This window comes from Melanerpes formicivorus, unplaced genomic scaffold (genome assembly GCF_026170545.1).
Source record: "Melanerpes formicivorus ecotype bairdi unplaced genomic scaffold, bMelFor1.0.p_v2 SCAF_39, whole genome shotgun sequence".
Lineage (NCBI taxonomy): Eukaryota > Metazoa > Chordata > Aves > Piciformes > Picidae > Melanerpes > Melanerpes formicivorus.
In genome coordinates, this window is record NW_027142391.1 from 5,654,713 (window position 1) to 5,790,656 (window position 135,944).

General features: G+C 47.3%; 10 protein-coding genes across 17 annotated transcripts; 5 read left to right on the forward strand and 5 right to left on the reverse strand.

Moving 5' to 3' along the window:
* Positions 1 to 7,563: 7,563 nt before the first annotated feature.
* On the reverse strand, positions 7,564 to 13,039 carry LOC137451163 (F-box only protein 2-like). The gene is made up of 6 exons (XM_068158442.1): positions 12,463 to 13,039; positions 10,883 to 11,149; positions 10,217 to 10,343; positions 10,025 to 10,120; positions 9,522 to 9,657; positions 7,564 to 9,087 (listed from the first exon to the last, which is right to left on the reverse strand). The coding sequence occupies exons 2-6, from the start codon at positions 11,130 to 11,132 to the stop codon at positions 8,953 to 8,955; spliced, it is 744 nt and encodes a 247-aa protein (XP_068014543.1). The 5' UTR covers positions 11,133 to 11,149; positions 12,463 to 13,039; the 3' UTR covers positions 7,564 to 8,952.
* Positions 11,003 to 16,053, forward strand: LOC137451162 (F-box only protein 6-like). Of its 2 annotated transcripts, none has more exons than XM_068158440.1 (6): positions 11,003 to 11,083; positions 12,781 to 13,112; positions 13,707 to 13,833; positions 14,484 to 14,579; positions 14,890 to 15,025; positions 15,814 to 16,053. In XM_068158440.1, the coding sequence occupies exons 2-6, from the start codon at positions 12,854 to 12,856 to the stop codon at positions 15,958 to 15,960; spliced, it is 765 nt and encodes a 254-aa protein (XP_068014541.1). In that variant the 5' UTR covers positions 11,003 to 11,083; positions 12,781 to 12,853; the 3' UTR covers positions 15,961 to 16,053. The 2 variants fall into 2 exon arrangements, with proteins under 2 accessions (XP_068014541.1, XP_068014542.1); XM_068158441.1 differs by lacking the exon at positions 11,003 to 11,083 and adding an exon at positions 12,619 to 12,669.
* A 1,133-nt stretch (positions 16,054 to 17,186) lies between these two features.
* On the reverse strand, positions 17,187 to 24,080 carry MAD2L2 (mitotic arrest deficient 2 like 2). 4 transcript variants are annotated; one of them, XM_068158439.1, is made up of 9 exons: positions 24,061 to 24,080; positions 20,996 to 21,047; positions 20,691 to 20,809; positions 20,073 to 20,144; positions 19,386 to 19,486; positions 19,171 to 19,265; positions 19,010 to 19,083; positions 17,995 to 18,087; positions 17,187 to 17,678 (listed from the first exon to the last, which is right to left on the reverse strand). In XM_068158439.1, exons 2-9 carry the CDS (start codon positions 21,033 to 21,035, stop codon positions 17,637 to 17,639), a joined length of 636 nt encoding a protein of 211 aa, XP_068014540.1. In that variant the 5' UTR covers positions 21,036 to 21,047; positions 24,061 to 24,080; the 3' UTR covers positions 17,187 to 17,636. The 4 variants fall into 4 exon arrangements, with proteins under 4 accessions (XP_068014540.1, XP_068014537.1, XP_068014538.1 ...); XM_068158436.1 differs by lacking the exon at positions 24,061 to 24,080 and adding an exon at positions 23,140 to 23,242; XM_068158437.1 differs by lacking the exon at positions 24,061 to 24,080 and adding an exon at positions 23,200 to 23,219.
* DRAXIN (dorsal inhibitory axon guidance protein) lies at positions 23,867 to 36,019 on the forward strand. Of its 3 annotated transcripts, none has more exons than XM_068158432.1 (7): positions 23,867 to 24,031; positions 30,516 to 30,994; positions 31,500 to 31,687; positions 32,207 to 32,318; positions 32,690 to 32,779; positions 33,019 to 33,108; positions 35,031 to 36,019. In XM_068158432.1, exons 2-7 carry the CDS (start codon positions 30,538 to 30,540, stop codon positions 35,141 to 35,143), a joined length of 1,050 nt encoding a protein of 349 aa, XP_068014533.1. In that variant the 5' UTR covers positions 23,867 to 24,031; positions 30,516 to 30,537; the 3' UTR covers positions 35,144 to 36,019. The 3 variants fall into 3 exon arrangements, with proteins under 3 accessions (XP_068014533.1, XP_068014534.1, XP_068014536.1); XM_068158433.1 differs by lacking the exon at positions 23,867 to 24,031 and adding an exon at positions 28,782 to 29,046; XM_068158435.1 differs by lacking the exon at positions 23,867 to 24,031 and adding an exon at positions 29,121 to 29,786.
* Positions 36,020 to 41,818: 5,799 nt separating this feature from the next.
* On the forward strand, positions 41,819 to 51,004 carry AGTRAP (angiotensin II receptor associated protein). Its single transcript, XM_068158443.1, has 5 exons — positions 41,819 to 42,061; positions 47,430 to 47,464; positions 47,688 to 47,799; positions 48,391 to 48,589; positions 50,152 to 51,004. The coding sequence occupies exons 1-5, from the start codon at positions 42,035 to 42,037 to the stop codon at positions 50,256 to 50,258; spliced, it is 480 nt and encodes a 159-aa protein (XP_068014544.1). The 5' UTR covers positions 41,819 to 42,034; the 3' UTR covers positions 50,259 to 51,004.
* A 2,242-nt stretch (positions 51,005 to 53,246) lies between these two features.
* On the forward strand, positions 53,247 to 72,597 carry CUNH1orf167 (chromosome unknown C1orf167 homolog). Its single transcript, XM_068158444.1, has 22 exons — positions 53,247 to 53,264; positions 55,698 to 57,568; positions 58,063 to 58,106; positions 58,665 to 58,884; positions 59,063 to 59,238; positions 59,709 to 59,806; positions 60,180 to 60,366; positions 60,611 to 60,789; positions 61,091 to 61,277; positions 61,436 to 61,652; positions 62,190 to 62,368; positions 62,532 to 62,628; positions 63,012 to 63,154; positions 63,605 to 63,813; positions 64,507 to 64,651; positions 66,938 to 67,205; positions 67,765 to 67,873; positions 68,120 to 68,351; positions 68,460 to 68,595; positions 68,775 to 68,885; positions 69,600 to 70,128; positions 72,535 to 72,597. The coding sequence occupies exons 2-21, from the start codon at positions 56,276 to 56,278 to the stop codon at positions 69,657 to 69,659; spliced, it is 4,290 nt and encodes a 1,429-aa protein (XP_068014545.1). The 5' UTR covers positions 53,247 to 53,264; positions 55,698 to 56,275; the 3' UTR covers positions 69,660 to 70,128; positions 72,535 to 72,597.
* Positions 70,912 to 80,568, reverse strand: MTHFR (methylenetetrahydrofolate reductase). Of its 2 annotated transcripts, none has more exons than XM_068158447.1 (12): positions 80,484 to 80,568; positions 78,279 to 78,530; positions 77,035 to 77,273; positions 76,653 to 76,763; positions 76,298 to 76,491; positions 75,572 to 75,822; positions 75,005 to 75,139; positions 74,563 to 74,743; positions 74,024 to 74,206; positions 72,571 to 72,672; positions 72,224 to 72,343; positions 70,912 to 71,757 (listed from the first exon to the last, which is right to left on the reverse strand). In XM_068158447.1, exons 2-12 carry the CDS (start codon positions 78,518 to 78,520, stop codon positions 71,560 to 71,562), a joined length of 1,956 nt encoding a protein of 651 aa, XP_068014548.1. In that variant the 5' UTR covers positions 78,521 to 78,530; positions 80,484 to 80,568; the 3' UTR covers positions 70,912 to 71,559. The 2 variants fall into 2 exon arrangements, with proteins under 2 accessions (XP_068014548.1, XP_068014549.1); XM_068158448.1 differs by lacking the exon at positions 80,484 to 80,568 and adding an exon at positions 78,116 to 78,172 and having other exon boundaries at positions 78,279 to 78,358.
* Positions 80,569 to 80,674: 106 nt separating this feature from the next.
* CLCN6 (chloride voltage-gated channel 6) lies at positions 80,675 to 105,188 on the forward strand. Its single transcript, XM_068158445.1, has 23 exons — positions 80,675 to 80,756; positions 81,631 to 81,690; positions 82,733 to 82,798; positions 83,354 to 83,419; positions 84,110 to 84,176; positions 84,579 to 84,685; positions 84,922 to 85,048; positions 85,622 to 85,689; positions 85,798 to 85,856; positions 86,499 to 86,631; positions 87,531 to 87,644; positions 87,900 to 88,066; positions 88,940 to 89,066; positions 89,434 to 89,560; positions 89,891 to 90,044; positions 90,122 to 90,281; positions 90,427 to 90,533; positions 91,131 to 91,317; positions 91,917 to 92,074; positions 92,601 to 92,757; positions 93,450 to 93,557; positions 94,184 to 94,309; positions 95,627 to 105,188. Exons 1-23 carry the CDS (start codon positions 80,682 to 80,684, stop codon positions 95,705 to 95,707), a joined length of 2,601 nt encoding a protein of 866 aa, XP_068014546.1. The 5' UTR covers positions 80,675 to 80,681; the 3' UTR covers positions 95,708 to 105,188.
* LOC137451169 (natriuretic peptides A) lies at positions 105,073 to 107,720 on the reverse strand. The gene is made up of 3 exons (XM_068158449.1): positions 107,534 to 107,720; positions 105,732 to 106,017; positions 105,073 to 105,345 (listed from the first exon to the last, which is right to left on the reverse strand). The coding sequence occupies exons 1-3, from the start codon at positions 107,651 to 107,653 to the stop codon at positions 105,326 to 105,328; spliced, it is 426 nt and encodes a 141-aa protein (XP_068014550.1). The 5' UTR covers positions 107,654 to 107,720; the 3' UTR covers positions 105,073 to 105,325.
* Positions 107,721 to 111,694: 3,974 nt separating this feature from the next.
* LOC137451014 (natriuretic peptides B-like) lies at positions 111,695 to 112,749 on the reverse strand. Its single transcript, XM_068158077.1, has 3 exons — positions 112,380 to 112,749; positions 111,964 to 112,261; positions 111,695 to 111,830 (listed from the first exon to the last, which is right to left on the reverse strand). The coding sequence occupies exons 1-3, from the start codon at positions 112,485 to 112,487 to the stop codon at positions 111,805 to 111,807; spliced, it is 432 nt and encodes a 143-aa protein (XP_068014178.1). The 5' UTR covers positions 112,488 to 112,749; the 3' UTR covers positions 111,695 to 111,804.
* Between the last annotated feature and the right edge of the window lie 23,195 nt (positions 112,750 to 135,944).

A 135,944-nucleotide genomic window follows, 5' to 3' on the forward strand; every position in this document is an offset into this window, starting at 1 on the left:
AGGGCCACATGCTGTGCTGGAGGCTATGAAAAGCAGGGAGTGAGGCTGGGCTGGGGAGGAAAAATGGCTCAGGAAACAAAGGCTGTGGGCTTGGAATTCCTGGCTGTGCTTGCAGGCTTCTTATGCTAAAAAGGAGATAATGGCTGTTGGAAGGCAATAAACTCTGATAGTTCAGAAGCACGCAGGTGTATCATGGTCCCTATTGCTGAGCAAGCACTGTCTAGCCGCAGAGCAGGAAGTCTTTTGCTTTTTAGCGAAGGAGATCCTGCTTTTTAGGTTTGCCTGCCTGTGTTTTTCCATCCATACCACATCCCAAACTCTCTGCAAAGAGCAGAAGCACTGATCTTTGTAACTGTCAGTGAGCAGCATCTCCTTTTCTGTAAGCAGTGTGTCAAACTAAATACAGCAGCTTCTGGTTTCTTTGAGCTACCACACTCAGTGGCAACAAACTGGTGTCCTTTCCTTTGGTTTCTCTGCTTTCCCACTTTCTGGAAAGGAAAGAAGTCCTCTGCTTCTTCACTTGTACTATGGTCCATTTTCAGCACCCCCTGCCCCAGGTGTAGCCCCTGCCAGGAGAAAAGAGTGGCAAAGGGACACCAGCAAGTGTTGGTGTCCTGTGCTCGCTGTGAAAGGTTGATTTGAGGGATCTCAGCTCAGATGTCCCAGTGGTGTCATCTATGAGCTGGGGTTCCCCAGAACAGAGTGAGCCAGCCAATCACCCCAGAGCCTTGCAAGAAGGAAGGGTCAGCTTATGTGTGCTGGTCCAAACCTCTTCCAAACAGGGTGGCACTCTGAGCCTGGCACAGCTGTGAGCCTGCCCCAAGCTTTCACGTCTGTGTCGGTGGGTTTGGATCAGTGAGTTGTGCCCCTGCCAACATCCCCCTAGCCCACTCACACGCGGGTGCTGTCTGGCTTGGCTTTGTGCCTGTGGTTTTGTTTGCTTACCAACAAGAGCTGCCTCGTCAGGGGCATTTTGCCTTCTCTCACTGCTGGGTGCTCCCAAACCTGACGGGGTCCCTGGGGACACAGATCTGTGCTGTCTGCTCTCTGTTTTCCACTGTTGGTGAGTGACTGTGCAGGAAGAGGGGGACACAAGTGTCTGAAAAGGGAGACTGGGGCTGCTGCCTGAGATTTTTAAATGTTGCTTAGAAACCAAACTCAATATTGCCTAACTCCACCAGATCTGCAGTGCAGAACTCCTTGCACAAGGGGAAAGGAGGAGGTTTATTTTTGTTATTATTTTCTATTTTTTCCCCCCTTTTACAAGAAATAACTCACTTTTCAGCTGTTGGAGAAGGTAGTAATTGATCTAGAGCTTTGCAGCTTGCCTTCCGGAATGGTTTTATTCTTAATGTAGGAATAAAACTCTGTTAGGTCAAATACACAGCAATAAATACAAGAAGCACATTAGCTTTAATATATTGGATTATTCCACTTGGTGGAGACGGGGGAAAAAACAAGATTTAATTCCCCTGGCAATGCAGGCAAAGAAAATCGCTTTTCCTAGCCATTTTTTTTCTGTTAAGTCATTTTTGTCTGTCAGTGCAAATGCTGCAGGCTTTGACAGGGTTTAATTTTGCTTTTTCATTTTTTTTAACCTGTTGTGAAAGCAAGAAGTATTTTCTCCAAGTAAATTGTCCACCAATTCACTCAATTCCTTTGATTTCTGGCTGTTACAGAGTCCTTCCCCAGTGGGATGCGCAGAGCTGTCAGAGCAGTGGAGGTTGTCAGGACCTGGCAGGGTAGGGCAGGTCTTAGCTTTGCTCTGCTGTTGGAGGGGGGCAGTGAATTCAGCATAGCTGTGCCCCTTTTTCCAGGCATCCTGGTGCTGAGTTCTGTTCTTACCCTGAATCTTCCCAGCCAACTGTTTTTGTCATGTAGCACCACCCTTCAGTGTCAGATCTGCTGCATCTTTCCTTGTGTCCCACAGGCTCCTGGTGGCTTAGGGCTCTCAGATAGTGGTGAACAAACCCAGGTGATGTGTCTTGCGCTGCTGTAGTCTTCCATGGCATCTCATAGTCAGCCTTTGTGCCAAGCCCTCTCTCATTTTCCTGGGGGAGCAGTGACTCTGGATTTGTTTCTGCAATCCCTGCTTACTTCTCTGTCTGTGTGCCCCCCCCCCCCAAGTTTCTGGTTTATATTGGGAATAGGGCAGATGAGAAGAGGATTGTCATCATGGCAAATAGGTGCTCTGCTGTGGGCCAGGCAAGTAGCAGAGAGACTGCAGCAGAGCTTTTGCTTGGGTAACAGAGAGGGAAGATCTCAGTGTGGTGAAGGGCTGTAAGAATGGATTTGCAGGGGGTAAAGCTTTCATAGCCAAAGAGCTATATGAATCTGTATCAGGAGCCAGAGAGATGTCTGCATAGAAAGGAGCAGAGGTCTTGGAGCAGGCTAGCCTGACTTACGTGGCTGGGGTGGGTGTTGTATGTCGGTTTCAAAGCTGCTCTCTGCTGTGTGCAAATTGGCAAGAGGGACTGGGGAAAAACCGAGGTGGAGTCTCCATGTGGTAACTGAGTCCTTGCATTCTCCTGTTCTGTCCAGGCAGAGTTACTGCTCCAGTAAGCAGGGCAGCTCTACCAGCACCTAGACTCCATCTGATTGTATTTGTCTAAGACAAGAGAGACTTCACAATAATCCTGCTGGCAATTAATTGGCTTTTGTTCAGCAAGAGTGAACAAGATCTCATCTTAATCTGTTTCATTATTTCTCCTTGTATAGTGCAGTCAACACAAGATTAGGTTTAATTTACAAAAAAATGCAAAGTCATTACTCATATCTGAATCAGGATTTTATCTGCTTCGTTTTGCAATGCTTCATGTGGCAGTATTAACGAGAGGAGCTGCACGGTGTGAGGTGAGGTGGAAATGGCACTTCTTGACTTCAGGACCTTTTGGAAGGACTGCAAGTAGCTCTGATGTCCTCTTTCCTCTACCCCCACCTTCTGCCCTTCCTCAGAGAAGTAGCTTTCTGCTCAGGAAAACCAGCCTCATCCCTGCAGGGCAGGGGCCATCATGCTCTTAGCTCTCCTCTCCGCCACCCCTAGGCATACGTGTGGAAAATAGCCATGGACGCAGAAAGGAAATGTGGAGGCTGTGGTAGTGCCAGCCAGAGGTGAGTCTCATGTGATGCCAGGTGAAAGGCTGTGCCAGTCCCCTGGTGATCAGTGTCTGAGGACACCCTTGTCCTGGCAGTGCAGATAGGCCAAAGTGGTGTTGCCTGAAGTGCTCTGCATGGCTGTGGACAGGTGCAGGGCTAGATACATCCACGGGCACACACACATGGTTTAATGCACTTGCCTGTGAGTGCCCGTACAGCCTGTCCCACAAACCTGGCTCTCAGAGCCATTCATAGCATATTCCCTTCCCCTGGTTCTCCTGAGCATGGTACCTACACCTGCAGTATGTTCAGAGGGAAGCACCTTGCTGGCCAAGCTTGCTCCCCTTCCAGGTTAGCTCTGCGTTCCTGTTCCTGCTGCAGTCAGATGTGTTCCCCCACCAACCAACAGCCCAATGAGCACTTGGACTTTTATAGCTGTCTGTCATCTTTCTGGGAGCACTGATTCTGCTGTGGTTAATGGGTCTGCACAGATACCAGTTCCAGATGAGCTGCTCCAAGTGCCTGACAGGGAGGTTAGCCAAGGGCATGTGTGACAGAGCTGGGAATCCTGCCTGGCTGGGGGGCTACTGAACTTGGCATGCATAGAAGGTAGTGAACTGGCTACGTGTGCCTGAGCATGGGGTAGATTGGTTTGCAGGCAGCCCTGCTGCTCTGGGTGCACATCTTCTGATTGCTGTGGGCTGGATTAAGGTAAGAAAATGCTCTGCAAGGAAAGGAATGTACTGATCTCAGTGAATGTAAAGGAATGTTACTGATCTGAGAGAATCCCTTCATAAATCAATGCCCTAGGATGGGCTGGGTGAGTTGTGCTGCTTCCAATCAAAACTCAAAGGCAAGGCTTGGTCTGTGTTCCAGAAAGCTTTTGCTGCTCTCAGATGAGTGTGGTACAGCTTAAAGGACTTTGCTTGCATCCAAGACAAGTGTGCTGTGAGCATCTTGCCCAAATTATTCTGAACTGCATTGGGTGTCCCAGCTGGTAGGAATAAGCACTAGGGCCTGTGTAGCAACCATGACAGCTGGTGTTCAAACAGGACAAGAGAAGAAAACACTAACTGGAGCCGAAGCTGCAGCCAGAAGCAGCAGGGTGCAGCGATCAGACAGGCCTATAAACCCCCAGCTTGCAGGGGTGCCCTGGGTGCTGCTTTGGGTATCCTGGTGCAGGAGGGAGCAGCTCGAGGCTGCGGTGGCTCTGGGCTCGCTGCCTGCAGCCCGAGTGCCCTCTGCTGTCACCGTGGCTCTGCGGCAGCTCCGGCAGAGCGAAAGGGAGGGAAAATCGGGGCCGGTGGGCACCGCAGGCTTTTAGCATTGCCCCTGTAGGGATACCCCACTCTGTGGGTGCTGCCAGCGCCCTGGAACCCAGAGCTGCTGGAGGAGAAAGCAAGGGCAGTCGGGCACCTCTGCTGCAACCTCCCTTTGCGTGAGAGAAAAGTCTCAGAGCTGTGCTTGTGTCCTTGATTGGCTACACCTGACTTCCCTGGGACGTCTCTTCTTTGCACACCAGTCTTGGCCATGTCTGTCCTGTTCTGGTTTGTCTGGGTACCTTCGCTTCACCTACAGGCAGAGGTGTAAGGAGCTCAGCTCCAGCTGTCTCAGGCACTTTCCAGCTTCTAGGAGGCTTCCCAGTTGAGCTCACTACAGCTGTTCTAACTCCAAAATGCCTCCCCAGCTGAAAGCATCTTTAGGCCCATTTTTCCCTAGTAGTTAAGGAGGCTGAGAAGGACAGGGCAGTCATTGCCCCAGGGATAAGGAGGATCTAACTGGGTGGGAGGAGAAGCAGTAATCAGGTTACCTCAGTGCCAGTGCTGCTCATCTCTGGACTTTGTTTTTCCCAGAGATGTGTGGGGCAGCAATGAAGGGGCTGTGGGAATAGCTGTGGCTGAGCTGCAAAGGGATGTGTGTGCCTGGGGACGTTTCACTAGCCCAATGCTTTCCAGTTCTTCAGAGACTTTCTGTTTCTGACAAGCTTATGGGCCCAAATGCAAGGACAAGACACTAGCTCTCCATCCCATTTATGACTATGCTCCTCTGGGCTGCAGCTTTAGGATGGGAGCCTCTGCAGCAGCTGTGGCTGATGCCCTGCTGTCCTGGCTCTCAGGAAGTGCCATCTCCAGCCTCTACAAGCTGTTTGATTTAGGGGGACTCATCTCCTAAACCATCCTCCCTTTCACAACTGGCTAGAACAGCTGGGCTGCAAGCAACAGGGCACTGGCAGGTAGATTTTTTTTCTCCCCTAGTCCTCCATCTCCAGTCTTGAATGCCTGGTGGGGAAGCAAACTCCTCCATCTGTCCACAATCCCCCCAGGTGGGTAATAATAGATGCTTCATATTGAAAAATCCAATTAGACTTGACAAGAGATGTATGCTAGTGCTTCCTTGCCAGGGCCTCATCTTGCTCTGTTCTGTCCCTCTGCAAGAGACTTGGAAGCTATTATGAAGAAAAAAGAAAAGGGGGAAAAAAACAAACACTCAACCCTTTTAAAGTATTGTGCTGTTTATAGCCAGGGCTAGCTGTGGTGGGCTTTGGAGAGAGGAAAATAGCAGTGAGAGCCTCATTCAGCTGCAGCCACCAAGATGCAATTGGCTGCCTTGGACATCAGGTGGCAGCTGCTGAGAGCAAGGAGGTTCTGTATCTAGAGCTCCTCTGAGTGTTCGAGGTGTGTTTGTGCAGGTGTCTGAGCCAAGAGCAAGTTCGTGTCTTTAGGTCTCCAGTTCTTATCCAGCTCTTTTGTTCTGTGGGGTGTTTGGAAGGCCAATTCCCTTCTTTCTTTGGTGTAGCTCCCTACTAAACCCAGTGGTTGGCTGCCCCAGAGGTGGCTGTGGTGCACTGTGGGCTCGATGAGCCCTTTCTGCAGCTCTTGGTGCCATCTTCAGGACTGGGAGGAAACCCTGTTGTGTGGTTTGGGGTTTTCCCTCCAGCATGGATGCTCCAGCAACACTCACTTTTTGTTTTACTGGTCAGGTATCTGAATATTCTGAGTCTGGGTGATGAGACTCTCCGTTACAGATTACCTGGAGACAGACCTGTCTGCACAGCACACACGCCTGTGCTGGTCATCAGTGCCCCCCAAAGCTGCTGTGTAGTGTCACACAGCTGCTCACTGGTATTGGTGCAACAGAAAGCAGAAGGAATTTATGTTGAAGCTGTGTGTGACAGAGCCTTTCAGTGGCTGGCAGCTTTAATACACCTAAAGCCTTTTGTCACAGTTGCAGTGACTTTCTGTAATCCTATGCAATTGCATCGGCTCTATTTCCATGAATTCTGTAACACGAGAAGCCATTAACCTCCTGCATGCTGCTCAGCTCTGGTAGATTAGCTGACAGCCCCTTGGAGCTGGCTCTGTGTGGATGGTGCAGATTCCAGAGCTTCAGACTTTGGTATCTGGGCAAAATTCAAAAGGCACTTGGACCAAAATATTTATAACGTGAGCAAGACTGCTTTGTTCGAAGTGCTCAGGCAGGAACCTGCTCTGGGAGTGGAGCACTGATGTGGCTGAATGCAAGGAATAATCACTCCTGAGATCAGTACCGGACTGTTAGGTGTGGTGAAGCTGCAAGGCACTGAGTGCCTTGGAAAGCACCCTCTGGGAGGGAAGTGGGAAGGTCAGGACAGCTTTGCAGGATGCCCCTGCCAGCCAGTGTGAGCATCAGGCCTGCTGCCACAAGGGGAAAAGTCTCCAGGCAGCTGTAGCGCTGCAGAGGAGGCTGTGTGCATTTACTAGCTCAGCCCAGATAAGCCTGAAGTGGGGACTGTGACCCTGCTCTGTATTTACAAGGGACATGGTATCTGAAGGCTTAATCCTAGGGTTTATCCTGACCATGAGATGGTGGCTTAGGAAAGGTTCAATTTACCAATTGCATCAGGACATGGGATATTGATCCTTTCCTGCTCTGATTTCTTAAGGACAGAGGCCACATTTCTTTTGTGGGGCAGAGCTGGCAGGGAACTGAATATTAACTAGTAACTATGTCAGCTGCATTAATGTGGTGAATAAATGGTGTGACAGTGTGTGCAAGGGTAGTGGGAGGAAAGAGGTACATAGGTACATTCTGAACTGGTTCTGGTCTCTCCTGGGTCAGAACCCAAGGCTGAGACCGCAGCAGAGCTATAGCTACCAATGACCTAGAGGGCATCTGTGAGGGATGGCCTGTGTAGGAGCCTTCCTGGACTCCTGATGCCATGCCTCCATTCCCACTGTGTTTTAAATGCCCCTCTGCCTGCTGCTGCTCTGCAAACCTGTTGCAAAGCAAGGGCTTCTGACAAGTCCAGGCTGCTGGGTTGGGAAGTAGAGCACATGGTTCGTTCTGTGGAACTCACAGTGTTATACAAGGTACAGTGGCTCTGGCTTGGGTATGGTTGACATCACTCCACAGAACGTGAAGAAACCAGCTCAGGCACAGGACAGAAACACTCAGCACACAGGGGAAGATCTACACACAACAGTGTCACTTTATTATGTTTGCCTGGGCTCCAGCATGGCACAGCTGTGGTCTGAGGGCCAGCGTGCCCCAGGCAGCCAGGGGCAGGGTGCAGAAAGCCCAACGAAGCGCAGCGTGCCTGAAGCAAGCGGCACAGGAGCTCTTCTCTGGCTGCAGCAGCAGCAGCAACCTTCACTTGTGATGCTGCACTTTGATGCAAAGTGACATTCAAGTATGTGTGTGCTGGCAGCCCAGGAAAGGAAGACAGACAGGTGCACAGTGAAATGTGCCTGTCTCTCTAGGCAACACCATCTCTATTATGGAGATGCTCTTCTGAGAGGGATGACTAGCAGGGACAGGCTGGGCTCAGAGCAGCCAAGGTGTCTTTGTTCAGGATGGTGGCTCACAGCCCTGAGTGATATCAAGAGGCACCAGTGGGAGTAGGTGTGAAGCGCTGCCTGGGCAGGGAGCATATAGAGTGGGGGCAGACAGGCTCCTTCCGCAGACACTGCTAGTGGGTAGGAAGAACTGAGATCAACTGGGGCTAACAACAGCTTTCTGTGTGCAGTGTCTCCTGCCTGAAGGGAAGCACTATGGGTGACCAGGGTTCTTGTTGCATGAAGCATGTAGAGACCAGGAAGGAGTAGATGACTTTGTTTTCATTTGTTTCTGGACCCTCTCCCCAGGTTGCTTCTAACCTGTTTCCCTAAGTCCTTGTCTCTCTGCCAGCAATTACACTCAGTTGTCACCTGTCTGAAGCCCCAGGGCTGGACACCACAGAAGTTTCAGTTCCCAGCACTTTCCCAGATGAACAGATGCTGGGAACAGTGCAAAAGAAAGGGCTCCATTTCTCCATTGCTTTGCATTGTCACTAAAAACCAAACTAACAGGGCTCAGCAGCCAAGCCAGAGCTCCTGTGTGGCAAGCAGTGACCTCTGTTGTTTATCAGTTGGTGACAGAGACATGGCAGGGTTCTGGGTTACCATGCCATGTTCTAAGACACAGGGTCTGTGATTTTATTTCCCCCCCTCCCTTTTTCCATTCTGACTTCCAGAAAATACACCCAAAGTACCCTTTAAATTTAAGGGGTGCCCAAGCCTGGGAAGGCACGTGGGAGGGGTATCTAGCTCAGGCTGGGTGCTAGGGGTTGATGGCCTGGAAGTAATGTCTGCAGGGGTGACCTCATGCCTGACAGAGCACATGAGTGTGAGCGGGGAGGCTGGCTCTCATGTGGTATACTCAGCTCTATTCACATTAGTTGCATAGTCCTCCTTAGGGGGCATGGATGGTGCCCCTGGCATCTTGCACGCACATTCACTCGCAGAAGGGTTGTACGCTCTACAGCCTGGAAGCAGCACCATGCAGGAACCATCCAAAGGCCATGGGATGCCCTGAGGGAAGTCATCTGCAGCATGCGGGCTACGGCTCCACTGTCACACTGCTGTTGGTGACACGGACCCCATACCATCCCTTCCAGAACAGGGTGTCCTGCCCACCGTGCTCGAAGCGCACAAAGCGGACCCCGGGCCCATAGTTGGAAAAGGTGTGGATGATCTTTGGGATGAGAGACAAAAGGGTTGTTGGTAATCATTAAACCACCATGAACCCACCCTTGTGTAGTGCAGAGCCTTCAACCCTACCTGCCCCAGTCATACCTATCAGTTTGGGTGACAATGAGGACGTTTACAGTGGTGTCACTAGGAGGAGCTCTGACCCCATTGCTGTTCAGAGGCCACTGAACCTCTCCCAGCTGGGCATCTCCCACATTTTACACCTGTAGTGGTGGCTCAGCAAGTTTCCAAGTTTTATGTAAGGTGGTAGCCTTCCAGAGTAATCTTTGTTCAATCACAGGGTCACGGTTCCACAGAACACGTGACAGAGCCTTATCCACCTCCAAAAGAACTCTAGAGCCTGCTTCTCTCTGCTTGAAAATATTCCTGGTTCATGCAGGTAGGGTGCCACCACCTGAGCCCACAGCTGTGACTCACCTCAGTCCACTTGGCATCGTTGTCCTGTGGGATGGCAATGGTCTCACTTTTGTACTCAGCCAGAACATCTTCATTCTCTGAGAGCAGCTTGACACACAGCTCGTAGAGGCAGCCAGCATCGCTGCGTCCTGCGTACCTGCAGGGAGGCCCCAGCTGCTAGCAGTTCCTGGCTGAGCTCTGCACAGGGCCAAAGCACAAGACTCAAACAGGCTACACTAGTCCCATTGAGTCACTGGGGCCTTGGTTTCAGATGGAAATCTGTCATGGCTCTTACCCCAGCCCACCACCTCCCCTCATTCCCAGCAGGAACCTGGGCTTTAGAGACCACATGCATCAAGTTGAAGCTTGTGGGAGCTGCCTGAGGTGCTGTAAGCCAAGAGCCAGCCCTGTCCCACATTGAGGGGAGCCTGGCAGCTGAGGTTTCAAGACCCAGTGCAGGTGTATACCCTCCCTCCCTGCCCTTCAACTCCCCACCTGCCTTCTGGGGGACCTTTGCTACTTACCAGTCTTTTACCACAATTTTAGGCTGGGTTGTATCCATCAGCTCTTCCCAGTAGCCCTCAGCCTTAAGGTCAATGACCTGAGCCTTTCGACACCACCTGAAAGATAAGATGCTAACTAGTACCACAGTTTTCCCTGGGACTGGGAGAACTGAAGTGTTCCCTTCCCTCAAGAAGAGAAGAAAGCAGCCTTACTCAAAAGATGTAACAAAGTATTTATGGACTTCTTCACTAGGGAATTCTGTTCCAAAGTCCCCAGGGAGCTCTTCAATTTTCCAGCCATCACCTCCATTCTCTACCTCTCCCCAGTGCTGCAAGTCTTCTGCAAATGGCAGAAAAGAGACTCAGGTGAGCTTGGTTACTGTAGTCCTGAGAACCTGACTATCTCCCACTGGAACCTTGCTCTTAGAGGCACCATCATTTTGTACATGAGCTATGGAGATGTTTAAGTAGAGGTCAGACAAAACTCTTTAGTTTGGCTGAATTTCATATTGACAGACTTTGCCATTCCCCACCAAAATGGCTATGTGCATGGGGGGCAGCTTGAAGTACTCCAGTGACATTATTGAGCTATTCTGATCTCTGTCAGCACTGGAGAGGGGTTCTGCAAAGGACAGTTCTGTCTCTCAAATGTGATTCAGATCCTTGCAGGGCTTTATATAAAGTTGATGTCAAGTATGATCCCCTTGCAAAAGCCAGTTATCCATGATTTGATTTGACTGCATGCATTAAGTGATTGGACTCTTGAGCAAGAAGAAAATGCTGCAACCTGATAGTCACTAAGATCTTTTTTCAAAGACTGGAGGTGCCCAGGCTGGTCATCTCTACAAACCCTCAGTGCTTGTTATGCTTGTCTCTCACCTTCACCACATGGGTTCTTGATGAGATTCTTCCTTTTCTTACTCAGGAAGTAGAAATTTTGCCAGTTCCCTGCATCCTCCTGTGACTCAGCTCCAGCAAGGCCTTCCTGCTGACACTTCAGGATCCAGAGTGCAGCTCCATCAACCAGGTTTTTCCACTGGCAGCAGACCAGGCGGCACGCCAGCACCAAATCCACCGCAGGTATGGCAGCCAGGATTCGGATCAGGACTGCTTCAGGGAGAGACTCCATCCTTAGGCTGGCTGGAGCTTGTGGAGAAAGAAAGGGGAAAGGAGTGGTGACAGAGCTGTCCTGTAGACACAGGTTGCCCCAGCCTCAGTGATGTCAAACTCTGATGCAGGGAAAACAAGCCTGTTATCTGACAGCAGGCTTTGGGGGGCTCACCTCAAGCCTCCTCACCCCTACTAATACATCTTGCATGTGAGCAGAGGGATATTTTATGTTCTGTGTGAAGCCCTCAGTTAAATCTATCCACAAAATGCAAGCAGTTGACATCTGCAACTGTGGACAGTTTGTCAGCTTCCCAGACTAGATTGAGTCCTTCCAGAAACCTCTGCTGCTGTAACTGCAATGACCTCCTTGGCAGAAGGTGCTTGTTCTGCCTTAAAGAACATCACTGATAACAGGCAGTGCAGAGGAGGACTGAAAAAGCATAACTGAAAAGAACTCCACTGCTATTCTCCATGTTCTTTTTTCTATGGCCTTAGAACATGAGCAATTAAATTCAGAACTTCATCTGCTAATTCTGTGCTCTGACAGCTCTCTGCTGCCCTGAGCTCCAGGGCTGAGTGCTGAAGGAGTGGGGAAGGATGAGGGTGCAGTTTCAGAGCTTGTAGTACTATGTGCTGTGACTCTGATGTCCTCCCAGCTGAGTCCTGATACTGGGAAGCTGCCAAGACTGCAGCAAACTGCACAGAAACAGATAAACTCCTCAGGAGGAAAGCACTAAGCCTGGAAAAGCACTGGGAGCAAAGCATGTGGAACGGGACAGTACAAAACTGACAAGGGAAGGAAGAACGAGTCCCTACCCTACCAAGATCCAGAGTCAGAGCTATTGTGTGTCCTCCATCGGCACTGCAGACAGCAGGAGAAAAGCCTTTAACATTGCCTGCCATTATAGGGCTAATATTGGGGATTTCATTTTAGTTTCCCCCCCTTTCCAACCAGTTCTGAAAGTCAGAAAGGGATTTCTAAAAAGACAAAGGCCAGATCATGATGGTTTCATCCCCTGCAGGCGTGTCACAGGTCTGGCCAGCTCACTGCCCGGTGATGGAGCATGACCTGACGAGCAAGGACGCCCTGGGCACTCAGGGAAGGGGTGGCAGTACTTGCCTGACCTCTGTTTCCCAGGGGCAGAGCTCCCGCTGTAGCTTCCATCCCTTGCCGCGACCGGGCTGCACACTCCGGTTCCCCATCAGCACCCCCCCTTTAACTCCCGTCCCCAGTGTGGACAAGCCCGCAGGGCCGCTGCGCGGCGGCAGCTGCTCAGGGTGTCCCTGCTCCCCGCCCTATCCCGTCCCCTGGCCCGGGCCAGGCCCGTGTTAGTACCGAGCGCTCTTACCTGCGGAGCTTCAGGACAGGCGACTAAGGCAGGCGGGCCGGGGCCAGGTCGCGCCGCGCTGCGCTGAAAACCGGCAGCAGCGGCGGCAGGGCGGGGAAACCGCCGGTGCCGCCTCCCTCCCTTTGCCCGCCCCGCGCCCCGCCCGATGCGGAAGGGCTGTGGCCGACTCACATCCGTGTCCGGAGGGCGCAGGCGGGCGGAGCCCAGGTGGGGCCGCGGCCGGGGCCGGGCGGGGGGCGTCGCCGGGGGCAGCCCCGGGCAGGGGTCTGCCGGGTGGCTCCCTTAGTAACCGGTACAACCTCTGCTTGTTTCCCGAAGCTCGGCGCTGTTGCTGCCGGCGGATTTTCCGTGGCGCACTCCCGCAGCCTGTCGCCGGAGCCGCCGGTCCGTGATGACATCTATTTGCGACCTCCCTGAGGATGTCCTGGTAGAGCTGCTGTCGCTGCTGCCAGCCCGGGATCTGGTGTGCACCTGCAGGCTGGTCTGCACGCAGTGGCGGTACGTGGTGGACCTGACCACCCTATGGAAGCGCAAGTGCCAGCGGGAGGGCTTCTATCTTCAGAACTTGGACAGGAACATCTCTGACTGGAAGACCTACTACATGCTCTGCCACTTGAAGAGAAACTTAATCAAAAACCCCTGTGCAGAAGGTTTGTTTAATTATTTATAGTCCAGGGCTGAGTTTCCTAACAGCCAAAATGAGTCAGTGTCCCAAGTTACTCATGTACTGCTGGTGGTGTGGGATTGCCCAGCTGCTGACAGCTCTCTGCTGGGTCAGAGCCACAGCTGAAGGAATGCAGTGACGCTCCCGTGGGTAGATGAAGTGAACATCTGTCTGTAGAAAAATTTCTGTAGTCAGGAAGGCCCCAGCACTGCAGACAGTGATGGCTCATTTGGACAGCAGAAAATCAAACTATTGGATTTTGGGATTAAACATTTGGGCAGCTGAGGAATTTCTGTTCTTCAAGACTTGCCTAATATGGCTACAGTACTTCTACCTCATTACTGATTGTGAGTTTCTGATGTGGTCAGAAAGTTGCTGCCAGTTGTCCAAGCTGCTGATCGCCATGGTAGAAGTAATGGTAACATAAAGACAGGAGTCACACTGGTGTTTATCTGCAGCTGAATCTGAAAACTCAGAGTAGATTCTTGGTATTCTTCTGTAGCTGATTCTTTAACAGAGCAGAGAGACTGCTGGAAACTGAAGGAAGGTCCCAGCACTCAGCTTTGGTATCTGTTTTCAGAGAAATTTCAGCACTGGAAACTTGACCGTAATGAAGGAGATAAATGGAAGATTGAGAATCTGCCTGGAGCTCATGGACAAGGCATGCCAGACCCTAGAATACACAAATACTTTGTCACTTCATATGGGTAAGAACTGGAGTCGTGCTCTGGAGCTGAGATCTGCTTCCTCCTTCTGGGCACTGGACATTAGCCCATGTGTGGGAAAAGGAGCTTAACAAACCTTTTAAACTAATTAGTCTGAGACACATGTGCTGCTCAGGGAATTAACCACAGCAAGTGTTAAATTTCTCTCTCTACCAGGAATTTCCTATAGCCTTTTTTTTTTAATGGTTGTGACCTGCATCTCCTCTATTGAAGGTGGTGGGCAAAGGTTAAAGTATGGTAGGCTCATGAGATGCACGTACCTCACAAGGGCAGAGCTCTGTAAAAGCTTTGAAGAGCAGTAGGTGTATTTGTCATGCCAACATCTTGTAATAAATGCTGTCAGCAGAGGAGGATTAGCTGATTTTATATCCATGAATCACTTTCCTGTTACAAGTGCAGGAATCCCTCTTAGGGAACTATGTAGGGAACTATCCCTTTCATCTGAGGGTAAAGCTCAGCAGTTCACTCCCGATCAAGTTCTGGCCACAGAAGGCAGCATGTCTTAGCCATGTCAGCCTTGTGGGCCTTCAGGGTCTGGATGGGCTTTTGGCAAGAGTAAAGCTGTTGGGGAAAATGTGTATGCTGAGAGGAAAGGGATGTGGTTTGTGAATCTGTGAATATTTCTGTTGCAGACTATGCCTGAAATCTCAACTCATCACTCTGAAGGAGGAGGGATACTGGAATGAGTTAATGGATGAGAAACGGCCTGAAATTGTAGTCAAGGACTGGTAGGTGTTTGTACTGTTCAAACCAGAATGTCTGGCCTTGGCCTAGAGATTAACCAGGCTTCTAAGGCTTTCATACTATATAGTTCTTCCTCCTTTGGGAGCTGTACTTTTTGAGGAAAGCACAAGCTAAATCTGTTTATTCAGTGGGCTGTGGGGAGGTGGCAATCCTGAAGTTGCTTTAGAACTTCTCTATAGCAAAAGGGGATGACATTCCTTCTCTGCAGGTGGAGATGCCCCTTGCAGGCTGCTTCTGAACACTGAACTGAAGGCACTCTACACAACCATCCCTGACTAATCCCTGCCTCTCTAGGTATGCTGCCAGATTTGACTGTGGGTGTCGTTATGAACTCACCGTGCAGCTGCTCTCTGAAGACTACCTTGTCCTGGAGGAGTTCTGCCCTGAGCCAGTGGTTATAGAGCAATGGAGTGATGCAATGTGGAGAGAGGTGAGCAGCAGCCCTCTGGGCAGGAGTTTTACATCATTATTGTGACACTTGAATGTTGCAAGTTAAGGCTGAATCCCAAGCGGACCTTCCCTCTCTGCTCTTCAGCTTTCTTTACTCAATACAGAAGTTAAGTCCTTTCTGTTGAAGCACCAGTAGTGCCAGGAACAAACTAGGTTTCATTTGTAGGTTCCCAGGGTTTTCTAAAGAGTATCTCTTGGCATTCTGTGTTAGTTTTGCTCAGTCTCTTTTTCTGATTTTCAATTAAGTTTTTGTCTAAAGAACTAAAATACTAAGGACAGTTCTTGTTTGGATCAAAAAGCTTTTAAAACAAAGTACTGCATGGATGTCAAATGAAGTATTGCAGACACTATTCTACCTGGAGCTTAACATGTTTAACTGGTTTGATGGCCCCATTATGTTGTTGCTTATGTGTCAAACAATCCTAAGAATCAAGTGTAAGTTACATTGAAGAGGAGATTGGACGTGGCACTTGGTGCCATGGTCTAGTCATGAGGTCTGTGGTGATAGGTTGGACTCGATGATCCTCGAGGTCTCTTCCAACCTTAGTTGTACTGTGATACTGTGAACACAGAGAAACTTCAGGGCAGAAGGCTGAGTGAGAGGCTTTCTCCCCATCCCTAAGAAAGGAGCCTGATGCACTTCCAATGAGATACCTTAGAAGGAGCTTTTCCCAAGACCAAGACTCACATGCTGTAGTTGTTTGAGCCTCTTAGGTCACTGCTGGTTTATTTAGACAAATGAAGAGGAATGTTCTCCTTTCTCTCCAGATCTCCCACACCTTCCGAAACTACCCCCCTGGAGTTCGCTACATCTTGTTCCAGCACGGAGGCCAAGACACGCAGTTCTGGGCGGGATGGTATGGGATCCGAGTGACCAACAGCAGCATCACCATTGGGCCCCTGACATCGTTATGAAGGCACAATCCCCGTGTTTGCTTTTACCTCAGGACTGTGACCAGGTGGTCTCAGGTGCACTTACTGTCTGTACTCTCTGGGTGACTGTTCTGGCTTTGTCTTGCACAGCTGATCTCAAACATAAGTGATCTGCTCTCCTTCACAGCAGAACTTCTGCAGGCCCAGCCCTTTGGAGGGACTTCTGTCTTCACCTTTCATCCTCCTGTACTGTGGCTGCTACTGCAGCTACTAGTGCCCTGCCTTGGGAGGAAGACTAGGACAATTAAATCCATCTCTCTTTTCTAGTCAGTGTCTATGAGCTACAGCTAAACTTAAGTCTTACATACAAACCCTTTCTTGTTTGTTTATGGAATGTATGAAAGATAAGGCTAAAATGTTTCCTGTCAGATTGTCACTGCTGTCCTCAAGACTCTGCTGCAGAGACTGGTTTTGTATGGTATTTTCCTGGTTAACTTTATGTATAAAAACATGTATCTTTCAAACCAGACCTTCCACAGCATAAGGAAGCTGTCAGCCTTTTCCATAAATGCTGTGTCCCTGGTAGTTAATTCCTGGCTGTTTAAGTGTTTCTGATCAAAATGGTTCACACTTCCCCAAGTACAGCCCCCTGTTGTTTACATAAGCAGCTAGAGAAAAGGGGCAAGAACTCCCTTGAGGTGGCCACCTTGAGTGTGCCTTTGGAGTGTGCTGGGCTTTCTCCACACTACCTCTGACCTACCAAAGTACTTGGTTTGTGCTGCAGGCTCATAAAATACTAAGGCAATGCCCTGCCTCCACCCCTAGCATTCTTACACCTCTCATTCAGAGAAGCAAGGAGGTACTGTACTGGCTGCCCAACTGAACTGCCTGACCAACAAGCTCAGCTGAAGCACTATGAGTCATGTCTTCTACCCCTGCAGGCATAGAGCAACAGCAAGGCCTCTCTGTGTTTCTCTTAATAGGTGTAAGATTAACAGGGCTCCCTTGTCTGTTCTCTGGCAAGTCTCCCCTTGCTGGACAGACAAACTTCTCCTTGCTAATGCCCCCTGTGGGTGAAAGCCCTCCTATGGAAAGAGGAGAGACCCAGGCTGTGTAGCCTCTCACAGAACTGACAGATTGCAGGTGCTCCAGAAAAGGTATGGACAAGTGGTGGAAGTGCCACGTGAAACACAAAGCTCCACAGAAAACAAAGATGTTTCCTCCCTTGAGGAGGGGGCTGGTTTGGACAGAACTCAGCCCAGCTGAACTGGGGTAAAACTGAATGTTTATTGAAGACTACTTGGGACAGTCACAGTGGACAGACACTACATAAGGCCTCGCTCACCCCTGGTTCAAGCCCATTGCTCTGGTGGAGCAGGTAGCAGATGGCTGCGTCTCACTGCTGCTGCACAACAGAGCTGCCTTGCCAGGGTGAGAACTGGATCTGCACAAAGCACTGACTGCAGTTGCCTGGATCCTGCCCCAGGGGTTCACCCCAACAAAACCTGTACTCACGCCTGAGCGCACGTGGGGACGGGCTCTGGCTCCACATTCCAAGTCAGTTCTATATACAGTGGTAAGAGCACTTGAAATCAAGAGGCTGCGGCTGCTCTACATTCACCCAGCAGGCCAGCTGAAGAGGCAGGAATCAAGGTATGCTTTGTGAGATCTCTTACTCCACTGGAAGATCAGATGAGGCTTGAAGGCAAGATCTGAAATCAGGTGCCTTTGTGGGCTCGCTCTTCTACATACAGCTGCATCTGCAGGAGAGACAGGAGCATCAGTTCTGGCTGATATGCAGGTAGGTTAATGGAAAAAAAGAAGTCTGCAGCAGGCTAAAAATGAAGAGTTTGTACCACAGCAGGCTAAAGAGAAGAGTTTGCACCATCCCCCATAACCAGGTTTCTCATTTCATTATGAGGGGTCTTGTACAGTTTGATTCTTAGCACAGGCACCTGCAAGATGAAGCTGCTACTGCTCTACAGTATTAAAACTGTTACCCTACAGAAAACTGCAGAGCTGGCATCAGAGCAAAGCTTAGGTGTACCTGCAGCTTCAGCCACCCCCTGGGCTCACCTTTAGGATATCAGATGTCATGGTTTTCAGGGGAATAAGCCGGGGGTCATGCATATGCACATCTTGCTCATCAGCGAGGATCCATGGGAAATCCTAGGGGCGGGAACACAAAGTGCTTGATTTGCAGAAGCTGGCAGGCTGTAAGCTGAGCTCCCCTCCTCAGCCTTAAGTGAGCAGACAGCTAGTGGCTGAGGGAAGGAACAGGTAACTCAAACCTTTCCTAACAGCAAAACTTGGCCCTGAGACTTGGCATAATTACCTTCAGTTACACCTCAAACTGTAATGTTAACCCCCTTTACTTAACTCTAAAGGTAGCATCTTGCTTCTGTACAAGATACATCCTCAGATGTCCTGAGTTAGCATCTTCTATTTCTTACACCAGCATACAAAATGTTCAGGGTGTGCATTTCTGTCCTGCCCTGCAGGTTTAAAGGTTGCCCCACCAGTCTCCATTACTAAGCAGAATTGAGCAGACTTCCATTTTGAAATAATTTTATACTTCACTGCCTTTATTTGCTATGCCTTCAGGCACCAAAAATAACTCGATTCAGGCAAAAATAATAATAATCTTACTTAAAAAAGCAATCTGCAGGCACTTTCCTGCAAGATAAAATGTACTTGTGCACCTGTGCACCCAAACCCCACTGGTTACTTGGATCTTGGTCTTGCTGTCTATAAAGAATCAGCCATCCACACACAGGGGATGTGGGATAAGGGTTTTGTTGTTGATTCAAGTACCTGGTCTGTGTGTCTGAGTGCTTCTGTGTGATGGAGCAGGCCTTAGGCATTAAGTATGGTCACAATCTGGGTCAGGTACTGAAGCAGCTGCTGCATGCAGTTGTAGCTGGTGTGTGGTCAGTATGTTCAGTCACCTCACCAATATAAACCATTTAACAGACTCAAAGCAAAGGGCATGGTGATTGTAACATGTTCAGATATCTGGTGACCTTAACCTCAGAGATGCCCCAGCTCTGCAGCTTGCTCACATAGCCAGGCAGCCAAAGGCATCACTCACCTTTATCACCTGGATCTTCTCCATGTTCCGTGTGGCTGCCTCCCGTGTGTGAACCAGAACTGTGAAGGTACAGCCTGCAAGAGGTGGCAAGCTCCAGCTCTGGGGACAGGTAGCCTCCTGTTCCAAGCCAAGCAATCCCAAGGCCACGTGAATATCTTTACCTGGGGGGTTGTTGTCAAGCACAGCATCGCAGACACTGATCTTCAGGATGAAGGCACGCAGTAGCTGCTCCACATGGGACAGCAGGGATTCTGAACTGTTTGGGACAGCCCTTGTTAGTGGCACACAGCAAGGCACCAGGGCCTGGAGCTGCTTCCAGAGCACCCTGCAGAGACAAGTGTCAGAGGCCATGGGCATGCAGTGATGGAAGATTTACCTGATGGAAAGAAGAGGTGGCTGGGTGATCTCAAAGACAAATCTCTCCACGGGGTGGTGCTCTTTGTCCAGGATTACAACCACGACTTTCTCCACATCATTCTGCAAGAACAAAGATAGAAAAATCCCTTCATTAAAACAAGCTGTCATCTGCCCCCAGTGTGCTTCACAGGCTTCTGATAAAGTGGGTGTAGGCTTGTTTGTTGTGGCTCACAGCACTAGCAGTTATCCAAAGCTTCAACATGCTCAGATTATTCTTGCTGATCAGAAGAAAAAAAATGCTTTTGCAAAGCCATTTCTTGCTAGATATTAAACTGAGTTTATGGCTAAGGCCTAGGAAGATGAAGTGCCCTAAACAGCACACTTCTATAGATACTGCTCTGGAACAAAGGAGGAACTGTGCAGCCTCCTCACTGCATCACTCGGCAATGGACAATGGATCACAGGTGGAGATCTTCACATACAGGTATCAGAGGCAACCAAATGCCAACGATCAGCAAGGCAGGGCCTTAACTGCAAGGAAAGGTTATGGATGTTGCTTCTGTTAGTTACCACTTTTTGTTAGTTGCTTTTCCAGCTGGTTGTGCTTTACATGGGGGATGTTTAAACACATCTTGCAGTGAAGGTGGTATTTATGTTCTCTTACTTTCTAGAGAGCCCACTTGCAGTACTGTTGCCCAGGTCTCACCTTCTCAAGCAGAGGCTTTACACAGTGCAGCGTGTCCTGGATGTACTGGTTCAGCTCTGGGTGGCAGGACATCTGCAGCAAACACAGAGAATAGTCAGAGCTGTGCTCTGATGGGAACCAGGCCACTGCTCTGTGGGAAGATTTGAACAGAAGCACCAGGGTGGTACAAGGCACTTGAACCATGCTTCAAATAGCATTTTTTTAATCACTAACTCATCAATTCAAACCAGCAATTCCTTCATGGAAGGGCTCATAAGCTGAGGCAGATCACTATACCCACACAGTTATAGTATACTGGGAATGTATATCCACAATAGGATATTTGGAATAGGACATCCCAACCAGCTCTGCTCCCTGGGAAACATGCTTTCATGTTACCTTACTGCCCATAGCTGGGGCAGCCACCTACTACTGTTGTCCATGATCTGCTTGCTCCATGAGTATTGCTGTATCCTCCAGGGCTGTTTTCCCTTCTGACAGGAACTAAGTCCTCTTCAAAAATGAGCTTGCAGATTAAAACAAACTCTGGCAGTGATTTACTTTGGTCTGGTGAGTGTTGACTGATCCCTGTTATTTCACTTGTCCAGGTGGCTGTCAATGTCCACGAAAGTCTCCTACCTGGACGGGTACATTGTATTTTTTCCTCTTCTGAAAGATCCCAATAGGGTAAACTTCTCTGACATATAAGATAAGGTGAACAGCCACCTCCAGAAATTCTGAAAGAACATCTGCAACAACTGAAAAACAAAGTGAAGGATGTTGAAGTAGGGAAGGAGGAAGCATGCAGAGCAATACCACATACTTATAGGATTTACTTTGTAAGGTATTTTTCTCTGCAGAAACATTATTTGCAGGATGCTGAGGGCTACAGCAACCCTCCAAAAACACCCCCCCAAGCTCCAGTTTGCAGCTTAGCACATTACCTTGCCCAAAGTTAAGGTCCTGCCGTGTGAGAGTGGTCATCTTTCCCAGAACCTGGAAGTGATCACAAAAAGTATGTTTATCCTCTGGCTCCTACACAGCTCAGCCTCCACAAACTGTACTCTACAGTTAGTCACAAGTGTATGAACACTGCCACAACCACTCCACAGGGACACTGTGAGGGGTTTAAGCACCTCCAGAACTAAAAGCACATCATCATCAATCACCAAAGCCGAAAGCATTGCTGTCTTCTGGCTCACACCTCAGTCTAACAGATTACCCATAATTTCATTTCTATTTTTTCAGTTGGGTTTGATTTTATAACTAAAGCAGAAGTCTGTCCAGTGCACAACTCTTTACTCCACCATTAGCCATTTTCTAACCCCTACACCCTATCAGAACACAAGAACTGTTTATTCTCACAACACTTCTTGTTCAGGCTGGGCTCTGCATCTTCCACTGACACTACACATCAGAGGTGCTCATCTGCTGTCTGCTACCAACAGCTTCGGAGTCTTTCTCTAGTCCCAGGGAAATCAAACCCTGCAGAGCAGCATGATTAAGTTGACATGGAATTTGTCACATAGAATCGTGGATGAGACCTGCAAGATCATGGAATCCAACTCCCTGATCCTTGCAGGACTCTCCAAACCTAAACCACACACAACTAAAGGCATCATGCACACTCCTTGACCTCTGACAGGCTCGGTGCTGTGCTCACTGCCCTAGGGAGCCTGACATTTCTGCCAGTTCTACAGGGCAGCACATTCTTGTGCCATGTTGAATACTATGTGCCAACTATCAAGCAGCAGACACTGGGCTTCAACTTTCCAACAGCTTTCCTTGTGCCTTACACATTTTAAGCCACAGTGCACAAAACTTTCTATTACAGATTCTAATTTATTTCATTACTGTGCTCTCTGCATGCAGACTCTTAACCACTAAGAACAGCACCACTGGTCATAAACTCTGCATCTTTAAATGCATCACACAGACCCCTGACAAGCCACAGATAATTCCAAGCAGCTGTTCAGCCACTGATTTTTCAAGCTGCTTCAGCTGCACCAGATCTTAGTGGGTCTGTTTTTCAGACCTTCAACCCTCACAAAATAGGAATCTACTCCCCTCTCCCTTTTTAACTCTGAATCTTACCACTGTATACAAAGCTTTCCTGGAATATTAGTGATCTGCTACAATAAATGAAATTAAGATACTGATGTATATCTTTAGCACCCCAGCTGCAATGATTCCCAAATATAGTCAAAAGATTCATATCAGTGCAGCATAAATAATCTGGTTTGAGAAGTTTAGGGTACACCCTCACCTAAATATCACCCTTCCTTAAAGAGAGGTCCCAGTGAGGTAACAGCATCCCAAGAGATCTACCCTTCAATGCAGTCACCAGGTTGGGCCTAAGAATCACACATGTAATGCTCCTTCAGGTTCAGGTTTGGGAGTCATTAACTGGAGCAATGTTGCAGTTAGTGGCCCTTCACCTACAGATGGGAACTTGCTGTCCTGCATGTTTTGAGACAGGAAAAGGGCATCCCACCTTGCCAGCACAACACACAGCAAGCACTAAGGGATGGTGGAGGGAAGCAAGGAGGTACTCCATCAGGAAAAAGAAAGCCTGGACTTCCTTTGGGATGCTTTTTGGAGACTAGCAATCCTTCCTGCCGAAACTTCAGATGACAAAGGAAGGAAAGGATGCAGTGGTGTCATGTAATTTACAATTCATTACCGCCAAAGTGCCCATATCTACTCCATGGGCTGCTGCGCTAGCCCAGAACAAGCAGCACAGGCCTCCCCCAGTAGCCTGCGCTGTGCCCTGCCCGCTTCATGGCTTCAGAGCAGACAGGAGTCACCGAAAGCTCCTCCACCGCCTCACACAGCGATCTCTGGGCAGACGGAAGGCCAGACCACGGCTCTCGGGACAGGGATGATAACCCTGGGCGCTCTGGTCCCACTACTCCCAGCGCTGCCCTTACTTCGGCATTCCTGCCCGTGCTACCGGGCGTTCGACACTGCTCCGGACCGCGCAGAGCCCCCCGGCACAGCCTTCCATTACCCCGATGCCCTCCCAGAGGAGCCCCGGCGCCCCTTACCGCCGCAACCCAGTCCGCAGAGGACCCCCAGTGCCCCTTACCGCTTCGACCCGGCCCGCGGGGTCCCCACTGTCACCCCCACCGCCCCGCCCGCTCCGTACCGGTCCCAGCCCGGCTGGCGGGCGGCGGCGCGGCTGGGTGACGTCAGCGCGGCTGCAGCCCGAGCGCCCCCTGGCGACGGGAGGAGCGAGCCGGGCGACTGCCGGTGCCGCGCGGATGGCGGTCCTCATCGGTCTCCGCCGCTCGCTTCTGCTCCCCGCTGCCGTCCTCTCAGCGGGCTCCCCGCCAGCATCCCCAGCGCCGTGGCCTCAGCTCCCTCCGTTGGATCGGGGCTGAGTGCTCGGTGCAGGCAGTGAGGGATGCTGGTTCCCCGGCCCAGGTTCCCCCACTTACTGTTACGCGGGGGAGCCCCTGCGGGGAGCGGAGCCGCCGTGCCCGCCCCACCCCGCCGTGCAGGTGAGCGGGGACCTGGCCTCCACCTTACCTGGGCCACCCTGCCTTTGTCTCTGTCCTTTGTCTACGCCGGGCTCGGCCCGGGGCAGGGTCTGCTCCTGCCAGCGCCCCGCGGGACTGCCTATCCCGCGCTCCCCCATCCCTCCTCTGCACAGGCACCCCCACACCACGCAACTCTTGCACCCCTGAAGTCCCCCCCGCAGCACCCCCTGCACCAGCTGAGCCCCACCGCCCCTCCCAGCCCCTCCTCTCCCCGCACCATGCACCCCAGTCCCTCGGGATTCCCGGCGTCCCCAGTCCCTCTCCACATTCCCCCACTGCCTTCCCCCTGTCTCCTCCCTCCTCCTCCTCCTCCGCTCGGGTTTGAACATCCCCTGCCTCCCCCCCACCCCACCCCGGTAGACCTGCCTCCCCTCCCGCTGCATGCACAGCCGCTGCCCTGCCTGCCGGGCTCAGCCCACGCCGAGGAGCCGCGCACAGGTAGGCAGCGTTGCCCTCTCCGCGCTTACCTTGGAGTGGCGCCGGGCTGCGGTTGTTCGGGTGCCGCCGAGCCGATTCCCCTTTGCTTTCTCAGGGAGTGGGGAGGAGTGGGGGGCACTTTCCCACTTTCCGTGCGCCCCGGAGGAGACAAAGGCGAAGGCGGGGCGGGGGGACGGGACGGGGGACCTCCGCCTCTAGGCTGCCGCTGCCGGGACGCCCTCGGTGCGCGATGCCTCGCAATCGCGCATCGAGCTTGGACAGCGCCGGTGCCGCTTTCAACCAGCCCTATTGTCACCCGTGACGGGGCGCAGGTCCCAGGCGGTCCCGCCGCCGTTCTGGCACCCGGCTCGGGAGGCGATGTGCAGCGCCGTGCACCTTGCCGGGGTGTGCAGGGTGGGCTTTGTGGCTTGCGCCTCACCCCGGGCGGCAAGTCCGTGCTACTTCAGGGGCTACTGCGAGCTCCTGCCGAGATGACTATCACAGAATGGAAGGGGTTGGAAGGGACCTCTGAAGAGTCTCTAGTCCCACCCGACAGTCAGAGTCAGCTCGGACAGGGGCAACAGCCTCTCACAGGCAACTGCTGAGCCCACCGCACACCCCACGGGGACGTCCCGGCTCTGAACCAGAGCTGCCGTGGAAGTGGCCAAGGGGTGACAGAAGCTTTGCCCACCAAGTCATTGTGCTCACAGAGCTGTGAGTTGCCACGCACCGAGTACCCATGGGTTATTCTCTGCTCTTTCTCTGTTGACAGAAGTGAGATTTCGTTTCTGAATTAAATCAATTTGGCATCAGTTAATGGCTTATTACAGCTAGTAATTCATCATACAGGATTGAAGTGACAGTTACCCAATTCACACCTGAAGTCTTCCGTCAACCAGAGGGTTTAATGGAAATGGTTTTTGCATTCCCATCTCCTCTCCCTTGCAGAAGAAAGCTTTAATCCTACATGTTTTGGTTCAAAGTGAGAATAATATGCAGAGGAAAATGTTGAAAGCAGAGAGTAACTGCCAGTTGGGGCATATCCACTTCTCCCCCCAGTGAAGACTGGGCCAAATCTGCCCCCATTCCTCCCTATCACACTGGCGGGCACTCTTCAGATGGGTGAGCAATGACCTTTGGTATTGATTGTGTCTCATTTGTCACTAGGCATTGTGCATTAAACTGAAGAGTCTTCTCTGCTGTGCTGACAGCAAGTGACTGTATCTTGGACACTAATCTTGGACTCAATGCTATTTTAATCTCATTATTGGGTAGAGGAGACTCTGTTTGATAGTAGGTCGCCTATGATGGCTGTGTCAGCCACTCCATGAAGTCCCGGTGGGAAGCAGAGCAGAGGCTACTGCATATTTATTCATGTGCCCCTCTTCCACTTCACTACAGTGACTTGCTGGGCTGCTCTGTCCCTGGAGGATGTGGCTACTGCACCCTCCCTGCTGACAGTGAGAGCAGTGCAGCTCTTTGTGCAGGTCAGGGTGCCACAGGAGAAAGGGAGGCACAGCTGCTGCTGAGGATGAGAGGCATGTAGTGACTTGAAGGCTTTGCAAGATGTCCAAGTGTTCATCAGAGCATGGGTGCCAGAGCTAAGCAGGGACTTGGTGACAAGTACAAAGCTACCAGCTTCCTCCCCAGCTTGGGCTGCAGGAAAGGGGTTTTTCTGGGTCATGCTGTGTGAAAAAGCCACTTCTCTCCTCACTGGTTAGGAGGACAGAACACAGTCTGACAGCCAGAGCTGACCAGTGAGGGGAAGGGACTGCCCGAGCCCATGGGTCAGCAAAACCAGTTCCAGCCCTTCAACTTTTGTGGAGTGTGTTGCATTTCAACTGGTGAGTGAACACAAGAGGAAGAGGCTTTGTGGAGGCACAGGGGCACCTACAGCCAGTACTCACCCCCCTGCAGGCCTGAGTCACTGTGTCCTGTCTCTTGTGCCACTAATGTGTAATGAATTTGGGCCTTTCTATGGTAGAATGCTGTTTGGCGATGGCAGAGAGAGGCAACAACACAGCAGAGGAAAGCAGATATTTCAAAGGGTGGTGGTGGGATTCAAGTAGCTTGGCCTAAATATCTTCAGGGGGAAAATCTCTCACACCAAACAGAGTCATGAGTCAAGGGAACTGTGGAGTCAGATAAATAGGACAGGCAAGGTAGAGAGGAAAGGTGACAATGGATACAAAAAAAACTTTAAAAAATGAGAGAAGATCTGAAGAGGGACCCAAAAGGACTGGAGATCTCTGAGCAGGGGACTCTGTTACTCTGTTGTCCCAAGTCTATGTGGGGCAGCAGAAAAAAAAATCTTTACAAAGTGAGTGTGCAAGGAATGTTGGAGAGAAGAAAAGTGTTATTACTTATTGCCTCAGGGATAAAAAGAGAAGGGTGCATCTCTCAGATTACCTGTCTGCTTTTGAGGAACCTAGAAAGCTGGGAGAGAGCCTTCTGAAATGGAAAGGTCTCTTGGCAGATTTTTTATGAAGCTTCTCAACATTTCCCTCCAGAAACAGAAAAACAGATGGAAAGAGACCCAGCAGGGAAGTCAAATCTCATTTATCTGCACAATGCCATCCTCCTGGCTCCAGCCAGCTCTCTGCATGTCAGCTACCATAAAGCCTACCCTGTCCATTCTGCTCCAGGCCTTCCCAAGCCCATCCATCACCCTATGGCTTCTTATTTACAGGGAGCCTGGCACACGAAGCCGGGGTTATTGTCTATCAGCCATGCCACACATCCACGCAACACTCATGCAGACACACATACACTTTGTCTACTGCCACAGCTTGCGATTGTCTGGAGTCCAAGAAATCTTTAGGCACGCCTGCCAAAGTCTGAGCTTATCAGAGCCAAGGAGAAATCTGGCCCAGTGTACGTGCTTGAGTCTAGCTGGGTTCAGCTCCTGAGCACACAAACTGCATTAGTTGTGGTTTGGGGTGAGAAAGGATCTTGATGTTCTCTATTTCCTTGGTTCAAGAGTTTTGTTTGTTTGGGGTGTGGCATGAAGAACCTACAGGAAAAGCTAAAGCTAGGACTGTCAGGTGTCATGTTTTAAGTGAGACACACAAATGAAAAGAGATGCTCTGATGTTCCTGCTTTGTCAAATACAAAATAAATGCAGCAATGGCAGTTTCATAGCCTATTTCAGACCCAAGGTTATATAACTGTAGTTATATGGGGAAAACATGCTTGAGGTTTTGTGTACCTACTCAGTTCCTGATTGCCTTGTAGTATGACAAGGCAAGAAAGCAGAGTAATAGCAATTGCATCAGTGAGACTAGAGAGAGACTGACCTCAGGGAAAGTTACCCAGGATGCAAAAAAAAAAACCCTGATTTCCCTTACTACCAAGCCAAAAGGGATCATAAACAGTGTCTGAGAGACAGTATTGCCACTCACTCATCGGCACTGAGCCTGCACCCTGATTAGCTCTATGATCTTGTCTTTGCTTTACACATTTTCTTGTTAGATGGCAGATTTGCTACCTCTACAGGCAGGTGGCTCATAATCCTGAGGGTTATTTGAAGGAAGTGCAAGGCACTGGGTGGAGCAAGGAGGATGTAGGTTGCATGGTGTGAAGAGCTACAGCGGCAGCTTAACTTGGCAAGTACTTCAGCTATTTCCTTTATTAATATATGAACCCTAGGAAAAGGATAGATTTTGGACTTCTTGTAACATGTGTGTTTGTTTTAGAGCCGTTTAGGCAAGGCAGCTCCTTACCAGAGTACTTTTTGCCTGACATATATATTGGGGTGGAATTTCATCCGTTGCAGAAAAGGTGCATCAGCAGCATGAGAACGTGGTTGTCACCTCCATCAACAAGCCCAGGGCTAGCACAGATATATTTTGCAGACTGTGATCCTGACAGGAGAAGGTGGAGTTTTTCTTGGTGCTCATTGAGGAACCTGAGCACTGAAGAGATCTCAGGACACTGTTGTGTTGTCTAACTGCCTTTTAAAAGAGTTAATTTTACAGCTTCTGTGGGGCAAGAAAAATGAAGGAGGTAGGAAGAGGTTTCTGAAGTTACCGATCACAGCATGGAAACAAGTGGTTAAGAGAAGGCTGGGACTTCTGTGCCTCTAGCACAGCACTGTTATATTAACCCAGGGTACAAAAACATGTCCCTGCACTGTTTTGGTTTGGCAAACAGCTCAGCTCTCTCCTGAACACAGTGCAGTACTGGTATTTATCTGCATTATTAATGCAAGGCTCCCAGTGACACGGTAACACAGCACGTTAGTCTGCCCTCCCAGCCAGAGCAGAGAGGACTGTTCAGGCTGCACTTTCATCCTGTGTCATGCCAAGAAGACAGCTGGGCAGCTTAAATAAATGCCCCCAACACTTTGAAGCAGACCTTCTGTCAATCTGCCCTGCAGCATTTAGCTGCTTTCTAGCTCCTGCTGAAAACCAGAATCTGCAGCTGATGTGCCAGGTTCTCCATCAAAAGGCCCATGTCTGTGTAAGTGAGATTGGAGACACCTGCCTTGCATTCTCTTTGCACTTGTGCCCTCCTCTTGGTATTTTGCCTACAGATGAAAAGGTAAGATGCTGTTTCTAGCTCTTTGAGTTGTTCTGAGTGATGCCTTAATCCAGCTGGTTTGTTCTGGTTCTTAAAGAGAAAACCCTAGGGAAAAAAAAGAAAGGAAAAAAAATACCATGGATGCAGAGCTTGGGTTTTGCTTGGCTGCCATTTGTTCCACTGGTTTTGAAGCAGGAGTTGAATGCTTTGTTAATAGACTTAGCTGTCAGGCTGGTTTTCCTCTGTACCAGGTAGCTGAGAATAAAATGCTATTCCATAGTGTTATGCCTTCAGCAAAAGAGCTACTAGCACCTTTTCCATCAGTCCTGAAGAAGCAGTTTGTTGTCCTTTGTGGCCTGCTTTTCAGACACTGCATTAAAGAGAAGGCCTGTCTGCTGCCTACCTCTTTCTAGGGGAGGTCTGCACTCAAAATTTGCTCCCAGGCTCTGAGCAGTAACAGAGATGCATCTCGGAAAGGCAGACTCAGCTGGTGACTGAATAACCAGGCTTTGCAGGTAAGAAGATGAAGACATCTCCCTCTAAACTCCCCAGATGCTCTATAAGGCTGAGGCTGCTGTGATGACAGAGGTTTCACTGATTCCAAACACTCCACATCTGTCTGGTAAGTTGAAAGGAAAGAGGAAAGCATAAGCTAGGGCTATTCTTAGGGTGCCTCCTGTCGGCTCTACAACAGGCACTGAGATTGGCCTCAAAGGATGTTCTTTCCTGCACCTCAGGTGACAATGGCTGGTCAAGCAGCAAAGCACTCAGAGGAAGAAGACACTGTAATTATGCAGCCAAGCGGTTTACCTGGTGAACAGGCAGATGGAAATCAGGTGCAAGTAGGGGCTGCGATGCAGAAAGAACTGGGAGGAGGTTGAATGAAGAGCTGTGGCTGCAACTTTGTGAGACTATTTCTCAAAGGGTTTTCTGACAGTGTCAGAAGGAATGTGAGCATGAAAGTGTTCATGCTGCCCAGATTGAGAGGGACAGTCTGAGAAAGCTACCCCAAATTGAAAGAAAATGCTGAAAATCCCCTTCTTCTTTTTGTGGGCAAGGACAGGGGACAATAACTTAATTATCTCTGACTTGTGCAGTGTCCCAAAGCTGTGTGGTGTAACACAAACACAGGGATGAAGGAAGACCATGCAGTGAAGCAGAATGAATGAGAAGAATCTGCAGCCACTGTGCTGAGGGACTTGGTCTTGGTGACTTAATTTACCCTCCCAATGACAGCCTGACCTGATGGGGGGAGGTAAAGTGACCTGTGCCAGGTCAAGAAGGGAAAGTGGGACAAGCTAGTGAAAACTCAGTCTGCCTCTCTGTCCCTTGATCTTTAGCCCAGGATGTCCTGCTCTGCTGACAGCAGAATTTATTTCTCTGCTCCACTGTGAGATATCAGCACAAAATTTCCAGTGTTTTTTCTTCCCTCGACCAGTTTCAGCGTGCATGCACATGGCTCTTGTCTTGAGCTGCTCAGGGCTGTTGCTGGTCCTGCGAGGCCACCATCTGCCTCTAGTACTGTTCATCTTGACGTCTTCATTGCAAGGAAACCAGCTGTGAGGAGGGGCCAGTGCCAACCAGGCCCAGGATGCCAACCTGGCAGCAAACGGCCCTGGCCAGACAGCTGGTGCTGTGCAGGAGGCTCGGGAGCTGTGGCCAGCAGGAGCCAGCAGCCCCAGCCCCTCAGATGGTAGGTTGTGAATGGGAGGGTAGGGGGGCTAGTGAAGAATCAAAGGGAAATGTCCTACTGATTGATGGCCCTCATTTGCACATGAAACTAGGACCTCTCAGCCCTGCAGGCCCAGCACGTGTGTCTCAGCTGCTGTAACCAGGGCTGGGAGAGGAGGAGGTGACTAAGGAGGGAAAAACAAGCCTCCAGCTCTGGACACCATAGGTGTTTTCATCTAAGTGTCAATATTGTTTGCCTTTGCAGTTACTAGAAATTGGTTGCTTATTTTTTGTTCTTTTCTCTTAATTGCAGGTGAGGCAGAACACCCAGGATTATGGCAACTCCTTCTGCCCTCTCTCCTCTCCTTCTTCTGTGTGTGCTGGTTCTTTCTGACATGGCTCTCGCAGTCTCGTTGGACCCCAGCACAAAGCTTAAAAATGTCCCAGACAAAAACAATCATCTTCAGAACCAAGAGATGTGGCTGCAGCAGCCCAGAAGTGGACACCACCACAAACACGGCTTGGTCAAGACAGAGAGAGTCCATGCTATGCCTTCTAGAGGGCAGCTAGCTGGGGAAGAGGCCCTCAGAATGGGTAGTGGAGATCCAGCTGTAGAAGAGCTGTCAGCAGAGGGACAGCCAGCAGCCCTGAAACAGAACAAGGATGTGTTCCTGGGTTTTGAGTTCCCACATCCTGAAAGGGAAAACCAGTCCCCTGGGTCTGAGAGAGGAAGGAAGCTGAACCGAGAGCACCGGCGACACAGCCGCAGGGACAGGCTGAAACACCACAGAGGTATTTGAGCTGAGGCTGTTTGGTCACTGGAAGTGAGTGCCACTTGTGTGATGCAGCTGTGGTTGAGTCACATGTGGGTGTGGAGGGTGTGAGTTCTGTGCCTGCTTTGGGGAGAAATCTGCCAAACAAAAGAGGCACAAGACGAAAGAGGAGCTCCAGAACCAGAGGTTTTTGCTGGTGGCTGCAATGTCGTGAAAATGACCTGGTTGTGAGCACTGAAAGTTTCTAGGAGTTGAGGAGTTTTGGGGTAGTCTCCTCAGCAGAAGAAATCCTTTGCTTGTTAAGCAAGAGATAGACATTATCTTCAGCAAGGTGGGATTATGTATTACTTAAGTGTGTAAAAATCAGGATGCTCCGGACCTGACCTATCACTTTAATAGCACATGACTGATCCAATAACAGGCCAGTGGTTGGATGAAATCTGAATTCCTTTGACTCACATGTATGGCACACAGAGAAAAAAGGGATGGAAAGCTAATGCTACTGTACCTGTTGCCCTCTGCAGGGAAGACTGCTGATGCTGGGCCAAGCTCTCTGTACAAGAAACCTGAAATCTTTGAAGAACAATTTCAAAATCTCCAGGCAGAGGAAGCTACAAGTCTGACTCCCACCATGCTTCTCATGACTGCACTGGAACTAGCTGTTTCCACAGAAGAGCCCCCTGCTCTTCCAGCCACATCACCACGGTCACAGGTAAAGAGGCAGCTGGTAACCGCACTGTATGTCTGCAGACAAGGTCTGGTTTCCCTTTTTTTTCAGTTAAAGGTCTGTCCTTGCTTAACACCAAAGCCCACCTTCAAAGCAACTCTCTATGTTGGAGGCATCTAAACACCTCTTCTCCATAAACAGTTCCTTTAGTTGCTTCTCTTCCCTGCCCAACCTCTGCTTCACTAGCCATCTTCATTCAGCTTCAAGGTCCAGAAAGGCAGGAGGACTGCTTGGCTGGAGAGAGGCAGCATGTTCAAATGCTTGTTGCTCATCTTTTGTCCTCTCACAGAAACAGGAGAAACCTCCCTTTTGGCCTCCACTGCAACACGGGAAAGCTCTTTTCTTTTGAAAATGAGTTGTCAAGAATCCACAGTGGACAAGGCAAGGGTGGAGGGGATGGAGGTGGGAATCACAAAGCCTTTTTATGGCATAAAAACACCAGGAAAATTTGTAAAGACTTCAGAGTCACTACAGAATGTAATCCATCGTCTCTTTGGTTTGCAGGCCCGCCTAAGGCAAGATGGGGATGTGATGCCCACCCTAGATATGGCACTCTTTGACTGGACAGATTATGAGGATCTCAAACCAGAAATGTGGCCCTCTGTTAAAAAGAAAGGTGCAAAACCTCCCTGTCCTCTTTCCAAAAAGTCATTCTGTAAGTCTTGTCCCATTGTTAGTGTTCACAGGAGGATGTGAGATCATATCAGTGGGGAAAGAGAAGCAGAATAATGCTGATTGTGTTCTGTGCTCAGCTGAAGAATGTTTCTTATTTTGGAGGCCTAGTTTGAGGGCAGAGAAAAAAAAAGTATAGATGGAGGGTTAAGAAATAGGGAGGAGATTAGACTATGAAAGTTTTGAGTTCAAACTCACTGAAGTTTGAGTCTGTCTGTACCTTGGAACAACACTGTCTCCAAAATAAAATCACTAGCACGAAATTGTTGATCAGCATCTGTTTGGTTGGTTGTTTGGTTACTTTTTTTCCTCTAGAGAAGCGCCGCAGTAAGAACCCCAACAGTGGAAATGAAACCATGACAGCTGAAGGCGAGCCCTGTGATCATCACCTTGACTGCCTCCCAGGTCAGGATCAGCTTGGAAGAGTTGTAAGATTGTTTGGAACCCGGGCTGGGTCTCAACACAAGTGTGTTTCTAACACTGAGAGAAAGTGGTACATAGAGGCAAGGGCAGAGGCTCTTCAGGCACGTTGTGGGAACAGATGATGTCTGTCCCGTGTCTGTGCCATGGAGCTGTCACAGGTGCCTAACTCTACAAGAGAAAGGAATAAATAAGCTGTACTGACATTTGTTCCTGTGTTGCAGGCTCTTGCTGTGACCTGCGTGAGCACCTCTGCAAACCACACAATCGAGGCCTTAACAACAAATGTTATGATGACTGCATGTGCACTGAAGGTGAGTTCAGCTCTTTGCTCTCCTCCTTCTAGCTGGCTGCGTAGTTGACTGTGCTGACTCAAAATAGTGGTTTATATGTGAAACCAGGAGCTAAGCTCTGTTGCTCTTAGCCTTTCCCTGCCACTGACTCACAATATGACCATTGAGTCATCTAAGACATCTTGTTTTCCTTCTGGAAAGCAAAAGTCCAGATATCTACAAACCTAGCAGAGGAAGTCACAATATAGTAACACTTTGATGATGCTTTGAAGCATCACAGGCTATAAAACCAGACTCCTTGTGTTAATTTCAGCTGAATTTCTAGAAGCTTAGTAGGTGTGGGCAGGACACAGACTTTTGTTTATTGAAACTATTTGTGAAGAATCCCCAGCAGCCCTTCATAGACAGTAGTGTCATGAAGGTGTTGAGAGGCCCTGTTCTAGCCTGGACACATTCAGGATCAGCTCTAGGCACTGACTTTTGTCTGCCAGAACAAAACTCTGGTTGCCAAATTCTGCAACCTGTGTTAGGCACCTAGTGATTTTGACCAGGCCATTCACCTCCTTTTAGCCCAGTTAAACAGACTGTTTTCCTGCAGTTGCAGTGTTAAATGATAGTCTTCACCTTGAGTGTGTCATGTATCACTTAAAGGTCCTCATCAGAAAGGATATTCTGATAGATTAGCCTAGAAAAATGTTTCTGCCTAACAAGGCCTGCCTCGAGCCCTGCTTTATATTTAAGCTAGTTATTAGTTGATGCCAAATGTGCATCCTCTGTAGCATTAAAAAGATCCCCAGAGATGTAGGGTCCAGACAAGACAGACACGACACTTAGAGCAGAGTTCTCATCTTGTGTGCTCTCCTCTGGGAGGCAAGTCTGCCCTGGGGAGCCTGATAATGAGGGGTAGAAACCCAACTTCAAGGTAGCTGGTGTCACTGTAGCCCAGGGAAACACACTCCAAAAGGCTGCTCAGTGACCTGTGACATTATCTGGGTCTCCTGTGTACAAGCATTCAAGGACAGTTTAGGGCTGTCTCATAAAAGCTATAAATCCTCAGTTTCCCTCATTCTGGGGGTGCTGTCACTGTTGCTATCTGCCACCTGCTGTGGAGGTAAAAAGAGCTGCAGTTTCTAGGATGACCAAATCAGCTCCTGGCAACCCAAATGATCAGACCCTGGGATACTGAAAATCAGGGCTGATTAAATAAAGGCTGTACCCTGTCCCAAGAAGCTTGGCATTCTGGTGTAACAATAGACACCACAAAATAAATCTATTTATGCCAGAAACCGATGAGTTAGCCTGACCAGAGGTTCACACTGCCATTACTTGCCATGGGAGAATATGTACTGATGTTTTTAACAATTCAAATGCCTTCCCCCCCCTGCCCCTGCTCCTTGGTATTCATCAACAATACAACAGAGAAACTGAAGATGAGCAGTGAGCTTTGGATCAGACTTCCCAGTAATAATGCTCCAGAGTCTCTTCCCTCCTCTCCTGAAGCTTCAGGGAAATAAATAGCAAGGGGAGGTCTCTAGCCATTGCTGCTGCACATTAAGTCTATAGTAATTTCCCAATGGAGAGATCACTTAGACACTAATGGGAAGTAATAGGGGGAAACCAAGTAGGGCTTCCATAAAATTGCTGGAAACAATCAAGATAATTCATTGGTATTTCAAGAAGCCAGTGAAACCTTCTGCCTAAGCCAATGAATCCCAAACCAGAAGAGTGAACCAAACAGAAGAGTAGGGCTCAGAAAGCAACATGCCCTGTCCATGTGAGGCATTTCTCTGCCACCTCAGCTGACAGCCCAGGCTGCCCAGCCCTTGGACTGACCCCATTGCAGCAGGCTCTGACATGAACTGGGGGACAAGACCTAACTGTTTGGTGTTACTACTGAGGTGAACCCTGGTCCCTCCTGCTCACTATGCCTGTCTTGTCCTTAGGGCTACGCTGCTATGCCAAATTCCACCGGAACCGAAGAGTGACCCGGAGGAAAGGGCGCTGTGTGGAGCCTGAGTCGGCCAATGGAGAGCAGGGATCCTTCATTAATGTTTAGAAGGGTGGGGACTCCTGCCTGGATGGTCAGGAGCTGGGGTCAAACTGCTTATACCTAGCAATGGGAATTAGAGGAAAAAGTCAAGCAAATGACTGAAGCTGCAGGCTCTGAACATGGCAGGTTCCAAGAAGACTGAAACTCACATACAGTGGTCTCAGCCTTTTCCATACCAGCACTGCATTTCCTCTCCCCTTCTCTCAGCACATTCCTGTTGTTGAGCTGGGTCCCCCTCTCCCAGATAGCAGATGATGATCTTTGCTACCATGCTGATGGTCCTGGCAGGAAAAGGCTCTGCAGTTTCATGTCCTCTTAACAGAGAAAAGGTAGGAAAGATTGTTCAGGTTAAAGGAGATATAAGCTTAATGTCTCCCCCTTTAACTATTGCTTGAGAAGAAAGGTAGAGCCTTCTTAAACATCCAATGTTCCTAGAGGATAGGAAGCGTGTAGCCTCCAGGTGGAATCAAACATGGGAAATGGATCAGCAGGAAGCTGGCTGCCTAGGTGAGAGGGACCCTCTGACAGAGCTTTTGCTCACTCCCTTCACTGCTACCGATGGATATTCCCTACCTGTTACTACCATTTCCTACCTGTCTTCTGTGGGACTATCCAGTCCCATTCCTTCCTTCCTTCCTTTATTCCACAGAACCACCTGGTTTCTGCAAGGATGTGGCAAGAATTCCCAGCCTGCAGCTCTCACTCATTTAGTTATCCTGCCAAGTCTGTTATTTTTAATGATTATTTTTAGAAGCTTTCTGGGGAAGTGATAGTTTTCCTAGTGAGCCAAAAATAAAGTTTTTGGTAACAGGAGATAGGGACAGGCTGTTCCATTGTAGTAAATCCTGTGACATGTTGCATGTGTGTTTCCATGATATGTAAATAAAGATGTGATAGATATCATTTGTGCAACTCTTCTGATTCTATGTCTGCACCTAAGGATGTGGCAGCCAGAAAGGCCTGTAAGAGAGCTGGCCAGCAGGTAGCACTAATGATTCCAGGTAATCACACAGAGCAATTGTGTCACTTGGCAGAAAAAGAATTTCTACACAAACTAGGGATCAAACCATCCCTGTATTCTCATTCAAATTGCAACTGTCAGTGTCTGCCCGATGTAGCCATCCAGATGTTTAAAGCTTCTTTATATTACTACTTAGTTACTGACTTCAGTGTTATATTGGAGCAATATAGGCTACCTGTGTTAATCAGGAGCAGTGTTAGTTGGTAAAGGTGTTTTTTTTTTTCTACTGCTAACACCCCAGAACCCTGGCTTCTGGTGGGAGATGGCCCTGAAGCCTTTTGTATTTAAGAACCTGGAGAGGACCAGCATTTTGTGTAGGAACACCAGTATTAATCCTGGTGCTGTGGTCAGAAGCCTCTCTATACTGCTTCCCTAAACTCCTCTGTGCAGGCAAGTCTCCATTTTGCATTCCTGCTTCTGTTGTAGTGACACTCTGCTTTGTGTATGCACTCAAATACTGTTAGTGTAACAGTTTATGCCTCTAATATCATGAGTACAGCCAAGTCATGACTACAGAGATCTGCTGTACACCCAGCATTAGTGCTGACCTGCACACACCTGCACTACCAGGAGGAACACTGAAGGAGAAATTTGTAAAGGAGCCTTTAGGCAAAACCTCCCACTTGGCTGGATGTAGCTCTTTAGGTTTCTGCTTACAGCATTACAGTCTCAGCCCAAAAAGCAGGAATAAAGAAAGGTGGTTTGGCTCCAGCTCTATGCCACAGCAGCAAGGAGGTAATTTGTTAACCCAGGGAGAGAGAAATGCAGCCCCTCCCTCAGCCCAGATGCAGGCTAGCGGGTGGTGCTGCCACTGCTATTGTTGGTGAAAGCACAGAGGGAAAAAGGCTTTAATTGATCACAGTCAATTGCAGAGCTTTCAAACCTCATCTGTGTGACACAGACGAGAACTACAGGCACAGCCATCAGCAAAGCCAGGTTTTGCCTCCACACTGCTTTCCAATACAGGAGCTGAGACCTGGTTGCAACAGTGCAGCTGAGAGAAAACAGGGAATTTTGCAGACATCTTTATCCTTGGTCAAACAGATGTATTCTTTGCCCAATATTCTCTATACAGCATCCTCATAGAATCCTGGGCAGTGTTTTAGGCAAACCGTGTGAAATACTTGTAATTTGTGCTGCAAATCATGTGAAATACAAGCAGGTATAAACAGCAAGTCTAAATTTTAAGCCAGAGCTCTCAGACTCTAAAAGGAGACTTGCTTCTTCAGCTCCTGTTTTTTCAGCTTTGGGTCTGCTATATAAAGAGATGCCTATTATTAATTGGCAGCATTATTAAAAGGTTAAGGTTAGTGAAAATACAATTAATAAATCACACTTCAGAATCACTGGATTGACTGCTTACATCACTGGAGTTTCAGAAATAGAGCCTGTGCCTGCAACTCATTTTCTGCATCACTGTGATGTTGCAGAGGTGAAGCAGAAGGGTAAGCAGCAGCACAGGCTGCACAGCCACAGGAGTCTGAAAAGAAACAACCAGCCTGTTTTACCTATGTTACAAAGGAGTACCTGCCATGACCTATCAGCCAGATCGACTACTGGCTTCACAACTGTAGTGCAAGAGTCTAGTCACGAGGTCTGTGGTGACAGGTTGGACTTGATGATCTTTGAGGTCTCTTCCAACCTTGGTGAGACTGTGATACTGTGTAAATAACATGCCAAGTTGTGGAATGCAAGACCAGCCTGTGATATAAAACCCCAGGGCAACATTCATACAAGTCCAACCCACTCCTGAATGAAGCAAAGCTTTTTAGTGCCACTCTGCGCTATCTCAAGGGCATAACAACAGCTACAGAACCATAGTATCACTGGGTTACATTTATCAACTTTCCCCTTCCTTCCCAGTGTCTCCCAGTCACAGTGCAGTCAAGGGCAGTTCTGCCTTTGAGGGAATTAGGTCTGACCAAGACAGCAGAAGAAAGTCTTGATTTATATGGTTTTCTCAACTGACTGAGAAACTGAAATTAGGAATCCAAACAAGATCAGCTTTTCTCACAGAGCACAAACCACAGCTCTTGCAAGATTTTCTATTGTCTTGAAACTACTTGAATCAGGCCCAAACCAGCCATAGCAGGGCTCTGTAGAATGATTGTTAAAGTTAATTGCAGGGTACGCGTGCAAGAAAGGTGAGTGACAGAGTCCCACCCAAACTCCTGCTCTATGGCTACTGCTTTTAGCAGCCTCACAATGAGTCCAAGGGGTATGCATCATTTTAAACCACTTCTCCAAGGGTGAGAATCATTAGACATGGAAAAGAGAGGACAGCGTGCTGATTTGACATAATCATCTCAGCAGCTGCCTGCTCTGCAAATGCTGTTGAATCTTGGGGATGTTGCTGGCAGTTGTAAAAATGATGACTGCAAGAGAGACAAGGACTGGAAGCACAAATTAAAACACTTGGGAATCATTCTGTCTCAGGTCTGTAATAGCCTGCATTCATTTTAGCTTGGGGGTATTTTATTGAAACCCTCTCTCCCCCTTCCCTGCTTCGCCCGGAGTAATTACCCTGTTGTCAATCCACAGTGTGTGAAAGTGCTTCAATTTCAAGCCCAGGCTATACCAAATTGTTCAGGTCTGTGCCAGTCACTCTCTACTACATAAAGCCTGGGAAAAGCATTGATTACATATTTTTAGATAAGAAAAAATGCAGGCTGTTGATTTCTTGGAATGTTTTGAGTGATCATATGTACCCCACAAACCCATTTGTGGTGTGTCAGTTCATTTTCTCGAGTGCCAGTGAACCTCGAAAGAGTAGTCCCTCAATTGTAGCTAGCTCTAGTTAGATTTTAGACAGAGGAGCAGCTCTTTGCTGCTGAGACTGGAAAGAACTTTCAAGGTGCTTTTCAAGATAGCACATTAGTATAACCTTCTGCACTCCCAAAATATCTTGCCATAGGCTGTTTTGCAGTGAAGTTGCAGGAGGCTCCTCAATAGCATTACAAATCCCTTTATATTCCCCTCCAATCCAAATAACATTCCTGCTTGCTGATTTCCCATTGGGATTTAAAAGGGAGTTCATAGAGCCAGGACAACTTCTATATGTCCTTTCTCACAGCTTATTCAGAAAGGCTCTCTTGATAATATATGCATTTGTGCCACATTGATGCCTTCATTGCTCTCAGCTCCACAGCCAGAGGCACAACTCAAAGACACTAATGTCAGCTACAGTCTTTAGTTACCTTCAGACCAGACCCCAAGTGAGGGATGAGAAGGGCAGAACTGTGAGGGGTGAGCTTTTTTCCACCCCCACAGGCTAAATAAGGACAGCAATAGCAATTGTATTAGCTCCTCTCCTTCCCCATAATAATTCCCCATAGAATTACTATTGCCTTAGCCACCAAGGGTACAATGTCCTGAAAATGCAAAGGAATGCATTTGTGCCTTATTAACCTTACTTTTATGCTGTCAGGGAGGGATCCAGCTGTGTATTAGGCTTTTACTCAGACTGCACAAGATATGCCACCAAGATATTTGTTAAAAGCAGGTAATTTCTGGATATTAGTTGCAGGGAGCTGAACTCACCCGGACCGGTTTTCTAGTCAGGAAGATCTCTGTATCCTGTTTCTAGTCTCCTGGGTCGCCTCCTTCTCCCTGCAGGTGTCTTTAACTTGCTGCTTATCTTTTTCCTCATGTTTATGTTGCTTTGAGTTACCAAGCCTGGGGAAGGGAACAGAGACAGCAGGTTACACAGAGAGGCAATTTACAAGGTACAAGCAAAGTGGAGATAAAAAACAACCAATCCCCTGGATCAGAGAGGTGTGAGAGACGTGCAAATGCATAATGGCTATCATAGCTCTCATTGTTTTCATATCCATGAGATCATTAAGACATTTCTAAGTCCCTTGAGACCATGACATGCAAGCCTAGGATATAATAAGCAGGGCTGAATTAATTGCACAATACACTGATGAACAAAATGAAGTAAAGCGCTTTTATTGTACAAGGGGAAACGAATGCTCTGCATTAAACAGCAGCAGTCACATCAATCCAAATCATGGCTCCTGCTGCATAAATGAGAATGAGATTCTGTCTCAGACTGAGTGAGAATGCTGGAAGGAGCGCAGACACCCATACACTGCCGCATCCAAACAGTGCTTAAACTGGACAGAGGAATTTGGCTCTATAACAAACAGTTTTACTTTGGTAGACACCTGTCCTGATGGATGGGTGTTCCCGTTGCACCTTACACACTGAGCCAGCAATATGGCTGTCCAAAGGCTCTCTTTATCCTTCCTCCCACCCCAGGTGTCGCATCCCTTTTTTGTCATTTGGGGTGAAGTCTAGTCCTTGACATTACCAGGACCACTAGCACTGGTCCCATTTGATGCCACCACTTCTGTGAACAGAGGTAGAGATTCCCTGCAAGACACAGTAAGGGAAATTAAGTCACTTCTCATGTGTCATGTGGCAATAGATGAGTTCTATTTCAACTTTTCATCTGGTAAGGTAGCACATTCAGACATTCCTGAGGGGAGTTTTCAGAATCTACTTTTTTATTATTACTGCTGCTCTGAGCTATGCAGTCAGTCAGTTTTGTTCTGCTGCTTCCTCTGGTTAGCATTTTCTAGGTTGCTAATAGGTTGCTAATACTTTGCCTTGGGAGATCTTCAAGTGTGCTGCACATTAGCAGTCAATGGCACTCAGGGTGCAGTGGACTAGCTAGATAAGGCTGCATTTGTGGCTTGTCTGAGAAGGTCTGAGTATAGGTTCAGCACTGCGCAATTCTCATGCATACATAACTTTACTCTGCACTGCTTGAACTGGAAATGAGATTGAAGGATGGCTCATACATTTCCCCATTCAGCTTCCACAATGAACTTCTGACTCCTTGCTTATTTCTGAGAGACCTCATCTTTTTGGTAAGAATAAATATGATCAAAGCCACTGACATCGTAGCCTTACCCTGCAGACAGGTAAACACTGGGCAAGGAAGGGAGGGTTTGAGAGGGGTCATTTTGACCTCTTAGTTTTGTTAGCTCATTGCTGTACTCAGGGAGAAGACTGCTGTTATGAACTGGGAAGGAAATGGTAAGTTATGGCTGTACTGTGTGAAGTTGGGTTGATCACTTATCAACTTCCTCACCTCTAAAATAAGAGCAGCTTTCTTTAGAAACCAGAGATGAAGGATCTGTGTTTTGTACCAGGCATTTAGGCAGTAAGTTCAGACATCCAGAGAAAAACAAAAGAAATCTAGGGCCAAAGGAAGCAATCAAGTACCTGGCAGCCATTTTTCTGCATGGCTTGAGATGCCAGTGCTCAGCCCTAAAGCCTGACCCAAACTTGACTCGGTTGTGTGACACAGCTGAGCACAACTAGCACCTTACTAGCACCTTTTTTATTGGTGTTTATAGAGAGTCTTTTTGTCACTGAGGAGTGACCTTCTTGTCACAGTCCTGGTGTATGCACAAAAGCTTTCTCTTCCTCCAGAACACCTTCCTGAACACTGACTAAAGCCCAAGTACAATATCAAACCTTCCCTTAGCTGCATTAAGTCTGTAAGCAGTGGGAAGAACTCTCTGGTTGGCTCCGGTGGAGCCAACAAGCTCATCCAGACAGACTTTTAACCTCCCCTTTGGAGGCAGATGCTGTGCAACACACATCAGGCACACAGAGTACCCAGGCAGTTCTTTGCCTGGCACACAGTCGTCTGGCTACAGGTCACCACACGCCACGGCGAAGGCACGCCCCACAACCCCTGCGCATCCCTACGCCCGAGCACCGAGGCAGCGGTGCCGGGGCCGACATCCCGGCTGCCCGAGCCCCACCGCCCTCCCCTGGGCGGCCCGGGGGCGGCTCGAGCCCAACCCCACGGGAGGCGGCCGAAGCGCCAGGACTGAACGGGCGGGCCGGCCGCAGCCATGGAGCTGCCTGCTGTCAGCCTCAAGGTAGGGGCAGTGGGGCTGAGCCGCTGCCGGGCTGCCCGGGCCGGGCCGCTCGGGCTCGGTCGGCGAGAGCAGGCTGCCCGCGGCGGGGCTTGGGGCTGCGCGGTGCTGGCCAAGGCCCCACTGTGAGGTGCGGAAGGGCTGCGGGAAGTTTGGCCGGGGCGGCAGCGCCGTTCCTCGGCTTGGGGAGGCAGAGGAGAGGGGAGGCCGGGTGGTGTCCCGGGGAGCGAGCGCTGAGCCCGGCCTGCCCACTCTAACTGCACGCTGAAGGCTCTGCGCCTGTACGAGGACCCGGTTTAGGGCCTGTTCGGGCGGTGTGGAGGGCTCCGTGGATGGAGACGAGAGTTACTAAACTTTTTAGCTTCGCGAACTTATGTTACAACAGCTTGTGGCCGGTAAGCTCGGTAAGCAGTGCCTCCAAGGGTCTCTCTTACTTAGAGCCCTTGCTCAAGTGACCAGAGACTGGGCTTGGACAACGACTGGTGATTAACTTGTGTCCATGGACGTTTCCAGCTCAGCTGACCAGACCTAATCCTGGGTAAACACTACCCAAGATCCTTAGAAGCCAAAGTTTCTTCATCAAGCAAAATAGCTTCTAAAGATGATCTCAGTTACTTCAGGCCTATTATCTGATAGATAAGTGGAATTGCTGCTGGGGGGGCTTTAACTGGGGGGCACTTAGGAAACTTTGGTGAATAATAACCAGAGAAATGGGAAACAAGGAACTGAACCACAGTTATGTTACATTTTTCACTTTGTGAAAAGTGGAAAAGTTGGAATATGCTACAATCACTTTTGCTTTTGATGTTAGATGGATAGATTTAGACTGGGTATGAGGAAGAATTCTTTATAGTGGAGGTGGTGAGACACTGGAATAGGTTGCCCAGGGAAGCTGTGGGTGCTCTGTCCCTGGAAGTGTTCAAGATCAGGTTGGATGGGGCCTTAGGCAATCTGGTCTAGTGGAAGGTGTCCCTGCCCAAGGCAGAGAGGTTAGAACTGGATGATCTTTAAGGTCATTTCTAACCCAGACCATTCTACGATTCTATGCTTCTATGTTGATATGTTTGGTGGTTTTGGCCTACTTTCAGAGCCCTAAAATTTCTAGGACTGTGTGTCTTTTCCCCAGCTTTGCTACTTTTTTTGTACAACAAGTTGTAGGTGCTTGCTTTGGTTCAAACTTTGCCCAGAGAATGAAAGCACTACTGATCACTTCAAGGGTTTTGTGCTCTTAATTCATAAAGTTGTGAGTAGTGGCTTTGGAATAGGCTGCCTCCAGGTTGGGTGGGAGGATAATATCAGTTAGGAATTCAGCTTTGTATGGGAAGGTTTTCATGTGACTGCTAAATAAATAAATAAAAAGATGTTCCCCTCTCTTACTAGTTCACCAAGAAGAGCAACTTTCCTTGTTAGAGGCAAATAAACAAATGGGGTTTTCAGGGCCTGGCATGTGGATTATATTACATTCTGGAAACTGGCTGATACTTTGCTCTGACAAGTTTGGACTATTATGTGACTCCCAGGGCACTAGGAAGATTAAAAGATCTTGCCTTCTGCTTCGTTTTGTAACTTGTTGCTTTGTTGGCTTTTGTTTTGTTTTGTTTTTCCCTTGCTACAACAACAGTGAAAAATAAGGCCATTTAATTAAAAAAAGTTTGCCAACATGAAATCCATGTTCTGCCATGGGAGAAATAGAGACAGGGGAGATGAAAAACACACACTTGAATGAAGGAGTCACTGTGACAACACAATTGAAGTGTTGCCTTTCTTCTCTGGTTTCAGACAACCATTCCCAAATCTCTACTAGATAACAGTGAGCTTGTCCTGGGCAAACAGCTGTCAGCATTAAGAATTTCCTTGTTGTCAAGTCAGTTGATACTGCTGTGGGGCTGAAGAGCTGGGGAATAGGGAGTCAATAATTGTACCTGCATCTTTGCACTGCTTCTGAGTTAGGGCCTGATTCCTTGAAACTTATCACAAAAGCTGGAAGGATTCTTACTCAGAAAGGGACCGGAAAGTACACACACTACTGCTATTCATTGGCATGAGCTGCTTACAGTTTCTGTGAGATTAAAAAGATGAGCCTCGTGATAGAAGCAGTTCCAAGAAAACTGCATGACTGAGCTGTGTTTGTGCCAGGACACAGCAATAAGACTTAGCCTTGAGGTCTCTCTTGAAGTTACTTGCAGAGCTATAAAACTAATGTAAGCAGGCTTTGCCCTAGAGTGGATGAGGAACATGCTCATGAAACAGCATCTACTTGCTCAAGTCTAATAGTCGTGCTCAGCAGAGCATGTGGGAAGCAGCACAGCCATATTTCTGTGGTGAATGCTTGACACCTAGGATTACTGCAGTAGCTGTGCAGAGACTTTAGATATGAAGGCTGAGTTTGATCAGGCCTGGACAATGTTCTACCATCCATGTGCCTGGAAACATGCGTTTTATGGGGCATTTTTAAATTCTGGGTCACAGCATCATAAAATAAATTTGACAAAAAGAGACCTCTGAATGTCATCTAGTCCAACCTCCTGCTCAGAGCAAAGCTGACTTCAAAGTTAGATCAAATAGCTCAAATCAGAATTCAGCTGACTTTTAAAAATCCCCAAGGGAAGAGCCCCACTAGACAGCCTGTTCCTCTGCCTAACCACTCTCATTAGCAGCACTGTCGTTAGAACAACGTGGAGCATTCTCACCGGTGGCCACTCAGATCTGAATCTTGGTTAGTATGTTCAGGTGAATGTGTCATAAAATAGATGAGCTCACCCTCAAAATAATTAAAAAAACCCTACCAAACAAAAGAGTCCAAACAACCAATCAACCAAGATCAAAAAATCCCAAACCACAAAGTAAAGTAAAAAAGTTCACTACTACAAGAAAACAATTGTGATTTGGAAATGTAATTTTAAACTTAGTTAGAATTCAGCCTTGTGCTAGGTTCTGTGCTGGAGCAGGAGTGAATTCCTGTTCCCATCTAATGAGACCCAGGCTCTTCTTGTGCTTGGCAATTAGTTCCATCACATGCTGGGATCTGCAGAGGAGTTAGGATTTCCCCTTACTTTTCCTAATTTCCAGAAGGATGCTTTTAATCACATGGTCATCATTCTCCCTAGAAGGGAGGAAGACAAAGGCCCCACCTTTCTTATTTTCTGCTTTTGGCACTAGTTAAAATCTTAGGAGTTATTTTCTCAGAAGAAAACATGTATGTCTGTCTGAGGTACAGACTTAAATCCTAGAACAGATGGGAAAAATGTAAATTCTTCTGCTGTCTCATCAGGAGACTGCCTGCAAATTGTCTAATCTCACACAGTGACTGTAGCCTTAAAGAATGTTTTGCATTAACACAACATTTTCTATGTTAAAGTATACCAAGACCACCAGATAATTCCATAGTGCCCTGAAGAACTGTCAGGAAGGGGATGCCTAGGGTTTATTTCAGCAGCCCCTCATATCATCAGCTCTAGTTTACCTGACTTTGTGCTGATAACTAAGCATCCTTCATAAATTAATAACTGCAATATTGATCTAGACAGCTCCTTAAAAAAAATAAATCACCCTGCCTAATTTTATTAACTGGTGAGCCTTGAGGGATCTTGTGGGTATGTAATGTGCAATTAAATACTAGCTAATTAAGAATTTCCCTGATGTTGTGATAATCTCCTGAGTAAATGCTATTTGCACATCTCCATTCTTATCCAAGAACATCTTGTATTTTAGTGATTAGCAGTTTCTGGCCAGTCTCTGTGGATCAGGGAGAAGGTAAAGGTGGGGGGACAACGTGGTGCTGAAGCATTTTGTAGGCTTTCATGAACAATTATAGAAAGATCATTAATAAAAAACCGTTTGAAGTTAGAACAAAGTCGAGGCTACTCAGGGTGAATGTTTAGCAGCTGTGCTAAGGTCCTGCAGTGAGGCAAAGCTTTGTCTTCTCAGAAGGTATCTACATTATGGTATGCTGGCAGGGCAGTGTGAGCCACAGCAGATGTGTCAACTCCTGTTGATTTCTTGGCTGTGCTTCACTCTTGTTACAGCTTCATTGGTCACTAGATCTTCTCTAGTCACTAGTTTTTTATTAAGTTGGAGCACAGATGGATGGTTTAAGTCAATGAATGTAGCAGGGTGTCAGTAGATCTCTATTTTATGTGGGTTTTTTTTAGTGTCTTAATGCTTCTGCATGCAGCTTTTCTGTGTCAGCTGAGTCATTTAGCCTTTTGCTACTTAACTCATTTCCCAGTTTTCTTTTTTTGTTTGTTTATGGGAGTGAGGGAGCTGCTTCAGAGTGGGTTTGGAGGTATTTTTTTTGTACTGAAGTTATTATAAATGCCAGTTGGAGCCTTTCTCACAGGAAAAAAAATGGAAGATTGCTTGTTTTCCATGGATCCTCTGATACATCCAGGCTTCAGCCTTTCTTTTCCAAGGCTGCTAACAGAGGCTGTCTCCCATAATCTTGTTTTTCCAACTGTTTACAGAGTGAATATGAATGATCTCCTTCAGATGAAATTGGCCAGCAGGCTCAAAAGGGAGTGGGTACATGGTTATAGGTATAGAAGAAGTTGCAGTGGTGTTTTCTCGTTCCCATCTGCTGTCTTAATAAACATGTAGAGTATGTCTCCTTGGTTACAGAAATGTCAGGTGCTGGTGAAGAGAATCCTCATGTCACTTGTTACAGTAAGGTGCTTTCTTCTTGGATTTGTCCCCTTGAGCACAAGGATCATGATCATTAAGGATGTTTGCAAAACACAGAAACTGTGACAGCATTATCTTACTGCTGCTTAGGGCATTGCCAGCATTTGGGCCCTGGTGGCTTCACGGGAAATGAGAAGAGGTTCTCAGATTCCTTCCTAGAAGATGCCTTCAGGTGTGTAAATACTGCAGTGAAATTGAACCACTGCACTGAACAGACTGGAAGGAGGTGAAAGGAGGATTTACTGAGGACTGGAGTGAAACTGCTGAGAGCTGTGGGCATGGTTGTCCATGGACTTGTTGGTGATGGGATGTCAGATTGGTCATGTATAAACCATGCTAGCAGAGTGGGAATCAGATTGCCTGGGTCTCTGTACAAACTCTTCTGGAGTTCCAAAATCAATAGCCCATTTAGAAAAGTCTAAGTGGACTCTGAATCAACTGTCGACAGAGATGACAACAATAATGAATGACTACAGTGTAGCGCCACAGGAAATACTCAGCAACAGAAGCAGAGAAAAATGAGTTTGTGTCTTCAGTGTCCCAGTTGCTACACAAGCTTTCTGCACTGGCTCATGTGTCCAGGGTACTCTTCTACCCACCCCTCAGAAATAAGATGGTGCAATTCATGTCAATCGTTCCAGAGTTCTGCCAACTTGCTGATCTACCTTCCTCTCTCTTTTTTTTTCCCTAGGTTATCATTATGGTACACTGGCTGCTCACAGTGTGGTGAGTGATTGGTAACTGGCCTGACCTGGGTGAGAGAAGTGGGAATTCCTTCAAACTAGGAATGGGACATTCTCAGGGAATCACCACTCCCTGTTTGTGCCTGTCGGTGTGCAAGAAGATCCTTACTCCAAGAGTGAGGTGTTTGTGTGGGAAAAGGGATGAATGCAAAATGTTGCAGGCATATTGTGAATGTGGGCTGGGTTTTTTTTGTCTTCTTTTCCAGGGGGTGCATGAATTACATGTTTCCAGCCTCCTATGCCTGGGGAAATTTCAGTGTTCTTGCAGTGGGGATCTGGGCCATTGTGCAGCGAGATTCCCTTGATGCCATCACGATGGTGAGTGTGATGCTACATGCCACCACCAGGCTGCTCAGAGAGAGGGTGGAGGGCAGAGACAACTGCTCTGAGTTAGTGATGATTTTCAGCTGTTCCAAATACAGCAGTGAAGGAGTCAACTTCCTGTTTGGGTTGTTCTGGTTTTTAGTAAAAGAGCATATAAATCTATCAGCACTGTAAGCTATGGTGAGAAGCATTCACTAGTACTTACTTTGCTTCTCAGAGGTGAGGCATGTTCAATTACATCTTTACTTACTCTTATGACTTGCAATGCCAAAGGGAAGACTCAAAGCATTTAATATGCTTCACTTGGAGGGGTTATAGCCTTCTCTGAACATTAGAGAGACTGGCAAGCAGCAACAAAGAATCCTGTCACAAGAAACTGTCTGACAGATGTAAAGAAAACACGTAAGAGATCATGCATTTAGGGATCTCTGTTTACGTGGAGCAATGTCAGGGGTTAGCAGTGTGTGAGACTGGGGTGAAGGCACAATTGAGTCAACATAGATCTCACAGCAAACCAGCTGTCACTGATTGTTAGAGTGGTGAATCCTCTATTCAGTTCATGTTCCATTTTCTCTTTGTTTCCAGTTCCTGTTTGGCCTGCTGCTCACAATTGTCACAGATATAATTCACATCTGTCTCTTCTACCCTTCAAACAAGGATCTCACTGATCTGAAGCGTTTCAGTGTAGGCATGGTCATCTTCAGCTTCCTTCTCAAACCTGTGTCCTGCTATTTGGTGTATCAAATGTGTCGGGAGCGTGGAGGGGACTGCACCTTTAACATAGGTAGGATGCTTCCTCTGCTTCCATATCAGTGTGAGTCACCTCCTCTGATGTTGAGGAGACCACCTTGCCCTTCAGACCGAGCCCTTTCCAGCGAGCGCTTGCTCTCTCTTGCTCATGTCTGTTCTCCCATTTTGTGGTTCTGCTGTCTTAGGCCTTAAACTTAGATTCTTCCTCTCATCCCTTGCAGATGTGAAGTCTTTGTCTGACAGCTATTTTGCCTACAATGGCATTGATACCTCTGCTGTCTCTTATTCAACATAACTGAAAGGCTTTTCCTTTCTTCTTCCTGCATTTGTATGTGCTTTTGGCTGTCCTTCTCTCTTTGGCAACCCATTCTTTTCCTTCTTGGGGGAATGTAGAGGCTGCATTCCCCCTAGCTGGATTATGCTTGGGAAGGAAATAAACTGGATTTCTAAGTCCATGATTTCTCTGGGCCTCAAGTGTCCTAACTACCTTGATTGCTTTGGACCTCCATTTCTTCACTTGGAAAATGAGATTGATGTTTACCTTGTATGACTTTGCCTGGAGGCACTAATTTTTCTTCTGGTTGTGCTTGCAAATGATAATGTGACAGCCTTGCCAGAGAGAGTGGGCCGTGGCTGGGTGTTCTGGATCTCAGTCAGCTTCTTCACCAAGCATGCCTGGTGCTGTTTCATGCTGGGGCAGCTGCAAGGGATTGTTTGTTGTGTGGAGGTTCACCCTGGAAAACCCAGCATCCTAGCACAGTTATCTTTCCTCCTTACTTGTGAGGCTGTGCAGGACAGAAGATGGTGTAACTGTATTACAGTGTTTGAAAGCTGTCACCTGTGCTACTCAGAGAGAAGAAAATGCTTCCTGTGATGCAAAATCCTTTTTTGTTGCTTGGCAGCATCCTTGCTGCATAGAACAAACCTCTCATCTGGTTTTGTGCCCACCTTTGATTCAGATTGCCTCCTAGCCATGGTAAATGCTTGGCCTGTAGATAAAGATCTGTCTATGCACATTCACTTTCAGACTTTTCTTATCTATCTCCTGGACAGTAACATGACTTTGTACCAGTCTCCTACCATGGGCAAAGAGTTCATAGTGTAGTTGGGGGAGTACTGCTGGATTCAGATTTAATGCTGTGGTGTGGCATGCTTGAGGCACAGCTGAGCTGTTGGGAGGAGTGGTTTGTGGATGATTTGGGTTCTTAAATCTCTGCTGTCAGCTAGCCCTGGTTCCTGCTGCTCCTGGTTCTGTATGTTCATTTTTTCACTAGATCTCATAAAGTTAATCTTGCTAAAGTACATTACAGGAGCCTGTTATGTTGCTATGTAGTGTTTTGGGTCTTTCTTTCTCATAGTCATGTGGCTACTAAGACAGTTCTTAGGGAACAACAGGGTATGTTCAAATGCATCTCAGTTATTTCGTCTTTGTGGGAAGGATGAATTTTCCTACCTCCTGCCTCAGTACTGAGGATCACAGCACACAGGTGTTGGGGAGCTGGTAGAGCAGCTTCTGAGCTGTTGGTTTCTTCTAGAGGATTCACTTCTTGTGCTTTTTGGGTTTTTACAAGCTTGTTCTCTTCTCTCTCCATTCAGATGTCAGCAGTGCAGGCCGGGATCGCAGCACCTATGAGCCAATTGATCAGCAGGATGCCCCTTCACAGTGGCCTGACTCAAGTAGGACAGCCCAGCAGCCGTACTGAGGCCCTTCCTGCGACAGAGAATTGAGAGCAGAAGTTTCCTTCACCCTTTCTAGCCTTCCACTCTTCCCAGTCTGTTCTGATGGAGCAAGACCCACTACTGAGCAGATAGGAGTGAATCTGGAAGGTTAGGCAGATGAGTTCCTGCAGTAAGTCCAGAAGATCTCAGAGACTATTTGTTAAGCACTGTGACTCTGTAATCGTGATACTCTCCTTTCCTCTCTCCTCATAAATCCCTCCCTGGATGTGAGTGGATGCACTTCTTCCAATCTTGTGATGCACATGCTGTCTACTGTAAGGGAACCGCTCAAAATACTCCTGGACAAGCTGTCTTTAAAAGTCTTATAGACTGCCCTTAAACAATATAGTTTAGCCTGCTTTTATGCAGGTGTGTTTCCAGGAAGCATCTGGGAGTTCCTGAGGGCTGGTTTGGATAGTGAACTGGGATTTTATGACCATAACTCCCTATGCTAGCTGTGGTGGTTTGCACAAAGCTGGGGCTGGTATAAAACTGGGCCAGGGAGCTGCTTGGGCTCCCAGTATCTAGTCTTGGGCTTTATTCACTGATGCTTTTATGCAAGTTGAATGTCCTTCAGGTTACCTAAAATGGCTGTTGAATGTAGATTATAGATACTCTGTGCCTTGAAATGTCCTTTTGCCTTCAGCTGCCTGTGTTAACAGAATTTGACATGTTCCATTTTTCTAAGAAAACTATAAAATGAATACATTTTTTCTGTGTTGGAAACTTACCCTGCTCATCTATGTCTCATTTAAAAATGTAGCTATTCCTCAGGGATTGGGACTATAGCCAGACAGCCTAGGAGAGTTGTTATGGGGGAAGGTCTACAGGGCTTCCATGGCTTTTAGTCTGAGCTTTACTGGGATAAGTAGAGGGTACTGCTTGTAAATATGTGGGTGGGAGGGTGGTCTAGTAAAAAGATGGGTTTATTTATACAACAGTGGTGGGCTCTGTGGGGTGTGACAAGCTATACACTCAAGTCTGTGCACAACAAATCTGCCCTGCTGTGGCTTTCAGGTAAAATTTAAACAAAACAAAACAAAAACCCCACAAAAAGCCCCCACAAGATTGTTTTTCAAGAAAAAAAGAGTATGTCAGCTTTGGCAGAATGAAAACTACTAGTGCTAGGGAAAAAATCCGTGGTTTTCTGAAGCAGGTTCATTTTAATCTGTTACTCTGCAATTGTGGTGCTCTTGACAAGACCTGCTGCTGCAGTGATTCTTTCATGACCAAGAGCCCTGTTAACTTTGGTCTAACCTCTACTAGACAACTATGCTATTTGTATTTTTAAAATGAAGCTATTTTCTCCCTAGTTTGATGACTTTAAACATAAGCAAACGCTTCTTCTGCTGTGCTCAGAAGCACTGCAGTGTCCTGCTGCTCTGCCTGGATCGTCATCATTTATGCTTGAACCAAACACATGGTAAACACCATGCAATCACAGTAATATGTTTCATTCTCCTCACGAGTGTTGTGCATTCGTTTTGCAGCCTGCCATACAACAAAGCATAGTCACTCTACTCTTGTGGCAGATGGGGAAGGGTGGGCAGAAAATTCTGGAGCCTGTGAAGTTGCAGAGCAGGCTTTTACATCAAGTTGGTTTTTTTTCCAGCCCTTCAGAAATGCTCACTGACTATATGGATCCCTGAATAATGCATTGAAGTACTCAACTTTTTTCTTCCCTAGACCTCTGAAGCACAAAACAACTCTTTTAAATGCAGTGCTTTGTGGAGAAAAACAGACTGAGAGAGGATCTTCTCAATGCATATCAGTATCTAAATGGTGGGGAGCAAGAAGATGGGGTCAGACTCTTTGCAGTGGTGCCCAGTGATGGGACAAGGAGCAACAGGCACAAACTGAAACACAGGATGAAAAATGTCTTTGCTGTGAGGGTGCTGAGTCCTACAAGGGGAATCTCTTTCTCTGGAGAGATTCCAAACCCACCTGGACATTGTGATCCTGGGTAACCTGCTCTGGGTGACCCTGCATTAGCAGTGGGATTTGGACTAGATGATCCCCAGAGGTCCCTTCCAGCCCCTACTCTTCTGTGATATTTGCATTAACATCCAGCGAGTCGCATCTGGCAAGGTCTCCCCAGCCATTCTCCATCCCAAAGAGGCCATGAATCTACTGATACCTGTCCTCCTGGTCCTTCTCTCTGGAGAATTCAGCAGGTCTGGAAGTTCAGGGGAGCAGAGCGAGGCCAGAGGTCACGCTCAAGGACAATGGTCTGGGGCAGTAAATCAGAAAGGCAGTGATACAAGGCCCCTCTCCCGGCTTCTGAGGAGGGGATGTTTGTTTTGGAAGTGCTCTTGGATCAATACCTGGCTCAGCAGGGCCTGTGGGGGTTCTGCAGCCCAGCTTCTCTGATCCGGGCAGCCTCACCTCACCACGGGGCTACTCGGAGCTTGTCAGTGGGCTCTCCGCACCCAGCCGTGCAGCAGGTGCTGTGTTCTGCTCAGGTCGTTTTGCTTTGTGTTATCAGGGCCTGGCGTTCTGGGCTTCCTGGGCGATGAGCGCTGCGATTAACCACAGGCCGCCCGGCGCGAGGCTCTCCCTCAGCGCTATCGTCCCGCCCTCACGCGCCTCCCGCTTTCCCGCCCAGCCTCGCGCCCCAGCCCGGCCTCGCCCACGCTCCTCTGGGGCCTCGGTGCCGCCCAGCGCGCTGACAGGACCCCGGCGAGGAGGAGGAGAAGCTGCCCCGAGGGAGGTATGAGCCGGGCCCTGCTTCATCTGTACCGCCCACAGGACTTTAATTAGCCGTGGGGCAGAGCGGCTTTCCTGTGGCCATCTGCAGCCCCAGTGACAGGCGGCGTTGCTAATCGCGGGGGATAAGCTGCTTACGGTGAGCGCAGCTGGAGCGGGCTTGCTGCCGGGTCTTGGGCATTAGCAGGGGACAAAGCTGCAGGTTTGCCCTTGTGCTGGGAGGCACAGAGAGGCGTGTGTCCCGGCCCTGAGCTCCAGCGGCATGTCCAGCGGCGGCTATCAGAGTGAGTAAGTGCCTGTAGGGAGAGATGGAGCCCTTGGGGATGCTGAGGGGGCCTGAGGTGTGCCAGCTGAGAGCAGGCCTGAAAATGGCTCCTCAGGGCTGGAGCTGTGGGTGATGGCCCTCCCACTGCAGCCACAACATCCCAGGACAACAGCCCATCCGTGGATGGCAGCATGGGAAAGGCTGCTGGAGCAGTGTCTGCCCTCTCTGTGGCTCAGGGAAGACCTTTCTATGTGCTTGTGGGTTTCAGAGTGGCAGTGAGAGGCTCGTGCAATGGCAGTGATGCTTCAGTTTGTAAGATAGGGGAAAATCAAGTTTCTAAGGAGTGTGAAGCCTAATCTTGGTCCATTCACTGATCCCAACTTGCAACAAGAAATGAATCAGCCTTGGTGTGCGGGGATGGAAAATTGGCATTGTCTGTGCAATGCTTAGGTGTTTGCTATGGGTCTGCCATTGTTACCATAATGCTGAAATGGCATTCACTTGAAAGAGTTTGATCTACTTTTCAAGAACTGCACTGTTGTAATTTGCTTCTAACAACAGAAAAGCATTGATCAGCTCAAGTTTTGCTTGCTTAATTGGATTCGTTTCAGGTTTTAATGTCTTAATGTGTTGCCGCAAAGTGTGTGCAATATGAACGTGTTAAATGTTTGCGTTGGAAACATAAAAGCTGATAGGAAATCCATTGGTCATGGGCACTGCAAAATGTGCAGCTTGCTTTGAGTCCTTACTTTTGTCCTTAGGAGTTTATAAAAAGCACTTCATAAAATCCTGTTGCCTTTTGGATAAGATTAACTGTCTCTTCCTGATCTCAATGAGACTGAAATTGAGAATGTGTGTTGAGAACCTGGAATCTGTAAGAAAAACTGTAATGGAGAACTAAATATTGCATGAATTATTAAGAAAATAGGTCATAGTTAGGTTCTTGAGCATAAAGTGGTCCAGTGCCAGGTTTCAGGTGTTCCATGGAACAAAACGTCACTGATGAACATGATGGTTTCATGTCCTTTCACAGTTCAAATCCTTTATAACACACTTTGGTGATATGTTGCTAGTTATCTGGATATTCCTGGGATGCAAGGAGAGCTTCTACAGAGCACAAGTCCAGTGCATTTGTGGTTGTACTTCAAACACCCTAAAGGCAGCTGTTACACTTTGTTCAGTCTGTAGTTGCCAGCTTCTGGAAAATGTAGTGGAACCTTTCTGTTCATGTTACACTTGGTGACATATGAAAGGCAGTAACAGTTCCCAAAGATAACTGCAACACTGCATGACTATCTCCTGTGGCTTTAGTAATTAGGTTTATTCCCCAGTTTGTGAGGATTACTCAAAGAGTTTGCATGTGAGAAGGACAAACAGCCTGTTTGCAAATTGGGATTACTAAGGCTGAGATGCTGACTCTTGGAAGAGAATGAGTGTAATTGGAGTACGTTTGCAAAAGCCAGTGGGCACTGATTTCAGATTGGGTAGAGTTTTCTTAAGAAAATAGAAGTCTATGTGTCTTTCACAATACCATTGTCAGTTTTTAGAAGAGGGTGGGGAAAAATGATGGTTAGTATGACAGAGTAAATGACAACTTGCTTTTAAAATTTGAAGGAATGAAAGCATGGGCCCCTCATATTGCATTTACCTGTTAACCTGTTAGAAACCTGTGCTCAGCATGAGTGTGAGACGTGTAACTATCTGACTTAGTGGCTAGACTGTAAATTAGGTCCCCTATCTCTATCTGTGCTGTAGCCTTTCCAGGTCAGGGGACTATGTAGAGTCTCTGGGTGTGTAAATGTGGACAAGCAGAAATTTGCCTGCATAGCCTTGAACTTTTGCAGGGCTGTAGCATAACACATGAACAAATTTTTACCTGTTAAGCAGCTTAACAGTACCTTAAGTTGAGGATCTACTTGGCCTATCAGCCCTGGAGAAAATACAGGTGTGGAGGAGATCTGAGCTGGACTTCCAGTCAGTGAAGAGGGGTAAGCGTTGTACTCCAGCTGGAGCCACATTGCTCTGGCTTCTAGGCTTGTGCTTGTTTTCTTCTAGACTTGTGCTTGTCTGGTGTCACATAGATGTGATTAGAGGTAAAGCAGTATGGAAAAGGAGCTAGAGACGACCTTGTCTTGTAAGCAGGGTAATTCAGCCTTACTATCAATAAGCTGGTTTTGAGGCTGCAGGGGCATACGTAATGCTGGAAGTCTTTGTTTCCCAGGTTTTCTGTGGAGAACTGAGTCTCTCCCTTTCAATCCTTCCTGCTCTGCCAGATGTGATTGTCTGCTGAGAAACAGGGAGAGAGTAGTGTCCATAATACTTTGAGGACTGAGGCTGGTGGATCAGAGACAGGAGTCATAAGGAAAGTACCCAAAGCCACTGGCAAACTGGGGAAGATGTGATGAAAAATATGTATGCTCCTTTGTTTATGCTACTTTTTATTTTTCTTCAGAGCAAAGAAACATCCAGAAGAATGTAAATGCTGATGTGTATGTGGGCTCTAGAAGTCAAGTAAGCATTTCTGATCACTGGCTTGAGACTGCAGCATCCAGTGTGACTTCCAGCCAGACAGCAGAACAAGGTTGGCTGTACACCACACCTCTGTCAGCCAGGAAGAGAGATCCCAGTCTGAGACAGACTAATCTGTCCTGCCCTTCTCAGCCATTCTGGGACACCACCAATCAGTTCTCCAGTTCCTGCTTGCAGCAGGAGAGAATCCCAGCTGAGAATAATCTCTGCTCTAGGCTGCAACAGCACAGCTTGAAGTGTGTGACTCATACGATCCCCCATCTTGCTCTTTCAGTAACTCCTGCTGTGAATCTCCCTCGGAGACACTCATGCCTTGATGCTTATAGTTTAGAGGGGCGTAGGGATGAGAATGTTGACTCTTCTCAACACCACCATCGGAAAGCAAAGGCTGCTGGTTGCTGCTCCATACACACTGCTCACCATCACTTTTTAGAAGGCAGGAACAAGAACAGTGACTCTCTGGTGGAGAAACAAGAGCATCAGCCTCCTGCTGCTTCTTGTATGGATCCTGTGAACCCTGCACTGGTCAACGCACATTTGTCATCTCATAGTGTAGATCCCCCTCTTAGGCATAAATTAGTGGTGTGTCCCTCTTCAAGGAGCTCAAGTGAAAGTGTGAATGCTTGCCGTAGTTCGGCCCTGACCTTGGGGGATCTTGATTCATCTAGTTTAGAGTCCCTTCAGACTCTTTTGCAATCCTCACAGATTTCTGCAAGTTTGTACTGTTCAATCCAGAGGCTTAAGCAAGAAACTGCTTTAATGGGTGTATCAGGCTCCCTCCCTCTGGAGCCCAAGTCTCCTGCAGTTAGTAGCAATTTGTGCTTTGCTCCTGATTATTCACCTCCTAGTATCCTGACCACAAGAGAACAGCTAGCTGGTGTAAAGACCAGTGTTGCTCAGGCAAGATTGAAATGGGGCGTCCCATTTGCTAAGGACTGGAGCCATGGTGCAGTGACAAGGGACTTTAGTCATGCAGAACCTCTCTCTGTCTCTCACAGATATGGATACATTGACTTGAACACATGGCGAACCAAAATTTCAGCTGACATCCAGCCAGAAACCCTCACTTCTGGAGTGGGCTCTGGCAGGCTAGTGCATACACAAGCAGGTTCCTCTTACAATTGCTCCCCTTATTTCAGACGCCAGTCCCAGGCAAAGGCAGCTCTAGAAACTGGAGGTCTTTATGTTCACACAAAAAGTCATTCCCCTAAAAATATTCTTAAAAGAGAAGAGACTTCTAATGGTGCAGCCCCATGTGCTGTATCTTGGAAGAAAGATCTTCTAGCGAGTCTGTCTCCAGAGGGTCTGCAGGTGTCACTGGAGACAGGCTGGGGCAGGGCTCAGATGAATGTTGGTGTAGCCATGTATGGGGCTCCAAGGGAAGTGTGTGTGAGAGTCACTTCTCCAGGAGATAAAGAGTTTAGACCAGTCCAGCACCTTAGTATTAAATCTGTAGAAATCACCAACTCTGAACCTCATGTTAAGTCCAGGAAAGAACCAGAACAGATACATGACTCAGGATCACGAGCAGCCAGGAGAGTGGCTGTGGTGGGCAGTGACCAGTCCAGTCCTTTTAGTGTTCAGATTGAGGAAGGCTTTAGTGAATATTCTGAGATAGATTGTCTGAATGTGAGCAGAGAAGGAAGAAGAAACAAATATTCCCACCAAAGGAGGGGAAATTTGGAAGCTGATGCTGGTCTCAAACAGTCTGAAGAAACTTCTAGGGAGAAGAGTGCCAAAGAGCCATGTTGTCGTGACGAAAGCAGCCAGACACAGGAAACTGTGTCCAGAGAGGTGAGGGTGTTGTTTACAGATACTACTTGTACTTGCACTTCATGCTAGAGGTGCAGAGCTGAGGTACAGCAGTGATTTTCTGGCATTGAATGGCCAGATTTTCATCTGTTACGGTCTCGCTCCATCCTAACATACATGCCTTTGTATCTTATATGTTTCTTCCCAAAGACCAGCTTGTGAACTTGGTTGTTCTTGGGACATCTGTTTATATTTTCTGGATGTACATGCAGAGGCAAAGCACTGAACTGGTTTTCATTCTGTACATAATTAAGATTCAATTTTGTTGTGTTTTTCTATGTCTGAAGTATGTGAGAGTATTCACAGAATCAATGGTGGGGCAGTGTCAAAGGCATCTGACACAATGCACCACCCTGAGGCAGCACTTTTCTGGTCACTATCCAAAATGACTTGCCATACTTGGCACAGCTAAATTCTTAAGCAGAACACAGTAATGTTAATAACCATGTCAGTCACTGTCTTTTGACTATTTGCAGGTCTCACAGAAGAGCTTCTGGTCATTGAAGGTGAACGAGCAAAGGTAAAAAGATTCAGTGTTTGTGTGAGTGTGCTGGTAGTTAACAGGAGAGGAAAACTGCTGGAAAGTGGCTAAGGAGTCACAATTCTGCCAGTGATGTGGTCTAGGGCTAAATCTACATCATTCTGCCACGGTCAGCTCAGGGGTGCAGATTCTCATAGAGCTACCATCTAGAATGGAGAATGCTCTAAAAAAATAATTTCTGCGTCTTTTAAGTTCTAGCTTCCAAATTCAACCTTGGTTGATGCTAGCAGTGAAGAAGCCTTGCTACCACTTGTGCTACTTTTCAGGTCAGCCAGTTATGGTGTGCTCACTGCTTAGTTAGCAAAGACCAAGAACTGGGTTTATCCATGAGATGGGGTTCAACATCGTGACCTATGTATAAGATGTGTATGAAATTGCTATCAATTCAGCAATTGTGATACCTTAGTTTGGTGTGAGGCTGCAGGTTTCTCACTCATTAGAATGTTCTGAAATACCTCTTTTCAGTTTGATGGCTGAACTCTGTGTTTAGCTTCCCTTTCTCTTAACTGGAACTCACTTTCAGTTTTTCTCTTTAAGTTTCCAGTGCTTCCATGACAGACAAATATTAACTCGGTGTTTCCAAGCCTGGAGAGGACACATCCTCTGGAAAAGGGCTGCAGCCAGGCAGCTTTACAGACAGCAACTGCTTCGGAAGGGCCTTGTTACTTTGCGGTGGGCTGTGCACCAGAGGAGGATGCAGCTGGAAGCAGCTCAGCAGAGACATGCCCTGACTCTACTTGCTGTCAGCTTCCGCAGGGTGAGGGTGGGCTAGAGACAGTAGATGTGGTGTCACGAGTTTTCTGTTGTGCAGTCAGAGAAAGCAGAAATTCTGTTGGGAGAGGAAGGAGCTAGGGGCATCCTGTGAGACATTCAGTGATGTGGACCCCGATTCTGATACTCTGTGCTTTGTACTAATTCTGTGGTTTCTCCTTCAGTGGAAGGAAGCTGTGGCAAAACGGAGCAGGAAGCAAGCCATGAAGCCTGAGCTGTGTTCTCATACCCAAAGTTCATCAGTAGGATCTTTTGGAGTAGGAAGATTAGCAACTATGACAACCTCAGCTCAGCACCAGCTTACAGAGGGATACTCAAAGGAAGCTGAGCAGGCTTGTAGGTAAGCTGAGAGAGTTCTTTCTGTTATCTTGGACAAGTGAAGATTTACAAACACAGGATGGGAAACTTATTTCTACATCCTTGGATGTATTGCTGCAGATAAGCACTGCAAGAGTTAGTGACTTAGTTTTAAGAACTAAATGATCCTATTCCAGAACTTCTTTGCAGCTTCTGTGCACTTGTGTCTGATCTGATTGTCTGACAGAAATACTCCTGTACTACTTCTTGAGTTCAGCTACCTGCCTGTGTGACACTGGTGTAAATGAGATGGGAGTGAGGCAATACTACAGCCTCTACTGGAACAGTCAAGGTGTCAAAATAAAAACCTTTTGTTGTGCTGTCTGATTCTAAAGGCAGAAAACAAGTCCAGACAGAAGGAGCAAGCTACCAAGGGAGAAGGAAGGCTCTGAGTTGTGTTCTCAGAGTGCCTCTTTGGACAGACACGTTAAAGCATGCTCATGATTCTTTCAGGGTGGAGGGAGGACTGTGGACACAGCTTCATCGTAGGGAGGGAAGAGATGAGTTCTGTTGGAGAGCTGAAGCAATCAGAGATATGAGACGGCTGGCTGGTGAGCACATGTTCCATAGCCTTGAAACAGCTTGGAGGTAATCACTGCTCCACAATGTTTCTTGGTTTGTGTCTAGTTGTTGTTTTGACTGGACTCTTTCAGAACCTGAACCTGCAAAGAGGTGGGGTATTATCTGTGATGGTGGAGGGTGGCCCTCTACCTGTCATCATCCTGTCACACACCATTTACCTTGTTTCTTGTATTAATTCAGCTTCAGCATATGCTGTGGTTCCAGCAGTTTGAGCTGGCTCCCTTAGGTGCCTTTTCTCAGCTGAAGTTCAGCCAGGGAATGTTTGCTGTGTGACGCTAAGTTGTTTGAAGTTCTTCTAAGTTGTTTTCCTTCCTGTCAATCCCTTCTTGCCCTGCAACACAGCAGCTTTCAGACTGTGGCGCCTGCAGAAGGAGCTGCTGAGCAAAGAGGAAGCCAGGCTTTTGGAAGCCCGTACTCTGCTGGAACAGAAGCAGCTACGAAACATTTTCTGGAGGTGGCGTTCCAGATGCTTGGAAATGAAAGAGATTTTGGCACTGACAACTCAGATCCAGAGAAACTTGGTCTCCCGGTGAGCTGATGAGTTCTCTTTTTTGTGTGAAGTCTGTTCACTGTGAAAGTCCAAACGATGGCAGAGCCCACTGTGCTGCTGTGCTCTAAGCATGACAGTGGCTCTTTAATGAAATAAATTAACAGAAGCTTAAAAGATGATAACTTCTATTTGTCTTTCCTGAACTAAATCGGGTCTCAGGAGGACACACAAGCTGGTACATATAATTTTCCATGTGACTTTATTTTTCCTTTGATATTCTCAGGTATTTCAGTGCATGGAAGGAGACTGCTGAGCAGAAGGCACTTTACAGGTGCAACCTGGCCCATCTCAGAGCGGTGTCACTGAGGAAATACTTCCAGCAGTGGGTTCAGATGCTGCAGATCAGAGGAGGAGATAAGCAGGCAATGGTGAACTTCTTCCACCTACGATGGAGGCAACATGGTGAGCAGCTTGGGGTCTCTGCAGAATCTAAGATATGGGGATGCTCCTTCCTCTTCTCTACAGTGAAAAACCAGCTGAAACCAGTCTGATAACAGAGGCTCAGATGATACTCAGATTACAAACCAGAGTGAGAAAAGGACTAACTGTGGATGTGTCAGTGAAGCTACAGGGAGATTTGTTGCTATGCTTCATAAGCCTGGCAGGAAGTCTTAAACCTTGCTGAAAATAATCAGTTTGAGGGCTAAGCCAAGTTTCTTAGGAATGCCCTCTGACAAATGTCTCCTGTCACTCTCTGGTTAAGAACCACTTATATGCTCAGCAGCTGACGAGACTGGGGCAAAGAGGCATGAAGATCAGCCCTTGTGGACTGTAGAGAGACAGTTGCTGAAGAAAACAGGCTGTTCTCTTGATGACTTATTCCAAAAGGTGAAGCTCCAGAGATCATATCTGCTGTGGAAATCAAGGCTGCGTGAGCATCACAGAGCTGAGTGAGTAAAGTAGAGGCGGTTCCTGGAGCCCTGCCCTCATTAGTAGTATCCACTTGACTTTATGGTCCTTGTACCATGTTATCCACTGTGTCGGTACTAGTGTTCCCCCCTGGTATTCCTTTTCAGTCACTTTGCTATCTCAATATCTTCTGTCTCAGTTCTTTCTCTCAGACTTTGGAGCAGTGTAGACTCAGAAAAGCTCTGAAATTATGGCACCAAAAGTGTCACAAGCTGAAGACAACTGAACAAAATCCTAAGCACAGGACTGTTGATGAAGAACCCCTTGCCATGCTGTTTTCAGAAGACCTCTCAACATCTTCTGGCTTTGACAGCAGTGCTTCAGCTATTCTGACCTCTCAGAACTCATTGTACAAGGTGAGAAGGTCTTAATACATGCAAACTAATCTGTTTTGGTTTTTTTTCAAGGGAAAATTTCTGCTTCAGCACAATGTCGTCATCAGCAAATTGTGCTTTGTATATAGGCCTGAAGAGCACTGAGCTGTAGGGTCCTGGAGTTGAAATGTCATCAGAAATTGTAAAGTTGCTTTTCTCTGTGCCCTTCTTTGTTTATCACTTGGTGATACAGGAAAGTGCTGGGCTAGTGAGGTTCTCCTGTGCACTTGCTCCTGTTGGCAGCTGCAAGGTGGAAGGGATGAGGTACAAAGAGCCTTGTCACTGAGAAAGTGCATATATCCATTTCCCCTTTTCTTAGTATAGAAATAACTTCCCCAGCACTTACGTGTTTGTACTCTAGAGCTGTACTTGCCAGCCTGCAGTTACTTGGGATGCATCCTGGATTTTCCTGGGCACTGGACAAAAAGAGGAATAAATGGGCATGGTCAGAAATGTTAGTTGAGTGATTCCAGTGGGAAGACATTGACTGATGTCATGTTCTTCTCTCCATACCTGCAGGAATACAGTTTTAGTGACAGCAATCACCAGAGCTTCTCCTCCATTCTAACTGCTGAGGATGTCACACCGATACCTTATTACAGCTCTTTCCTGCATCTACACCAATGTGCAGAGCTGCCAGCTGAGCTGGGTGGGCAGCTGTACCTGCAGGCCTTTCCACCATGGAGTACCAGATCTGGGTGAGTTGGAGACTAGTTCTTTGAGATGCTGGTAGCAGTCGCCCTTTGTCTGGCCTGACTGAATTCTTTCCTTTTGAATAGTCCCTCATGTCACCTCAACCATCTTTCTTGCTACTTTATCCTCTTCTTTCCTTTATTTCCCCCTGATTCTTCTGTCTTGCAGAAGAAATTGGTTTGTGGGAGGTCAGTTGCAGTCTCCGGCACTGCAGAGTCCGGACAATAATGGCCAATATCTCTCCAGTTACTCTACATGGGAAGAGGTAAGCAATACCATGCATGTAACTGTACAGGTGTTTGCTGCAGAGCTCCATTTAGCAAAGAGCCTTTGGGTTTCACTGTCAGCATATGGAAGGTCTTACTGCTGCTCTCTCTGTCTTCTCTCTTCCCTGTCAAACAGGTTTGGGAGATTGAGGCATTTCTCTGGGTAACTCTTTTCATGCCATTTAACAGCTGAGTTGGAAAGTGGCCAGGGTTTATAAGGGATGTCTTAGATCCTTGTGCCCGGGTGTTCGTGTGGTGTGTGTGGGTTAGCAACCAGGGAGTTAGGGAATTACAGAAGCCAGAATGGCAAGGGGAGAGGCCTGAGTGACTATTACAGCAGCAGTTCAAGGCCCTTATTTTGTTTTGCTTTTCTGGATTACAGGACTGCAGTTCTGATGAGGAGGTGAGGAGCTGCTGGCACCAAGCAGAGAAGTGCTTCCTGCAGAGGTACTTCATTATCTGGTCAACTCGAACTCAGCAACTTGTGAAGGCCCAGGAGCACCATAGGCTCCTTCAGCTGTTTCGGTAGGCATTGCGCTTTTCAGGAAGTTTCTAAAGCTGTCAGTGTTCAGAGTTCTGCACTTGCTTTTTTGTTGTCTTTTTCTCTCTTCCTTGGGTGTTCTGCATCTCATTTTTGTTTTTTTACTGCTTTGGAACTCTTATATCTGAACACAATCATTTCTGGTTTGGTTGGATGCCTCACGAATTAGAGCAGGCCAGCACTGCTGATAACAAGCCCTGGTAACTTCCTGCCCACTGAACTGGCCTTGCTCTCTGCTCATGCAGAAGCTAAGCAGCGGGCCTGGCACAACCAGGATGGAACAATATACTGTCCATGGTTTCCATCGACATTTTATGGGGAAAGGATGTTTCCTGATCTCCCTCGTGTGTGTATATTGCTAAAAGTTTCCGTTACAAGTGTGTGAATCTGTGCGAATTGTTCCTACTGTTGGTCCAATAACTTATCTTTCTCAGAGCCTTTTTCAGCTGGCACAACTGGGTCATGGAAAATAAGAACCAAAAAGCAGCAGCAGCCCTAAAACATCGAGTTCATTGCTGCCAGAAGGCTTTCAGCCTGTGGAAGAAGAGACTGGTCCAGAAAGTGGAAGCTGAGCAGAGATTCCAACGTCACATTCACCAGACAACTGCTTATGCTCTGTGGTATTGGCGTTCCTGCTGGCAAAGTGAGTTATCCCATCCTCCAGCAGCACTTGTGTCTGTAGAAGGCTGCAGTGGGAATGGTTGGAGTGCAGAAAGTCCTGCTTCTAGTTGTAAGTGTGCACTGCTTCTCTGGAATGGTCTAGTCCAGGAGTCAGTAAGTGACTGTGTCACTGCATTCTTGTGGTTGCGAACAGATTTGTGCCCTGCTGGCCTGTAGTGCTTTATGCTAGGGGAGATGCTCCCTTGGCAGCTGTTTGGAAAAGGGGTGGATCTTGATTCTCTTGCACTCCAAAGAAGTATTCAAGCAATGTATATTAGCAGCTGGGGAGTGAAATGGAGTTGAGGTGCAGCATTCAGAGGTTGAACTTTGCTTCAATGCAAGCAGTGTATCTTTCAAGGCTGCTTAACAGTCCTGATTCTGTCCCTGAAGGATTCCAAGTGCATTAAATGCTAATTATTTACACTATGCCAGGGAAGAAACATACCAAATTTTTGATGAAGAACTGCCTTGCAGGTGAGTGTGGAAGTGACCTGTGATGAGGAAGGGAGGAGAAAAATGTCAGACTGCCTTGCAGAAAAAACCCAAAACACTGCAAGTCTTTTCGGCTGCTAAAGAGAAGACAGGAAACCTTAAAAAGCCTGGTCCCATTGAGTATTTGTAACAGACTTATTCTCTGCTCATGACTGAACTCTGTGGCTCTTGTGTTCTCCTACAGGGAAGCGTGCTGTGAGGGAGCTGCAGCAGCAATGGGTTCAGCGCAGTTGCCGGGAGAAGAAGAGGCTGGTCCTGCAGAAGTGGTGTTGCCAAACAAGGAAGCAGAAATATGCTGCTGTATTCTGGGAACATCTTCTCCTGCACAGGTTGGTTTCCTGCCCTAAAAGCATTTCTGAAGCAAGCTTTGAGTGAAGAACAATCTATGTAGCAGAGAATCCAGTGTGTTTAGACCACAGATTGAGTTTGGAAGTACTGTTAACTGGTGTGTAAGTGGAGCTTCTGTAGGAGTGCTACCCTGGGGGATGCTCCTGCATTAAGGGGTCTGCTACCCATAGCCTCACACTCACCCTCTTGTTCTTCTCATTCAGAACATCTTTTCTTTCCAGAATTTCTGTTCAGCCTTAGCTCTGCAGTGTGGTATTTGTGAACTAAGCAAGGGACATGCAAACAAATTTGTGAAGATTAATAAAAGTGAAAGCCTCATTTCCACTGGAATTATTCAGTATTTGCTGAAAGGAATACTGCACAGAGGTCTAACAGAGATGTGATGTTTACAAACCTGAATCACTTAGATTCTGAACACAGTGTGCTGATTTTAATTTAAACTAATGTGAAAAATTGAGTTCAATATATTCCTGCAGAAAAGCAATGTGCAGTAAAGCCTATCAAGGGAGACCCATGATACTTGATTCATCACAGTGTTAGTGACAGTACAGGGGAAGCTGTAATATGTTTTGGATTCTTATGTTATTGTGCCCATCCTCAAAACACAAAAATTTAGTCTGAAGAGCAAGGTGTCTGCCAGTCATGGACAACTTCCTTCTCTTAGCTGTTGTACAGCATACTGTGCTTTAAAATCTGTGTTTTTGTGGTTTATGTTATGTGAGGCTGCTGTCAGCCTGAAATGCAACCAGGTGTTTGGCTGCAGTGAACCGGTTTTCAGGTGGTTCTCTTTGAGATAATTCAGAAGGGTAAGTATGAATAAGATTATATATACCAGGGATTCCTTTAAGCCTGAGAAGAGCAAGTTTGGATCAAGCAGATTTCCATTTGCATTACAGGTTTGGGCTGAGAGGAGATAAAGATCTGCAGAGGAAAGAGCAACTGAAAACCCAGTAAAACCTTAGTCTGTGCTGCTTAGATTTACCCTACCCAATAGCATTTTCTTCTGCAAATCAATCTGTGTGGTGGTTCCCTAGTGGGAAGTGTGTTTCAGAGAAGTCCTTAATGTTTCTTCATCCTGTAGATTGTCTTTCTATCATTAATCTTCCTTCTGGATTCCCCTTTGATGAGAGAGCGCTTCTAATTTCTCACCTGGACATGGTACAGGCTGAGCCCTGTCTCTTCTGAGGGGGGCATTTTTCATGCTAGGCTAACCTGCAATAGATTCTCTTGATCTTTACAGAAGCCTGCCAGGCAGAGGATATTTACACCTCTGCCCTATGGTGCAGTGGAGTGATTTGCATAATGAAAGTCCAAGTGGAACAAGGAGCCAAAAGGATAAGCCAGGAGTTAAAAGCAGATTGGCATCTGAGGTTGCAGAGGAAGACTGGCCTCCTGTGCGTTAGCCTGCAAGGTGTAGAGAGATTATTGTGGGTGCAGATTTATAAGTGCTGTTAATACTAACTCCTGTAGACGTTGATTTTTTGGAGTAAAATGGTCTCCTTAATGATGGTGCATTATTCTAGTTGTACATCCCATGTATGCAAGCCCTTAGTTTGTGGCAGCCAAGGAAAAAAAAAACCTGACAAGAAGCTGCTATCTTTAATCCAGCCTGGTTCTGCATCAAGGATGCATCAAGGAGTCTGCTGGGTTCTGTGCTGAAGGAGATTTTAGCAGATTTATTCTTATCCCATAAGAAAAAAACAACTCCCTCAAGCATCATCCTAAAGGTCTGCTTCTGGCATAAATAAAGATTGTATGTAGACTGACTAATTTAATTCCCTTCTTTTGGGGGGAGGATCCACTGTGTGTAGTGGCAGGGCAGTTCAGGAGAAGTGTTTTGTAGGCAAAGGGAAAAACAGTGTAACATGGCATTTAGTTTGCAGAGGCCTTTGGAGAGGAGGAAATGCTAAAATGGCTGGAAGGAAGCAGACATACTCCTGAGCTTTCAGGAGTTGAGAGGTAACAGGGCTGGGAAGCTGAAAGTGAAAAGAAAGGAAGTTTTTAGCAGAAGGAAACTGTAGTGGGAGTCTGAACTTACCACCTGCCAAGGATGAGGCACTGGAAGAATAAGCAACACAGAGAAAGATAATTGAATGTTGATTGCAGGAAGAATAATAGGAGCATCCTTTTTTTTGTGCTCTGGCCACTTAAGTGTGACACTGCAGGGTGGGGTGAGAAAGTAGAATTTGGTCTATAGCCTGTTTGGTGATGACATGGAGATGTGACTTAAGCATCTGCTGTTCTTTTGTGCTTGAATTGTTTCTCAGGTGCCTAGTCAGCTGGGCCCAGGTCACTGCTTGCAGACGGAAGCAGCGAGAAGCTCTCTCTTGCTTTAAAGAAGTCAGAGAGCACCGCCTCCTAGTTGTGAGTTTTACGGAGTGGAGGATGAAATTCTTGAAAGCTGAACAGCAGGTACCGGGAGAGAGAAGCTACAAGAGGCAGGAACCCTCCCAGGCTAAAGCCTGTCACCGCTGGCGAACGGCCTCCAGGGGACGGCAAGCCCTGTGCCTAGGATCTGTGGGTGCTGTAAAAAAAGTAAGAAAAATGTCCCTGTGACACAGTTATTCTTAACTGTTTTCTCATGAAGATCTCAGTTGGGTCACCAGGCACTGAGATACAGTGACAAGGCTTATACAAAAACCTGGTTTGACTTGTGGTGACTGCTTAGTCCCTGCCTTGACATTCTTTACAGACTTTGCACACAGCTTCATCACCATAATCTGGCATTGATTGCAGCAACCATCTGGAGCACAGCAATAAGGAATGGGGACATTTTTACCAGAGAGACAAGAGCCCTCCTTCCTCTCTGCTCAGAGATGAGATGGGATAATCACTGTCCCTGCAGAGCAGAGCAAGCTGTCAGAGTTGCAGCTTTTTCAAAAGACTCACAGCTAGCAAACCACAAAGAGGTCGATTGATTTCGAAGGGCGGAGTCAGTCCTGCTGGGATCTCATCTGTGCAGTTTCCAGCTTGGGGTCTAGCACATTAAACTACCTGCAGGGATATGAACATAAATGTATCTCTAAGGCTACTTAGTGTGTGTGCTGTGTATTGTGTTTAGTCTTGGCTGCAGCTGTGTTATTTCTGTTTGCAGGCCTGCAACTACTGGACAAAAGCAGCTGCCTTTTCCCAGTGCGTACGTCAGTGCAGTACCCTGATAGGTGCTAGCAAGAGAAGAAAGATGTCTCTTGCTTGGTCCATGAGTAAGAAGATGTCTTCTCTCTTCCTTTCATGGGGTTTTGTGGGGAGTGTGAGTGAGGAGGAGTGGGAAGTTGTGTTTGCCAGCCAGATAGCTGGGATTGCTCTGTTGAGTAGGTGCTTGTGGCAGTCAAACTCTGTGGGTTGCTTCTGTGTTCAGGAATCAAAGGATTAAGGGCTTATGGCAGCTTTGGTCTCTCTCTCTCTAGCTCTGAGGTTAGCTCCTATGTGATTGCTCTTTTCTTCCCTAGAAAGCAGAAAAGGCAGAGAAAATGGTTCAGCACCAGCTGCCCCTCTCAGGCTTTTTCCCAGTGCCGTTCACCGCTGGCTGGTGATTTACAGAAACAAAAACAAGGCTGAAAGGCTGCAGGTCTCTCACCTGGAAGAGAGGTCTGGTGTGGTAGGACCCTCTCCTGTATATTCAAGGATCCAAGACAAGAAAGCAGAGGTGGATTTGGAGGAGTGGGAAGAGAGGTGGCTTGGGTAAGTGGAGTAGAGGGCTCTGGGTTTCCTCTTGTTGCTGCCATCAGGGAAGGTCTTTCCTGTAGGACTGCTGGGCTGCAAAAGCTCATTTTCCCCTCTTGCCTATAGGAAGAAGTATCTGAGGTGGTGGCATCACAGAGTGATACTTCACCAGTACCAGCGTGGCAGGAGGCTGCGCTGTCTGGCAAGAGGATGGCATCAGTGGAAAGAAGCCAGCAAGGTGGTGGTCCTGGCTCAGGTGTTGGTGAGTGGCTGGTACTGCCAGCAGTGGCATTGGTGGGTTCTACTGGGTGTGCCTGCTCTTCTCACAGCCTCACATACATCCTGGGAGAGAAGAGCTGGGGGTCTGACAGCTGGGGTTGAGGGATGTGAGGCAGTTTGCCTGCCAGAGCCCAGTCTGGGCACTGCCTCCTTCCTTGACAGGACCAGAGGCGGCTGCTGGAAAAGGCCTGGAGGGTGTGGAGACAACGACACTTGCAAAGCTGTGTGGTGCAGAACTTTTTGGAGGAAGAAGCCAGGAGCCTTCTGTCTCAGGTGAGCACTGATAACTGCCTTAATTCTGTGGACCTCAAAGGACCAGAGAGCACCTCAAAGGGACAACTGTTCTCTTTCTCTCTCTCATGGTACCATGCACAAAGCATTTGCTTAAAGGGAAGCTGAATACATCAAGGAATAGGATTTGCCTGTAACAGGGAAATAGCTTCCAGCATAGATGAGTTCATCCTTGGGTGTTTTTCAAAGCTTTGTGTCAGCAGTCAGTTTCCCTGATACGTGCCCCCTTCCCCACTGTCACCAGAGATGTTAATCCACTAATCCCCTGCCTCTCAAGAGCCCACTCAGGGAAGAAACAGGCTCCACGCTGGTGCAGGAGGATTGTGCAGCCTTGCACCCAAAGTCAGGCAAATTACTAAAAATTTGAGTGAGCAGGCAAATCCTTAGAGCTCAAATACCCAGTACACTCCTCTGCTTGCCTCCCCAAGATCCATGCAGGATTAGGTCCTCCAATAAGATGAGAGCATGTACTGAAATGAGAGGGCAGAGGGGCCATTGGTCTTTCTCTCACATTGATTTGTACTCTGTGCTTCACTTTCTGGCTACAAGAACATAGGGGAGACAGGAGAGGGCTCTGAGTGGTGAGGCAGCTGGCAGAGCCGTTGCTAGAGGAAAAGCTGTTTAGGGTATTGTGAGGATGGCTGCAACCACTCAGGGGGAACCTCAGGATTTGATTTGTCCACTTTACTCTTGAAGGCCTTTGGAAGGTGGCGTCAGCTCACAGCATTCCAGCTCAAGGACAAAGGATGCTGCTGAATGGTGGGGCCTGCCTGCAGCTGCTGCTCATTTGAGGACATGTGGAGGATACAGCTGGCTGTCACAACAAAGAGCTGGTCCTGTGCAAGGAAGAAAGCCAATACTGGTCACGTGATAAAAGTGCTGCAGGCCAGAAGCATGCTAGCCAAAGGACACCTAGGAAGAGATGGTACCTAGTGGCAGTTCCTCTTTCAAGGACTGATCTCCTACCTCCTTAGAGGCACATACCTGAGAAATTATTCCCTTTTGTTCTGAGATTCCATTCCCTTCTCCAGACCTGATTTTGCTGGAGTTCTGATTAAAGGTCAAAAAAACCCACTTTATAAGCTCTCCCTTTACTCAGTGGTTTTTTTTCCTGGACAGTTTAGTGTCACACAGTGGAGTAAGCAAATACATCTTAAAGAGATGAGCAGGAGCCTGCCTCTGCAAATGCTACATCCTTTTGATTGCAAAGTCTGGACTGTCCTGGGTAGGTGCAAATATCAGTCTTTATTTTGGATTTGGCTTTTCCCCTGGGGGGGTTCCCACATGGCTCCCACCTCCTCCCCCTGTCTAGGTCCATCAGCTCTTCATTAAGCCTTTCAGTGGGTGGGCAACCTCTTGACTGCTTCCTGCTGGTTCCTTTCTGTGCTGAATGGGCTAGGGATGAAGAAACCTGCTGGGAACAGCTGAGCACCAAAAGCTTTGCAGAGGCAAGACAGGCGTGTCTGACCCCCAACCTTCCCATTACTTGCTTCTGTGATTGATGCCCTGTAATTACCCTAGATATATGAGCCCAGTCTCAGACAGCTGTAATGAGAGGGTCTGAAGAATCTGGAAAAGGCTTTTCTTCCTTGCTTGTTTGAAAGAGATGCTCACAGCATGGCAGGGATCTCAAAATTCCACTGGGAATTGCCCCAAGGTCTTGTTTTCCTAGCCTTGGGTAGCTTTGCAGGATTGTTAAGTACACAAAGCAGCTTCCATAGCTCCCCCAGCCCCTTATTTCAATGCTGTAGGGCCCAAGGCTGTTGAGAGTCACTAGGTCAGAAAATACAGGCTGCATTTCCCTACAGGCTATGGAAAAGGACCACCACACCTCCTGTGACCTTGCACGACTTCAATGAAAGGTGGTAGCTGGTTGCTTTTGGTGAATTCTGGGACTTGAGCTTTCTCTACCCTGTTTGTCCATGCTTTACTTGCTGCCCTGTGACCAATTGGTTTTCTTAACCTTTTCTCTTGTGCCACACCCATTAATTTGCAAACAACACAAGTCTTTCCTTCTTGAAAGACTATGGCCTAGTACAAGTGCCATGTGTTTTATTGTACTAAGAAACAAAGTCGAAATTCACATGTTTTCACTGACAAGAAAACGGGAAATACAATAAAAAGAGAAAGCTTAGGGAGGGAAAATGTGAACCTTTTTCTGGAGTGTGTGCAAAAGAGCCTGACTGTGATCAGTTATAAAAAAATACACCAGAGGAGTGCATTGTAAAAGCAACTTAACCATTTTTTTCAGAGCTGGTGACTACTGAAATAGTCTCCTTGTGTAGGCACTGCTGACAAAAGTGTTTCTGCCCCCAAGGCAGCATTTCTGGCATGAGTTAGTTAGAATCCCACCTCTGCACAAGAGTTCTGTTATTGTCATACACATAAGCAGCACTTAGCACCTCTTCATCCTGCAGAGCTGCCTTTCAAGCTCAGTCTAGAGCCTCAGCTCAGAGGTTCAGGTAGTTCTGGCTATTGTTCAGTGAGAAGGAGTCAGGGAGCTTTAGTGCTGGACATAAGCATGTAGTGTGGATAGATCAATGAGCCAGCCTGGTCGCTGGGCTTAGGAGTGTGTGGTCCACCACCAGCACAGGAGCTGCTTTTTCTCTCCTCAGAGTCAGTGGACGGAAGAAGTAACAGGTTAGAAGAAGAATTTTCACTGCTGAGTTGGAGAGTTCAACAGCTCAAAAGTATCATCTACAACCTGCCAGAGGCAGTTTTCAAGTGGGAAGTCATTGTCCACCAGGTTGACCAAGTAGTAGTTGTCATGGATGTACTGGATGATCATGCGAGATGGTGACTCCTCTTCGTAGAGCTTGGCCCACTGCTCAATCCACAGTGCAAAGGCCTCATCCTGCCAAGGGAAAGAACACTGGTAGTGATGTCACACATGCTACCGAGCTGCATCTAGGACATCCAGTGTCACACATGCCTGGCCAGCTTGTGGTTAGTTTCTTACTGAAAACGGCAAGACCTGAGCAGTGAGCCTCATGCTGCTCAGTCAGGGGAGTGCCCAGAGCTGAAGCAGTAAAATGGCTCGATGCTGCCCCTGTGTGTGCAAGAGGGGAGGGACAACTACTGCCCAGAATTCTGGGGCAGGGCACGCACAGTGGCAGCTCCCAAACCACTTGAGTGGGCACTTGATGTCTGAAGAGCACTTGGAGCAAAGTTTTTACACTGGGAGCAGGAGGAGCAGTATCTGGACCTCTGCAGCCCAATATCACAACAGTACTCAGTTATAAATGTCACAGACTAAACCCAAAGCAGACAGTCTGAATTTCCAGGGCATCATAGCAATGTATCCAGAAAGGAGGACTCACCTTCCAGGAAAGGAAGCTTACAGGATCCACTACAGTGGGCTGGATGATCTCTCTGCCTGGGAAGATGCCCCAGGTGACAGCATTGGGTTGCAGATCTGGAGCATTGGTGATATTCTGGCCCTGCCAAAGGAGGGAAAAAAATATCATTCTGAAGCAACTGTTGGGGCAGGGATTGAGTGAGTTGGAACAATTGCATTTACCCTTTCCTTGACAAGAGATCAGACAGCTGACTTATTTTACTCTCCTTTCCCTTTATGTCTCACTTTCTTCACAGTGATCTCTAAGTCTTTGGTATTTGCCTTTCTCCCAAGGTGATGGAAGAACATGTCCTGTAAACACCAGCCTACCTGGACATTCACAATGTGGTAGTTCACTCGTGACTCGTACTTCTTCAGTGCTTTGAGCAGTGCTGTGACAATCTCACTGGAGGTGAAGAACTCCAGGTATGCCTGCAGAGAGGGATGGAGAAGGGTAAGGAGAGTAAGAACCTCTACTCTAGCAGGGCTAGGACACATACAGGCACCCAAGAGAACAGCTTTGCAGTCTTGGAAGCCAGGCAGCTGAAGACTTAGATGTCCATTCCCAGAGAAAGGTACTAGAGAGGATGCTTGAGCAAAGGGTAGAGCAAATGAAGAGCTAGGAGTAGGGAAATAAATTAGGGAGTACAAAAGTAACAGCATAAGAGCAGACAGCATGTGCTTTGAGCAAGCAGGCTTACACTTCAGAGTGTAAGTGCAACTGCTGGGCCTGGGAAACAGCCTGTGCTAGAGAGCAGAGTGGTCAGAAGGGGCCTGAGGTTGACCTCTGTTCTGCACAGTACCCAGTGAACAGCAGCATCCTGCTAAGGCAGCCCAGTCTGGTGGGAGCAGACACTAGGGGTCCCAGCTGGGCTCTTCCAAGCACTCTACCATTCCCCATCCTCATCTTTTGTTCAAAATTCTGTGTGCTTATACAAGCTAATTCTGTACTTGCTGCATCTATTGCTGCTCTGTGCTTGGCTGCTCCCAACAACTGCTTCCCCTCCCCCCATTTCCTGGCCATTGTGTGAGATGATGGATTTCCCTCACCTCAGGGGAGTTTTTTCCTTTGAAAACATAACTGCATTTGCCATCTGCTGGTCTCATGGCTTTAGTGGTTTGGATCACTTTCGAACAAGGCTGCTTTGTTTCCTAGTATGAGCCACTTGCTTGGCATTTACCTTGATAGGAGATACCTATCACAGCCATTAGTGGCAAGGCTGTAGGGCCTGAAAATGCAGACAAGCATGGCAGGTAAGCCTGCCTGCAGGTCAGGGAAGGAACCTGGCAGCTGTCTGATGAACAGCACATCAGTAGTGTTGTGGGGTGGGGGTAATTGATGGAAAGCTCTGCCTTAGATAAAGGAATATTTGCATTCCCAGTTATTACCACTGGGATAGTAGAGATACTACCTCATTGATGCCCATTTTATGAAAAGCCTGGGTGCTTTCTGCATCCCTGACTGGGATCAGAAGCAGTGGGCAGGCCTGTGTTTGTATCCAAAACCTAATACCCCTGCTCCAGACAGAAGTTACCAATAATTATTTGCTAAGAGTGAAAGCAAGAAACTGTAGATGTTCTGAGGTGGGGGAAAACAGCTATGAAGTAAGCCCTAGAGATGATGTAACCTGTCTAAGACACCAAAAGAGCTTTGCCTCATTTCAGCATTAAGATAAGAAGCAAACAAAAGGATTATCTGGGTGAAAGCCCAGGGCCTCCCTACCTAACAGAGACCAAACTAGGTCATAGCTGTTTGCTGCCTAGCCCAGTGCAGTACAGTTACCTTTTGGAAGACATAACCCCCACTGGGCCCCCAGCCTACAATGGGGTCTGTGGATGGTTTGCCGTTGATGTTTGGCTGAGAGTTGATGGTCAGGATTCCTCGCCTGTTAACCTTCTCCAGCTGCTCCTTCAGAAGGTTGGTTTCAGTAGCAAGAGGGTCATCATTCCAGGGCATACATGTAACCTACAGTGGATATAACAACTATTTGCTTACCATTTGCATGTTGAAGGAACTCAGAAGTGCCCTAATGGTCTCAATTCCAGGCCAGAATTCCCAGGTGTGGTTCAAGGGGCAGGGTATTCTGAACTCTTAAGAATGACTGATGAAGCTTATTGGTACTGGTCCTGTCACCCTATAGCAGCTTTCCTTTATATGGAGCCCTGGCTGGTGGGATTCCCTTCAGTCACTACCTCAGTGTGCCCTTTTGGATAGGGAAATGCCAATTCTTGTTTAGAAGAACAATGTGATATCAGGAACAAGAGGAAATGCACACTGTTGTCTGACCCATACTGACCACCCCTTCCAGGGCCATCACTCACCTTGTAACCATTCTTGTTGGGTTCTCCAGTGATGTAACATGTGAACACCTCAAAGACGCTTTCCTCACAAGTCAGCTCTTCTCCCCACATCTTCAGAAGCTCCTCCCGGGGAGACTTGCTCTTCAGGTAGAAGAGGTAATAGTCTTTCAGTTCCCCAAAGGCTGGAGAGGAGGAGTTACCCCTGTAAAGGAACAAGACACAGGATTAACAGGCCACTGAGGAAGAGGAGCTGATTTCATGATGCAGAAGAAGCCACCCAAGAAGAAAAGAATCCAACAAAATCCATTCAGGGACCAAAAGTCTCAACATGTTGGTACCACTCTCCTCATCTCATTCAAATCCAAGCAACAGGGCGCAACCCCAGGACACCCCAGAGACTAGCCCTGGAGCAGGCTTTCAAACCACACCTCTAGCTCACTGCCACTGCAGGCTGGCAGCTTACCACCGGCCGTTGGGGAAATCGTCCCATTCCTGTGTTCGATAGATGTAGCTCTTTGGCCTGGAAGCCCAGAAGATTGGCCGGACATCTTCAACTCTTCTCTTGGGGTGAGCACTGACAGCCCAGGGCAGAGGCCTCCTGCATGGGAGGAGCAGGTGTTAATTCCTCTGCTAACTTTCCAGTAGAGGTTGGAAGCCCCTCCCCTGGAGAACTTTGCCTCTGGGGAGAGCAATTAACAGTGGCTGAGAAGAGTTCTATTTGTCAAGAAGTAAGATAGAAAATTCTTCTTCCTTTATAGAAAAAAAACTTTTCCCACTCAGTTCCCTCCCAGGATGTTTGGTAGGTGTCCACAGGACTGACACCAGAAATTGGATGAGGCAAGGGAAAAACTGTGTGAAGTTATTTTTAAAGGGAAGGAAACACAGTTACTCATTTTCCTTTGCTTCTCTCATCTATGCTGAAACCTGTGGATGCAGAGAGAAGTCCTCATTACCTTTCCCAGCTGCAGAGAACCCTGGAAGTCCACAGCAGGAGCTTAGATAAGCACTGAAGGCAGCAATTTCTGCTTACCTGGGGTCCTCTTTCCATAGGCCCAGGCGCTTTAGGACTTCTGTAGTAGCCACTTCCCGATTGAGGGTGTAAAAGTGGAGTCCATGCACCATGCCACTGTCCAACAGCTCCCGACACATGGACACTGCCAGCTCCACCCCATAGTTCCGAATGGCTGCATCATTGTCCTTGATGGGTTCAATCACATCTTTGATTTCTTGAGGCACTTCCAGCTTGGACAGCTTCACCAGCTGGCGTAGGGAGTGGTAACCCTGGAGGAGGATACAGGAGATTTTCATTCCTCCAGGGCCCTTCACTGACATCCCAGTAACACAGGTTCCATTCTGGGACAGGAGATTTAGAACTGGGGCTCCTGAATTCTACTCTTAGGTTCCATCTCTAGGATGTAAACAAGCTTATGGTCATGTCACTTTGGGTGATTTCTCCCCATTTCTTTGCCTGAGCCCAGTATGCTGATGGTGATGACCAACACCTTAGGACTGCCAGACAGACCACTGTCCTTTATACCCCTTTGTGCCATATAGGCACAGAAAACCTTTGAAGCTTTTTATTACATGCTTAGGAGTTTAACTTGGCCAAATACCTACAGATTTATCACATTTTAGTATTCCCACTTCACACACACTTTGCAGAAAATATTTACAGACCTCTCTCAGGGCCTGACCCACAAACACCAAACATCCTGGATCCTTATTCCCTCCCCAAACCAGAATCACAGGATTTCACCTGTATAGGGAAGATGCCAGGAATAATGGGGCAGGTGATGCCAATGGCTTGGCAATCCTTCACAAACTTGAAAAAGGTTTCTGATCTGAAGAAAAGCTGTGTAATGATGAAGTCTGCCCCAGCAAAGACTTTCTCCTTCAGGTACTTCAGGTCTTCCTCATAGCTCTCTGCTTCAGGATGACCTGTGGGGTAGCCTTTGAGGAGGGAAAGGAAGAAGTGAAAACCCAATGGTGAGGACAACATACTAGAAACTGGGAGGTAGTCAATGTGACTGTATTGTCATGGCTCAGAACCAAAAAGACTGCTGGACTCATTTCCCTATCTCAGGCCCTACCCCATGCTGAGAGACATTTACCTGCCACACAGATGTCAAAGTAATCATCAAACTCATTGCGAATGTGTTTAACCAGGTCAACAGCATAGTTGAAGCCATCTACCTCTTCCTCCCACTCTTCACCCACAGGATCTGAAAAGAGAACAAATCCACAGCTCTCTCCAACTGTTTGCTGTAAAGCCTCCTATTGTCAAAGGGAAGACAAGATGAAACCTCCAAGTTTGCAGTTACCCATGGACTGCTTTTGTCTGCATTGAGCTAGAACTGCTGACAAGGGATCAGGTGAAATGCAGTCTCAACTTTTAACTCCTGCAGTGCAAGGAGCCTCTACATCATGCTTTTCCATTTTACCCAGGAATTGAAGGCAACAGCAATACAGCCTCAGCCTTTCAAGAGCGTTCACCTCCTCGCAATGCCATGATGTTCTTCAACCCAAGCCGCTTGGCCTTCTGCAGATGTGCTGTGATGTCATTCTTGGTCTGGTTGCAGCATGTCATGTGCAGGATGGTTTCCAGGCCACAGTAGTTGACTGCAGTGTTGGCAATAATCATGGAAGAGGTTTCCTTGTCAGATCCTGGGTCCCCTGCAGGGTGCCATGTCACATCAATGAAGAGTGGCCCACCTGCTCCCATGCGGTCAAACCTGTGGATTTGAGAGCCTTGTCAGCCTACCAATTCCCTTCTCTTTGCCTGGGATATCTTGCTTACTGCTGGAATGCCAGCAACAGACAGAGTTTGGATGACAGCAGCAGGAGAGACCAAGAAAAGTGTTGAACTAGGAGTATAGCCAAGTGGCCAAAGTAAATAAGGGAAGTCATCCTTTAAGGCTGTACAAGGAAGAGCTTACAATCTCTTTGAAAAATGAAATTTGTTCACTGTAGAATAAATTTCCTCCCAGTATGCCCTATTAGACTGACATTCCTAGCTTGAGCTGTAGAGGCCACAAATATGGAAAGACAGACCAAATCTCCACTGTGTTCCCAAGCACACCTTACAGAAGAAACAAAGGTACCCCTAATTTGTCCCTCTTCTCCTCTGGGTTGCAACAGACCCTTCTGTTTAAAGTGAACCTGGCACTGGCCTATAACAAAGAGTCCTGAAACTCCCTCTTCTCCTCCAGGTGAGTGCATAGTGGCTCCTGGTGCTCCCCACTGGGCTCCAGGATAACCTTTAGTTCTGGGGACACCTATCTCAGAGGCTAAAACTGTAGTCTTCAGTAAGAGAGGTATGAACCTCAGTGACTGGATGATTCCAAGAACAAGTGGGAGTCTCTGTTCCAGAGACAAGGGTACACTGTCCATCTATTAATATTCTCTGCAGGTATTTGCCTGCTCTGTTGTCCCCCAGCACTCTGCTCTAACCCCAAAGCATGACAGTGGGGTTGCTCCACCTTCACAAAGCATGGAGGAGGGGAAACGATTTAGTCCCCTCAGTAACCCCACCATGACACTTAACTATTCAGGGCCTTCAAGGGAGACAAGTTACCTGGTGTCCATTACCCTCCTCAGCAGGAAAGCACAGCCCCACTACCTGCTTCGTCACCTGGAAGGGGAGACAGAGCATGGGGCAGAGCCTGCCTCAGTAGCTATTTCCCAGCCCTCCACCAAAGACAGCTCATTTCTCCCCTTTCCCATCCTGCAGCACTCACCTGGAGATGAGATTGACAGCAGCATTGGCTGTACGTGGAGGGAAGAACTCCAGGGAGAACCACTTGTCTCCAGAGTCCTGCCGTCGCCGCATCTTCTCCCGCAGCCGCTCATGACGGTCGGCATCGAGGACAGGGGTGGAGCAGCGTGAGCTGTCCTTGGAGCTCTCACTCCCACTGCTGCTGCCGCCATCAGACTTGGAGCTGGAACTGGCACTGCAGGTATGCTGGGTCTCATTGACCATGGTGAGCTCTCTGAATGAGGGGAAAAGGAGCACAGTGGGCACAAGACAGAATGCAGATCTCAGTAAGGAGCAGTTACTCAAAAGGTAACACCTGGGGTGAGCAGCAGGTGATGGCAAGGAAGCCTATGCTGCAACTCAACATTCTTCATCACCAAAGGGTCCCTTTTGCCAGCCCTCACTATAAGCTGTACTGGGAGACATGACAAAAACACAATAAAAAGTGAGTGTTTAGATAGTGCTGAGAGAATACCATTGGAGATGGCTTCATGCCACTCTGATGCAGCTCTTCACTGCCTGCCAGGCCAAATTTGGCTCTTAAAGAGAGTCAAGTCAACATCACTTTTGACCTGACTACAACTTAGCAAGCCATGTGTATCAGGTGAGAGTGGCCTTGTGAACTTGTGTACCTGCCAAAATGTAAAATTGTCACTGGGAAGCAGCAAGCTGTTCAAGCATTGCATGATACTGGAGCCTGCCTGGGAGGAAATGGTTGTAAGCTAGTGTACAAGTTTTTTATCCTTATCATAAACTCTGTGGCTTTAGGGTCATCCAAGAAGACTTTGAACTCACCTTCTACTGTTTACACTGAGTTGCTAATTGAGCAAAACACTTTGGGAGAAAGTCTGCTTTTATCACCTAGGGAACCTCTCCAGCTGGCAGGAGATATGAGAAAGGAGCACAGGCCTGATGCTGCCAAGAGGAACCACAAGTCTTAATCTCTTGGGTACCAACACTGCAGGCCAAAGTAAAAAGACCTATTGACAAATGAAGCAAAAGCAGCTGGGTGCACAGCAACCACAGTCTCAAAGGACTTGGCTTGACATCCATGTGGCACTAATCTGGGAGAATTATCCTAAAGCATATGTTGGTGATCAAGCCAGCGGTGCAAAACCATGGTCAGTCAACTCCCCATATCTCACTTCTAGCAAGAGTGCCACCACAGGCACATCAAAGGACCTTTAACGCCTCTATGAATGTCTCTATAGCATGAGACTTGCTGATGAGAAAAAAATCCTGACGTTAATGACCATCTAGAACCACAAAGTCAGGAGAAAGGCCTCACAATTTTTGTCAGGAGGCAGAATTTGGAGCAGTTTCCTTACCATTAGGTGCATCACAGATTTGCTGTCAGAAGCTTGAAGTTATTGCAAAGAGAAAAGAAGATTTTCTAACTAAACAAAACCAGATACAAGATAAGACGACCTTAAACACCTGTTAGCTCCCTTCAGCCAATGCTCCTGCTCCTCTCTCTTCCCCACTGCAGAGCTCAAAAGACCTGTAGCCCAACACATTGATGCTTATCTGTGTGGTTGTGCTCGTTGTGTTTATGGGACATTGCTCTGCCCATTTCTTTTGCTGTTGGATATTTTTACTGATTCCAGACCTGAGCTGACACCCCCTCATACAGGATGAATGTCTGCATCCTCCAAAGATTAGTTTTAGCTCCCAAGCTAAACTCAGCTGCATGTACACTCCTCATAGGGCGTGCAGTACCTGCAAGGGACTCCCGGGCCATGGCAGCGGGCTGACAGCCCCCTGGAAGGGGCTTGTCCAGGACCCCGATGTCTCAGGTCATGGCATCAAGTAGCGGTATGTCTAGGGCCGCAGTGTCCTGGGCCACGGTATTAGGCAGGCAGTCCTGCGGGGCATAAAGGGGCCCAAGGCTGGATCTACCGCGTTGCCACGGGAGCAGCGGCACGGCCATGAAAAGACCGGTGCGACAGGGTGGGGAGAGACGGAAAATAGGCACCAGCAGTGCCGGGGAGTCTCTGCTGCTGGAGGATCGCTGTCGAGTCTAAGCAGCGATCGAGGTGCAGCCCAATCGTTCCTTCGACCTCAGCTAAACCCCCCGGGAACGCGGCTCGGCCCAAAGCAGCTAGAGGGCAGTTCGGGCCTGCGGCGGGGATCTGCTCGGGGCAATGTGGGCAGGGATCGCGCCCTCCCTTCCCGGTGCCCCGCTCACCTCCCAGTGGTGCCAGATGCTGCGCAGCGCGGGTGGCCCCAGCCCGCGGCGCTTTAAGGCCGGGGCGGGCCGGGTCACGTGGCTCGTTCCCGTTTCTGACATGGCGGCGCTACCTCGCGCCGCGGGGGCGGGGCCGAGTGATGGGGTCACGCGCGGCGCGGCGCGGCGGGTGGGGCCGGGCAGGGGCGGTGGCGGAAGATGGCGGGGTGCGGGTCCGGGCTGTGCTGCTGCTGCTGCTGTGGCGAGCGGGAGAGCCGCACCCCCGAGGAGCTGGTACGGCTGTGGCGCTGCGCGTACCCCACCCCATCCCCCCAACAGTGATGCCTGCTGGTCTCGGCACGACCCCGCCGCTGTACCGGCTCCAGCGAGCGCCTGAGGGTGGGCGTTGAGCGTTGCTATGGTGCTGGGCCTGGTGCCTCCGCCCCGGGTACCGGCGCTTGGGTCCTGCGCTTCAGGGCTCAGTACCTCAGTCTGCGGTATCGGAGCCTTAGCCCGTCCTCGGCCCGGCGCCTCAAAACCCGGTACCTCCAACCCCGCTGCTGGCGGCTCGGGGCCCGCTGCTTCAGCCAGCCCTTGACCCAGTACCTCAGCCACTGCTCGGCCCCATGCCTCTCCTGGCCGTCTTAGCCGCGCGTTGTGCGCAGTACGACCCGCGCTCCCAGTACCCCTAGTCAACGTTTGCTTTGGCTGGGCCTCCTGTCCCAGCCGCCGTGGCCGGTGCCTCAGCCTGCGCTGCCGCTCCTGTCGGGTGCAGCACCCCTTGAGCCATCAGAGGGGACTGACTCTCTGAGGAGCTCTCTCCAGCCGCCTCGACTAGGGGAATGCTGTCTACAAGTTTCTTACCCTATGCTTCTCTAACCTGTTGCTATGAAAGAAGCTGGAGTGTGAGTTTAGTGCTCTACTGTGCTGTGGAGTGCTGCTCCCATATAGGAGTAATTAAGTGTATTTTTGCTGAGGGGCAAGCTTTAAGTCTTAGGTCTTGTGCCATTACCCCAAAGTAGTACTCTATTGTTCCATACACTGACTTTATCAACAGTAGTGGTACAGGCTTTCTCTAATTTTGGCTTTGTTACCAACATTTTTAAGCACCTGTACATGCCTTCATTCATTCCTTGGACAATTTTCCTTTCCCATGTTTGTTTTGCAGACGATCCTAGGAGAAACTCAGGAGGAAGAGGATGAGATTCTTCCACGCAAAGACTACGAGGTGGGAAAGTAACTGATAGCAGCTTGTGAAATTATTGTGAAAAGAACTGCAGGCAGGTTTTGATCTGTTTGAGTTTGTAATGAAACAAGGGCTTAAAATGCATGACTAGTTAGATTGCATTGGCACCCACAGAAGTACCAAGAGCGGCCTTTGCAAAGAGCTGCTCCTCATTTTTACACGTTTCTGTGTTAAAGCCCTGTGAGCAGAGCTTGAACATCTGTTGCTTTAGTCAGCCTCTTGCTGAGAAAATTAATTTTCAGAGGCTGCTGCATTGTTCTACTTTTTAAATGTGAGATTTATAAGCTGTAGTGGTTCTGCTTCCTCATGACTGTGGCATGCATCTGTAACTTCTTGATCACTGCTGCCTCTAATGCCATGCTGGCTCACAGCAAATCTTCCATCTGTCAGATCCTGCTTCATACAGGAGATTTTTGCTTTTTGCATGTCTTTATGGTAGCCCTGAGCTATTTTGAGCTGCTGCTGTCAGCTTGGCTGTCACTAGCTCAGCCTGTTCCTGCTTGGCTTAAGAAAGTGAAGCTAATGTAGATAGAAACTGGTAGCACTTTGTGAGTATAACTGGGCAACTCTGTATTGCTTTTAACTCCTTGCTGTGATAAGCTTAAGAATCGATGCTGTTCATCTGGAGAGCAAAGTCCTCTCTAGTGCTTCTGTTGTAGTGAGAGGTCAGATACGAAGATCTAATGTTAAATTCTCTGCACTGTGAAACTGGAGATGCTTAGGGAAGTGAAGTCTAAATCTGTACAATGTGACTTTTAATTTAGAGTTGTATTAATTAGCTGTGTTCCTGTTTTGTTCCCTCAGCTTAGGCAGTGAAATGACTCTTTTCATTTGCTTCCTGATTCTTAGGGTCTGACTCTGCTGGAAATAGTTAAATAAGGTTGTTTCCAGGAGATTTTTTTCTGCTACTGTTTGCCAAATCTACTGGGGAGTTAGTAATCTTTAACAAGATCTTCACTCTGTAGTGTTTTGTGCTATTTGTTGTGCCCGATTCTCCCAAATTGACCTCTTGGCATTCTTCCAGAGCTTGGATTATGATCGCTGTATCAATGACCCGTACTTGGAAGTTTTGGAGAGCGTGGACAACAAGGTAGGGCCTTGTTCTTTTTCATTAGCTTGAGAGCTAAAGCTGTGGAAACAGCTCAGAAAAAATTTGCCCAAAGAGATTGTGTATATCCCATTATTGGAAGTGTTCAAGGTCAGGTTGGATGGGGCTTTGAGCAACCTGATCTAGTAACAGATGTACCTACTTACTGCAATGGGGTCAGTCTACGTGATCTTTGAAGGTCCCTTCTAACCTACCCAATGACTGTAAATACATTCCACTGCAGGAGGCTTACTGGGGCTTTTTGTTTGTTGGCTTTTCTTTATGAAAGGGATTCTACATGCTTTCTTGGTTTCTCTATGAACAGAATGAAAACTTGTGGAGATTATAGCTTCTAGCATCTGTTCTGTTCCTCAGGTTTAAAGTGAGCGAGATGTTCATCATTTCAGTTCCTATTTTCAGGTTGCTGTTGTCACCATAATTTGCTGATTTCTCACTCTAGTTGTAACTGAGCTGCAGAGCCCTAACCCACCTTTTTCTGATACCCTTCTTGATGTTGCTTTGACTTAGATTTTTTTAATTAATCTTCTTCCTAAACAGAAAGCTCAGAGATACGAAGCAGTGAAGTGGGTGATGGTTTTCACTATTGGAGTCTGCACAGGACTGGTAAGAGTTATGCTGTTTGGGGAATGAGGAAAATTCAGAAGACTAAATAATTCAGAAGTCAGTAGCCAAGGAGTGAAGAGAAGGAAACATGCTCTTTTGTGAAATGGAGAGATTAGTAGCTGGAGTTGTCATTTGGGAATTACAGCATGTTGTTGCTAGATTATTTTCTGAGGAGCCTTTTTTGTTTCTAGAACTTGCTGGGGTTTTTTTTTTGCTAAGTATTCTGGCAAATCCTTTAATTCTGCATACAGGAGAACTTGTCCAAAGGGAGCACTTAATAAAAATAAGATGCCAATTTACAGCTGAACTGTATTTCTTTTTAATGCTTGGCAGTACTAGTGTCACTGCATGTGCTCTCCAGAGTGTTCAAAAGTGAGCTCTGTTGCCTGTGGCTTCAGTTAAACGCCAGCTTTCTTCTGTACCCGGAAGTATGTCGTGGGTGTTAAAAGTGCTACCAGATTAGTCCTCTGAAATGCCTCTCTTCAGGATTAATTGTGGGGTGGATCTGTCCTGGGGAGAACGATGGGAGGCAACAAATCTGAGATTTCAAAGTTAATATGAGCGCTGCTTTTGCAAAAATTCTTCATTTTCTGTCCTCCTGTGTGTATGTACTTCTGATAGGTCTTTTACAGGATGGTCTTTATTGTTTCTATCAGCAATTCCTGATGGCACGTCTCTTCTTTTCCACAGGTGGGCCTCTTTGTGGATTTCTTCGTCCGGCTCTTTACTCAGCTCAAGTTCCGGGTGGTGCAGAGCTGTATCTTTTAACTGCTGTAGGGGTTCCTGTTAGACTCAAGTGACCTTTTCCTTTCTTTTGCCGTGTTTTGCTCAAAACAGCTGACTCTCAGACTTCTGCCATCAGTCATGTTGCTGATTAATTGGGTTTTGCCTATGCAATTCAGCCCTTGAAACCAAAACATGTTTCCAGGATCATGTGTGTAGGCAAAGGCTAATCTCTGAAAGAATGCATGGTTTCCTTTCCTTGGAGCTCAGCCTTGAGTTCTGAAAAGGAAGGCTGCCTTCTTGATAGGTTGTCAGCTGCCCTGGCTGGGGTAGGAAGCAAAGACTTGACTTATCATGCAGGTGGCACCCCAGACAGTACCTGATGAATATGAATTGATGGGGGCAGTGCTGTTATTTTCCTTGACCATCCCTGCAGCTGTGGAAGAATGCAGTGAGAAAGGTTGTCTTGCATTGTCATTGCTGGAGCTGCTGGGCTTCAACCTGACCTTTGTTTTCCTTGCCAGTCTTCTGGTTCTGATCCAGGTAAGACTTGGGTCCACTGCTGCACCTTCCAGTACCTCCTCTTCCTCTCACATAGGTCATGAGTGTGAAATATCCTTGCAGGAAGCACTTTCTGTTCCAAGGCATCAAACTATCTTCACAGTGTTGATTGGTTTAGCTAAGCAGGGTCTCTTGGTCACTTGTTGAGCTCTCTGATGAAAGATTGTTGGTCAGCCATGAAATGAATGTAGTACAGCATTGATGTTCCTTTTCTGCAGCCTGTAGCAGCTGGATCAGGAATTCCTGAAATTAAGTGCTACCTCAACGGGGTGAAGGTTCCAGGGGTTGTGCGCCTCCGGACCGTGGTGTGCAAAGCATTGGGAGTGCTCTTCAGCGTGGCAGGAGGTAAGAAGGGCTGTGGTATGTTGCTGCAGGGGGAATAATGCTGCCCCTGCTCTACATAGGGCACAAAAGGCTTCTCCCACTTTTCCAGTAAAATGATTTTGATGGGCTGGAGCAGAGTCATGAGCTCTGAATACATCAGTAGAGTAGAAAAAAGACAGAAGGGTCAGGATTCCTGGGGGAACAGGTACTTTTTTGGGCAGGTTAGTCAGAAGAGACTTTTTGTATATCAGTACAAGAGGAAGACCTGAGAATTCTCCAGAAGAAAGTGTCTGGAGCAACCTGGAGGAGGTTATGTTCTGAGCAGCAGGGCAGAATGACTTGGAAAGTTCAGAGTCCTTGTAACAGCTCTTTTTCAATGATTCCACACTCTTGGAGGGCAAAGTCTGTGGAAGTCTTCACAAACATTTTAGGGGGTCAAGGCGTTCAGTACCTTTCTTCACCTTGTGGGGAGAAGGAGGAACTGCAGGATTGGCACAGGGGACTGGTGTGGTGTGGGAGTGGTGAGCTTATCTCTCCTGGGGAACAAGGGAGGGCTGTCAGGAGTGTGCTGCCCCATAAATCCTATTTTTCCAGGTCTTTTTGTCGGGAAGGAGGGTCCAATGATTCACAGTGGTGCTGTCGTGGGTGCAGGTTTGCCACAGGTTAGTGCTGGCCTGGGTCATTGTCCTGGTCACACCACTGCTTTACAAGAATGCTGTGAGGAGTCAGTTTCCATCTCCTATGTTTCTAAATCTTTCCTTTGTTTGCAGTTCCAGAGCATCTCTTTGAGGAAGATCCAGTTTAACTTTCCCTACTTCCGCAGTGACAGGTATGGTAGCCAGGGTGTGGAGGAGGGGAGAGGAGGAGGAGGAGTGATCAGACTTGCCTGGGAGAAGGGTGCTGGGCTGGGATGAATCAGTCAGGTGTTTGTTCAGTTTCTCTCTAGTGTCCTGCAGCTTCATTCTGTGTTAAGACAACACAATGGCTTGACCCTTCCATGCTGCTCTGGTCTCCATGTTCATTGATGTTCTCTTGCACTGCTCAGCAAATCTCTACCCACTTTAAAACCTTTAATCTGAATGCTTAAATGGCTTCTTTGTTGGGAGCTAGCTCAATTATTCACTCCTTATAGCCAAGATATGCTACAGAGAGGGCTGGTTTGCTTGAATATGAACAAAATCTTCTCCTGTTCTCTCTGTAATTCTTTAGAGTGATGCTGGTGTCCCATGGTTTGGATGCTTCCTCATACAATGGGCAGCTGTGGAGTACCAGAGTTTCACTCTGTGTTGGTGCCATGGTGCTGCCATGACTTATGCATAAATAGTGTTGTATGGTATGGCCAGCACTTCTCCCAGCTGTCACTCCTGTATCCCTGGGATGTGTCCATAAATGGGAGTGGTCTCTTTGCAGAACCTGAGCACATCCAGGGATCTGCTTTCCTAAATGGAGATTGTTTTCTTCTTCCCTTCAGGGACAAAAGGGATTTTGTGTCTGCTGGAGCTGCTGCAGGGGTTGCAGCTGCCTTTGGAGCCCCAATTGGGGGCACTCTTTTCAGCTTGGAAGAAGGTTCCTCTTTCTGGAACCAGGGACTTACATGGAAAGTGGTGAGTAAAGACTCTGGTCCTTTCTGTGTGACTCTTTCTTGGGCTGGACCTTTGGGAAGGCTTGTCCATGAGGGCATTCAGGTTATCCTGACTCCTCCTGAGCTCTCCTGGCAGGAGGGAGTTTGGCTCGATCAGTGCTGTAGAATACAGATCAAGAGCAGAGAGCAGTGTGGTACTGTCTGGAACTACGGTACAGCGCTGAAGGCAGCAGATTTAGTAGTCCCTGGGAGAAGGGGCTTTTGTGGCTGGGCACTCTCCAGTCTGATCTTTTGGGAACAGACAGAGTAAGGCAGGTGCTGGATTTTTTTTCTGCTTTTCTCTGCCTTGGGAAGCTGTATGGCAGCAATGCCCTGTGCCTTCTGGTTGTCCATTTCTCTCCCTGTAGTGCTTTCTTGAAGGTGAAAGGATATTAAAAATGTATTTGATTTCCTGATGCTTCTGGCATCTCTTATGGCAAATGTCCTCTTGATGGGATTCAGTTAATCTGCTCTCAGCAACAATAAAAGGAGCCAGGGGATTTGCCAAGACAGCAACTCTTTCTGAGCCAATGAAGGCCTCAATTCCAACTCTCCACAAGCTGTGTTACTGCCTTGTATTGATTTGCAACTGCAAGTTGTCATATTTGACCACACAAATAAAAAAAAGAGCTTTTGCTGCAAGAATTACTAGGTGAAATTCCACCTTCTTGTGTAGAAAACCCAAACCAGGTAATTCCAGAAGTCCAGTTTGGGATTGCTCTCATGTACAGCAGAGAGTGGGTGTTAAACCTCAGTGGATTATTTCCCTGAAGCCCAAGAAGGCTCTGAAGTTTTCCTATCCTGGCATAATCTCAAGAAGAGCTAACTCTGCCAATCTCAATTTGGGAGTCTTTACTTCTTCCTCTTGTTTTACTTCCTCAGCTGTTCTGTTCCATGGCTGCCACCTTTACTTTGAATTTTTTCCGCTCTGGGATTCAGTTTGGAAGTTGGGGGTCTTTTCAGCTCCCTGGGCTGCTGAACTTTGGGGAATTTAAGGTAAGATCTAGTGCTGTTACTTTTCCCCTCCAATCTCCTGTCAGTTCAGTGTTTCTTTCTTACTTTTACTTTCTGTACATGTTTATATTTCATTGAAGGGCATTTGATGTTTAGCTGCAATACACCAAGAGCCTAAGACAGAATTGTTGCCCTTTGGTCACAGCTGCTGGAAGTCTCCTGCTGTGGAGACAGACCTGTTGGTAGGGAGTGGCAGCAATTACTGTAACACTCATTTTTGTGCCTTTCTGCACGTAGTGCTCTGAGTCTGATAAGAAATGCCACCTCTGGACCGCTGTGGACTTGGGCTTCTTCATTCTGATGGGTATTGCAGGAGGCCTTCTCGGAGCCACCTTCAACTGCCTGAACAAGAGACTTGCGAAGTACCGCATGCGGAACGTGCATCCCAAGCCAAAGCTGGTCAGGTATTTGTGCAGGCATCTCTGATCTGTGTCCCAAAACAAAAGCATCCATCTAGAGGACCCAGTGAGTGGGGCTGGAGGAAATCCCAGACCTGTTCTTTTTAAAATCACAAAACAAAGCTTCCATAGAACTTAAAGGTCAACACCAGAAACCAGGTGTCACAGTCTCTGTGCCTTTTGGTTTTCTATTTACTCTGGTGGGATGGGGAGGGCTACAAGCCTCCTTGAAAGAGCTCTGCAGGGAGCTCCTTACGATAAAAGCTGTGGCTGAACAAACCACAGCTTTGCCTCCATGCAGTATTTTGTTAATCTTGTCCAGACAGATGTAGAAAGAATACCTGATTCCACACTTTTTTAAATTATCTTGGTTAATTGAATTCACTACTGAGCTAATAGCTGTGCTATTTAGAGAGGGATACTTCTGGAAAATAGCTGTTGGTTTGCTCTAGACAATTCCTAAATAGGAAGCCTGGGTTTGGGGCAAAAAAATAAAGTATATTTTAGTAGTTAGAGAAGAGATTATGAGAGACTGTATCAGCCTGTCCAGTCCTGTCTAGCCTTTTACCCTGTAAGGACCTACAGAACATTGTTTCCATGTGAACAGCCTCATCACTAAACTCTTCCCTGTGGCTTTTTGTGTGTGACTGCAGGGTGTTCCCTAGGCAGAAAATCTCTTCTCCTTTATGGGGCAGGCAATTAAAAAAGGGAGTTAGCACAATTGCTAATAACCAAGTCATAGTTCAGCTTGACCTGCAGAGTTCCCTGCTTCTGATGTTGAGCTCTAGTGGTTGCTTTATCAAAGTCCTGTGTAGGGCTGGGGCTGGGTTACAGGGCTGAGCGTGGCTTCAGTGTATGATTTCTGTTGTGTGCTTGCAGAGTCTTGGAGAGCCTGCTGGTGTCCATGACTACCACCGTTGTGGTCTTTGTAGCCTCCATGGTTCTGGGGGAGTGTCGGCAGATGTCTTCCACCAGTCACAGTGGCAATGACACTCTGGACCTGCAGGTGAGGGATCTTTTGTGGTAATTATATGTCCCCATCACATTCACCCTCCAGAGAAGTACAGGCACATAATGAGCTTTTCACTGATTTCTGTATCTAACAGAACTTAGTGAAAGCCTGTGGCCAGTTGCAGGAGGTTAGACCAATAATGAAAGCTACCCCTTTGTGCTTTTGTCCTTTGGCAAAACAGCTCAGACTGTAAACTAGGGAACCCACTGAGGCTGCAGGTCCCATCTCTGCTATTGATGTTTGGTCTGAACTTCCCAAAGTGTAGGCTGGCAACCCTATGGAAAGACTGCTCCCATTCTGCTCAAAGGCTAACATAGGAGAGAGTGGATTTTAACTGTTTGTCTTCTGTGTCCTGCATTAGGGTATGTCAGAGGATGTGAATTCAAGCATCAAAACTTTTTTCTGTCCAAATGAAACCTACAATGACATGGCCACACTCTTCTTCAACCCTCAGGAGTCAGCTATCTTGCAGCTCTTCCACCAAGATGGTGAGTGGCCAGGAAACAGTGCCTCATCCCATGCTCAGGCTTCAGAGCTCCATCTTGCTTGAAATAGCCTTGTCATAAGAACCACAGGGTACATAGCATCTTCAGGCCTTCATGGATCTGGGGAATTGGTAGGACAGCAGCTCAAAGCCTCCCATGCTTTTCCTCTTTTTTCACTTACTCATTGTCTTTGTGTGTGTTTGGACTCAGAGACTCAGTAGCTGTTTGTGAGATGAGCCTGCTGTGAACTGAGGGGTGGATGGTGCAAGACTACTGTCTTTGTCCAACAGACTTGTGCTCCTTTAGTCAGTCTTGATTCTTCTTGTGTTGCAGGTACTTTCAGCCCAGTCACACTGTCCTTGTTCTTCCTTCTCTATTTCTTACTCTCCTGCTGGACATATGGGATCTCTGTGCCCAGTGGGCTTTTTGTGCCATCACTGCTTTGTGGGGCTGCCTTCGGACGCCTGGTCGCCAACCTCCTCAAAAGGTGCATTGAGTGTGTGTATATGTGGGAGAGGTGGGCTCTGGCCGGTTCTAATCTCCAGGCTCTCTGTTTCCCTCTAGCTACATTGGCCTGGATCACATCTACTCGGGAACCTTTGCACTGATTGGGGCAGCAGCATTCCTGGGAGGAGTGGTCCGCATGACAATTAGCCTGACTGTCATCCTCATTGAATCCACCAATGAGATCACCTATGGGCTCCCAATAATGATCACCCTCATGGTGAGTGCAGGGTTGTAGCTTGGGCTTTTTGCAGACTTCTTCAACATGGGCTGACCCTGAGTCTGTCTTCCTTCCAGGTCTGTGGTAAGCCAAGGAGCCTTGTATTTGGATCAGTAACTCAGCATTTTTTCCATTTGCTCTGCAGGTAGCCAAATGGACAGGAGACTTTTTCAACAAAGGCATCTATGACATCCACGTGAACTTACGAGGAGTGCCTCTCCTGGAGTGGGAAACAGAGGTGGAAATGGATAAGTAAGGCTGCTCCTCTTGGCAGGCTTGTGGGTTGGAATTTGTGGTAGGGTCTTTGCTCAGAAAGGAATATTGTAATGCAGGGGGATGATGCATCATCTCCCAGAAACCTGGCTGCTCTGAGAGGAGCAGCTGCAAGGAGGACTGCTGTGAAAGGAGTTGGGAGCATACATCAGGTCTGTGGCAGGAGAGAGATGCTGGAGCCCTTTCTGAGAAGGGGTGGGTGGGTGGAGAGTCATTTGTGGGGTTTGACAAGAACTCCGTGAAAGCCTTCCACTCGATTTTACTTCTTGGAGAATTTCATCTTCCTGCCTCCCATCTCTTTTCATAAGAGTTTAAACACTTTCTGTGTGAAGATAAGGAATCTTTTTCCTTGCTTATCATGTGTTGTTGCAGTGTTCTGTTAAAGATTAAATCAACTGTGCCAACACTGCTAATAGCACAGTGAAGGTGAGCACACAGGTACCAGTTGCTGGCAGAACTAAACTGCAGCAGACTTCTTCAGGATCTTGTTTTGAAACTGGTTTGTTCCCTTGTTTGTCCATCACCAGCCTTTTCTCCCTGCTGTGATGTAGCAATCTTGGCTTTCTGTTTCCTCAGACTAAGAGCCAGTGACATCATGGAACCCAACTTGACGTATGTCTACCCACACACCAGGATCCAGTCCCTCGTCAGCATCCTGCGCACAACTGTCCATCATGCCTTCCCTGTGGTGACCGAGAACCGGGGCAATGAGAGGGAGTTCATGAAGGGAAACCAACTGATCAGTAATAACATCAAATTCAAGGTAAAAAGTTGCTTGTTTGAGAATCTGAAGGGAAAAGAGCCTTGTTTTGTAGGTGGAAGGCCCTTTCTTTTGTTATCTAGGCTTTTGTCAGTGCAGAATTCAGGTCACAGTTGAGCCCCTACTGCAACAGAAAACTTTCAAGGACTCAATTTCATTCTGTTCTCTGTGTCAGGGTAAAGGCAGAAGAGTGGGCTAGAGTGAACAGTTAAGAGGACTAAGACATGGAAAAAGCTTGGATTTGCTGCCAAAGTACTGAGGTCACCATTGAGATCAGCCAGTGCCTAAATGCTTCTCTTCTTTGTAGGAGGGGTAGTGGGGCAGATGCTTTAGTTTCTTGAGAAACTTAAATTTAAGGTCAGAATGCATCATGAACGTGGTTGTGGCACACGTGTGCACTAGCGAGGAAGGATGCCCCAGTTCCTAAACTCCAGGCTGTCTGTCCAAGGACAGTACAGTCCTCTTGGCTATTATAGGTACTGCAGCAGCAGTAAGGAACACCTTATCTGGTGACATAAGGCTGTAATCAGATAGTTCATAGTCTCCTTTGGTTAACTGTTGAGCTGCTTAGTTAGCATCTGAAAGTTGCTTGTTGTACACAGAAGTCCAGCATCCTCACCCGAGCCGGTGAGCAGCGCAAGCGCAGTCAGTCCATGAAGTCCTACCCTTCCAGTGAGCTGCGTAACATGTGTGATGAGCACATAGCAACTGAGGAGCCACCAGAAAAGGAGGATCTGCTGCAACAGATGCTGGAGAGAAGGTGAGGTCCTGGTAGGCACAAACATGTGGAAACACCCCGTTTCCATATGTTGAGCTGTGTTGTGATGCTTCATGCAATCCTTGTCATTCCATGGATCAGAGGAAACAGTGCTGTCATCTAAAGTTTAGAAGTGTCCTGCCAGGTCTCATTAGCCAGTGTTGGGGCTCACACTTGTGACCAGGTCCTAGGTGTGATAGTGTCCAGCCTTTTAACTTAAATTTCCTTCAAACACTTAAATTTAACTTAATTTAACTTAAATTTAATTAAAATTAATTTAAATTTAATTTAATTTAAATTTAATTTAAATTTAATTTAACTTAAATTTCCTTCAGATATCCAGAAATATTTCCTGGAGAGGATGGAATACCTAGGGAAATGTCTGCAGAAACTTGATGCCTCCTTGCCTACAAAATCCTGAGGGCTTTGTAAAGCTCATCTCTCCCAACAGCTGTTGTTGTTTTGGAGGCAAGTGTATGTGTCTCCCTTTTAAGTCCATGTAACCCAGAACATGTTAAATCTCTCACAGGTACACTCCCTACCCCAACCTGTACCCTGACCAGTCTCCCAGTGAAGAGTGGACTATGGAGGAACGCTTCAGACCTTTGACCTTCCATGGCTTGATCTTGCGCTCCCAATTGGTCACCCTCCTTGTCAGGGGTGTTTGTTACTCTGAGAGCCAGTCGGTGAGTGTTGCTAATCAGGAGTGGTACCAGACATCCCTGCCATCTTGACTGCAAAGGTTGGGAATGTTATTTATGGGCTGGCATAAAACCACATTGAGCCATTTTTGCTCCTTAAGCAATGCATCTGTGTTTTAAAAGCTTCAGGCAGGTCATGTGAATTCTCCCTTGCAGCCCTGAAATAAAGGGAAATTAATTTCTGTTGCAGTATCCCCAAGAAAAGAGAACAGCTACTGTTTGAAGAATAAACCAACAGACTTATTTGTTGCATAAAGGTGCAGTCCTGCCAGAACTGGAGAATAGAGAGCAGATATTAAATACAAACAGAGCAACCAGCAGTGTATACTTTGCTTTTACTGCTAGGTGCCAGGGTCTTGCCAGAAGACTGTCAGCTCTGTCACTGAGATCAGTGTGGGTGTTTGTGTTTGAGGCCCATCTGTCACAAAGCTGATGAGTTGCTGCCCTCCAGTGTTGAGTATAGACCTGTGAGAGGCTGAAGAACAGACCTGCTGCTCTCAGCTTACACCTGTGTGGGTTTGGGCATTGCTGTGTTCTGAGATGAGCTGCCAGGAGTTCTGCAGAAGTTCTGTGTGGGCATGGGAGGAGAAGGAAATGTGGGTCAGCAGTTGGGAGACACCATGTGCTGTGCTGCTTGCTTGGTAACAGTAGCTCAGTGGGATTTGTTTCACCTGCAGAGTGCAAGTCAGCCTCGCCTGTCCCATGCAGAGATGTCAGAGGATTACCCTCGCTACCCAGACATCCATGACCTGGACCTCACCCTGCTGAACCCTCGCATGATAGTGGTAAGGGATGCAGTGTCATAGTGTTTCCTGATATGTGTTTCAGCATCGTCCCAAGCCTAAGAGCATGTTTAAGTCCACTGCTGGGTGCAGTGAGCAGCATCCTGTACTCACATAATCACTCAGCCTTGGGTGCATGTGGAAATCCATCCTCATACTTGCTCTGAGATAGCATTGTACACAGGTGCTTCACTTCGAGGATAAGACATTTCCTGTCTAGTTGAACTTTCTTCTAGGTTAAACTCCTGCCTGAGACAGATTGCACAGGCAGACTGGTGATACCTGTTGGGCATTCTGTGTGCTGGCAGCTCAGTGACAGGCCTGTCATTGTGATAGGACTTTTGTGTAGACAAAAGTGCTTTTTTAATACACATTTGTATTTTCATGGACCTGCATTTATGCTGCCCAGTAGCTTTCTGCATCTCTTAGGCTCTTAAGATCATGGGTTACAGTGTTCAAATAAACTGTGACAGATTCAGGTTCCTGAAGTAATTTCATATTCATGGAGAAAAAGAAGATGCCCACTGTCCAAAACCCTGTCCAGAGATCAGTGCACAGGAGGCATTGTAGGTCCTGTTCATTGGTGATTCCCAGTGCCTCTTGTAAATGTAATTGTTTTTCTTTCCTAGGATGTCACCCCATACATGAACCCATCACCCTTTACTGTCTCTCCAAATACTCACGTGTCACAAGTCTTCAACCTGTTCAGGACAATGGGACTCAGACACTTACCGGTTGTGAATGCGGTTGGAGAGGTGAGTCGTTACCTCCACTTTGTCTTGACTGCACAAGGAGGATCCACTGTGGGTTTTGAAAAGTCTTCCTCCTTTGGGAAAACTTAAGATCTGTTTTAATACCAAACAGAAATGCTTTAAAGAGATCAGAATGTGATCATCTTAATGCCCTGAAGCATTGCTGGCTGCTGTGACTGTTACCAGCTGTTGTGTGCAAGCCTGCTTTCTGCTTTTTGCCTACAAGGGGCAGGACATGTGGTCTCTCTCCTGTCTCCAGTTGGCAGCAGGTGGAAGCTCTTGGTGTCTTATAGTTGTTGAGTGGTTTTGAGCTTATCAGAAGCCACTAATTTGGCATCTCCTTTGATAGCTTTATTGAAGGCCAAGAGCAGAATTTGGGGCAGGAGGTTTTTCTGCTGGAAGGGAAATTGCATTCTGTTCCTACTCATAGGAACAGCAAAATAAAGAAGTCTTTGGATGGTTTGTACTTGATTTGCTGTGCTGCTCTCTGCCACCCACAGTGCTCAAGAAGAGTCAGTAGGTGTCAGTAAGCTCCTATGAACATAAAGTGAACCTGTTTCCTTTAAGCCTGGGCTGGTCTGTGCCTGTGAGACAGCAGTGCTTTTCCTGCCTCTTGGGGTTCCTAGTAACTATGCTGCAGAGCCTGTTGGTTGAAAACAAGAGCTGTTGACTCATTCCATCTTTAGTACAAGATGTGATGCTCTTGCAGCTCTAGAGAGCAGCCTAGTTCTGAATCTGTAGAGTAATTGAGGTGTTCTATCAGCTGTTGTGTGTGGGGTTCACTGTTTGGCCAGCAGACTGGGAGTGGGTCCACTTTGTGACCTGCCAGTTAGTGATGGTCTGTGTGCAGTCACCACTGAGCTAGTCTTTACCATTTCTGTGTTTTGGTCTTCAGAGCTTCCTAGAATCTGTCTGATAGGAGCTGTCTGCAGTTGTGTCACTTGGCATAGCAGAAATGTCTCTAATGAAGCTGTGAGAGGCAGCTTTGCTACTTGAGAGTTTTCACTTTCCAGAGAACTGAGTTACATCCCTATGCTGTCCAGCGTGGACAGGATTTCCCTTCCTAGGCAGGGCTGACACTGCTGTGTCCAGACACAGTGGAGCAGTTAAGCTGTTTGGGTATAGTTAAAGTTTAACAGAGTCTTGCTTGTGGATGAGGAAGGGGTGTTGTTTTGGTGAGATTTGAACTTGAACCCACTCTCTCAGCAATGGTCAAGAGCTGCTTGCAGGTTCCCTTTTGGGGGGGATTGACAAGAACCACACACATCTCTTAGTAGCACATCTATGACCCTAGTACCTTTTTTCCTCTTTCTCTTTAAGATTGTTGGGATAATCACTCGTCACAACCTGACCCATGAGTTTCTGCAGGCAAGATTGAGACAGCACTATCGGACCATTTGATGCCCTGCCCCACTCTGGTGTGGCTGCCTCCCTGCTCCAGGCCTGCACACGCGCTCGCATTCTGCTTGGACCCCGCAAGGCCCAAGACTTGCCGTTTGGCTTCTCACATGCATATCAAGCCTGAGATGCTGGAGAACATCTTGCCAGCCAGAGAACTAGAGGAGCTGCCTGAGCCCAAGAGCTGTTGCTTGGTCTCAGGCACTTGGTTTGACCACTCTTGATCCAGGTTTTTTCCTGTCCCTGTGCTCCAGTGATCTCCTTTCATCAGATGTTGTCTTGACACTGTATGTTCTGCTCTTTGCTTTAGGGGTTTTTTGTTGGTTGTTTTTTTAACGGTTGGAAAAAAGAACCATCTGGTTCTACTGTGTCCTGTGAAGCATCTTCTCCCTACCCTCCTGTATGTTTCCCTTTTCCTTCTCCTCCCTTGTTCCTTGTTGCCTTATTTGTGTGAGAAGGAGGTCGCTGTCAAGGCTGAGAGGAGATGAAGTTTGCAGTTATGCAAGAGCTGCTCTGGAAGATGGCTTTTCTGAAAAGCAGTATTAAAAAAGCCACTTTTTTGGAAGTACACCTCTCTTTGCAGGTGTTCCCAGTTGCCTATGGTTTTCCACTTCAACTTCGTTTGCTCCTGATTTCTTTCCTTCTTTCATGGGGAAGTGTTCCTGTTGTGATGGTTTTGACAGCAGCTGACTCCTGAGAGCAGCTCAGGAGTTCAGAGCAGTTTGGTTCCAGTTACTACTTAGGATTATAAATATTTAATATGTTTGCAGAGCATCTCAGAGAAGGGAGATCTCTTTCCCTGTTAGCTGTTGCTGTTATCTCCCTGTAAGAGACTCTGCTAAGGCACTTTGTGGGTACTCCACTTTGTCACTCCCCTGACACTTCTGTGTTTCTTGGCATTTGTAGGCACTTTGTCCTTGTACTGATCCAACAGTGAGAGCTTGGAACACCTTTCCAGCTGGAGTTAGAGACCAGGGAACCCCACGTCCTCAGAGCATGGTGAAGTGTTGTGTTTTAGAGCCCTGTCTCTGGGCTTGGTTGGATGATCTCTGTCCCATGAGAGGAGCTGGTGTAACTTCAGGTTGCTGCACAGGAGGGGTACTTGGTGCTGGTGGCTAGTCAGCAGGATCTGCTGCAGGGTGATGAGCGGAGCTGTCTGTGCTCTAAAAATACTTGGGATAATGTTTGCAACTGCCACAGCCCAAGTATCTGTAAGGGTGAAATCAGCATTTAGGAGCCAGTTGCAGCCAGTTCACTGCTTTAGCAGGTACCATCCTGGCCAGCACCTGTATTGTTCCAGCGGGCACCTGCACTCTTGAGCTTTGCATATAGATAACCCTCTGTGGGAAGCCAGCATTGTGCCTCCAGGGCCTGCAGAGCTGATTGGCTTGATAAAGCACAGAGCATTCTCCCAGCCGAGAGACTGGGCCAAGTGACATGGGAAATGTATCCCAGACAAGCTTCTACACAGCCTGGGAGCACTCCAGTTAACCTGTTGTTTGCCATAAGGAGCCAGCTAGGTGAGAGCTGTGGCAGAAGGAAACCAGATGTTGTGTTGTCTGAATTCAGGCTGAATCTTCATCTAGGCTGAAGATTTTCCTGACTAAGCCTGAAGGAGTGGTGCCCTTTCCATACATGTGTCAAAACACTAAACCTGTTAAAACAGTCCCTTTGACTGACTTTATGGAAGCTGGTTGTTCTAGGGTGTGACTCTGCAAGCTGCTGGCTGCTGAGTCCTGCTACAGTTGGGATTAGGAGGAGGTTTTGTGCCCAGGTCACCAGCCATGGACTTGACGTAGGGCTCTTTAAGTCACTGGAACTCTTAGATATTGGTGGAGTCGTTGCACTCTGGATAGTTGGTAGGCAGATGCACTCTCTGGCTGTGTTTGCAGTCAAAACAGCTGAGTCATGGAAGGCTCTTGAATTTTGTCCAGCAGATGAGAGAAAACTTGAACTTAAAGTGGTTCCTGAGGCCAAGTTTTAGGGTAGAATTTGTGCTTGTCATACGGTGCATGGCATGGCTCAGCTGGAAAGTTTGGTCACGGCAAAGCTGTTTGTAAGCACTTGGGTTTTCAGTTTCATTTTTCTCTCTTGACATCTGGAGACCGTTTTTTCACTTAGTGTTCTTTCCCGTCTGTTGTTCTCTTAAAGAGAGGAAAGGCAGATCTTTTGTTTGCACTTGTACCATTTCCACAAAGGGAGGAGGGGGCTGTGGTAGATACAGTGGCAGCTATTGCAGAGGAAACTGGGTGTGTCCCAGGACCTTTTGTTAACCCTGACCCCTCTCCAGAGCTGCTTAGGAAGTGACCTAGCTAAAGAGCAGGACTTGTGTTCACTCTTTTCCCGTTCTTGCTTTGGAACATGCAGAAACAGCTCTTGTCTTCTCCACCCAAATAGTTTTGCTGGTTTCTGACTATCCTAGCTCCATTTTCAGTAAGGCATGCAAGCTCTTAGAGCTCCAAGAATAAACTGAAGGTGTTTTCCTGCAGCCAGTGTCTATCCTGTGCCTTCAGCCTGGACTCTTTAGCTGGAAAAAGTTTGGCATGTTTCTTGGAGCATGTGAGTAGGGACTGGCTCCTGCTCCTGACTTGCAAGTTCTTTCCTTGTAAGCAGAGTGGGGGTGTTTGTTCTGTCTGGATAGTCTCTGCAAGTTGTTCTAAAATGCCTAAAGTCTTGCACTGAACTATCCCACAAAGCATCCAGCACCCTTTTACACACCCTGAAGCAGCACTGTAGGTTCTGGCAACTTGCCTTTCATTTGAAGGACTTGTGCTTTTGGACAGTTAGAAATCATGGGAATCCTGGTTTGATGGGATTTCAGATCACTCTGCTGTGGAATTAGCAATCCCATACTGTCAGAGCACCTGACATGAATGCATTGTGTCTCTCCATGACAAATCTTTTTCCTCTTGCTCGTGTTGAATGATAGCATGTGGAAGGTTCCTTCTCTTCCTGCACAGGAATAGGGCTCCTTGGATTGTTTGCCTCGAGCTGGTCATGTCCTGGTTTATTTCTATACACAAACTGCAGTAGTGTGTTTTGCTGCAGTCTGTCTTGTCATCACTTCTGAGGCCTGGAGTTAGGCATTCCAGACAGGACAGCCTGGAAGATCTTGTCAAGGTTTGTCTGAGCACCAGCTGTGCTTGCCCAGGAGAAAGCCACTTGCCTTCAGCCTGCTGTCAGCACTGTCAGCTCTGCCTGTGCATCTCTCTTACTCAAACATTTCAGCTTGAAAGCACACCCCTTTCACTCCTTCAAGTCAAGATGTTATAGGTGAGGGTGTTGGGTGACCCTGTCAGCAGCTTTAAAGGGAACTCTGAGCACGCACTCAGTGTGTGTAACCTGCAGAAAGGGAAGGCCAAGTTCATCTGATCTTTGGAGATGCAGGACTGATGCAAAGGGGCTTGTGTTGGCTTCTCACACTAAATTCCTTTCTTACAACACACTACCTGCTGCTTCTACCCTGCCTCTGTTTGCTTAGCGATTTACCAAGAAACTTACTCCTAACATAGGTGCCTGTGACCTTTTACTCAGAGCAACACTGAAGAAATAATAAGAACTGGATTAGTAGTGATGGCTGAAGTCAGGGGGTGGTGTGGGGCCTTCTCCCCTGCCTCATGGTTTACTGTGCAGTGTTTGTGGTTTGAGTTGTTGACTTACTGTGAGCCATTCCAACGGTAGCAACTTACCTTTCCATGTGTTTGTTTGCACTGGTTTTTGTTATGAGATGATGTAAGCTAATGCCACAGTGTGTATATAAATTGTATTTTTTTTAAATTTGTATGAATATATTTTTATTTGAACAATGGCACTTGGGAAGTATGTCATATAAGCATAACAAGTCTGAGAGTAAAATGTTTGTGTGTCTCCTTCAGCACTTTCAAGGCCTTTTGATGTTTCTAGTGGTGTTTTATTTTGGCCCTTTATTGTAATAAAACTGTTAGAACATGGCAATATCCAAGAACATGATTTGAGATAGGTGAAAGACACCTAGAGTGCAGTGTGATACCTCTTGTGTTACAGGTGGCTTCTCCAGGGTGTGGAAAACCTTGGGTTTTGTCATTAGCTTTTACTTAGCTTGTGGCTCTTTCCTGCTTTATCCTGGTGGAGCTGCTCTTCTTGTCCAGGGTGCTGAAGCACTTCTAGTGGCGGTGGGATGCAGGCAGTCTCTTAGCATCCACTGAAGCTTTTCAAAGGTAGCATCTGAAAAAGCTACTTCATAGCTGGGGTGAGCACCAGCATCAGGGGAGAGAAGGCTTTCAGCTTCTGAGGTTCAGAAATTGAGGTCACTGTTTACAAGTCAATGTCCTCTTCTAAGAAGCAGCTGTCCCTTTCCCCAGGCTGTTTCAAGCCCACAGAGTTAAAAGCACAAGTGGCTGTGTGGGCCATGAGTGGTTTAACAACATTTTAGTGATTACATGCCTGGGAGCAGGAAACTGGACCCTGGATGCACCAGCTGGAACAAGTGAACATAGAATCCATACTGTGTTGAAGAGCTTGTGACTGACAAAAGACAGGACAGCCCTGAGCCTCTTGCTGACTCTTCCAGCAGCTCCTTGATGGTTATACCATAGAATATCCCTGTAGGATACCTGACTCTTACACTCTGATCTTGTCTGTCTTTTGCTTCTTCCAAATTCCCAACATAGCAGGCCCAACTCTTGCTGCCTTCTCACTACCTTCTGTTTTCTTACCCATCCTGTGTTCTTAAAGTTTCTTCCTGCCTTTTTGTTTCACTCTCCTGTTTTGCTTCTCACAGTGGGACTGCTCTTGAGACCTCTTCTCTATATACTTGCAGTGATGGTAGGAATAAAACTCAAAGAACAAAGCTCACTAAGAGTTGGGGAGCTGGGGCCAGCAGAAGATGCCCTCTCAAAGTTACTTGTCTATAGCAGCTGTCACTGGAGTGGCAATGGTTCAGCTCCAGCAGGATATGGCAGCACAGGGACATCTGCTGCAAGAAACCTTTGTGATTTGTTTCAAGATGTTTCACATGTCAGAGGTGTGAAAAAAGCAGCAGGAAAGATCCCTTTCCCCTTGTCTCTCAGCAATGCCTCTGGACTTTTCCTGATTTAGTGTGAAAACTGAGACAGTGTTGAGCAACTGGGTGCCAGCTGCTTAGTGGGAGCTGTACCTCTGGGTAAGTGTGAGAGGCTCTGGAAGAGTCTGTACTCAGCACAGCAGAGTTGCCAACAGCAAGCTGCTAAATCCTGGGCTGTGTGACCATGGTGCTGGTAGCCTGGCTTTGGGCACGGTGCCAGCGTATGCCATCTGTGAAGGGTTTCTACCCAGGATGACTGGGACACACTTATCAAGCAGATGTTGATCAGCAAAGGCCTTTGGGGGCCAAGCTTCAGGGAAAGTAAATCAAGCAAACTGGCTATGGCCAGATAGTTCTGCAGACTGGCACAGCTCTACACCTCCTGCAGCAGCAGCGGATGCGTGCCCTGCACTTCACGTATGATTTCTTCTGGAAACAAAGCAGTGGTGACAGCTCCATTTGGCATTCTTGCCTCCAGACTGGCATTTCAGTCAAATGTTCCATCTAGTGGGAAGCTGGAAAAAGGGTAGTGCAGTGTCAGGGGGAGGAGGGGGGAAGGAACCCTCCAATCTAATTTGCAAACCCCAATTTTAACCAGACTGCTGCTTCAATCTGGGCTCATGCTTTACAGTGTGCATGAGGCATGCTTATGGAATGACAGCAGAGTTCAAAGGAAGAAAGCTGCTGAATTATGCACTGCCAGGCAGTGTTTCTGCCAGCAGCTCTTAGGAAGTATGAAGTCTGGCATTGCAGGAGGTGGCAAATGTCATTAGAGGTGGGTGGAGGGTGTTAGCCTGGTCCTTCTGTGATCCCACGGGGGTAATTCTTCCTTTGCACAAGGACCATGATAGCACTTGGCTGCATCCTGGCTGCTGTGTCATGTGGAGGTTGATTAAGGTTTATAAAATGCTCTGATGCCTGACAGTGGAGCAGGGCAGGATTTCAGGACCCTGCTCCAGGCTCAGTGCTGAATAGTTCTTGGAACCTCACCTGCATTAGCTGCTTTTGACCTCAGCTCTTGCTTTGCAGCGATGGTTTGGCCCAGAGGCACCTTGTGGTTAGATTGTTTCTGGATTGTTTACCATTACAAGCTACACTGAATCCTTGTCTTGGGGCTAGCTTCCAGCGCAGTTTGTAAAGCAAAGCTTTGAAGTGCTTGGTTGGTTGTGTGGCTACCAGCCTTTTCCCTACACTTTTATTGACACATCACCAATCTTACCTTCCCCTGGAGGAAACTTCTGTTGGGTCTTGGACAGGTGTGAAAGCTTAGTATGGATCAATGTAGAACTGAAGATTAATGTATCTTCAGTTCACACCCTCACAAGAGCCTGGTGCTGCTTGCTTCTTCTCCAGTCCAATCCCACATTTTCTGCTATAAAACTCTGCTAGGATTAGTTTCCAAAATTCACAGGCACAATGAATCCACTACAAACCTGAAGGAAGCAACCTCACATGTAGAGAGGAGTCTGTGCAGAGCTGGCTGCTGCTGGGAGAGAGCAGGAATACCGTGTCCTTTCAAGGATAGCATGTGCAGCTGTGCCAATCCACTGCAGTGCCAGCAGCAGCAGAAGAAATAAAAGGCAGGCAGCTTGGCACCTGAAGTGTATGTGAGTTGACAGGACTGTCATTTGTTTGATTCTTTGAGTCATGAACACAAGTCCACGTTGCTGCAATGAACATGTAATGTGTCCTATGCTGTGGTAATTGCTTGTGCCTCTTTTCTTGCCCTGCTGTAGAGGTCAGCCTGCTGACCTTCTGGGAAGAACAGAGCTGTGGCACTTGCCATTGTTCCTGCAGGGTCACCCTGTATCTGCTTATCCTGTGAAACAAATTGTGAACAAATTTCCTTGTGAGCTTGATCCAGGAACCTTCATTTCTGCACCTACAGACTGAGATTCCTGACCTCACTGAAAGCAAGTTCCTAGTGGGGCCATTTATGTTTTCTCTGTGCACCTTATTGACTACAGTCCTTCTGCACCCTCCTTAGAAAGCATTGATTAGAGCTCTAGAGAGAGATGAAGCTTTCAGGTGTCCTTGCCTTCTCCAGAAGTACTTGGGCTGCTTTTGTCCCTGTACTTGTCTGGGGCAGGCTGTTCCCAAGGCTGTTCCCTGCTCTCTCTGACTCAGCTCCCAGAGCAGCATAGCAGTGGTAGCTTTGCTTGTCCTTGGGGTGATGCTCCTTGCCTGCAGAGCTGACCAGCACCAAGTTTCTCTCATTCAGCTTTTCCCAAGGCTTGTTTCTGTTTGCAGTCCTATTCTGACCCAACTCTGAGATTCCCCTGGGGGAGCTTTACAGCTCAGTGTGTTTATGGGAGCAGCAGTAAAAATCCAGCCACAGAGATGCTTTGTTCCTAGATTGCCTACTCTCAATTAGGTTCTCCCAGACCGCAGGGTCTATTAACATGCTGTCTGCAAGCCAATACAGACTTGTTCCACCGGGAACTGGCTTGCTGGTAATACTGGACCCACCTGGCTGTGGGTCAGGCAGTGCCAGCTCTTCTTGCCATTTTTAGCACATTCCACTGAACTCATTAGTGTTTTGTGCCCTCAGGGGCTGACAGGGAGGAACGATTTATGGTGTCTATGCAAGATTTGCTTGACCGGGTAAAATTCAGCTCCAGCAAAGGCTTTTTGTTGTTAGGGTATAAGGATTGGTTTTACTTTCCTGTATGGTAGCACAGGGGAAGTCAGGCTCTTGCCTGTTATTGGTATGGAGGCATCCACCTGTGTATTCCCACCTTGCTGCCAGGGGTGTTTGGAAAGCCTGTTTGAGAAGGTAAAGCCTCATTGCCCCCACAAAGGCTCCCCAAAGAGTGGCTTCACACCACCTTGATTTGTGGAAACACCTCTGAGTAAATGCAGTCACTGTGGCTTTTCACTGCAGAGATGTCTCATGGTATCTGCTGGGAGTCTTAACCTGGGAGTCATCTTCTGCCAAGGAAACTTCTGTGGGCACCATTGTTTTCTCTTTGGATGGTGCTACTAGAAGGAGAGGCTCTGATGTGTTTTCCAGCACACTAGTTGTGGAGTGTATTCCCTCAGTACAGGCTTTTCTCTCTTCCCTAGGGAAAGGTTCAAAGGCCCAGTGTAGCAGGGAGTGACATGTGACATAAGTAGTACAGCAGCCTAAGCAGTAAGCATGTGTATGCAGGAGTGGTGTGTCCTTCAGCACTCAGGCTGAGGGTTCTGCTGTAGCTGTGGCTCCTGAGAGCTGTTGTCAGCAACTGCTGTGCTTTGCCATAGCCTGTCCTGACCAAGTGTAATTTCTCTCCCTGTGTGCATTAATAAGACAGAATTAGATCCCAGCAGCTGAGTCTGTCCTTGTGCTGCTGTGTTCTTAGGCCCTGAACAAACTTGACTCATGAATGTTGGGAATGAGCCCCAAATTCACATGCTCAAAATAACGCCGTTTCTAGCAGCATGTGCGATCACAGGACAGTTGGGTTGAGCCTGGGCTCAGTGCCATTGCTGGGGCTGAATCCAAGCTCTTTGGTCCTTGGGGTGCTAACTGGATGTGGTCTTGGCAATATAACCCTGCTTAGTGGGATGGAGAATGTGGGTTGGGCCAAATTCAGGTCACAGGTGTGAAATCTAACTACAAAAGCTTAAACAAAACCTCTGTCAGACTTTTAGTGCTCCCTTTAGCTGTGTTTAGAATGACTTTATGTGGGGCCTTTCCCAGGAAGTGAGAAATGTTATGTCCAAGCTGCTTTGTAGCTGGAGTTGATCCCACCTGGCCTCACATGAGGAATACCATGAGGGGATTCAAGCCCACTATGGATCCATCAACAGACACTAGGGACCAGCACCTCAGCCCCATGCAGAGTGAGACAAGACACAGTTAAAGATGTATCTTTATGTTGATGCTTGTAACCTTTATTTGGTCAGTACTAGAAAGCATACACAATGAATTCCCTTTCCTCCCTCTGGTTATCTTGAAACTCGTGGAGTGTTAGGATTTTTCTTATTTCTTTTCATGTTCATTTGGCTTATGTGAAGGATTTGTGGCAGTTCCCTTGACTATACCAGCAGAAGGACTCTCTTGTTACTGACACCCTGTCTACAGGAGGGCTCAGGAGGTCTTTCAATGCTGAGCAAGCTTTTTGATTTGGTTTTTTCCTGTTTCTTTGTTATAATTTCTTAGTGCAGAGGGGAAAAAAAACTCTAATGAAAAACTCACTTTTCTTTCTACCAACTTCACACTTTCTCCATTTTGTGTAAGAAAGATGCAGCCTTGTGGGTACCAGAGTACCAATAAAACATAGGCTCTGGCTTTAGGAAAATACAAGACATTTTAATGCAACAGACAGGAGAGAGGTCCAGCAGAGATGTCTAAGGTGTCAGTTTTATTTAAAGATGGTCTCTTGGTGCTAGAGTAAGAAATGTTCTAAAAAAGAAAGAAAAAAAAACAACCAACCCCACAACACATTTTTTTTTTTTCTCTCCAAATAAATAAATAAATAAATAAATAAAAATAGGAATCACTTTCTGATGAAGAACTTCAGAAAGCATCTGGCTTTCTTCTTGGGAGGAACAGGTACTGTAAAGCGTTCTGCAGAGTAGGGCAGAGGGAGGTTGTCCTAGTAATTACTCCTGGAACCTGGAAAGCCAAAGATGAAATAAATGTCACTAGAGTTCATTTCTCCCTCGGTAGCATAGCATAGAAGAGAATAGCATAGCATAGAAGAGAATAGCATAGCATAGAAGAGAATAGCATAGCATAGAAGAGAATAGCATAGCACAGAAGAGAATAGCATAGCATAGAAGAGAATAGACCAGGTTGGAAGAGATGTCACCAGCAGCAGCAGTACTTTTCCCTACCAAATCAATAGACACCACAATGATGCTAGTATAAATATTAGGCTACAATTAATTCCTTTCTCAAACTGTGGCTCATGAAAGACTTAAATAGAAGCTGCTGCTCCATCATCTCAAGACACAGATGCAGTCTGCTCTGTGCAGTGAAATGGCCCAGCCAGGACTCACCGTTGCAACCCATTCCGCTCACGGAGCCGATTCTGTCAATTCTCCTCCCGAAGCAGCCAGAATCTCTCATCATCCTGGGCACCTGCAGCCCCCTCAGTCTCTTGAAGAAGGGGTTCCTGGAGGACAGAGGGGTGCTGGGTGCTAGCCTGGGTTCAGCCTTCTGATCATCACTGTCATCTGTGAGTTCTGGGAAGATCTCCTCCTGGGTTTTTGGATTTTGCAGGTCAGGATTGGACTCCAGGGCCTCAATCATTGCAAACTTATCCTCCAGTTTCTCCAGCAAAGCCTAAAAGTGAAGGATTCATTTCATGAAACTCCTGCTTTTGTGGTTATTTGCCAGCTCTTCCAGTCATCCTATTCTGCATTCATCAGTGGTCTAATAGCCAGCCTTAGGGAGACTGTCTGCTGGAATCCCAGGGTTGCTGGTGGCATTTGAGCTCTATCCTCTGCTATAAATCCCTGTTCACATTAGTTCTGGCTATGGGTAGCTCTGACTGGGAGCTGAATGAGGCTGCTTGCCACAGAAGTCTATCTTACTGGTAGAGAGCTCTTGGCAGAGAGAAAAGTGAGGTCTGTGTTGCACAGAGAGATCCTGCTCAACCCACCATGGTGCACAGTCTCAAAATACCACTGGGTCAATAGTTCTCAGAAGTCAGCTGCAATGACATTTGCCAGCAGTTGGCTTTTTCTTCTTTTTTATTTTAGCTAAGACTACCTGCCCTGGCTGTTTTAATGGACATCACTTGGAGAAGCTCTTGGTGCTTTCATTAATTTCCGTTCCAGGAGTGCTGCTCCTTAAAGGAACAGGCATCTCCCTGCAAATACACGTATGCTGAATTTAGATCTGCTGTGGGACTTCTTCCTGGGTACCATTGTTGGTAATTTTTAAAGCTTTGCCTAACAGGTATCAGTTAACCTCCTCAAGGGCAGCTCAACCAGTTCAAAGAATCTAATTGTTCAGCTCTACAAGGGGAGTGGAGAGGAGTAAGCTTTATGGTTTTCTTGAGAGTGGAGATGTTTGAAAGCTGCTCTTCTCGGCTAGCTGCTGGAAACAGCCTAAGAGGCATGGAAATGGTTTAGCTTGGGCTGACACTGAACTCATCATCTTAGTTTGTGAGGCAGTGAGGAGCTGGTCACTGGTACCAGTCCAAGGAAAGATTTGAGTTTTCAGACTTCATCTTATAGGTCTGAATCTTAAGCTTATATTGTGCTGCAACAATGGATGTTCTCCATTCATTAAAATCCACAGCTCTGGAAGCATTTCTGGATGAATCACATTAAATGACTGTGCTATTCCTCTAGCAACTTTCCTAAAAGTTGGACTTTGTGTGTTCCACCTCCTCCTCTCCTATCCATATGCAGCCAATTCTCTCAAATCCCCAAAGCTAGAGCCCTGTGACTGTCCTGCTTCACTGTTCTGCTATTTTCTGGAATAAACAGAAGCCCACCTGAAAATTTCCTGTTTGTTCTTATAGAATTACTGTGCTGATTTTTTCCCTTCTTTGGGACTTTGCTTCCAGGAAGGAAATCTTTAAGAGAAAAAGAACTGAAAGCCCAAAGCAGACATTCTACTACATCAGAATTTTGTTTCCCCCTGCTACCCAAGAGCTCAAGTGAACCCAACACTGGAGGATATTGCTATGCAGAGCTTCTCTGAACCCCCATGAAGAGCTGAGACTCTGCTGCCCAGCAAGTGATTGCTGATGTGGTTCTCCCATCACACAAAAGAAAGGCAAACCCACCACCTCACGTTCTGCTAAGCACCCCAAAAGCTTAACCTTGCAAAAGGAGAGAGTCCTCACCTCCATGCTGGCCAGTTCTTTGGCAGGGCTGAGGTTGTAGATGGGGCTGGCTCTGCTGGATTGGAGTTGAATGAGCAGCAGCAAGAGGAAGCCACAGGAAAATGAGCCCTTAGTGTCCATGGCGCTGGGTTCGTTTGGAATAGGGAAGTTCAAGCTCTTTCTTCTGAGATGTCTCTCCAGGTCTCTCTCTTCCTTGTCCTATCCTCTCTCTTCCGAAGCTTGTCTTTTATACTCTTTGGGTGTGATCTCTGCTTCCTAGGTTATCAGTGGATTTATCTGGGGCACATTCCAGTCCCACTGCAGGCACGCAGCTCTGTCAAGGGAAGATTCCCTTTATTAGCTGTCATTAGGCAGCAGCTGCTGTTGCTGAGGAATGTATGTCACAAGTCAGTGATTTCATGTCACTCCCCCTCCTCTTGATACCAGGCGCTGTGATTACATAGTCCAGTTGGAAATTCTTAGCGATTTTCTTTCAAGAGACCCCTATGGTCAGATTTACAGGGATGAGAAACAACCCTGCAACTGCTCTAAACCCTGCTTGGCTCAAAGCTTTCCATAGGGAAATTACTTTTTGGGGGATAAACGAGGCTTTTCAGATGAGTATTTGGTGGAGAGTGAAGGTTGAAGATAAATCTCCTTTTAGGACACCTACGGTATCATGCAGACTTGCCGTCTATATATGGAAAATGCAGAGCCGCTGCGTGCCGTGGAGTGTGTCGAAACCCCCAGTTTTGGGCCACTTCTCTTTTCCCATTGCTGTTGAGACTTTGTGTTGCAAAGAACCTAGGTGCCCTGATCCGCACCCCAAGACAGATGATAACTTCTAGACTGGCTCTGCAGGGCACCGAGTGCCTCCAGCTCCCCATCGCGACTGACTTCGGCGCCACTGAAAACCTCTTAGTCTTGATTAAAGGCTGAACATTTAAATCAGTGGGATTTCTTTGAGCAGAGATGGTAAGAACGGACCCTATAGCAATCACATTTAAAGAAGAGATGGTCAGGTTCAAGAGTAATCTTCTTGTACCATCATACAAGAAAAAGCAACTTGCTTGTCTTTAGATAGATGACTTTTAGTGGTGTTTAGCACAGGTATCAGCATCTGGCCCCAAGGAAGAATGAGTGAGTTTGGTATATGTGTTTTGGGAGGGGGTGAAATGAAATGTTTGGTTTAATATATTAAAACCAAAAAGTATTTGTTTGTTTTACTGACACCTGAAGCTTTCAGAATTAGCTGAAAACTGCCTGTGTTTGAGTGAGAAATAAAAAACTTGCATATGTTTTCTCTTGTCTGTGTGTATAGTGCACCTAAAAACTTTATCTTCTTCACAGGAGATATTTGCTCTTCCTGCCTTTTCCTAACATTTCTAGTTCTCCTGAATTGAAACAGCAATTAACATGTGAACAATTCAAATACATCAGTCTTGTAATCCTTTGTTGGGGGTTTTTAATGCAAATATAGATCTCAAAAGGCTCTCCTGAGTACACTTTCTGAATAGTAGTGGAACGATAAAATATTTCAGATGTCTTAACATGATGTTTGTGTACAAACATGTGCACACAGCATTCACATGATCAGCTACCAAAATTACACTAGAAAGGACGTGCTCAAGGTTGTCAAGTCAAGTTCAAATGCTACTTTTTCCTAATATAGCCCCAAGTCAGCCCAACTCGGTATCTGTTCTGCTGCAGCCCTTCGTTCCAGGAGCACACCCCGTTGCCCCCCAGTGCTTTCCCTTCTTTCAGTACATGGAAGCAGTGCTTGGGGTTTTGTGTTATTGTGTGTCCCAACACATTCTGGCTCTGTGCTGTTTACAACATTAAAATCCCTTTTTTTTTCCTTCTTTTTTTTTTGCTTTAATTACCACTCTATGCTGCAGTGTCTGATTAAATCGCTAATTAGTTACAAGGATTCTCTTACTGCTTCTCCTGTGTGTTTTGTGGCAGGCTGTAACTTCATTTTGTAAACTCAGAAGTTTGAGACGATAAACCTGAATTATTTATTCAGATTGAGCATCCAGTTTAAGATAACTAGAATCTGTCATTGTCATATTGTTTTATTCCCATTTATCTGCCCCCCCTTCCCCCTCACTAAGTATTCTCCAGTGCTGTCTCTGTGCTAAAACATTCTGTAGCTGCCTCTGACCTTTACCCAAGAGCTCAGCATGTCTGTAAACCAACCCCTGGGGCACAAACCCAGCAGCAAGAAACCAAGGAACACAGTAGCAGTCAGAAGTGTGAAACAATCTAATACTGCATGTTGTGTTTAATATCCTGGACCCAGAGATATTATTTTCTTTTGTGTTTTTTTTTTACTGGCTTGTTCCTTTACTGCATTCCATATTCCACAGCCGATAAATGAGATGTAGGGGCCCAACTTCAACCTTGACAACACTTGTCTAAGACTGATTTCTGTGTGCTGTTGCATGTGCTCTATGTGGAATTATGTAGATGGGATAAAGTGGCTGACTCTTACAGAAGCTATTGTATTTTCAGAGCCAAATCCTGCCCTCTATTATCCACCTTGCAGTCCTGCCAAAGCAAATGGAGTGTAAAATGTCAGAACTCAGCTCATCATTGTTGAAGCTATAAAACTAATTTGTTTGTGTGCTTGTGGTATCTCAGTATCATCACCCTGGCAACATTAATATGAACTTCAGGCTTTATATCCCAGCAAGGGATAGTCAAGAGCCAGCCATTGCCTATACTCAGGTGGCCCCTTGCCTGGTAAAGCCCCTGTTGGGAGTCTTAACAGGGCAGGAAGTTCTTAGAAAAAGCATACAGTGGATGGTTTTAGGGCTGGGAAGTTGGCACATTACTCCACCATCCCAGGGTATGGGATAGGAGATGTGGGGACATGAGAAAGCAGCACTCAGAGCAAAGAGGGGGGAACACCAAGGGTGCTGCTGGCAGCTCCATGTGTGAATCCCTGTAAGGAAGGGAATAGGATATGGGGAGGCTTCAGAGCCTGGTCAGAAGGGGCTTTGCACAGAACCCGTGCAGAGGAGAGAGTGGGTTCTCACAGCATCACAGGATGCTAGGGGTTGGAAGGGGCCTCTGTAGATCATCCAATCCAACCCCTCTCTTGCCAGAGCAGGGTCACCTAGAGCAAGTTGCACAGGGTGGTGTCCAGGTGGGTTGGAATGACACCAGAGATGGAGGCTCTGCTGTGTCTCTGGGCAGTCTGTTCCAGTGCTCCTCCACCACACTCAAAGTAGGAAACTTCCTATATTCAAATTTGTGCCCATTGCCTCTTACCCTGTCACTGAGCACCACTAGAAAAACACTGGCACTGTGCTCCTGACACCCACCCGTAAAGTATTGATCAGTGTTGATAAGATCCTGCCGCAGTGTTCTCTAGGCTAAAAAGCCCCAAGTCTTCCAGCCTTTCTTCATAAGAGAGATGTTCAGGTCCCCTAATCATCTTCAGAGCCCGTTGCTGGACCTCCTCAAGCAGTTCCGTGTCCGTGAGCTGCGGAGCCCAGAACTGGACACAGGGTCTCACTGAAACCGAGTGGCATCACCACAGCGAGCTGTGCTGTGCCCCGGCCCCGGGCAGGGGGAGACCGAGCCACGGGAAGGGACCCCGCGCAGGCGGCAGGAGCACGGCGGGGCCGCGCTCGGCGTGGCGGGGCCTGGCGTCTGTCCCGGGTCCTGAACACCCTCATCCCTTTACCCGCAGCAGTAGCCCTTCGGCTCCTGCCAAATGTATTTTTAAAGCCATGCAGCCCCTCTGTCCTTAGCGGCACCCCATGGCGTGTGCCGTGCCAGGCTTGGCACTGACACCCGCGCTTCGTGCCCTGGGACAGGCGTGCTGCAGGACACTACCTGGAGTTAACCCCAAGCCCGCCCCCGGGACCATTCACAGCCAGCTGTGGTGAAGCCAGGGGGAAAGGCATCCCAGGTCACTGCCGTGGTCCCACAGCTGGAATCGCTGTCTGATGGGCAGCGTGGAGGGTTACTGCACTGTCGTCCTAGAGGGATGCAGCCACCATCTTTCCTGCTGCTGCCACCCTCCAAAAGGGTTTGTCTAGACGAGATGGAACGTTCTGGCCAGGACAGGACTGAGCGCTTAAGGCAGAGGGAGAGGAACATTCGGGGAGGGATTCCTGTATCTTCTGACCGTGCGCCGTGTGACCGAAAAACCTCTCAGAAAAGGCAATGCAAGCTTTGTAAAAAAGTTTATTCTCCATCCCCCGCGGAGGTCCCGGGGGAGCCTGGCTGCTGCACACCCGTCTGGAACCTCGGGAAGCGTTTGGGAGCCCGTCCTGGCTTCAGCTTCGTCTTCTCTTCCAGAAACCTGGGAGAGAGAAGAGTGGGGAGCTGCTGGGACGGCCGCTCCGGGGCTTTCAGCCGAGGACAGCGGCAGCCCGGCCCGGCCTCCCCCCGCTCCTCTGCGCCGCGGGGAGCCGCGGACTCTCGCCGGGACCTACGGGCTTTGTACTGGTTGCATCCCAGCCCTGTCTGCGCGCCGATCCTTTCCATCCTGGTCCCAAAGCAGCCAGAGAAGTGCCTCCGTCTGTAGGAGGAGAATAGGAGGCCCCTCCACAGGCTCTGCCCCTCCGCCGGCTGGGAAGGGCTGGGCGCCGGCAGCGGGGTACTCAGCGAGCCGCTCTCCAGCTCCGGCAGCTCCCACTCGGAGCTGCTGTCCTCAGCCCCGGCCACCGGCTCCTCTTCCAGGCCCAGTTCCCCTTCCTCCTCCCGGAGGCGCTGCAGCAGCTCCAGGAGGTCCTGGAAAGGAGAGGAGAGAGGAGGAGGGGGAACGACGGACACGGCGGGGGCACAGCGAGCCCCGCTCCTGCCTGCTTCGCCCCGGGAGCCCCGGCCCGCCCTGCCCTGGCCCCGGTACCTGCAGGGACCGCAGCTCGGCAGTGTGCTGGCCGCCGACCGGCTGCGAACCTGCCCAGGGCAGGAGGAGCAGCAGCGAGACCCCACAGCAGAGAGCCGGGAATTGCATCCTATCCTATCCTATCCTATCCTATCCTATCCTATCCTATCCTATCCTATCCTATCCTATCCTATCCTATCCTATCCTATCCTATCCTATCCTATCCCAGATCGGGCCCGTGTGGCTGCTTTGCCCATGGACACCTCTCCTTATATCCCCACTTTCTGCCCGGAGGGAGCTCAGCTGCCTCCTGCCAGATCCCCGAAGGAGCCGCAGTACCGCACTCTGCCCCCAGGCTTCAATAAGGGAACTGGTTACAACTGGCCCCACGGGTGACGCTCCAGAAGGGGAGTCCTCTGAGTGCAGCAGCTCCTCCCGAGAGAGAGAAATGCCTCAAGTCATCTCCTCCCCTGTTGGCATCACTCCTTCCCTCTCATTTCTTGCCCCACCTCCACTCTCCATCACTGTTAGGTAGAGCTTGATGCAGTGAAAGGACCTTACCCTTTCTAACTGCTCTGCCTCACATCTGCAGGCATGCAACAGCTGTGAACTGGCCCAAACAGGGAGTTGATCTCCCCTCCAAGGGGGTGACGGGCAGATTATTACTCCTCCATGGGGAAAAGAAGTGTGTGTGGAGGAAATCAGACTTTTTTCTCTGTCGGCAGCAGCTTCCAACAGCATGATCTCTGTGTGTGTGCAGTGTGAATAGAACGTCCTGAGATGTGGGTTTAGGAGATTTTCCTTCCTTAAAAGTTCATGTGATGATGGTTCTTGACCTTTCTGTCATTGCCTGCAAACCCTCCCCTCTATAGCTAAGAGACACTAATTGTTTAGTGGCCTAGGTTTGCCCTGAGCAATGGTAGAACTAACCACTGTGCTGTAAATACCAGCTCCTCTCCGGCCATGCTTGGGCTGGAGTCACCACCCTCTCCTCATATCCCACCACCTTTTCCAGAAGTGATGGTATGCTCTGTCTCCCACAGCCTGGGTTAGAGTGAAAAATGCCTATGGAATAAATATTCTTTCCAGAATGCCCTGGGGCCTTGCCCAAAGAAAGGGATTTTGTAGAGATAAAAGTCTGAATTGCCCACTTGGTGACTGCAACAGCAGCCTGCTCGTATGAAACTTTCTTTAATTTTGCCTCAGAGCTTTACAGCAGTTTTTTATTAACTTCCAGTAAAACTTTCAGCATCTCTCCTGTGTGAGTGGTGAAATTCAACTATAAATGAGTACAATTTCCACTGGTCCTGAGGTGCAAATCAAGATGACCCTGTTAGATCCTTACAGAATGAAAGGCAGAGCCAGAATATCCAGTGGGCACAGCATCAGACAGGCTCCTTTCAATCACTGCCTGGCTAAGGTTAAAGCAATTACACTGCCTCTGCCTTCTCCCCTCCTGGTTTTCTTAGCCAGTACACTCATAAATCTGAGTTCACTTGAGATGTGGTGATTTCTGCTTGGCTTTTATTTCAGAGGTTGTCCTGTGGCTCACCCAAGCCTTTCCTCTGAGTTCTGAGGATTTTGAACCAAGCTATTGTGGACTTACCAATACTAAATGCTGTGTAAACAATCAGGATTATACAGTATAGTTTTACATCCCATTTCCCCATTTTCTTGTCCTTCTGTTTGGGAAGAGGTTATCTGTATGATAACACTTCTGTAAACATCATTTTCTCTCCAGCCATGCTTGGGCTGGAGTCACCACCCTCTCCTCATATTCCACCACTTTTCCCAGAAGTGATGGTGTGCTCTGTCCCCTGGGTACAGCTGACATGATTTATCTCAGATGGGAAGCAATCCAGCAACATCAGCTGGTGTGGGAGCAGGATCTCCACACCCTGCAGTCTTAACGATAGGCAAGTGGTTTTGTTGAAAGCATCCCAGCAAAGAAGAATCTGGCAGAGACATGAGGTGTGTGCTTTGAAAGTAGGGTACAGGAGCGAAGGAAACTCACATCAGGTGGGAGTGTTTTGTCGATACAGAATTAGAGCAGATAGCTCAGGTGAGGCTGTGCATCATTCTCAATTGTGTGTGTAGTAAAGACACACAGGAAAGGGATAAAACAGTGAGTGTACAGGATCTGTGTGATCACCATGGGGAAGAAAGAAAACTAAAGCTCTCTAACAATAAGCTAGGCAGGCTTGAGTCTTGAATGAGACCAAGTTTTGATTGCTGCCTAACATCACTCACAAACAGGCACTCCAAAAGCAGACACGTTGGAGAAAAGTATCTGTGTGTTTCTGCCTGTGCAGGGCTAGTTTTACTGCAGGCTTTTTTCCTCAGCAGCTTCTGTAATCCTGGTCTGCAAATTCATGCACTGCTGCTTAGTGGAGATGGAAATGACACAGCTAGAGATGAGCTTCTCCCATCTGACTGCCGTGCTCACTTCAAAGGTTAGCTTTGATTATTTAAATGCTAATAGAACTCAGCAAATTACCTAAAGTACAAACACACCTGGCATCAGTCCTAGGGATCTAATTACAGAGCCTTTTATGTGAAAGAAACTGTTCTTGCTTTCTGAAAAGTGGCTTTTAAAAATGTTCACACAAAATGCCAGGTGATGGGATGGCACATTCCCAGCTCAGCCACTGTGGAACTGGAGCTCTTATCTGTTTCTTATTCATCTTCTGTAGGATTCTGTTCACAAGTGCTCGCAGCTCAATCCTCAGCCTCTTCTGCCCTCTGTTATTTTATCCACAAATAATTTCAATGATCCACAGTTTGTGTCAGTGTAGCTGAGCTTGGAAACAGGCTGAGGACGTTCAGGAAACAAACTTCATGTGATTTCCAGGAAAATTTCAACATCAGGAAGTTTTTATGCCCATGAGAATGTGCCTGCTCTTAGGGTTACTGAGATCTCAGAGCAAGCTATCACACCAGATGTCACAGGATACTAGATCTTCATTGTTTGAGTCCCTAAACTGTGTGGGTTAACCTTTCCACCAGACAGACTGCACCTGAGCCAGCCCCAGGGCTAACACACCTGAGGAGGGGCACTATTTAAGAAAGCTGGATGCTGCCTGGTGGGCTCTCACAAGTAAACATGTCTGCTTCTCCTTGGCGTGAGTAAATTCTTGTGTGTTGGGGAAAAAAGAAATTGAAATCTCTTCCTGCCTGGGTTAAGTTAGAATAATGGATCAGAAATCTCTTTGTGTTAGTTAGTAGAAGGCAGAGGGGGTTTTTTGTATGATGGAAGCTGTAGCAAGGGAGAGTGTTATCTGTATGGCACAATAAGAATGAAGTCCTCCAGGAGGATTTGCCCAGGAATTACTTTGCAGTCCTTGGGGCTCCATGAAAAGCTGCTCATACTCGTCTCACTGCAGTGTTAATTTTATGACATGCATAATCTGATTATTGATGTGTGAGCTGTGCTGAAAACTGGTTTATTCTTTCATCCTTCACTTTAATGCTTCATGTGGCTGCTGAAGGGCTTCATTTTCTTCATTTTTTCTGTTGCTTTGTGTAAGAGGGGCAACACAGAGTATAATAAATTAATTATCTGGACTATTCTCTTGTTCAGTAGTTTGTACTAAGGGGTGCTCTTGTAAGTGATGAGATCATCCCTTGCTAATGAGTGCCTGTTTAGGGCATTTTCACTGTGCCTGCTGCTTTGCTATCAAAGTTAATTTCAACAGATTAAGTAGCGAGCAGCATAAGACAGAAACTGTGAACTAGAGAAGCCTTCAGGATATCTTGTTGGTTTTTCTGCTCAGGATTTTTGTTGCTAGCTTTATAACTACTGATCTGAGGAGAGAAAGATTCTGGAGGATGAATTAGCCCCAGATAGAATTAATGGACAGAGATAGTAATAATCAACACAGAATTAATCTAAGTGTGAAAGAGATATTGAAAGGGTAGAAGACTGCAAAAGAGCAGAAAAAAGATGTTGGTAGCTTGTGAAGGAGAGAATCTCCATTTACAGGTTCTGTGCTCTACTTCTTAGTTTCATAGTTTCATTCAGGGTTGGAAGGGACCACAAGGATCATCTAGTTCCAACCCCCCTGCCATGGGCAGGGACACCCCACACTAGATCAGCCTGGCCAGAGCCTCATCCAGCCTGCCCTTAAACACCCCCAGGGACAGGGCCCCAACCACCTCCCTGGACAACCCATTACAGGGTTCCACCACTCTCATGGTGAAGAACTTCCTCCTCACATCCAGCCTGAATCTCCCCACCTCCAGCTTCATTCCGTTCCCCCTAGTCCTATCACTACCTGAGATCCTGAGAAGTCCTTCCCCAGCCTTCCTGTAGGCCCCCTTCAGATACTGGAAGGCCACAATTAGGTCACCTCGGAGCCTTCTCTTCTGCAGACTGACAGTCAGCTCTGAAGCATTGAAAAATTCATGATCTTGTATTAATGTCCTTCCTAGGGCAAGTCTGTGGCATCTGAGTGGGAGCTATATATTGAAAACATCATGAGAGGAGAGCAAAACTTTCTCTGAATACCTCTCCAACAGGTCCTAGATCTCTTTTCTTCCATGGGAATTGTGGTTAGAAGAAGCAGAACCAAGTTACACAGCTTAAGTGATTGAGGCAGGCCCAGAAACAAGACCTCCAGCTGCGCTCTGCAAACAGGCTTTCCCAGTGAGAGCTGAGCTGCCAGAGATGCAGAGCATGTGCAGCTCAAGGGTTGCTGGTGAACTTGCTTTTCCTGGATGTTTGTGCTCCATCTTGCAGTTTGCATCCAGGGGTCCTCTTAGGAGCTGCCTTATTACCAGAATATGTTCTTCTAGGAGCACCTGTCTTGTAGCCAGGAAAACAGGAGGAGTACAACTGTGTAGCTCATCTGCCCACTCTGAGCAAAAGGCTGGAAGTGAACAGCTGTGCCTTCATTGGTGACCAGCAGCATGAGCAGCCCTACTGATGGCTGTGGAGCTGCTTGCAGAGCTCAGCTCTCATCAGCATCAGGACAGCACAGTCATGATCTTGGCAAACCAGCCTTCATTGAGAATTCCTTTGGCTCAGGATATTTGCCAAGCAGCTGATCCCCATTTGCTCATAGATTCAGACAATACTTGGTTTGCTTAAAAACCAGAACAATCAGATACAGTTACTGGGTATAGTTTTGACTTCTGTTTTCACTTTGCAATATCTGGATCTGTCTCTGGAAGAGTAGAGTGCCCTTGAACTTTCTTCAAAGCAAGGTAGCTGCCTTTTTTTTGATGACAATATGCTAGCATCAAATGGTTGTTTTCCTCTCTCAGTGGCACATCCAAATGCAGAATCACAGCTTTCTACTGATGTCAGCTGAGACAATCACCCTTTCAGGTCAAATTGTCAGATTTGGGGCTTTATGTTCTAGTTTCTGATGACTCCTGAGATGCTGGCCATGCCAGTCTTGTTCCTGGTATATTTGTATTTAGATAATAATATCTAAGGCTCAGGAAGGGTTTTTTTGGTAAAAGAAAGGCTTGTTTGACTGTGTGTCTGTCTTTTTGCTTTTAATGAGTAGCTAAAAGCTTTTTTTACCAGATAGCAGCCCTCTGAAATGCTTCTGAATCCCAGTGAATTGTGTTTAACTGCAAACTGGGGGCACTGTTTCACTTTCAGGTATGATGCATGAAAGAATCACAGCAAAGGCTTGAAACAAATTCACCAGATTATGGAAAACAGTTTATTATCTGTGCCATAACAAGACTTGTTTATTTATCTATTCAATACACAAAGTGCAAATGAGGTTTGAGATTAAATTCCAGATAGATGTTCACAAATTACTACTCTGCTATAAATGGGCAGTACAGCAGTGGTGTGTTCTACTGGCCAGGTAACTCAGAGGAGAGATGGGCTGCAGTTTGCTCAGTACATCATCTAGTAGGTGGATTGGTGGAGCCAATGTGAATAAGAGTTGAAAATCTCACTGAAAGGCAACAGGTCCTTTGAAACCTCAGTCAGTCCTGTCAGAAAAGAAGACAAATAAAAGAAAGAGAAGTGAAAAGGATTTCACACATAGAAATTAACTCGTTTCTTGCTGCTCTAGGGCCAGGTTCAGCTACACTGTTCTGCTCTGAGTTTCTTTGGATTGACACAAACATCCCTGGGGAGCTGGTGAAAGTATCTCTGATCTAGCTTCTGTGGTAAGATGAAATGCATACAGCTGACTCAGAGGGGAGGGAAAGCAGAGATATGCCATTCACAGGGTAAAAAGTTGCTTTAAGGCACCATTTCCTTAAAGCCAAATTAAATCTACTCTTTTGCATGTTTAAGCAAGTTATGCATGAACACACAGACCACCTGCCTCTGCTTTCTCTTACCATGGTAAGCAGTCAGCATCCCAGTCCACTCAGTGACCCAATTCTGTCCATCTTGACCCCAAAACAGCCCCTGGATAGGCCCTTTTTGCTTCTGCCCCGGTAACTGCGGGGCAAACTCAGGAGGCTGCTGAGGAACTTCTGGACAGCACTGTCACCCGTGGAAGTGTTCTCGGGCCGCTCTCTGGTCCTCTGGATCCACTGGAGTTCAGCATCTTGCTGACCAAAGGCATCCATTGGGATTGTGTCTTCTTGCTGATGGTCCTTCTCTTCTGGGACCAAGGGATGTTCCAGATCCTCCTCTAGCAGTTTGGACAAACTCTGGAAAAATGGAAATGTAGGTGGTGGAGAGGAGGGAGATGACAAAAAGGAGAGGTTCTGGGAACTCTGACATTATGCTCATATAAACTCACTGCTGTTTGGAGAAACTGATTTTTGAACATTTATCGAACAATGACAGTACTGAAGTGATTTCTGGAGCTGCTGATGGTTATCTTTAGTTTCTTCTGCCTCACCAAGCTGCCCTGAGCTAACGCTACCTCTCAGAATGCCTTAGGGCTCTCTGCCGTTACTGTATTCTATAGTTCTGAGCTGACAAACTGCCAGTTAAATCTTTCCTGGAGCTGGGGATCTGAAGTATGGGATAAGCTGTGAAAGACAATGCCAGGTGCAAGTATCAAGAAAAATAATGAGGAGAAAATCAAAGCAATGATGGGAGGCATGCTGAAATTGCTGCTGGAAGGGTTATGTATTTCTTTGCATTTTTGGAGGGTGCTTCATGTTTGGGAATATCAGATCATTAGGTAGCAGAAATGTGTTTTCCTAATGACTTGGAATTCCTGCACACACAAATACATACACACACTCTCTTTTTCTCATGTTCTGCCTTTGGGACTCACAAGCAGGAGCTGCAGTACTGCACTACTGAGCTGGGCAGGAGATCATGCAGGTACAACCCATTCATTCCTTTTTCAGCTGAAACCAGGGGCTTCAGGGAGGAGCATGCAGGTGACTGCTCTAGGGCTCTACACTGGAGTCCTTCCAGAAAAAAAGTCCTTTCACTCCAGAAGTTTATTGCTTCACTCAGTCCAATCACCAGATGACCCTAAGTCTGCAATCCCCAAATTGACCCCACAGGAAACAAAGAGAACATCTTCCTTTCAATTGTCTCATGTGATAAAAATTTAAGTCCAGTATTTCATTAGTTTTCCTCTGTCTAATAACTGTGTCTACCCACCCCAGGGTTCCCTGTGTCCCTGAGCTGTTTGAGTGTCTCCTACTGCTCTAGCTGGGATTGGAAGAAACTGAGCTAATTAGAAGTCTCAAAGTCCTAAAGAATTATTAGCCTCTTTTAAATCTATTGAGCAGCCAGTCACTTACCTGTAAGCTGGAAATGGGCCTGGCCCATCCTGGGTTCTGACTGACAATAAGCAGCAGAAGGAATCCAGGGCAAAAAATAAGCTTCCAGTTCATCTTCATGTTCTAGTGTGTCCTATTTCTTCTCCCCTTGAGTCTTTCCAGTTCAGTGTTGCTTTGTGACTCCAGCTACCAGCCTTTATATCTTTCTTCAACCCCTCCCAAGTCTACCTTTTGAGTTCCTGCCAGTGCAAGGATTGGTTTGAGGTTCTGATCTGTTTTCATCCTCCCAGGAGGAGGAGGGAGGAAATAGTTCTTTTCTGATGGCGAATCAAAGGAGCATTTTACACTTAGGCAATGCAGCATCATTCTGTTGCTGTGAATCTGAAGGTCTCTGCAGCCTGCTGTCTTGGTACTACTTACGTGTGTCAGTTTGCTCCTGGGTTGGCTGCTAAACCTTTCCTTTCTGTCCAGAGAAAAACAGTTGTGAGAGAAGTAGAAAGTCAGACAGGAAGCGACTTGTACCCACCAGATATTCACCTGGCTCCTTTGTGAAGTACCAAATGAGAGAAGCAGCAGTCTTACAAAACACACTATGTAAGAACTAGGTGTTACTACCTAACATAATAACATGGCATTGGTAACCTAAGAGAAAAAGAGTGTGTTTTGGAGAAGAAAGGAAATCCAAGTCTTAAACATATGGCATGTAACTTGTGTTAGTTACTGAGCTGAGTGACGGGGAGTGAGGCTGAAACCAGGCTGACATGCACAGGCTCAAGATAAGGAAGACATTCTTCTTTTCTCCTAGATCAAGCTTAAAACATTTCCTCTGTGTATTCTTTCTCAGTTTATCATACACAATTTGTATTATATCTGAAGTTAGTCTGAAAGGAAGCACAGCTCCAACACCTTCCTTACCAGCATTACAATTACAGGGACATGAGAGGATGCAGGATCAGAATCTGTGTTTGGTGGGGTTTTCATTGTGGGGGTTTTTGTGGGTGTGGGGGTTTTGTTTGTTTCAGGGTGGTTGTTGTTCTTGTTGTTGTTTTCTAAATGAGTTGAAGCACCAACTTCAAACAAAATTAATTCTGTGAAATGTTAGGGAGGGCAGGAAAAACTTAATCAGTTCTTAGCAAGGGTCTTGATGGTTTTTAAATGACTGCTGTTGGCCGTATCTCCCTCTACTGCAAAAGCTCCTGGGAGATGTGTGGGTGCCCTGATTAAGATGTGTACAGATAGCTGATTCTCCAACCCCCCATCTGTTCTGAGCACTTTTTATGATGTTCTATACCAAGAACTGACCCTTTTTCTATTTTGGGGGCAGTGGGGAAGAGCAGCAATGAAATCTGTTAACTTGCCTGTTTTGTAGAGCCTTGAAATTTGGCCCCGGTGAAAAATGGAAATGCCTTGAGTACGCAAGAATACATCTTGATCTTTCACTGCGCTTCTGCACACACATGACGCAGAAAATTAAAGGCCATTAGGCTGGGTCTGTATGGAGGAAACAGAAATGAAGAACCATCTGGCACTTTTCATCTGATCTTTGAGGTTAAGTGTCTTCGTGGTGCTGAAAGCTCGGAAAAATAATGCTGTGATGTGCTGGTGGGTTTAACATTTTCAGATCTCCTTTGCAGATCAGTTTGAGAGACAATTGTTGTGTCTCCAGAAATGGGCGTTCTCAGGAGACAGTTTATAGACATCACTCTGTGACAAAGGGAGGTCTGATGGTTTTATTCTGTTGGGATTTTGTTGCTGATGTTGATCTAAAAATCAGATTTGATCTGAATCTTCTTAGAAAATGAAGCTTGAGAGCTCTGATGTATGTACTGTGCAGTGTAACCAGACTCTGAGAGAAGGTTAGGAAAGTTTCAAGCTCATCTCTGAAACCGCCTAGAGCTGCTTTGTTGATTTGATTGAAGGATAATGAATCTTCTTGACCTCAAGATCTCTGAACTTGTTTGTGGCACTTCAGAGTTGGGGTTGGATGAGATGACCTTTGAGGGTCCCTTCTGTATTGTTTCTTTGGTAACTGTTGGAAATATATGCACTAGCACAGTGTATCTGTGACTCTGTTGGCCAAATCAGAATAATTAAGACAGGAAAGGACATCTGGAGGTCTGTGGTACAATCTCATGATAAAAAGCAGAGCCAGCTTAGATCAAATTACTCAGTGCCTCAGTGTCAAATTTAGTTTTGAAAAATCTTCAAGAAACAACAAATTCCTAATATCTAATTTTCATTTTCCTTGTTGCAATTCCTGTGGTTTCTTCTCATCCTAATGCACTGCAGCTGGATGCTGCCCTTAAGCAGAACAAGAGGATGCTCCATCTTCCAAAACAGTGCCTCTCAATGTGAGTGCATTTCAGAGGGTGCTGCATAACCTAGACAATGAGGGCAGCTTCAGTCCATCTAATCAACAGCTGGGCCCAAATCAGATTGAGTGCAGTAGAAAGAAGTAGTTAGAAGCAAAAAGCCATCCAGGAAAAGCCTCTGCTTTATGTTCTGGATCTTCTTAGGGCTCAGAGTAGCATCAAAACTCAGTGCCTGAGTGTCCACAGCAATTTTTTAAATTGCCATGGGGGTGGTTCAGTTAAGATAGGGATTTAAGAATAGAAAGTATATGTGAGGTAGGAAATGGCTTCAGGTCCATTTCTGAAGCTATTTGAGTGTTCCTTTCTATGGCAAATCCTCCTAACAGGATGGAAGGAGGTATCAAGAAGGTGGCAGGTTGGGGTGCATTGCTCATTTCCAACAATAATTTGTTTCCTGACGTATGGAGTTATTTCTCCTCTACCAGCAGAGATCTTATTTCTTATTAAAAGCACAAGGTTAGGACACACCATCCCTCTGGGGATGTATCTGCCTCATCTCTACAGGCTGCTGTGAGGAAGCTGAGCTCTGAAGTTGATAGTGTGTGTCATGCTTAGAGCAGTGCTGCAGTAACTCATTATCGTCTTCCTTCCTAGCTCAGTGACCCCTCTCAGCCTCCCTCTCCTCCCCAATTGCTCAGGCCAGCTTGTCCTGGCTGCCTGCAGCTGGCTGAAAGGGCAGTGACGTGTTTGTAGTGCTTTTGTCAAAGTGGAATCACCAAGCCCTTAATGGAAGCTGGCATCAGGGGGCCCTCCGAAGGAGACATTAACATTTAGCTGTGGTTTCCAAAGTATTTGCCTGGTTGTCCTCCTCCCCTGCCCTCTCCTGAGTGGTCTAGCAGCTGAGCCGAGGCAGGGTTCAGTGCACAGCGTCATCTGGAGCCCAGGCTTGGCTGGTAATTATCCAGCTGCAGATGCTCTGCTTGTTCTTCTGGCACTTTATTGCCTTCACCTTAGGTTGTGTGCTAACAGCAAGGCCCTGTGCAGGAGGATCTGCAGCAGCGCTTCCCTTTGCAGGAAAGGAACTTGGCACAGGCACTGCTGAGCTCACTTACCTGGTGTAAAGCTGGCATATATCCATTGGATCTGCACCAGCACAACCCAGAGGAGGATTTGGTCCCTACCTGGATGACTGGGGAGCTCTGATCTGTGTCTGTGATAGCCCATCTCTGGGGAGTAAACCAAACCTTCACTACCAAGTGGCTCCAAAAGAGCTTCTCTTGAGGGCTGGTCATCCTATTGTCCATTGCATGTTTCCTCTTCCTTCTTCCCATCCACCTGTAAAGACCAGTAAGAGAGTAGATTCAGTGCTGTTACCACTCTTCTCTGGGGTCCCAAGAATGTGTTTTGCCTTTGCCTGAACTGTTACCACCTCACTGGTCCTCACTGATGCCTTTGGGAGTGAAGAGGGGTTTTCCTTTCTAGCCTTTTGGCACAAGAAGGGGTCTAGGACACCTGAAGACAAGGAGAATGGCAGGCTGGCATTTAGTAGCAGGTTGCAGGTGCTTCTGGGTTTTGATGGCAGCATTTTAATGTTAGGTTTGTCAGGCACATCTGTCAGGTTCTGCTGACACTAATGAAGCCCAGCAGGGAAGCGGCAGTGAGGGAGAGGATGAAATAGCTGGAGATTATGCTCAGTGGTAGTCAAATGGCTGAAACAAATAGGAAACGAGCTGAGTTGTGTGTGGAGCAATGACACAAGGCTTCTGGTTGGTGTCTGGTGAGAGGCAGAGACTTAAATTACTCATATTCCATAACTCTCCCCCTGGAACTGTCTTTTTGACTAAGGCTCACCTCTATCAAGCTGAACAGTGTCTTGCTGCCCAGCTGGTTTTGGAAAGGTGGGAATGTCTACACAGAGAAATCATAGGTATTCACACTGCAACTGAAAGCATGCATTAGCTGTGCATGGGTGTAAATCATGTAAGTCTTTTTATTCCTGTAGGAGCCAGTTTTGATCTCCCCCCTCTTTCATCTGGTCCTCACAAATTCTTAGGTTGGTCTTGCCTTGTTTAGAATCCAAGTCTTTAATTCTCTGCATTGTATTGCATAGCTGTGGTATTTGAGCTGAGCTCTAATTTGGCCTACATATTATTGCCATGCTATCAGAAGATTGGACTTTTAGTGGGAACTAGGTCAGGCCTCAATTTATGAAGTTTATGCAAAGCATTCAGCTAATAAACAGCTGAAAGCAGAAAAGCTGCCACATCAGACTGCAGTTCCCAGTCCCTGACAGGAGGAAGGAAGAGGACCGTGCGTGGGCAACATGGAGATTACACACCCCCAATTATTTTGAGCTGAGGGAGATTTCCTCTGCAAAACTGGAAGGTCACTGCTATGAGATGCCATCTAGCCTCTTTACTTGGGTTGCTTTTGTCATTACTGAGGTGTGTGGTGACCTCTTCTGGTGGATAGAGAATGTGCCTCTGAGTTGGGTTGGAATAAATTTTTGTCGAGAAGAAGAGCTTAGATGTTGTGAGAACTGTTGATCAAATGACTACTTGAGTCTTTGATAGAAGGTGGTGCTTAGAGTGTGAGGAAGGGCTGAGTGGCTCTTCTGCAGGCTTTTGCCTCCAATAGCCGTGTGAGTCTGTGTGAGTGGTTCTGCCTGGGAAGGCACATGGGAGATGTGTGATACATGAACGGGTGTGCATGATATTGAAAAGCTTATGTGTACAGCAGAGTGTCAGACGTTCTAGTGGGTGGCTAAGTTTAGATCCACCACGAGATGTGTTGATCTGCCCTTCTGTAATAAATTTTGCAGAATGTAAGTTCCTGTGAGAAGAGATGGGAGTGGCAAGGACATTTTCTCAAGCATTTTGTCTGGGGTAACATTTGCCACCTTTTTACTTTGCAACATCCTGGAATAGCTTGGAGCAGTGTCGACAGTGCCCATTGATCTGGACGGGTTGCTAGCCAAGAAGCCAAATAAAGGGGCAAGAGGTCACACCACCCCATTGTGCTATTTATTGCTGCATGCCATTTGTCAGTATAGAGAGTGCAGAAGGAGAAGCCATTTCTAGAAATGGCCAAACAGCTACAGGAATGGAATGGCAATGATCCTGGAAGCTGCTGTGGTTGTTTACTTCCCTTCCCCCTCCCTAATGGACTGGTGATGAACCTAAGAATAACTTGACTAACTAAAAATGTAGCCATTACATAAAGCCTGTCCCCCACTCTGGAGATATTCTTCAGGCTGGTAGACTGGCACTGTGCATAACTTCAGTTTTGTGTTCCCAGAGCAGGATCCCAATTGTCCACCAGTTTTTCAGGATCTCAGACCCATGGCTTTTCTGTGAGTAGAAGGTTATGTTGACAGGTGTTTACTTTTGGAGAGCATGGAGGTAAACTATCCAGATTGGTGTTTGGCAGAGAATCCATATGTGTATTGTTCTTCCTCTTGCCAGCATTTGCAGTCCTCTCCATTGATGCTTCTCAGCAGTTCAGGCACAACTGGATGCTTGCATGTCCCTGTATTTGCTCACTAGGATTAGATCGCAATTCTTCATGTCACAATCCTGCAAGCAGCTGATTGTGCCAGGAAGACCATCCTGGAAATCTGCAGTGGATGCACATTAGGCTATGTGTGAATAGAAAGAGTTCTCCTTCCTGTCTCGGGTGGGTGAGCTGCAGTGGGAGGAATGCAGCCTCATGCAGAGCTTAGCTAAGCTGCTCTTTCTCAGTAACTCAGTGTAGCTATGGTGACTCTTATCACCCACTGTTCTTGATTTGACAGCCTGCCTTTGTTTTCCCAGAAAATACTCATTGTGTCTGCCAAGTTTCTGGAAATAGTTGCATCCTTTTGTGGTGGAGGATGGCATGGCCATGGGCCAGAGGGGCAGGATATTTTAGCTGTTGCTTGTCAGCACAGCCAGAGGGTTGAGCAGCCTTTCAAAAACTAACACTCCTAAAGGTGCTTAGGCTACAGGGCTGGAGCCTGTGTTCATGCTTGAGATAAACTCCACTGTCAGCACCACATTCACACCTCCCCTGTCACATTAGGTACCCCGTGGTCCTGCCTTCCCCACTAGTCACTTGCCTTAGCACAGGGGTATCAGCCCTCTGCCTTTGTCTGCATAGTCCCCAGGCTTGCATTGCTCCATGTGCCCTTGTGGTGACATTGAGGTGGCTAGGGGAAATACTGTGGATTGAAATAAATTTGTCACCAAGGATTGTCACCCTGAATTTTGGACACTTCCCCTTGGGAAGCACTGTCTACCTATTGCTGTCTGGACAAAAGAGAAATGTGTGGCTTTAGATGTATGTCAAGGCCCACTGCAGTGAGGAGGATGTCCAAGATAAGTTTCATCCATGTGTAGCTGAATTCCTGAACTTCTTCCACAAAAGTAGTCTCTATCTCTGCTTTGAGAGCTGGGTGGCAAGCTATGAATTAGCACACAGTAATGGACATGTAGGGTAGGGATACAGCAATGCCATCTGAGTTGGACACAGTACTTGTGCTTTTTGCAGGAAATACAGTGCTTCAGTGCTTTCTGAAACGTGGGACAACCCTCCAAAGTGTGTTCATTTGAACACAAACTTCTTATCTCTGAAAAACCCCATCCTGTGAACAGGTGTCTGTGCTGCAAACCTTAACTGTGTTTAGTTAAACCAAACACACTACTATGGCAGCTGAGAGATGCCATGACACTTCGTTGGCAGAAACTGCTTTTAGTGTCTCTTGCCCACCGAAGATTCTTCACATAACTTCTGCATTGTCTGACTGAGAGGATTTGTTTTACCATGTCACCTCCCTGAGGATAACAGCACTTTTTTTGCCTAGTGTTGACGTGTGAAGACCACTGTGAGCCATGACATCATATCTCAAGCCAGAGCAGATCAGGAAATGACCAAGAAGGCCTAAAATATTGGCCATGGGAAGAATGAATGGAGGAGAGGAGGGTTGTGATACAGCAACATTCTTTAGCCTAGATAGGTCAGATGCACCTGACAAGTGTAAGAGGACCAGGAGATCTTTCACACTTTAGCACATGATGATATTGTAGTGCAGAGAGATGGCTTGTGAGAGGTAGAGGTGAACTAGGGTGCAAATCCACTGGATGACATGCTAATAAATCAGAGCTGCCCTTAGACAATTAGGGGATATAGGCCTGGTACACCTAGGCTGCTCCAAATCTGACCTGTCTTTGACTCTGGGAGGCTTAAAAATGAATTCTAGGTTCCAATCTCTAACCACAGCTAGAGCAATCATTTCATCCTGACACATCAAAAGCACCACTGAGAAAAGATTCAGAGAGATACTAATAGCTGTGGCTGTCTTGGAGGAGTGGAAGGGAAGAAAAAATGTCTAGAAAATGCAGTTTGCTTTTTAATTCTAATTTTTTCTTTTTTTTTCCCCAAAAGAAATCATTAGCAATATTGCATCAGAAACTGAATAGCTTCAACTATTTTCGGAATCATGTAGACCAGAAGGGGATTGGTCAGATTAAAAAAAAACAAACAAAAAGCAGGGGGGGGGAGAAGTTTTGTAACCTAAATTATCTCTGTGGCCTTGCTCAGTGGGTTACAAAACTGAGGGCTTGCTTTGGGTCAAGGTTCCAACAGCAGTGGGGCTTATCACTGAAGTTAGAGCCAAGGCAAACCTTTGGGCTGGGTGATGTCAGTCTCATTTTGCCCACAGCACAGGAGGCCCTCATTGAAGTCCAAAGAGACCTGGCTCACAGACAGACCTCATGCTGTCTTGCTGCTGGCGTTGTAAATCTCTTCTCTCAATTCCTAGAGCACATTTCTCTCTGCAGTTCTCTTTCCTTCTTTCCTTGTGTCATGAATGATTTAAACTAAGAGTTAACTGCTTTTAGGTCTTTTATTCTGTAATTGTATGGGGGACAGCATAGGCCAGTGATTAAAGCACTGCTTTGAGAAGTGGTAATGTGCATCACTTTCATGATGGTGTCGCAGTCTAAGCAGCTGTTTGTCCCTGTACTTCCCTCTGAACACTGTGTATGATGCTGCCCTGTCTCACATGGGTGTTATGAAACTGGGTTATTGTCTGTGCAGCTTAGCAATCTTAGAGACAGTAATAAAAGAGAGCTTTTGCAGATAGTAATTGCCTGATGACCAGAAAGCTTCTGCTGGAAGAGAGAGACTACAATTAAATCTTCTTTACCTCTTAACTGTAACACTGTGTGGCTTTCTAGAGCTATTTTTTGCACATCCCTAATCATTATACTACTGTACTTTAAACCTCAGAACAGATTCCTATTTGTACAAGTCTGAGAGCCTAATTTGGTTCCCCTTAATTCGACTTCAAAGTAAGTACCTTCATTGAGACAACAAAATGTCCTGTCCCTGCAGACTGAGCTTCTAGGCCCAGTGCCCACTGATTTGTTCCCTAATGATCCTGCCAGCTCGAGGCGGCTACGCACCAGTGCTGGTGAGCCATGTGTGGAAGGCAGAAAGTTCTGAAGACAGGAATTCCTGGAGCAGCAAGAGGGTGGTATGACAGGAAGAGGAGACTGATACTTCTCTGAAGAGCCCATCACAAGCAGTGCAAGAATAACGGTTCTGTGCCGTGGCCACAGATTCCCTTATCTGGGAGCACTAAGCGCTGGAGCCTGTCGACACCTCTGCCTCGCACCCTGCCCTGCACTCAGCCACCTGCAGATACAGAGTGGCTTGAACAAGTTCCAGTGCTCTCTCTCAGAGCTTCCCAGGACCCCACAGCAGAGCAGTGCTGGGCAGCCAGGTGACATCACTGCCAACAGCCATGGAGGCGCTTCCTGTGTCACATTCCCAACTGAAGAGCCTCTTGCCAAATCCTTGTCGTTTGACACGGTCTTTTTAGGAACAAATGGTCTAATTTTAGCCTGACTGCCACAAACACCTTCCTGAAATAGACTCTGACTCTCTCCTGCCTTCTGCATGCTCTCGAGAGTTTAAAAACAAAATCCCTAGTCCTGAGGGTCCACAGCTAAGGTCTCTGATAGCCTAAATTTGGGCAGTAAGAAATACTGAGCAGTGCCATGGGGAAGTGGCTGTCACTGTTACATCCATACTGAGCTGGAAGAGGACAGGAATGTTCCAGCTAGGCAGAAACTAGGGTGACTGCACATCAGAGTTGTCTGGATCTGGTCTGATCTGAATGAGTTGTTCTGTATTTCAAGGACTTTGCAGTAGACAGAACTTGTTTTGTAGACCTGATGCAGCCTTTAGAGGTAGGGTGAATGGACTTGCTCAGTGTCCTCTGTGGGTTGCCTAGGACAATTGCTCTAATCACCATCCTTTCTTTTGGGTCTCTATCTAGATGGGCACTAGCCCAGGAGTCGCTAGTCTGTGGTTCTGATCCCATAGCCAAGTAGTTTTTTATCTGCCTATGCGGTCGCTGAAGGGCATGTGCAGCAGCAGCCTGCTTTGAGAGCAAGTGAAAAACACTCAGAAAAGAATTAGAAATTGCTGTGAGATGAGGACAAGGAGAACAAACCCACAAAATTACTGGGCTTTTATGTTCCTGCCTTTTGCTGTTTCCATGAGCTTGAATATGTGATCTCTTATGCTGAAGGATCGATGCAAGCCTGAGCTGCTGGTTTTAATTAGCAGAGAATAAAAAGCCAGGTCTTTACAGAACTCTCTAAAGAGGAAAGGAAAAAAATGTTTCCAGGCAGCTGTTGTCTTTATGTTGCTCTCTTGGGAGTGACACACGCACACATTATGTTCCCTTAGACCTGCTAATTAAGCAGCTCCTTGTATCTGCAGGTCAGTTGATCGGCTAATGGACTCCCTGCAGTCTCCAATGCACCATGTCCTGAAGGATAAATAGGAAAAGGCAAAAAACCCTTGGGGATCCAGCTGGATCTTGGACTGACTTGTCCATGGGGCCTCTTCTGAGCAGTACTGAGAGCAGGCACATAAGGAAAAAAACCAAACAAACCACAAAACCAAAACCCCAAACCAACAGCTCCTGAGGTTGTTACCCTGGGGTTTGCCAGGGTCACTTGGTATATGGCTTAGCCTCTGCTGGGTGTGAGACTGTTAGCCAGGGAGCTTCCCAGCTTGCCGTTGTTCTAGCTGAGGACTAAAACTACTGTTAGCTCACACGAGGTGAGTGCAGAGTGGCTGAATGCTCTAAAGGCCAAACAGCTGGCACCTAGTTCCATCTGGGCTTTAATGGGTGAGAATAGAAGTGTCAGTAGGGTTTCACGTGATGAGCATCCCAGCAAGAGCTGGGAGTATGCCAGCACATTAATGGAAGGGCAGAAGGGACTTGGGGGACAGGACTTGTCCATGGGGGAACACCTGAGTTACCCAAACCACTGCACAGTCTGCAATAGCTTTTGCTTTTTTTCTGTAGCAGTATCATCTGGATCTTTGAAATGTCACCAGCAAGAACTTTGTCAAACTAATGAATTTCAATGAATTATTTTTTGCTCCCAGCTTCTCTGTCCTCTCACCTTGATGTGCTTTTAAACACAAGTTTCTTAACTCTGTGAAAAGTAGTGCAGATGTCACGGGTTAGGTAACATACTGGAGGTCATTGAACGAGTTGTTAGCAGAGTCAAATGCTCAGCCTTGAATTTTTTGCTTTCATTTCTGCATCTGGGCCATATGGATCATCCCAAGTTTCCTGGAATATGTGAGAGCAGGGAACAGTCATTGCCATAGTGGGTTTGGGAACTGGGACCAGCTAGAAGTTGGTGAATCCCCCAGGACGCATTCTGTTCTATTTCATTTTACTAATCTGCTTTCCTCTTTACCTCCTGTCCAGTTTCAAGGGCATGTTTCCATTTAATGTCTTGTTTTAAAACGACTTCTTTACCTTTATAGCTTCTCTGTCCTTCTCCATCCCAAGAGGAAAATATTGTAGCAACTCAATGACATTCCTGTCTTTCACTGCTCATAACATAGTGTGTGTGTGAATAGAATAGAATACAGTTTTCCCTCGGCAGCCCGAAAGCATGCCCGAAGGACTGTGGCTGCACCCTTTCTCAGGCAGGCCTGCAATGACATCTGCTGTTCATCTGGGAAAATGCTGCTCTGGCCGCCCGCAGACGTGAACGGGCTGACTGAAAAGGGAAGCAGGGAATCCTGTTTTCAGATCTCCCTGGAGGACCAGGACAGCTTATTTTTCATACTCTGCATCCCATGTAACCCAGCAGTATGACTGGTGCAAGATGGCTAGAATAATCCATATGATCCTCATGGAAATGAGGTGCAGCCTTTGAGTGGTGCCTTAGGAAGTCTGTGGAGACACTGGCTTCGTATGTCAAGCTCAGATATGGAAACTGCTTTGATCCCTGCAGCATTTGTCCATGCAAAACTGTATCTCTGAAATCCACTAGCCCATCATATGCTTGAGATTTTGTGGTAGTCTGATGCTGACCCAGGCTTTCTGTCTAGAAATCATTTCATCTCACCAAAAGCCAATCTCAGAGTCAGGCCAGCCAAGATGGTACACCCTCAGCCTTCATCAACTCCAAGTCTTGTTCATTAGGCACAGATGACACAAAAATCTTTGGAAACCAAGCCACCATATCAAAGCATCAGCCATATGCACAGAAGGCAGCTGGTCACTTCCTCCTCCCTCCCTGGAGAGGGACTGTTCAGAGGTGGACCAAAGCATATTTTGTTAACAAACACTAATTGCCATCTATCATCAAGCACACAGGGCCATTTTCTACTATTTTCTAAATTAAAAATCCTCATTGAAGCCTCTGAAGAGATGAAGATCAGGACAGGCTCAATTTTGCATGCAAATAACTTGCCTCTGATCTTGACCCAGGATTTTCATAACAATTAGAGCCCGTGTGGGGCTCCCGGGGCTCTGAACTCCCTGCAGTACACAGCTGTCCCTCACTCCAGTGGGCTTCTTTCATGCCTGCTTGTCAGGGGATGTGCACCTGAGGTATTTTCCTTCACTTACTTGCAAGTCATGGCTCTTCAACATTTACCTTTCTCCCCACTTTCTTAGATTTTTCCTACATTTGATCCCACTTGCTGAATGCTGTCAGGAGCCAGATGAAAGGATTCCAGGCTTTTGGCATCAGCCTAGATTTATAGATGTGTTTCTGAGTGTGTTTGTTTAATGCTGTGGGAGCCTACCTGTGCAGCTTCCACACATCTCTAGTGGCACTATCAGTAAGCATTTAAAAAACCCAACCCACCACCATCCCCTTGCTTTCAAGAGGCTGATTTTAAAAAGAGTTTGGGATTATTCTGAAGTGTTTGGGTTGTATTCCTCATGGCTTTCTGTGATGCAGCTTGCTGTAACAATTTGTTTTCTTTGGTGTGAAAGTATTGGAGCAACTTGCCATCTGCCTTAGTGGGAAATCTTAACCACATGCTTGCTTGGATGAGGGCAATGAGTCCATCATCAGTAAATTTGCTGATGACACCAAGCTGGGGACAGGAGTTGATCTGCTAGAGGGTAGAGAGGCTTTGCAGAGAGACCTCGACAGGCTGGACAGATGGGCAGAGTCCAACGGCATGAGATTGAACACATCCAAGTGCCGGGCTCTGCACATTGGCCACAGCAACCCCACGCAGTGCTACAGGCTGGGGTCAGAGTGGCTGAGAGCAGCCAGGCAGAGAGGCACCTGGGGGTGCTGGTTGATGGTAGGATGAACATGAGCCTGCAGTGTGCCCAGGTGGCAAGGAGGGCCAATGGCATCCTGGCCTGCATTAAGAACAGTGTGGCCAGCAGGAGCAGGGAGGTCATTCTGCCCCTGTACACTGCACTGGTTAGGCCACACCTCGAGTACTGTGTCCACTTCTGGGCCCCTCAGTTTAAGAAGGATGTTGACTTGCTGGAACGAGTCCAGAGAAGGGCAACAAAGTTAGTGAGGGGCTTGGAACACAAGCCCTATGAGGAGAGACTGAGGGAGCTGGGGCTGCTTAGCCTGGAGAGGAGGAGACTCAGGGGTGACCTTATTGCTCTCTACAACTACCTGAAGGGTGGTTGTAAACAGGCAGAGGTTGGTCTCTTCTCCCAGGCAGCCAGCACCAGAACAAGAGGACACAGTCTCAGGCTGTGCCAGGGGAAGTTCAGGCTGGAGGTCAGGAGGAAGTTTTACACAGAGAGAGTGATTGCCCATTGGAATGGACTGCCCGGGGAGGTGGTGGAGTCGCCGTCACTGGAAGTGTTCAGGAGGAGACTTGACAGGGTGCTTGGTTACATGGGTTAGTTGATTAGGTGGTGTTGGATGATAGGTTGGACGCAATGATCTTGAAGGTCTCTTCCAACCTGGTCTATTCTATTCTATTCTATCTTTTAGCAGAAATGAAATTGTATTTGTGTAAATATTCCATGTAGGTAAGATCTGAGATCTGGGGAGGTGGGAAGTGAAGTTGTGCTTGAGATGGGCAAAATGTCCTCCTTGGTTTTTTCCTCTTTAAGCTGTAAGGCTGCAGTGACCATGAGTTGGACCACTGAATGTGCTTGAAACAATTCTTGCTAGAACTGGTGAATCTATTTTTAGAGCAACAGTTGGTTCTTAAGACACTAGTGATAGACTTTGTGGCTCATCCTTTTTTGTGTAGAAAGATGCCTGTTACATTTACTGGGACAATTTCAGCCTCCCACTTTGGTTTACTTATCTGTATGACCAAATATTCTTTGGCTGACCTTCAGAAGTCCTCAGCCCTTTAGAGCAAGTTGCCCTCCTCACCTCAGGCTGAACCACACCAATGCTTCTGCAGTGACTTTCTTTGAGCTGTCTGAAAGGAGCAGCTCTTGGCTTTTATTCTGTAAGGAGACAACTTGTAAGAAGTATTTCAGTTGTTCTCTTTAGCCAGGTGAATGATGGAGATATCCAACAGCTTCCTTAGAAGTTCTTAAAGCTACTTTCAGAAAAAATACTAACCCAAGACCAACTGCAGCTTTCCAAGCTTGACTTCTTCTTAAATACAGCCCTTTATTTGTGTTGCTTTTTGCAACTATAGGCCTTGCCTCCCTTAAAAGGAACTTTAATTTACTAAGATCTTTCTCTTATGCAGCATTAATGTTCTACATGGGCTGTCAACCAGGAGTGTTTCTACTTCATTTGTCTCTCTGAAACAGTGATCAGAAAGTTGTTAACCTCTCTGCTTCTTCAAAGGCTCACCACTCCCTCTCTATCTACAGCTAGCTTGAAATAATCTGGCTCATGTTCTGCAAATGTCCTCACTGTGTCTAGACATCAATGGCTAAATTCTCTGTCACATACAAATATGTCTGGATTAGCTTTTCTGGGGTGAAAGGAATCACAGTGCTAGACATCTTTTACACATTACTCATGCTCCTGATAGAACTCCACCCATATGTTTGTAGCTTCTCATTATTCAGAGACACCTTTCTAAATGTCTCTTGACTTTCTATGTTCCTAAGTAAACTTAGTAGTGAAAAAGTGAATGATGACTAAGAACAAAAAGAGGATGTTATTTAAAGGAACGTGTGCCTGGGACAGTACCTCTTATTCTGTCACATCTCAGCTACAAAACCTGGGAGACACTCAGTTCTCTGCATTACATTAATACCATGGTCTCCAAGCTGTGCCCTGTGTTTTAAACTGGAACCTTTGTCACCTTCCCCCAGAACAGGCAAGCCCAATGCAGTGAGACTCTCCTGGAGGCTCTGGTGGGAGCTTTGATGAAAGCCATTGCTCTGCTTCTGACTCACACCATGGGTGGCACTCTCTGAGGTCCAGGCTGGTCTGGAACACCCTTGAGTGTGACTGTCAGGCTTCAGCTCATCCCAGGACATTGCAGGGCTCTGCTCAGTCAGTGCTGCTCCCGCAGTACCTGCACTAAGCTGTTGACAGAGAGTAAGATGTTTGAGCTTGCCTTTGCACACAGCAGAGCTCTCTACATGCAGGACAGATATGCAAGTTCCATGTCTTAGCCCTCAGTGAATGGCTTGTGAGCTAGGAAGCCTCCCTGTGCTAAATGTTCACCTCCTTACCTGTTGGACAGATCCCTGGCTACTTTCTATCTTCTTTTTCTTGGAGATTGTTGGATTCCAGTGGCACACCAGGCTGTCATTTTGGACACTGTAGTTCTTGTTACCAAGAAGCCAGTAGGTTTTCATTTTCCCTTTGCCCTGGGACAAGAAAAGGAGAGAGCAGAAAACAGCCATTTCCATGGGATAGGATGCAAAGCAGAGCTACTACCTGTACTGCATTTATTCTTGCTCCTTTTCTCATAAGTGGCTACTCTCTGGGGGAAGAATTGTAATTTCTATGTAGTTTAGGTGCTAATGATTCTTTCCATTCAGGGAAGGGTCTTACTGGTTACTGTCAGTGTTGCTAAGGATTTAAAAGCACCTTTACCCATGTTCACATGCTTCCATGCAAGCACAGATATAGCAGCTGCAATTCAAACCACACAGGAACACTTTTTTTGTCAATGAGGAGTAATGAATAGCTACTTCCCACCGAATTAGCAAAGATCTGTGGGGCCATGGTTAAAAGTGACCTGCAGTTCCAAGAAGAACAATGGCCAAACCTGTCATACCACCTTCCTATCCCATTAAATGCCTTTGCTGTCCCGAAGTTACAGAAAAGCTGTTACCTTGACTTCAATTTCCCCTCTCAGTTCGATTTCATAGGCGTCATCTGTG

Bases quoted from the DNA above. Each gene is read 5' to 3' on its own strand.
- LOC137451163 (XM_068158442.1), bottom strand. From the start codon at position 11,132: ATGGAGTCTCTCCCTGAAGCAGTCCTGATCCGAATCCTGGCTGCCATA. The intron at 10,344-10,882 runs GTGAGAGACAAG...TGCCATTTGCAG, and splicing joins CAAGAACCCATGTGGTGAAG to AAGACTTGCAGCACTGGGGA. The intron at 9,088-9,521 runs GTGAGTCACAGC...CTCATCCCAAAG, and splicing joins ACGATGCCAAGTGGACTGAG to ATCATCCACACCTTTTCCAA.
- LOC137451162 (XM_068158440.1), top strand. From the start codon at position 12,854: ATGACATCTATTTGCGACCTCCCTGAGGATGTCCTGGTAGAGCTGCTG. The intron at 13,113-13,706 runs GTTTGTTTAATT...ATCTGTTTTCAG, and splicing joins CAAAAACCCCTGTGCAGAAG to AGAAATTTCAGCACTGGAAA. The intron at 13,834-14,483 runs GTAAGAACTGGA...TTTCTGTTGCAG, and splicing joins TACTTTGTCACTTCATATGG to ACTATGCCTGAAATCTCAAC.
- MAD2L2 (XM_068158439.1), bottom strand. From the start codon at position 21,035: ATGACCACTCTCACACGGCAGGACCTTAACTTTGGGCAAG. The intron at 19,266-19,385 runs GTAAATCTTCCA...TGTCCCAAACAG, and splicing joins CCACCTCTTCTTTCCATCAG to TTCAGAATCCCTGCTGTCCC. The intron at 19,084-19,170 runs GTAAAGATATTC...CACCTCTTGCAG, and splicing joins GCTTGACAACAACCCCCCAG to GCTGTACCTTCACAGTTCTG.
- DRAXIN (XM_068158432.1), top strand. From the start codon at position 30,538: ATGGCAACTCCTTCTGCCCTCTCTCCTCTCCTTCTTCTGTGTGTGCTG. The intron at 30,995-31,499 runs GTATTTGAGCTG...TGCCCTCTGCAG, and splicing joins CAGGCTGAAACACCACAGAG to GGAAGACTGCTGATGCTGGG. The intron at 31,688-32,206 runs GTAAAGAGGCAG...TTTGGTTTGCAG, and splicing joins CCACATCACCACGGTCACAG to GCCCGCCTAAGGCAAGATGG.
- AGTRAP (XM_068158443.1), top strand. From the start codon at position 42,035: ATGGAGCTGCCTGCTGTCAGCCTCAAG. The intron at 42,062-47,429 runs GTAGGGGCAGTG...TTTTTTCCCTAG, and splicing joins TGCCTGCTGTCAGCCTCAAG to GTTATCATTATGGTACACTG. The intron at 47,465-47,687 runs GTGAGTGATTGG...CTTCTTTTCCAG, and splicing joins CACTGGCTGCTCACAGTGTG to GGGGTGCATGAATTACATGT.
- CUNH1orf167 (XM_068158444.1), top strand. From the start codon at position 56,276: ATGGATCCTGTGAACCCTGCACTGGTCAACGCACATTTGTCATCTCAT. The intron at 58,107-58,664 runs GTAAAAAGATTC...TTTCTCTTTAAG, and splicing joins TTGAAGGTGAACGAGCAAAG to TTTCCAGTGCTTCCATGACA. The intron at 59,807-60,179 runs GTGAGCACATGT...CCTGCAACACAG, and splicing joins AGATATGAGACGGCTGGCTG to CAGCTTTCAGACTGTGGCGC.
- MTHFR (XM_068158447.1), bottom strand. From the start codon at position 78,520: ATGGTCAATGAGACCCAGCATACCTGCAGTGCCAGTTCCAGCTCCAAG. The intron at 76,492-76,652 runs GTAAATGTCTCT...CCCTCCTCAAAG, and splicing joins CTTTGACATCTGTGTGGCAG to GCTACCCCACAGGTCATCCT. The intron at 72,673-74,023 runs GTAACTGTACTG...CCCTCTCTGCAG, and splicing joins GGGGTTATGTCTTCCAAAAG to GCATACCTGGAGTTCTTCAC.
- CLCN6 (XM_068158445.1), top strand. From the start codon at position 80,682: ATGGCGGGGTGCGGGTCCGGGCTGTGCTGCTGCTGCTGCTGTGGCGAG. The intron at 87,645-87,899 runs GTAAGATCTAGT...TTCTGCACGTAG, and splicing joins TGAACTTTGGGGAATTTAAG to TGCTCTGAGTCTGATAAGAA. The intron at 91,318-91,916 runs GTAAAAAGTTGC...TGTTGTACACAG, and splicing joins GTAATAACATCAAATTCAAG to AAGTCCAGCATCCTCACCCG.
- LOC137451169 (XM_068158449.1), bottom strand. From the start codon at position 107,653: ATGGACACTAAGGGCTCATTTTCCTGTGGCTTCCTCTTGCTGCTGCTC. The intron at 106,018-107,533 runs GTGAGGACTCTC...CTTCACTTTTAG, and splicing joins AAGAACTGGCCAGCATGGAG to GCTTTGCTGGAGAAACTGGA. The intron at 105,346-105,731 runs GTGAGTCCTGGC...TTGGCTTTCCAG, and splicing joins GAGCGGAATGGGTTGCAACG to GTTCCAGGAGTAATTACTAG.
- LOC137451014 (XM_068158077.1), bottom strand. From the start codon at position 112,487: ATGCAATTCCCGGCTCTCTGCTGTGGGGTCTCGCTGCTGCTCCTCCTG. The intron at 112,262-112,379 runs GTACCGGGGCCA...TCTCCTTTCCAG, and splicing joins CCGAGCTGCGGTCCCTGCAG to GACCTCCTGGAGCTGCTGCA. The intron at 111,831-111,963 runs GTAGGTCCCGGC...TCTCTCTCCCAG, and splicing joins ATGCAACCAGTACAAAGCCC to GTTTCTGGAAGAGAAGACGA.